Source organism: Peromyscus eremicus, chromosome 8a (assembly GCF_949786415.1).
Source record: "Peromyscus eremicus chromosome 8a, PerEre_H2_v1, whole genome shotgun sequence".
NCBI lineage: Eukaryota > Metazoa > Chordata > Mammalia > Rodentia > Cricetidae > Peromyscus > Peromyscus eremicus.
Genome location: NC_081423.1, coordinates 4,890,185 through 5,034,363, shown reverse-complemented (window position 1 = coordinate 5,034,363; position 144,179 = coordinate 4,890,185). Strand labels below are relative to the sequence as shown.

Genomic DNA, 144,179 nt, shown 5'->3' with positions numbered 1-144,179 from the left:
AACTCAATCTTATAGTCTCACCTTTCATGATATATTCATGATACTTTCTAATAACTTACTTCCTGAGGAGCGCAGGCGGGTTTGGGAGCAGGCTAGGATTCACGCAGACGAAATCCATCAAACTAACCTTTCACACCCTCCAGGAGCTGAGGCGGTTCCTGACCGGGAGCCACACTGGGATTATAACACCCAGGGTGGCTGTCTAGCCAGAGATAGGTTTATTACCTGTCTCCTGACAGGTCTCCGTAAGGCTGCCCTAAAACCAGTAAACTATGAAAAACTAAAAATGGTTATTCAAGATAAGGACGAAAATCCGTCTCATTTCCTAGAGCGGCTCACCAAGGCTCTACTTGAGTTCACTAGCTTAGACCCAGAAAGCCCGGAGGGCAGGCAGCTGCTAATGACCCACTTTGTCTCACAGAGCTTCCCTGACATTAGGGATAAACTTAAACGTTTGGAGAACGGCCCTCTAACTCCACAGGCAGATATGCTGGCGATAGCATTTAAGGTGTACCATGGTAGAGATGAAAAAGCCCATAGAAGGAGCTGCCAGATGCTGGCAAGCACTGCCCGACCGGCTCCCCGAAAGCCATCTGGTCCCTGTTTCAAGTGTGGGAGAGAAGGTCATTGGGCCCGGGCTTGTACCGCCGGCCCACGAAGGGCACCGACAAAGCCTTGTCAAAACTGTGTCCTGAGAGAGTTTTGGGGGCCCACTTCTCCTGCTCGTCTCCCTATTGTCGGGGTTGGGGGACAGCCTTATCTACCTCACCAGACACCACCACTTAATTGCATTTTCAGGGGCATCCCTCTCACACACACATTCTTAGTGGTGCCAAGCTGCCCTGTACCTTTAATGGGGAGGGATCTTCTAGCTAAAGTAGGAGCATCCATTTCTTTCGCTCCACACATTCGCCTCATCCCAGACGCGCCAGCAGCTCCTTTACTTCTAGCTACTCACTCTTCTGACTCTAAAATTCTTTTCCCCTACCAGATTCTCAGGTAGACCTCTCCTAGCTACTCACTCTGCTGACTCTAACAATTCTTTTCCCCTACCAGCTTCTCAGGTAGACCCAAAAGTCTGGGATACCCAGAACCCTTCTATTGCTAGGCACCATCAGCCTGTTATTATCCAGCTACAAGATCCTGCCAGGTATATCACCCAAGCTCAGTATCCCCTCTCACTCTCAAGCTCCAGAGGACACCAGGATCCACTGCCTTGTCACCAATTCCAGAGGAATAAGGTATCACCCCTTCATTTCCCAACCAGGGCCACACAGAGCCGGAGGCAAAAAAGGACCATCAATATCCAGGCGGTAAGGAATAATGTAATACAATAATCTATCATTGTTCAATACTCAGCAACTGATCACCTGCGTTTCCTAAATGCGAACCTAATAAGGGAAACAGGTGCCTTAAATAAACTACCTCTAATAAGGCTTGTCTCAGATAAAAATTAAGCAGAGTACTAAGGCCAGATCTACCTCAGGTAAATATCACATGTCTCTATCTGGACAGGCCAGATCTACCTCAGACAAATGCAAACTCCGAAATAAAATAATAATGATTCTTTCTCTCTAAGCCTTTTCTATGTCAACAGTATCTTGTCAAACAGAAGGTTCCTAGCCACAGCACGGAAGGTTCTCAGCCACAGCACGGATGGACAGCGGCAGAACTTCATTCCAGGACCTGCCCACCATCATTCCAGGACTTCACAAGATACTCTCTCATCCCCCTGCCCCCAAGAGCCAACCAACGCCCACTATTCAGCTGGAAGCAGTCTTTGAGAGAAACGTCGCCCCCATACCCAGTCAACCACAATTTTTTTTCTTTTTTAAAAAAGAAAGAGTCAGGAATGAAAGATTTACAACACGCCCCCACGGTCAGGCGTGTTCGCATATGCCTGGCGGACACTTCCGCCTAGCCAGGCCCAGGTCAGGATAGCCATTTCCGGGTCAGGGCATCTCGCGGGACCGAGATGCGTGACGTTTCACTGGCCACGTAAGCGTGCAACGTGGCCATGTGATCTACGCGCTTGCGTGTAGTAGTGACGCTGATCTGTCCATGCCCAGCCTTTAAAAAATCAGGCGCCATGCTCCTGGTTCCTTCTTCTCCACACACGTGTTTCCCGCAGGCCTGTTCACTCTCTGTCCCTTTACCTTTAATAAAACTCTTTGTTAGCGGATTCTGTCGTGTTTCGTGGCATTTCCTTGCTGGGTAAGAACACAACGCAGCCAAAAAACTAACAACATCTATGACTGCATGTAAGCTTTGTGAGTAGAACCTGCCTCTCCCTTCTGGCCTGCTCCAATTAAGGTCACAGTTTCTGTGACACAGATTTCTCTCTCATAACCAATTTCTGCATTGTTAATGATATAAATGTTAGCAGCAGCTAGGTGGAAGGGACATGCGATGTCTCTGTATTATTTTACCAGCTACCTGTGAGGCTACAATTTCAAAATCATTTTATTCTAATTATTTTAATAAATCAAACCAAAAAGAAAAGGAACAAGAAGGGCTGGATATTGAAGTCCCCTCAGGTGCCTGCCCACAGGAGATTTCTTCCAGAGTCCTGGGGAAGATGCTACCAGTGGTGAGAATAATCTGAGTGAATGAATCTAAGCACACCGAGCTCTTCAGTCCATTTACTTGGTTCTTCTGAGAAAAAATTCTATCTACATGATTTCAATCCTGTCCTCACACTCAGCTCCTCTCTGTCCCTTCTCCTCCTGCCCTCTCATAGTTCTTTCTGTCTCACCCTCATCTTCCTCCTCATTCCTCTCCATCCAAGGTCCTCCTTGTTCCTCTAGGGGAACCGGTCTCAAACCTTACAAGCAGTCAGACTTCTACAATCCAATCCAAGGCTTTCAAGGTTCCCACAAGAGCAGTGATAGTCAGCTTCATTTGCAACCCAAAAGGGGGAGTGAATAAAGGAGGTGGGGTCAAATAAGGGCTAGAATCTGTTAATAAATCAGAAAGGGAATTTATGTGCTCAAAATATATTCTTAGAAGTGGTTAGGTGGAACTTTACGAGTTTATGATAAATGTTCTCAAACTACAATCTTAGAAGTGGTTAGGTAAAAGAGTCTATGAATCACTAAAATGAAACTGCCTTTTTCTATATCTCCGTTTTCTGGCAGGGTGGGGAAAGAGTACTCGATAGGTGACTTACATCACAGCTTGAAGCACCTGGTACGAAAAAACTCTTTGTTCTAAGTAAGTTGTTCAAGGTTGCCACTTGGGTTATGAGAGAAAGGAGGGCCTGAGCTTAATTTGCACAAGAAACAAAGCTAAGCACCTAATGTCCACCTGGTCTAGGCGGTGTCTCTCTATGGAGATTTACCTTAATTGAAGAGACAGCAGGTGGTCTGGAATGCTATTTTGTCTGCCATTGTCTTTGGATGTTTGAGAGGTATCTCAGATAAAATGCACTGTTAGAAGTTCTTAAAAGACACATAGCATACAAGAAAATCATTGCAGGAACTGGCTAATACATATTCAAAAGGCTAATATCACCAAGACTCCTTGAGGCTTGGCCTTTTTCTCTGGAAGAGTCCTGTTTCTTCCAGGTATCAGCTTTTGTTATAGTCAGCTGAATTCCTGCTTCATATTCCTGTGACCCACAGCAGCTAGATTTGGTGGCACACACTTTTAACCTCAGCACTTGGAAAGCTGAAGTGTGTATCTCTCTGTGAGTTTGAGGACAGCCTGGTCTACAGAGTAAGTTCCAGACCAGCCATGGCTACATAAACTCTGTTTTAAGAAGAAGAAAGAGGAGGGGGTTCAGTGCTTTCTTATCATAGTTTATGATAAACCCACAAACCATATGAGTTTCCTGTGAAAAGACTACACTTCTCAGCTTTCCTTGCAGCCAGGCCAAGCAGTTCCTGGAGGGAGGGACTATGCCCCACCCCGCCCTTTATAAGGGGCCATATGCCATCTTCTGTAGGCATTCTGGCTGTCCACACATGTGGGTGACAAAATTGCGCTCTCACTGTGAGTAAACGTGTCCCACCTAAGCTCAGACCAAGGCTCTTTTTTTTTCTTTCTGTCTTCCATCTTTCTACAGCTGCCTTAAATAATCTAACCTGATGTCCTAACCCTTGGACCCAGCACAAAACACAAGTGCCCAACAACAATACAATCAAAACATGTCACCCAGCATTTAGAAGGTACAGCCAGGAGGTCAGAAGATCAGGGTCATTCTTGGCTGCATACTGAGTCTGTAGCTGGTCTGGGCTATATGAAACTGTCAAACAAGAACAAACCAAAAAACCAAAAAATGTGTTTCAGAGGCAGACAATCTGTGTTCAGTCTGGTCTACAAAGCTAGATCCAGGCCATCCAAGGTTACACAGCCAGACTCTGTCTCAAAACAAAATGAACAAAAACTCTACATTTCAGCCCCAATTGAAAAGAAAAATTTGAAGTTGGCAGGGTGACATCCCCTTGTAGTCCTAACTACTTGGGAGACTCAGAAGGGAAGATTGATCTACACCCACTAAAGCCTGGGAAAACAACCAGACCTTCTGTTGGCATTTTGGCATGCCCCTTGGGGACCTGCCCTGTGTCCTGATGTAAAGTCCCTCTTAAAAAGACAACTCCTCCACGGGTGGTGGCCCACGCCTGTAATCCCAGCACTCGGGAGGCAGAGTCAGGCAGATCTCTGTGAGTTCAAGACCAGCCTGGTCTACAGAGTGAGATCCAGGACAGGCACCAAAAGTACACAGAGAAACCCTGTCTCAAAAAACAAAACAAAACAAAAACAAAAAACAAAACAAAAGACTCCTCCTCCTCCCCCCTCTCTATCTCTGTTCCCATGTACACCCTCGATATCTCTCTCCCTCTCTCCCTATCTCTCTTTCCCTCTCCTGGCTTTCTTCCCCCACCAAATAAAATTCTCCTCTGAGCACTGTCTGCATGGCATCTCTGTCTCTCCTGCCGTGGGGCACCTTGGCTCCATCCTAGTACTAGGTGCTGAGGCTCTTGCTTAGCCAGGCTAAGCCAACCTCTGTTGAGTGTGGCGATGGCCCTCTTCGATGGCTTGGTCCTTGTTCTGTTCCCGCCAGCCCTGGGGACGCCCACGGCTACAGGCTGTAGTGACTCCTTTCCCCCTCATCCATGGGAACTGTGATTTTTCGAGACATTTATGACTCCTGTGAGCTATCAGGGCCTACCCCCACTCCAGTGTGGTCTTTCACTCTTTTCCTTTCCTCCTCCCTCAAACCTCTTCCACTAACTCTGCTGCGTGTAGCATGTTTGTTTGGTGGCATACCTTGGCAGCGCCCACCAAAGGTAACCACTTACTTGCTACCACCTGTGTCAGATCTGCTCCCTCCCGCCTGTAACAAACCTGCTTTCACTGGTGGCTTTTCCTTCCATTCAATACCACCACTCGGGTCTCTGGTGGTGCTACTAGCCTCTGACCATCCCCTTGGATGTAAGACTGGCCTCAGTATTTCTTGGGCCAGTCAGTCAGGAGACAGAGAAAAAATTCTCCACTTTCTTCCTTCTCCTTTCCTTATGATTTATATTTACCTATTAAAAAAACAAAAACAAACGAACAGCAAAAAAAGGGCTGGAGAGATGGCTCAGCGGTTAAGAGCACTGGCTGCTCTTCCAGAGGTCTTGAGTTCAATTCCCAGCAACCACATGGTGGCTCACAACCTTCTGTAATGAGATCTGGTGCCCTCTTCTGGCCTGCAGGGGTACATGCAGACAGAACATTGTATACATAATAAACAAATCTTTAAAAAAAAAAAAAAAGTGAACACATGGTCAGGCTCCAGAGGGCTCCAGAAGGTCATCATATGGTCAGTTAGGAACCATCTTGACTAAAGGTCAAAGACAGACAGTTCATATGGCTACGTCACCATATTTGATTAGGGCAATCACATAGGCAGGCCATCTTGGCTAAGGTCAAAGAGGAACAGGTCATATGACCTCATGGCCATCTTTACTAAGGGCAACAAAAACTCATTTCCTGTCCATGATTCAAGCATGGGCGGGGCACCCAGCGCTCAGGCCCTCTGTATGGGAGGGGTGGGGGAGGGGTCAGGAAAGCTCCACCTCACTCCAGGAATTGTTTTACAGAGTCCGGAGTCCGAGGACTCCAGCCTCCAGTTGAGACCTGCTGCTCCTCCACTGCCACTCAAGTGCTTGTGTGGGCTGGGTCTGGAGACTTCCCTGGCTATCAGTGATGCCACATGGTGATAATATGGCCAACTTGCCGGTTCATTTTATAGATTGAAAAAAGAAATCAAGCCTTACTTTTCCTAAAGCTACTAGGTCTCTTTGCTGCTACAGCTGCTGGGCTTGCATTATCTCAGACTGTTCAACAGACTGCTGTTATCAACACATTATCTGAGAGGGTGGCTGGTGCCTTGGACATTCAGCAAACATTAAATGGACAATTACTTTGGAATTCTGATGCTTAATCAGCAAGCAGCACTGTCACAAGAACAAATAGATATGTTGTGGATACACCAACATATGTTATGTGCTTATGGAATGTCAGAAGTTTGTATAATGGAACATTTTTGAACTATACAATTCAGTTAGCACATGCCATTGTAAGGATTAACGAAACTAGAGTTGTTCCTGTAAATGAGCAGACCTGGTGGTCATTAATGTCTAAAGCTGCTGGGTGGATTACTAGATGGGCAGGGTCTGTTTCCTTCTTATTAATCTGTGCAGGCGGTATGGGAATTGGGTTATTTCTGCTATGCCGATGGCAATGCCAGTTCACTTGACACCGACAGGTAACCAAGCAAGCCCTTCTGGCCATGTCACCCTCTGAATCTGCACAAGTGTGGTTACAAATGTTGGACAGATAGTACCCAGAGATGGGCAACTCCTGTGGTCCTCATGCGATCTAAGGCAGGGGGCATAAGGGCAGCCCCCTATGACGGGTAAGTTTGGGGATTGCTACAAGTGACCTAAGGCAAGGGCTATCTGATCTCCACAGGCTGTTCTAGCTGATGTGTTCCTTTTGAAAATAAAAAGGGAGGACTTGTCAGCAGCAGTAAGTTTGCCGCCTTAATTTTAAATGCCCTCTTTTGTCCTGTCCCAGTTAAGTTGTTTGTGTGAAAAATGTGCAGTTGGGTCCTGGAGGGTGCTGGGGATCAGTTCCCCTGTGGTTTTTCCTGTTTGGAAAACAGTGTTGGGCTTGCCTACAGATACAGAGTAACCACTCCTTGACCCCTGCTGTTAGAGGGGTATATAAGCCCATGTTGGTACGAATAAAGAGAGCTGCTTCCCTGACAACTGAGACTGGGTGTCTAGAGTGCTGTTTAACCTTGGCGTCCCTCGCCAGATTTCGTGCTCCAGCTGCGCGGGCCGCAGCATCTCTTGACATAAATAAATGATTTAAATGCTACAGATTACTTTCCCCTTCTATGTTATTGTTATATTAAGATTTTAAAAGTTCAGATTTTAACATTAATAGAGTTCTGATGCAGTTTGGGTCACAAACTCAGGATTCTGGATTTTCTTTCAAAAGAACTCCAGATAAATGAGTTTTCCTCACCTGTCTATTCCTGAAGATGGTATATTTCTCTCTCCTCATCTCCTTTCCCAATTACTAAGACAATGGGCCTAAAAGTTCCAAATAAGTTCATAAATTTTAACTCTTGTCTCTAGTCTGTATCTGTTTCAGGGGACTTCCATTTGGCTGACTGACACATCCAGGCATCGGCTACTGACTTCAGCCTGTGAGACATGGACTTGCTGAAAGCTGATGGGGACCAAGCCAGCCAATATGAATGCTCCTTGTTTCCAGCTGGATCAGATCAGATGATTCTGGTTAATGCCCCATTGCGTAAATTCCCTCCTTACCTTTAATTCACCTTTAATGACCACCTGCTCCTGGTTTTAGCTTGAAGCAGTTATGGAAAAGAACATATTGTCCTGTGTCCCAAAAACAGGCTAGAAAGCTAAGTTAAAGGTAAAACCCCTGGCATAGGGGACCAAATGGTTACCTAATGCCCATTGATATACTATTAAGATCAATCCATGTGAGTCTATTTAATGGATAGTAGGGATTATTTATTAAGATATAAATTGAGGAAATACACTCATGAATACAGAACGGAGTAGATAGCTGAAGTCGTCTTTTGATCTGACCAGAAGCCAATCTACCTGGCAGTTCGATCAGACCAGGAAGCAGGCAGCAGGGAGAAGGGGCTTGTGACCCTTCTCCCTTTCCTTTTAAGAGGTCACATGCAACCACCTCCTTCAGGCCCTATAGCCCAAGGTCATGGGCTGAGCAAATACCACTACAGATATACCAGGAAACGGGACCCAATATTGTCAATTGATAGATTTATTAACTAAAATGGTTCTACAATAGGATAAGACACTTGACCTTCTTGATGCTGAACAAAAGAGGTATTATATGACTTTAAAAAATAATTATTTCTATATAAATCATTCCAGATGATAATCTGGCTGTACTCAAAGATCAAAAGCTACCACAGGGATAGGCTTTATTTAGTCCCTTGCATATGTTTTCAGGGTTGAGCTTAAAACAAGTAACTGGAAACAAAGTTTGTCTATTCAGAATATGCCTGGACAGCCCTCAAATGCTTCAGAGATCTGCTGGAAGATAAACAGCACTGGTGGAGGTGCTGGTTACCAGCGGAAAAGTCACGGGCCATGGCCACGACTACCAGAGTTACAGAGAGCTTTATTAGGAGGGAGTGGGGGGGCGAGCCAGGCCTTGGGGCAGGGAGCAGAGAGCAGAGAGGGAGTGTGGGATGTGCATCTGGCTTTTAAGGTGACCACGCCGCACATACATAGTCGCCAGTGCCCCCGATGAAGTAAGATGCAAGACCCCGAGCTGTACATGTGAGGGTAGGGTCCTAATATCTGCAGAATATGGCATTTAAAATATTTAATTGAAAAGCTTTTCATGATAGAGAAACATGCTGGCCCCTGGTAGCACCTTTATTTCCTCCAAAGAAGATGACTGGGCACAGAAGAACTGCCACCAGGGCCCTCTTCAGACCATGGACAACAGGACTCTGGGAACACATTGCCTCACTTTTGCCTAGACAAGGTAGGCTGGTCCTTCTCATAAGTTCCTACCCCAAAACTGTCAGATCTTCTGAGGCCTGGCAGGCCTAGGCCTGGCAGCCAAAGACTGATGTTGTTGCCCTGAAACCTCTGCCCTCAACAATCATGGAGGACCCTGGAGTGGCTGTCTAGGTAGCCAGCAGGTCAGTCTCTGTCACTTTCAACTGCTAACTCAGGTAAAATGTATCCTTCTCAGATCTCTGATTCCACTGGACAACCAGGCTTTGCTTCAGCTGCCTTCTCAGTTCTCTATATAAAATTCACAGGTCTCCCTCTCCTAGGGCTAATACTAGGTCTAGACACAATTTACCTTGTTACCAGATCTGATAAACTCACAGAACAGACTTCAATGTAACTTTTTACTATTGACTGCTCTCAGTATCTCCTGGAGAATTAGATAAAAGAAACAGCTTTAAAAGGTTTGTTTATATAAAGATAGCAAAGCTGTCTCACTTCTGTTCACTTACACATCCTTCTCAGATCTGATGATGTTTAGGGAAGCCTCCCTCCTCCTTCACTCACTCAACCACTTCCATTCAGTAAATTTCCTCTGGTTATAGATTTAAAGAAATGTTCTTACCTTTTAACCCAAAGCCATAGCCTTTTGCTATGACACTGAGATGTAAACAGTTCCATTTTTATACACTTACAGGTTCCTGCACAGGTCCACCCCTCCTGCCAGACTTGTGCCAAGACTAACCCTTAGGGGTTCTTCAGATACACCACCAGCCCCTGCACCAGCTTGGAGGATCCTAACCACCAGCCAAGGACGCCAACCAGGTGAATACATGCCCACTCATAAAAACTCTGTTATCTCCTAATTCATTGACACTTTTGCAGGATGAATAGAGGCATTTCCACCTCTAGAGAAACAGCAGATGTGATGGCTCCTGCACTCCTGATTTGGTGTGCTGTTTCCCCAAGCTCCTGAACATCACTGTGAAACCTGCCTTCTCAGCTCCCGCAAGGAACAGACACCCGAGGACTCCATGATGATGCTTCTTCACTCACACCTCCTGACATGCGAAACCCCGACTCCCAAATTCCCCCTCCCACTTTGCCCCCAAATCAGCAGGAAGCAATCTCAGAAATTCAGCACCCTTGTTCCCCAACTTGCTATCCATAACTCACCTTTTTATAATAATCAAAATGGAGTACCCGCCCCTTGGGGACCCACCCAGCTTCCTGACATCATCTTTCGTTAAAGCCCCCTTAAGAGGAAAAAACCTCCCTCTTTTTCTCCCCCCTCTCGCCAGAGGTAGCATGCACCTCTCTCTTTCTCTCTCTCCCCCTCTCTCTTTCTATCTCTATCTCTCCTTTCTCCTTCCCTCCACTCCCTCTCCTCTCCCCTCAAACCCCAAAATAAACTTGCCATGTGGACGTTATGTCTGCCATGTGATTAACATTCCACCATCTACCGTGTCTCACCTGCCTCGGGGCACCTTGGTCCAAAACTCACCATGGCCTCCCGGGGGCCATATCATTACACCGTCTCTCAAAAACCCCAAATACACACATTAAAACTAGGACACTGGGGAGCTGGAGGTGTGGCTTTGTGGTTAGAGCAATTGTTGCTCTTACAGAGGAAGGGTGTTCAGTTGCCAGCACCCACACTGGGAGGCTCACAACTGCCTGTAAATTCAAACTCAGGGCATCTGATGCCTTTGAACTCTGCTGACACGTTCATTAACAGGCACATGCTCATGTACAGACACACATATATAATTAAATACAATAAAAAGGTGTTTTTTTTTTTTTTAAGAAAAACTTTTAAAAATGTGAATGGTCTTAGGAGTCACTGGGCAACATGACACCTCTGTCACATGGTCTCTGCTGCCAGATGGACAAGACTTCTGCCTAACATAGATAACCTGTGCTGGGCTCCATCAGAGGAAAAAGAATAGGAAATTTCAAGACCAGCCTGGACTTTTTGCCAATAAAACTTGATTTGAATCAGAGGGTAGAGCTAGCCTACTAGCTGATGAAAATTAAGCATAGAGGTTTTGGAGGACTGAGGACAGACAGAGAGACACCAGAAGTAGTAGGGCAGGACTTAGAGAGGTTAGGATTCTGTACATGCGCAGCTTGGGGTCTTCTCTGACGCCTTACGTCATCAGCGAGCAACTACGTACCACCTTAAAAAGCCAGCACGGATCCCCATGCTCCTCGCTGCGCTTCTTTTCCTGTGTTTCCTCTCTGTTCCTGCTCTGTTCCCTCTGCCAGGCCTGGCTTCTCCCTCCTATCCCCTCTTCTCTCTAATAAAGCCCATTCTAAGTCTGGTAGCCATGGCCCATGACTCCTCTGCCGACCAACCAGTGCCGTTCATCCTTTCAAGAGGGTCTTGGCCCTTTTTGGATCAAGGGACAAGAGAGAGATGAGGTCACTGGTCACTTCTCTGGCATTTCTCTGATCATTGAGGTTCTTACCCCAATATGTGACCCCCCAGTTTTTATTAATAAAGAATAGTAAGATAAATGCTACAAATGGTGTCCAATGTGAGACACGTATTTCCACATAAGACCTGAGAAAGCTATTTTTTTTAAAAAAAAGTTCCAAACACACAAAAATGGAGCCAAATTCGGTTTCCTAGCCCCTCATTCTCTAGTGCGGGACACAGTACAGAGATGCATCTCTTAGCTACTGCCTGAAGGCTTGAGCCACCAGCATAAGCTAAGCTGCAAGGCAATTTAAGATTTTTGCTCATGCAGACAGAAAGTTTAAAGATATGCAATAAAGCAGGTTCAGACTTCAGATGGAAAAAAATCTCCAAACATGTTCCATTGTGTTTAAAAATGTGCATAGGCTTAAAAAAGAAAAGAAAATGGTTATAGACCATCATAGTTAAAGTATATTATTTATAAATATTTTTTTTAAGAAAAGAATAAGCCACATAGAGATGGGAAATACACAGGGAGTCTGGATCCTGTGTGGTGTTCTATTGACTTTAAATATTTTGATTGCTGATGAGCAAACAATAGCTGGTGAGAGACACTGGATTTTAAAAACCTCTAAATTAAACCAACTTATATATTTTTAAAATGCCTTAGCTTCAAAATGGAAGTAAAAAAATATGTTTCATTGGGAAAGAGGTTATGCTTTTGTTTCCACAGGAAATGAAAGGCTGTGGATTCCTTCTAGGTTAATAGAGATCAGATTCGACCAGGGCATACTTCCTGAATATCTTGGCTACAGACATGGGGGAGGAAGCCAAGGAAGACTACAGGACATGTGACATGTAAACTGATCCCTCTGCATAGAAACGGAAATGAGATATAAATCTTGTTGGCTACAAAGTCCTCATGACTTATTATTACATGCCATCCTTTCATATGGCACGGATAAAAATTTGTGTTACAGTTTGATTATACAGTCCAAATGGACTTATACAGTTGATAGATGCCTCAAACATAGAACTAAAAGAATCATCTTTAACTGACTTGTACACACCACATATTCCATACTTATGTTAATGCAAATATGTATGTTACCTTTAAAAGTTTGTGTGTTTTCAAAGCAAGGGGGCCAGACATCAATGAAAACAGGTGGCCCAGGTGACCCAGCCTCTCAGAGTGCCTCTGTTGCAGTTTCCTCAGAGTTCTGAATTCAGAACAACTTATGACCGCTGGCTGAGATGGTCCAGCCTCACAGACTATTCAAGCCAGGACCTGACCATTATCCTATTTTTCTCAGTGTCCTTCAAAGATTCCAACATCCTCAAAACACAGGAAGCAGTCTAGAGAACACAATTCCCACATTCCCAAGAGGTGGGGTGGATAGTTTTGGGTTACTCAATGGGTTATGGATGTTTGCCATCATTTAGGGAGATTGGTTACAAGTTGTTATTGCCATGGTCAGGGAGAAAGCTAAACAAAGGAGATTAGATTCAAGGGGAAAAAAAGGGTAGGTATAATATAGAAATGATGAGCAAAAGGGTAGATTGTTAAGTTTACTTTTGAATAACTACTAGTCTCAAATATTTTACATTAGTATAGATTTTTGTATATTGATACAAATTTAAGGTTATTTTTGTTACACTGTATATATGTTTCTATTGTTTAAGGTATTTTTGTATATTGATACAAATTTAAGGTTATTTTTGTTGGAAAATACTGTACATGTTTCTACTCTTGTTTAAGGTATTGTACCTATGCAGCTCATTTAACACAGAAAAATCTATTAGATATTCTAGGCCTGTAGGCCAAAGATGGATGTCCCAATGTTACAGAGGAACCTTGGGTGACTGTCCAGGAAATCAGCTGTTTCAGTAATTTCTATAGTTTTGGAAGTTGTTTGCTCTGCACTTCCTGTTTACTCAGGTAATATTATATCCTTCTCAGGTCTGTGACAGAGTTGAAGACTAGATAGTTATAGTTACAGTTTTTCCTTGATATCAAATTCAGAAAAGAAACTCATGAAAGAGATGTAAACTATATAAGATTGAGAGATATAAAAGCTTAAATTGTTTGTCTAAGAAAATGTATAAAAAAAGAATAGTTTTGAATTAGTAATACAAGTTAGGTTAGAAAATGAATTAGGAGCCGGGCGGTGGTGGCACACGCCTTTAATCCCAGCACTCAGGAGGCAGAGCCAGGCGGATCTCTGTGAGTTTAAGACCAGCCTGGGCTACAGAATGAGATCCAGGACAGACACTAAAACTACACAGAGAAACCCTGTCTCGAAAAACCAAAAAACAAAAAAACAAAACAAAAAAAAGAAATAAAATGAATTAGGTACAAAACTTCGGACTCACCAAGATACGATAAATAATGGAGTATTTTTTCTGAATTTGCCAAATGCAAATGGACTGGACATTGTGAATGTAATTCTTCACTGATAATTGTTCTTATTGTATATATATATTTTTTCTGTGTCAGAGTTAAAACCTTCCCTTTTTTTAGACAAAAGGGAAATGGTGTGTGATATTTTGATAGCATTCTGATGCTCCTGAGACTGCTAATAAAATTTGCTTTGAATCAGAGTGGAGCTAGCTACTAGCTGACTCAAAGTAACCATAGAAGTTTTGGAGGGCTGAGGACAGATAGACACAGGAAGCAGTAGGGCAGGGTTCAGAGAGGGTTTTAGCCCTTTTTTTAATGAAGGACCGAGGGGTGTGTGTCACTGATCACTTCTCTGATCATTCAGGTTTTTACCCTGATATCTGACTCCCAAATTTTTATTGATAAAGAATAATTAGATAAATTTTTTAGGTAGTAGGAGCCAGACTGGTCCAGGCTGGCCTTGGTGCCTTGTACAAAAGCAACCAGAACCTCGTGGCACAGGTGCCCCACAACCTCAGCATCTGCTGCATGGACACTTCAAGGTAATTAGGTAATTATGCATGGCAGGTGACAATAATAAGGGACTCAGACCTGTGGCAGTCAGTACCCCAGCAACCTCTCCTTCAACCCTGATGACTTAAAAATACTTTATTCTCTGCTAATTTGTCATTCTTTTTTTTTTTTAAAGATTTATTTATTTATTATGTATATAGTGTTTGCCTGCATGTATGCCTGCAGGCCAGAAGAGGGCACCAGATCTCATTATAGATGGTTGTGAACCATTGCTGGGAATTGAACTCAGGACCTTTGGAAGAGCAGCCAGTGCTCTTAACCACTGAGCCATCTCTCCAACCCCTGAGTTTAGTATTTTTTATACTTTTTTTAATATTTATTTTTATTTTATGTGCATTGGTGTTTTGCCATGGGTGTTGGGTCCCCTGGAACTGGAATTACAGACAGTTGTGAGCTGCCATGTAGGTGTTGGGAATTGAACCTGGGTCCTCTGGAAGAGCAGTCAGTGTTCTTAACCACTGAGCCATCTCTCCAGGCCCTAATTTGCCATTATTTAGTCTGTGTGTTAGTTTGAGTTTCTATTGCTGCAATGAAACACCATGACCAAAAGCAAGTTAGGGAGGAAAGGGTTTATTTGACTTACATTTCCATATCACTGTTCATCATCTAAGGAAATCAAGACAGTGCTGGACTCCAGCTCCAGCAGAGTTCAAGTCCCAAAGAGGAGATGTGGAGCCGACAAAGGGAGGAGGAGACTGACATAATCTGAGGGTTAATCGGGACGGCTGCCGACTATTTTTGAATAAGCCTTTATTGAAAAAAGGCTACACCTTTTATACTCTATAATTGTACAGTAGTTTAGCATAGCAAGATTGAAAATAGGCTCAATGATTTAGGGCAAAAGCAGCCATTAACTTCATTGTAGCATTTTTCCTGAGACAAAAGTGATAAGTTCAACAAGTGTCTAAATGCCTATTGTTCTCAAAGGTTCAGTAACTCTACCAGACGCCCTCTTACATCAATAGAAGGACCACAGTTCCTTCTACCAGATATAAGAAGAATGACTGCTTTAGAAAGCAGGAACTTTCCTCGAGGCCCTGAGGGAATGGAGGCCCTTATCTAAATTCCTGACACAGGGAAAATGACTTCCTTGGGGACCACATACTCCACCATAATTTAAGAGCAATTTTCATTCCTCAAGGGGCATGATGCAGGGTTTGCACCATGTAGCATAATAAGCACTGAGCTGTTTCCTAAATGTGCTCCTTTGTATCTTAGTCTTACTAGATGGGCCTGTTCCCCTCATATTCTCCCCAAAGTGAAGGTCCTGATGTCCTACTCTTTCCCCACTATACTGCACCATCCTGATTCCTCCACACTTATTAACTGAACTCTTGCCCCTAATGGCCTCAAGCTCTGGATCTGGATTGTAGGAATTCATCCTGGGGTCAGGTGTGCCCAGTTAGTAGATCTTTAACTTTTCTGTTCTTGGGTAATCAGGAGGGGACAATGGGGATTCCTGAGTACAGAGTCATCATGCTATATGGTTCCACAGTGGTGGGGATTTTTTTCCAAAGAATTATTTTGTTTAAAGAGGCTGCCATTTTATACATTTTTACCCTTCACCAAAGCCTACACAAAATTTCTCAATAGAAGAGGCCTAAGGAAACTCCCATAACACAGTGAGAATCATTCAAAATGGAAGTAAAAGGATGCTGGAGCATTGTTATCACAATGTTGAAATGCTGGAACTTTGTCAAGCAGCAATGGTCACCTCTGTGGCCCACACCAAGGCAGGTACTCAAATAGGACAGAAACCTGGAGGCAGGTGTTAATTCCACCGATCAAGAATAAGACCACTACCACAGTTTAAAATCAAATTTGTAGCAAGCTTTAATTAAATACTGGCCAGATGGATGGGCTCTGCCCAGATCCATACTCAGGTTCAAGGGAAATGGCCCAGAATCACAATTTGTAGCAGCTTAAGAAGGAAAACACATACTTCATTGCACTTCCCATCAAGTCCAATCAGGGGCAAGCATACATCTGACGTACCTCCAGCCTGTGAACCTCCAGCCCATATGTGATTCAAGCACGTCGGTGCAGATGGGTCAAACAAACTTGTTTAGGGGGGTGAAAACATGTGGCTTGTTATCTCCCATAAACAATAGCTTTCACCATTTCAGGAATTAACTGTCCTTGGGCAAGGGGCTTGCAGATCAGAGGCATTTTCGTTTCATGGATCTACAAGGCATAGGAACTAAAACTTAAAATGTAACTTTGGCTGTCACACAGGAGCTGGTGCAGAGGCCATGGAGGATGCTGCTTACTGGCTTGCTCAGTCTGCTTTCTTGTAGAACCCAGGACCACCAGCCCAGGGATGGTTCTACCCACCATGTGTTGAGCCCTCCCCTATCAATCAACAATTAAGAAAATAGGCTTGAGCCGGGTGGTGGTGGCGCACGCCTTTAATCCCAGCACTCGGGAGGCAGAGGCAGGCGGATCTCTGTGAGTTCGAGGCCAGCCTGGACTACCAAGTGAGTTCCAGGAAAGGCGCAAAGCTACACAGAGAAACCCTGTCTCGAAAAACCAAAAAAAAAAAAAAAAAAAAAAAAGAAAATAGGCTTGTGTACAGCAATCTAATGGAGGCATTTCCTTACTTGAGGTTTCCTTCTCTCAAATTGAGGTGATCCCTTCGTGTGTCAGACAGGGAAGCACACTGGGTGAAGAGATGAGAATGGGAACTTGGTGCAGACTGACTTTGTTAACCTGGATCATGCTTCAGGGAGTCTAATGTGAGGCAGTTCACTGTCAGCATATTTAAAATAGTACAAGTTGGGAAAAGGTTCCAGGCAACAATCACTCCAATTCTAGGTGCACGATAAAGCTTAAAGTGTGACTACATTAAAACTCCTTTACAAAGTACATGTGACCATGAGCATGAGTTCTGTAGCTGAAAGGCCTAGAATCTAGTGTGGTCTCTGACTGATAGCATAGAGGTCAGCAGGCCGTAGAGGACATGTGACTTCTCCCCTAGGGATGGGTAATGGTCTAGGGAGGGAAGAGTCTGGGATAATCATTCTGGGGAATTTGGGTGAGGTCTGCCTCCACAGATAGCAAAAGGTCACCAGGTCATTAACAAAAGCCTTCTGGGTAGGAAAACAGGTATTTTATCTCCTCCACTGAGGCACCTGTGTATTTAACATTCCTGGTTTCCCTAGTGATCTATGGGCACAAGGACCTTTGTGCCCCCAACATCAAATGACTTTAGTTTATGTCAAGTTGACATAAAATTATCCAGCACAGCCTGCAAGCAGCATCTTTTCCTGCTAGAGAGCTACAGGTAATTTTCTAAAGATGTAATTTTACATTTAAATTAAATGTTGTGGTGGTTTGAATAAGAATAGTCCCCATAGGTTCATTTCTTCGAATGCTTAGTCACCAGGGAGTAGAACATTGATATGATTTGAAGAATTAGGAGGTGTGGCCTTGTTGAAGGAAGTGTGCCACTGGGCTGGGTTTTGAGGTTTCAAAAGCTCTTGCCAGGCCTGGTCCTTCTCTCTGCCCACAGATCAGGATGTAGCTCTCTGCTACTGCTTCCGTGCCTGCCTGCATGCCTCCATGATGACCGTGGACTAACTCTTGGAAACTGCAAGCCAGCCTCAGTTAAATGCCTCCTCATTTAAGAGTTGCCTTGGTCATGGTGTCTCTTCACAGCAACAGAACAGTGACTAAGGCATGTATATATGGAGGAGGAGATGCAAGTACATGTGTTCAAGTACTTACTGGAGGAATCCAGAAGAGAGTGTTGGATCCCCTGGAGCTGGAGTCACAAGTGACGGATGTGGTTTCTGGGACTAGAACCCTAGGCCTCTGCAAGAGCAGGAAATGCTCTCAGCAGCCATGTCTTCTCTCTAGTCTAGATTACAATTGTGTGAAGAGGCATCTTCATGTTCAGGTGATGGACAGGCCAGTTTAGGTTAACAATAGCAAGATTATGTGAGTTTATAATCTTCAGGGCAGTTTAGGGTGTCATATCTCTATCCACAGTAAGAGCTGCAACTCATATCTCATTCTTTTGAACATCAATCAAGTGAGAGTAGGTTAAAGGGAATTAAAGGATTTTTGTTTGTTTGCTTGCTTTTTTTGTTTTTGTTTGTTTGTTTGTTTGTTTGTTTTGAGACAGGGTTTCTCTGTATAGCTTTGGAGCTCTCCTGGAACTCACTCCGTAGCCCAGGCTGGCCTGGAACTCACAGAGATCTGCCTGCCTCTGCCTCCCAAGTGCTGGGATTAAAGGTATGCGCCACCACCGCCCGACTAAAGGATATTTTTAAAAGAAAGAAATGCATAGCCTTGCTTTTCTTTTCTTTTCTTTTTCTTTTTTTGGTTTTTCGAGACAGGGTTTCTCTGTGTAGCTTTGCGCCTTTCCTGGGACTCACTTGGTAGCCCAAGCTGGCCTCGAACTCACAGAGATCCGCCTGGCTCTGCCTCCCGAGTGCTGGGATTAAAGGCGTGCGCCACCACCGCCCGGCAGCCTTGCTTTACCAAGGGGAAATAGCTTTCCTTCAATGGGCGTCAACAAAGCCTTGCCATTTCTGACTACCTCTTTCAATTTTTTTTTTTTTTTAGGAGTACTTTGGGGGTGCACAAATGTTATTCCATGGGTCCTGGGAACTGACCTCAGGTCTTTATAATTGAGCAGCTAAATTGTCTCTCCAGGCTCCTGTATTTTAAATCTTAAATCTTTCTTCCTCCTTTTACTTGGGTTTTTCAAATTCAAAGGAAGGCAATTGTGATACTTTTCTTCCTTTTAATAATTAGTTTGTCTTCTGGAGGACGGGCAGGTAGGACCCGAAGCTGATTATGGGGGGAAGATCCATCTCCCCCAAGTGAGATAGTATCTGTCTGCATCCCTAACATCACCTCAGGGGGTTGATGACAGTTTCTTATCTCCTTTTAGCAGGTGAGGAAATCCAGGAACTCAGAAGCCTTCAGTTCAAAATAATTGTTATGTAACCAAGGCTTCCTCAGGACACCTTTACTTTTCAAAACAGAGCTGGGACCCTGCTTTTCACCACTTAGCTCTGGATCCTGTGTTGCCTTCAGCTCAGGCTGGTTTCTAGCTTACGGCAATTCTCCTGCTTCAGCCTCATGAGTAGTGGCATTATGGACATGCTCCACCATGCCTGGCTTTCTTCCTTTAATGTCTGTGGCTCTGATCCTTTTGAGGCTAGAGACAGTGGGGACTTAGGCAGTTAGGAACTGGCCTCAATCTGGACAAACTCAAGATGTCAATTGCAGTTGTCTCACGGGTCAAAGCCCCTCTGCTTAATAACCTCTGTGTTAGCTTAATCAGTCACGCTGTGTGCTGGGAAAAAACAAGTCACCATTTACCATTGTTGACGAAAAAAATCACAGCTCTGGTCTTTTTTGTTGTTTTGTTTTGTTTTGTTTTGTTTTGTTTTGTTTTAGACAGGGTTTCTCTGTGTAACAGTCCTGGCTGTCCTAGAACTCACTCTGTAGACCAGGGTGGCCCTGAACTCACAGATAGCCACCTGCCTCTGCCTCCCAAGTGCTGGGATTAAAGGCATGCGCCACCACCTCTGGGCTCAGCTCTCGCCTTAAAGGGAATAAAGATAGTTTATACTATTCCATATATCCCAATGTAGACATAGTTTTATAAAATTTTTTTATAGTATACGGAACAGAGTCCTAAATCAAGATAAGTTTAAAATCAATTGTGGGGTACACCAGAGAGGCAGGTACAATGAGATGGGGGAGCTTTTCTATAGGCCCAAGATGCTATCTGATACTGGGGGGGGGGAACCCTAAAACAGCTTGACCACACAACTGCCATGACAGGCTTAGAGGCCCCTACACAGCTGCTGTGACAGTTGACTGACAGGCAACACCCAGATCCAGGAAAAGGCATAAGCTGACACCACCCAGGAATCTACCCAGGGATGGGCCAGCATCTAAGGGGAAGTACCATAAGATTAGATAATATCACCAGATGTCCCTGTGCCTAGCACACACCTATTTCCCTTTTACAGATACCCCTAGACAAATGTCAGCAAACCAGGGTCCTGAACCCTAGAAATCCTCTCACCCCATCCTCTGCTATGATAAAAAACCCTACCCAGTCTGGGCTCAGGGCTCTCTGCTCTCACTGCTGCATCAGAGAGTCCAAGCTCCAAGCTTGAAATAAAGGCTCTTTGCTTTTACATATGGAATTTGGTCTCCATGGTGGTCTTTTGGGGTTTCCCATGATCTGGGCATAACAATATTATTCGTAGCCTTTGAGTTGGTGGAAGCTAGTAGTCTGCTAAATTAATAGATTCCAAAAAGTTTCTATCTGTAAGTCACAAGATGTTGGTTCTGACACAGAGATAGGCAAGAAATGGTTTCTCTGGATGGCTGGAAGTAGCCAAAGATAAAGTAACTAGCCTTTGGACCTACAACATTCCAATCTCTCCACAGTGATGGAATACTAATCAGCCAATCAGTATCTGCTGACAGACCTTCCTTTCAAGCCTTTCCATTCACACCTCCTGCAGCCATTTAAAAACGTGCAAGGCTTACCTCAGAGAATCTCCTGTCTTGGAAGTCCTCCTGTTTCTTCTTATTAATTTGTTTGGTTTTATGTGCACATGTGTGTTTTGCCTGCATGTGTGTCTGTGTAAGGGCATCTGATCTCTAGAACTGGAATTAAAGACAGTTGTGTGCTGCCATGTGGGTGCTGGGGATTGAACTCAGGTTCTCTTGAAGAGCTACCAATGCTCTTAACTGCTGAGCATCTCTTCCTCCCTGCCCCCCTCCAGCTTCTTGACCAGTAGGAGTTTATCTTTCCCTTTTTAGAAAACAGCTGTTTGAGCACTGTGTAGGAGTTTCCTCTGAGTTTAAAACATTCCATCCTGCAGGAAAGCTCCATATGCAGGAAGGTAAACAACTCAAAAATAGCTTCAGGAAGTCCCTGAAACTGACCAGATTCACTAGGCCACTCCCAACCAGAGTAAACAATAAAAGATGAGAGTTCCTCTCAGACAAAGGAAGCCAAAGTATGAGACCACCCTGGAAGAAACAGAAACCCGATGAGCTGCCGAGAAGAGGTTTAGACCAGAGTCACTTGGAAAGGGCACTCTGACCTGTTGAGCTGCCTGCAGGCTGTGCAGTGTGCTCCAGGTCCCCAGCTTTTGTCAGCTCTCACCCATGCTGGGGTGATGTGATGGGGCTTTGGTGATGCAGCTGTCTTTGAGTCTTTTCTGCTCCTGTAAGTAACCTTTCACCCATATTCCTGTAGGTAACCCCAATAAAACTCATTGGTTCACCAAGTTGAACTTTGGTGGTATCTGTACTTTAGTCTTGGTAGGGTCTGAGAATCCATAAATAATCCATAACAAAAACTGGGTTCAAGAAAGCCAAGACTTTATTTAGGAAAACTGATATAACTGAGGTGGTGGGGGCAGCAGCTAGTTTTAAAGAGAAAAACCACCGTTCCTGAGTCTCATCCAATCATAATGTAATGTGGGGAGAAGTGGTTGGGGGCTTTCCATAGTGGTACACTTTCAGCTTATCAGGGAGTTTTGTAGTTTGGGAGCCCAGACTCAGGTCTGAGCTGATCACTCAGAAGAGGATTGAACATTTGTGGTTTGGCCCCTTTCTAAGAAGAGGATTGACGCCTATGTAAGGTGGTTGGGGGTTGTAGCCTAGCCTCAGAACATTGTGGGTAGCAGCTCAGAGTAGAACAATATGGGGTTCTTGCTGTTAACTAGAACCTAACAGTCTGTCATGGGTTCCCTATCGGGGTGAGAAGACATGAATATTCCATCTCCCCAGGAAAAGTTTCATCACACAAGCATTCCTTCTCTTGTCCACAGGCTTCATTCCTTGTTATCCATAGGACACAATATGGGGAGTTATGACCAGAGCTATTCTATTTTCGTTAAGTGTTTGTTCCTTTAAGTATTTATCTATTCACTGAAATATTGTTGGAGAGAGTGTCTCCTGCAGCCAGGTTTGGCAAGGAACTCACTTTGTAAGCAGAGAATAGACTAGACCCCTGATCCTGATCCAGGCCCGACAGAAAGGAAGGTATTCTGGAGATACTTGTGAAAGGATAACGGCGCTGGTGGCTGGCGTGGGTTGTTCAGTGGAAGAGTCACGAGCCATGGTTACCAGAGTTAGAATGGGCTTTATTAGAGAGAAGAGGGAATAGGACTGAGAAGTCAGGCCTGGCGGAGGGAGGGAAGCGGGGCAGAGCAGACAGCAGAGAGGAAATGGAAAAGGGAGGGTGGGGGTCCATGTGTGGCTTTTTAAGGTGGAGATTGCGTGATCACGTGGGGGTATGCAGTCGCCTGCAACACCCTGATGACGTAGGACATTACACCCGGAAGAGTGAGAGCAGGATACTAACAACTTGTATGTCTTTATTTATTTTAATTAAGAAATTTTCCATTCATCCTACATATCAGTCACAGATTCCTCTGCCTTCCCTCCCACTCCCCAGCCCCCCAACCCACCCCTGACACTTGTATATCTTAATCTGACTTTAAGACTATCAAAACTGTTACCATCTACTATTCTTTATTTATTATGTATACAGTATTCTGCCTGCATGTGTCCCTGCAGGCCAGAAGAGGGCACCAGATCTCATTGCAAGTGGTTGTGAGCCACCATGTGGTTGCTGGGAATTGAACTCAGGACCTCTAGGGCTAGAGAGATGGCTCAGTGATTAAGACCAGCTACTATTCTTGATTGCATTTCTTTTCTTTGCCAGTTAAAGAATTAAAGGCAGGAAAAATCTCGAGCACTCTGGGAAGCCCCAGAGAAATCACTGCAAACAGGAGCCGCCTATAGAGTGAGGAATTGAAGAAAGGGATCTGGGGGGTGCAGCATCCACACAGAGAAAGACACCTACAATGGAGAAGAGGAACTCTGAAGCTGAAAACTCCAGTCTCTTCTGGGGAATTGGGGTTCCAGGCTCTGAAGAGGTCTACTCCCAACTTAGGGTTGGTCAGTTTGAAAAAAGACAGGAGGAGCTCGTGGAACCTCACAGACCCTGGACCGACAGCTAGGGAGCGTGCATGGGACCATCCTAGGCCCTCTGCACGTGGGTGACAGTTGTGTAGCTTGCTCTGTTAGTGGGGTCCCTAGCAGTGGGACCAGGATCTTTTCCTGGCACATGAGCTGGCTTTTTCGAACCTATTCCCTATGGTGGGATGCCTCACTTAGCCTTGATGCGGGGGGGAAGGAGCTTGGTCCTGTCTCAACTTACTATGCCATGACTCCCATGGAAGGCCTTACCCTTTCTGAGGAGGGGATGGGGGTGGTGGTGGTGGAAAGGAGGTGGGGGAAGGGAATGGGAGGAGAAGAGGGAGGGGAAACTGGTTGGTATGTAAAATAAATTTTAAAACTTTAATAATAATAAAAAATACTGAAACTTTGAAAAAGAGAGAAAACAGGCTGGCTGGTTGGGGCACAGCTGTTGTGTAACTTGTCCCCATGCAGCCCTGAATGTGTTGATCTGGTCCATCAGCAGGGGCCTGCTGGCAGGAGGAAAAATACCTTTGTTTTAAGCTGACCAGCTTTTGTCTCAGGCCAGGAAATGAAGAAGAAATGGGCCATCTTGGAAGTTCACTGCCTTTATTACTTAGCCTTGGCCCCTCTCCCTGTCTGTCTGCCTACCAGGCAGTCTATCCAACTCCTAGTCTCTCAATATAATGGACCCCAAAGAAATGAAGATTTCTCCGGGAATTTAATGCTGGGAGAAAGAAAAGACCCAGCCCAGGAGGAACTTAACATATGACAGACAGTTCTAACCCACAGGTCACCTTCAAGAATGAGACTGAAGGCCAGACCAGGCCAGCCAGACTACACCCTGAACTGTATCAAAGGGTCACAGCATTATGAAGGTTGAGAAACCATGGTCCTAGATCCTTAGATAACTGATACAGGAAGATTGCTTGAGCCCAGGAGTTGTGGGCCATTGTCTTAGAGTTTCTATTGCTATGATAAAACCCCATGACCACAGCAACTCTTATAAGGAAAACATTTAGTTGGGGTGGCGGCTTACAGTTCAGAGGTTCAGTCCATTATTATGGTGGGGAGCATGATGATGTACAGGCAGACATGGTACTGTTAAAGTAGCTGAGAGTCCTACATCTTGCAGGCAACAGGAAATGGTCTGTGACACTGAGTGAAGCTTAAGCGAAAGAGACCTCAAAGCCTGCCCCACAGTGACATACTTCCTTCAACAAGGACACACCTACCTCAACAAGACCATACCTCCCAATAGTACCACTCTCTATTAGCATATGGGGGTCAATTACATTGAAACTACCACACACTCCCTGGGTGTTTGGACCCACAGTAATGATACATGGCCTAATTATGTCAGGACATCCTGGAAAAGCAAAAGGCTTGTGATCAGACTGTTTCCCCAGCTATTAGTGCAGAAATGGTTCTTGACAAGCTTCAAAGGCTTCAACCCCTTTGACCAGTTAGAACATTCCTTTTGTTTGTGTTGGCACAGCAGCTGTCATACCCTCCCTGCCCATCACATTTACAGTCTGCTGTCCAGCATTCAGCAGACCGCTGCTGGCCTAGGTGTGAAGATTCTGTAAGTAAACTGCAAAAACTCTTGGTTTGGTGTCCTGGGTTTTAGCACCAAAATGTTAGTAAATTGATGGCTGAAACTGCAAAGAGACAGTTTAGCCCTAGAGGGTAAGGTATTCCAGACACCTTGAGCTACTCAGAACAAGAGCTCTGCCCTGAAGGTGTCCTGGACACCTGCAGCTGTTTAGCACAGCTGTGATGGCTGGGACTGCAAAGAAACAGCCTAACCTTGGAAAGGAAGGTTTTCTGACTTCTCGGGAGAGTCAGGCCCAGAACTGCTTCAGCAAGGAAGGGTATCCTGACTCTTCGGGAAGGTCAGGATATACCTGGTGTGATGGCACATGGTTTCCCCGCAGGACACAGCAATCCTGCTCCTCTCCTGGAGAGCCACAATCTCTGGCTCAGTGTTACCAGCTCTTTCTCACTCAGTCCACTATGGGACGTCCCAGCAAGGTTCTTCTGTTCAGCAGTCAATGAAGGTCTTCACCCAATACTCTTTTGAGAAAGAGGTTTATCTGGGAAGGAGGAGTCCAGGAGAGTAGCTGCCTCTACCAGGGTGGAGAGAACAGCTCACAACTGACCAGGCAGGGTGGTTTATATAGGATGTCTAGGGGGCAGAGGCAACTCTGGTTGGTTAGGTTACTTTCTGCCCAGGGATTGGCCAGTTTTGTGAGCAAGGGGCAGAGATGGCCCTGATTTCAGGGCCAAACTGTGTTTCTTTCACTGGCCTTTCTTGGCTTTTTGACACTACCTCTAAGGCCAGGGCACATTTCTTTCACTGACTCTGATTCTAGGGGCCAAGAGTGTTATTTTGGTATTAGTCTCAGAGTCAGGGCATATTTCCTGGGTTCTGGGTTTGGGGATAAAGTGTTCACTTTTCTGGCCCAGGTCCCAAACACAGGCTGTGTTTCTTTTCCTGGTCCTGGGCCCTAGGGCCAGGATTCTACTGTCCTACTCTGTGATTGGTTGATTTCACAAGTCAGTTGGACAGGGGCAGAGGTGGCTCTGATCTGAGCTAAACTGTGTTTCTCTCACTGGCTTTATCTGAGCCATCCTTCCCTAATTCTGGGCTCCAGGGTCAGGGTGGGTTTCTCTAGCCAGCCCCTCTTCCCTACAGATTCATCGTGAATACAAAATAAGAAGGGGGAAATGTAAGGAGTGGTTGAAGTCCTTATGAACATGTACTATCAATATGAGCACAGCCATGTTAAGTTGTCCAATGCCTCAGAGCCCTGGGAATGGCAAAGCCTTCCTCTGTCAGCCTCAGAGGATTGGCAAAGCCTTCCATTGTTCCCAGTACAGATGCTGACAGTGTATGCACAAAGTATCAGCTGTATCTTCCTGGTCCCAGATGTTGACAGTGTGCAGTGGTTTAAATAGGTATGGCCGCCATAGACTCAGGTTTTTGAATGCTTGGCCCATAGGGAGTGGCACTATTGGAGTAGGTGTGACCTTGCTGCAGGAAGTATGTCATTGTGGGAGTGAGCTTTGAGATCTCATATATGTTCAAGCTACATCCAGTGTGACACATAGTCTCCTTTTACTACCTATGGATCAAAATACAGAACTCTAGCACCATGTCTGCTTGCATGCCTCCATGTCCCATCATGAGGATAATGGACTAAACCTCTGAACCTGTAACCCACCTCAATTAAATGTTTTCCTTTATAAGAATTGCTACTGTGGTTATGGTGTCTCTTCACAGCAATAGAAACCCAAACTAAGACACAGTGTGTGCAAAAAGTATCAGCTGCAACTTCCTGGTCCCAGGAATAGTATGTAGTTGGTAGTTTTCATCTGGACCTCTTTGTCCTCAGAAGTCCCACCTAACCTTTTCCTGCATAGCTATTGGCCACTCAGCTCTTCATTAAACCAATCAGAAGGATCTTTAACAAAGACACATCTTCAGAGTATACAAAAAGGTTATTCCACAACATTTCCTCCCTTTTATCTAAATAAAAAGAAAGATTTTAATTCTAACAGAAGAAAACTATATATAATAAGAACAATTATCAAGTAAGAAATAAATTTATAATGTCCAGTCCATTTGCATTTGGCAAATTTAGAGAAAATTTATCTATCCTATCTTAGTCTGAGTTTTATTCTTAAGCCATTTTCTATTATCACTTGTCTTACTATCTTAAAACTATCTTTTTAGACCTCAAAACTTTTCTTTAGATGAACAATTTAAGCTTTTATGTCTCTCAACCTTATAAACTTTATATCTCTTATATTAAATTTCTTTTCTGCATTTGGTAACAAGGAAAACTGTAAAACTATAACTATCTAGTTTCAATCTCAAAATTTATAAACTCAAGTTCCATTTGCTTTTGGGATACCATCTTACAAGGACTCCAATTTGCAGTAAGGCTCGTTAAAGAAGGGAATGGCTCAGTTGCCTTTAGCCTACTGGCTATGGGTGGGTTAGAACTTCTGTTGGTCTTTTCTGTGTCGAACACACAGATTGCAAGCCCAGTGCCACTTTGAGATCTTTGGCAGCAGTTAACTCTGCAGCTCACACACGATTGAGCCTATATGATAATGAGTATTCAGAGACAGGTAATGCCTGGGGGGCGCTCACCAACCTCAGACAGAGTGCCTGTGTGGCCTGGGCAGGCATCTCCATGACGGGTAGATGACCTTCTGATGTCCCAAGCAACCTAAGTCAGGAGGTCATTTTTTAGTAAAAGGGGGACCTATAGGCCCTGACCCCCATTTTGGGTATCTGTTGCCTTGCTTGCTGCCCTTGACCTTGATATCCTCCCTATGCTAATTTCCTGCCAGGTTCCACCCTCCTGAATGCTTAAGGGAAATTCCTTGTCTGTGTATCCTGCATAATGGGTGTTAACAGCTTAGATGCAAGATTATAAAACATCAGTAGTGAACTTCTGCCCTCCGGGGTTCTCCCATTGTGCTGTAAGCCTGTATTTAAGACTTCCTCCCTCCTTCAATAAAAGACATTTGACATAAACAAAAAAAAAAGCCAGAGGGGCCTGGAAAAAAAAAAAACAAACTATAACTATCTAGTTTCAATCTCCATCAGAGACCCAAGAAGGATAAAATATTCCACTTGAATATTACTTGAGTAAACTGGGGGGAGGGGGGGTTGTTGTTGTTGTTGTTGTTGTTGTTTTGTTTTGTTTTACTCTTTAGGGGCCTGCCACCCAGCTCCCAAATACATAGAGACTTACTCTTACTTATGAATGCCCAGCCTTAGCTTGGCTTGTTTCTAGCCACCTTTTCTAACCTAAATTATCCTGTTTCTCTTTAACTATGTTTAGCCTCTGGGCTTTTAACCTTTCTTTATTCTATATAATTTTCTTTCTTACTCCATGACTGGCTGTGTGACTGACCTATGGTGTTCTCTTCTCCTCCTATTCTCACTCCTCTCTCTTTCCTAGATTTCTCCTCCTATTTATTCTCTGCCAATCAGCCCCATCTATTTCTCTCTCCTGCCCAGCTATTGGTGATTTAGCTCTTTATTAGACAATCAGGTTTCTTAGGCAGGCAAAGTAACACAGCTTTACAGAGTTAAACAAATGCAACATAAAAGGATGCAATATATTTTTGCATCATTAAACAAATATTGCACAGAATAAACAAATGTAACACATCTTAAACTAATATTCCACAACAGTAAACAGGAAGTTAGAGAAAGCAACTTCTAAAACTATAGAAATGACAGAGACTGTCTGCCTGGACAGTCACCCAAGATTCCTCTGCAACACTGGGGCATCCATCTTCAGCCTATAGCCTAGAATATCTGACAGACTTTTCTGTGAAGAAAAATTTTGAAGAACTGTCCTACCTTGTCTTAGCAAAGTTTGACAATGACCTTCTTTTGTGTCCTGGTCATCCAATTTGGACAGCATTCTGTCAACACTTGAGGCAAGGGCAGTTTCTTGCCCAAGTAGCTAGCTTTGTCACATAGAAAGCAAACTCCATATGGAGGTTCTTTGATGCCCATCATTCTTTTATGAAGTAGATTGGTGCTGCCAGGACCAGACATGTCTCATTGTCATAAAAAGGCTTATATTATTAAAACATTTTAAATGCTATATTCTGTAAGTCTTTGATGTGTTTGAATAACACCCATCTGTCTAAAATATATCTCTGTCTGACCTTGAAAACATACCTAGCATGACTATAAGTTTGATTGTTACAGATGACTTGCCTGTCATTATTAACCTGTATTTCTTTATTATCCTAAATAGCTTTCAAGGACTAAAACTTTACAATATATTTTTAAATGTACTGCATAGGTACAATACCTTAAACAAGAGTAGAAAAATATGTACAGTATAACAAAAATAACCTTAAATTTGTATCAATATACAAAAATCCATACCAATGTAAAATATTTGGGAATAGTGGTTGTTCAAAAGTAGACTCAAGAATCCACCCTTTTATCCTATTATCTCTATACCATATGTCCCCTTTTCCCTTCAGAAAGAGATCCCTGAATTTAAACACCTTTGTTTAGCTTTCTTCCTGTCCATGACCAGTAATAATTTGTAACTAACCCCGCTAAATGATGACAAACATCCATAACTCACCAAAAGACCAAAAAATCTCCCATCCCATCTCTTGGAAATGTGGGTATCATGTTCTCTAGACTGCTTCCTGCTGTCTGGGGGCAATGAAATCTATAGGAGACCCTGAGAAAATTAAGATAATGGTCAAGTTCTGGGAAAGCTAGCTATTGTCTAGTCTCGTTGTAATGGGAGGGTGCAAAATCTGAAATCTGACTGGAATAGTCTGTGAGGTTGGACCATCTTAGCTAGCAGCCTTGAAGAAGTTCCAGGTGCAGATCTCTGAGGAAAACTGCAACAGAAGCACTCTGAGAGCCTGGATTACCTGGGCCACCCATATCCATTAGTGTCTGGTCCCCTTGCTCTGAAAACACATAAATTGTCAAAGGTAACAAACTTATCTGCATTAACACAAATATGACTGTGTGTTGTACACAAGCCAGCCAAAGATGATATTTTTGTCTTATGTTTGAGCAGGTAAAATATACATCACCTATCTTGTAGCTTTTCTGGGTTTATTTCTTTATGTCTGGTTGTATTTTAAAAGGGGCAAGGAGTCACTGGTTGGTTTTGTTGGTTTTAATGCAGTGTTGTTATTCATTAAGCAGTGCTGTTACTGTGTGAGAAAGGCCACAAGGCACAACAAAACCCACTCTCAGAGCTTTATTAGGAGAAGAGAGGGACAGAAGAGAGCATGACCAGGCCTGTGGAAGACACATGCAGAGAGAGAAGGTGGGGAGGAAAAGGAGAAGAAGAAGGAGGAGGAGTCTGTGTCCCGCTTCTTATGGATTCCTCTGCACATGCGCATATGGGCTTACGGAGCTACACCAAGCATGCACATAGATTGCGTGATCTCGCTGCGTGCAAATTATGTGATCACACAGCACTCGATTATGCAGGATGAAAGGCCCCTTACTTGGCTACTGAACTGCACCTGTGAGATCATGTAGCTGGTGGAGTGGCCAGGAATTCCAACAGTCACTCCATGCAACAGGGCCCACATGGGAGGTTTATTGAGGGGAGGGGAGAGAAGGGGTAGAGAAGAGGGCAGAGATCGGTCCCTGGGGATGAGAGTGAAGGAAGAGGAAGAGACAGGAGGTGTACAAGATCCACCTTTTATAAGGAAACATAGTGAATACACACAGGCGATGCTCTTAGTGGCTGCAGCTGAGAACATGTCCTGTCAGGACCCTAAGGACAGGCCAGCACAGATGTCTAAATGCTAACATTCCTCCATTTTGTTTGTTGTAAAAAGGTGAGGAGCAGTGGAGACCCTGGCAGTAAAAGTAGCTACCACAGTTAGTTAATCTTTCATTCTATTGGGCATAATAAATTTAATTCAATAGTTATATACATTTTGATTGGCTTTGAAAATTATAAATTTATGAACTCAAGTTCCATTTGCTTTTGGGATACCATCTTACAAGGACTCCAATTTGCAGTAAGGCTAATTAAGGAAGGGAATGGCTCAGTTGCCTTTAGCCTACTGGCTATGGGTGGGTTAGAACTTCTGTTGGTCTTTTCTGTGTCGAACACACAGATTGCAAGCCCAGTGCCACTTTGAGATCTTTGGCAGCAGTTAACTCTGCAGCTCACACATGATTGAGCCTATATGATAATGAGTATTCAGAGACAGGTAATGCCTGGGGGGCACTCACCAACCTCAGACAGAGCACCTGTGTGGCCTGGGCAGGCGTCTCCATGACAGGTAAGGTGACCTGCTGACGTCCCATGCAACCTAAGTCAAAAGCTCATTTTTTAGTAAAAGTGGGATCTGTAGGCCCTGGCCCCCATTTTGGGTAACTGTTGCCTTGCTTGCTGACCTTGACCTTGATATCCTCCCTATGCTAATTCCCTGCTGGGTTCCACCCTCCTGAATGCTTAAGGGAAGTTCCTTGTCTGTGTATCCTGCATAATGGGCGTTAACAGCTTAGATGCAAGATTATAAAATATCAGTAGCGAACTTTTGCCCTCCAGGGTTCTCCCATTGTGCTGTAAGCCTGTATTTAAGACTTCCTCCCTCCTTCAAAAAACAGCATTCAGCATTTAAAAAAAAAAAAGAAAAAAGAAAAGAAAGAAAAGAAAAAAGGTGAGGAGTTAGAAGATAGGTAGCAGGTAAGGCAGGGATGAGGGTGTTGTGTTCTTGAGATTGCTTCCTGCTGGCTTTGGGGGGGGCATTGATCATCTTTGGGGACCTGAGAAAACTAGAGTGCTGGCTACATCCTGGGGTAGTTGGCTGTTTCACTTGCTGTCCAGGCTCTTGGACCTGGCAAGATGCTGTTTAAGGTAGATCCAAGTGGACTCCCTGGAGTTTACAAGAAATCATGATGAGGTCAGCAGCCAAGATGGAGGAGACCCATGTAGTCACTGTTAATGGTTACATGCACATACACACAGAATTAAATAGGAATTGAGTAAACAGAAAAGGAGAACCGGTATGTGCTGAGCAAGACAAAGCTGGCTTATCCATCTCTGATTTGCATGTTGCAGCAAACAGACAGAACATTTAGAGAGGGAGAGAAAACAGATACAAGCAGGTCTTAGAGCAAAGAAAAAGAAAGGAAGTGGAGAATTCTTTCTTGATTCCCCAACTGTCTGGCCTAAAGAATGGTCAGTGGGTCTCCAAGAGACATCCTAATGGGAGGAAGGAGGTGTATGACACAGTTCCCAAGGATGAGACAGAAAGAAGAAGATACAAAGTGCTGTGGGATGTTCTCTATGCTGTGAATGTATTGCTATGATTGATTGATAAATAAAATGCTGATTGGCCAGTAGCCAGGCAGCAAGTATAGGCAGGACTAGCAGAGAGGAGAATTGGGGGAACAGGAAAGCAGAATGGGAGAGACACTGCCAGCTGCCATGAGAAGATGTAAGATACTGGTAAGCCACAAGCCACGTGGCAAGGCATAGATTTATAGAAATGGGTTAATTTAAGATATAAGAATTAGATAGCAAGAAGCCTGAGCCATTAGGCCAAACATTATAAATAATATAAGCATCTGTGTGTTTATTTTATAAGTGGGCTGTGGGACTGCGGGGGCTTGGCAGGACCTGGAGAGAAACTCTCCAGCTACAACAAAGGTCTGAATATTCTAGGTCCCAGGGATCTAGAGAGGATCACATTAAGTGGGCACAAGCTGTTCATCAAGTCATCACCCAAGAAGAGGGGCTGAGGGCTAAAAGCCCCAGAAAGACACAGTTGCCTGGTACTAGGACTTCGAGAAAAACTGGAAGGTGAGGACTGTGGTTGAGAAACAAAGCCTCACTTCTGGGAAATGACCAGAAGTGAAAAAGGCAGAGGGTCTTACCAATCATCAGTGTTGGATGGAGAATTCCAGTGACCAGTTAGGTGGGTGGGAAAGCAGGGCAGTTGTGGGTGGACCAGTTTCCAGCGTCCCCACGTGTCTCAGATTGCTGGGAGAGCCTGTCTGAGTCACAGCACAAATGTATTTTAAAAGCGGCAAGAAAAAGTCACACCATACAATCAGGCCCACTTGGGAGGTTTATTGTAGCTAGAGTTTTCCTGCCTGGCCCACAGTCAGGACAAATCTCTCTCACCTGCCAGTCCCACAGCTGCTCAGACCCAACCAAGTAAACACAGAGACTTATATTGCTTACAAACTGTATGGCTGTACCAGGCTTCTTGCTCACTGTTCTTACAGCTTAAATTAATCCATTTCTATAAATCTATACCTTGCCACGTGGCTTGTGGCTTACCGGCATCTTCACATGCTGTTTGTCATTGTGGCGGCTGGCAGTGTCTCTGATTCAGCCTTCCACTTCCCAGCTTTATTCTCCTCCTTGTCCCGCCTACACTTCCTCCTGCCTGACTACTGGCCAATCAGTATTTTATTTACCAACCAATCAGAGCAACACATTTGCCATACAGAACATCCCATAGCAGTTTATTGAGGGGAGAGAGAGAAGGGACCGAGAAGGGGCAGAGACCAGTCCCTGGGGACAAAAGTGAAGGAAGAGACAGAAAAAGACAGGAGGTAAACAAGGCCCTTTTGTAAGGAAACATAGCAAATGCACACAGAGGGTGCTCTTAGTGGCTGCAGCTGAGACATATCCTGTCAGGACCCTAAGGACAGGCCAGTACAAATGCCTAAATGCTAATAATGTCTGTAGCCAGGATTTTCAGGGGGTCTCCTCCAATCAAATCTGATCTCTTATCAACCTTGAATGAATTCACAGCCTTTCATTTTCTGTGAAAACCAAAACTTAACCTCTTCCCAACACAACTTATTTTTTTACTTCTGTTTTAAAGTTCAGACATCTTAAAAATATATAAGTTGGTTTAATTCAGTAGTTTTTAAAATCCAATGTCTCTCAGCAGCTGTTGTTTGCCCATCAGCAATTAAAAATTTTAAATTCAACAAGACATCATATAGGATCCAGGCTCTTTGTGTATTTTCTATCTTTACATGGCTTATCCTTTTTATATTATTTTATTTTTTCTTTAAAGACTGTAGCTGGAGAGCTTCTCTCCAGGTCCTACCAAACCCCACAGTCCCACAACCCACATATAAAATAATCACTCAGACGTTTATATTACTTATAAACTGTATGGCCATGGCAGGCTTCTTGCTAACTGTTCTTACAGCTTAAATTAATCCATTTCCATTAATCTATACCTTGCCACATAGCTCGTGGCTTACCGGCATCTTCACATGCTGTTTTTCATAGTGGCGGCTGGCAGTGTCTCTCTGACTCAGCCTTCCACTTCCCACCTTTATTCTCCTCCTTGTCCTGCCTGTACTTCCTGCCCAGCCACTGGCCAATCAGTGATTTATTTATTGACCAATCAGCAACACACTTGACATACAGACCATCCCACAGCACAAGACTTTGTCTTTTTACTCATAAACTATTTTTTCTATGACTGGCTATACTAATTTTCTCTTTTTTTTTAAGCCTACATACTTTTTTTTAAACAACTTTTTAGAGTTTTTTCTGTCTGGATTTGTCTTACTGAGCATCTGTAACATTCTCTGATCACATGAGACATCTTAAACTGCTATGTCAGGTGTGGGTCAGCTTAGTGCATGCCACTAGCACATGGCACTGGTGGCTGGCTCCAGCCTTCAGGCAGCAGCTGGTAACCATGCCTCTGTATGCTAAGGAGCACCAGCCTGCCAGCAGGACTAGAAAACTACTTCTGGCCCTTGTCTAGAACTGTTCTTAGCTTTCTCAGGCCCTTGGATATTCAAGCCCCCATGTTGGATGCCATTTATAGTCAGTGTTTTTTCATCAAGACTGCCAGCTCAATAATAATGACATGGAGATTTATTATTAATTATGAAAACTCGCTGTTAGCCTAGGCTTACTTCAAACTAGCTCTTATGACTTAAATTAACTCATATCTTTTCATCTATGTTTTTCCATGCTCTTGTTACCTCACCTCCATTGTGCCCATCCTAGTTCTTCCACGTCTGGCTGGTGACTCTGCCTTTCTTTTTCTCCTGAGATCTTTCTGTCCCCAGATGACCCACCTAACCTCTTCCTGCCTAGCTTTTGGCCATTCAGCTCTTTATTAAACCAATCAGAAGGTGCTTTAGCAAAGACACATCTTCACAGTGTACAAAAAGAGTATTTCACAACAGTGCATGCAGAAAGTATCAACTGCTGATTTGTCATCCCAGATGACTGCAGTCTGAGACTGCTCCCTTACAGTGACCCCCAACTATCTCCTTGTTCAAAGGCAGAGTTTCTGGACTGCTGGTGGGTCTCCATCAGAATGCACCTAGTTTTTCTGTAGGTGTGTCCATCTTTCCTTCATTCCCTGTCACCCCCGGCAGATCCATCCCTAAACTGTGCAGGCAGAGGTGCCTCTGCCTCCCTTTCATCCTATTTATTTCTTTAATAAATACTTCTGTCTCTACAGTGTCAGGTTGTTACATGGTAAATAGCAATGATTTGGACCACTGCTTCTCTCTCTCTCTCTCTCTCTCTCTCTCTCTCTCTCTCTCTCTCTCTCTCTGTTTATGTGTGTGTTTGTGTGTATGTAAAAGACAAGGTTTATATAACCCTCACAGTGTATCTCAGACTGATCTCCAACTCAGAGTCTCCTGCCTCAGCCTCCCAGAGTATAGGGTTGCAGATGTACACCAGCACAGATGACTAGTTTGTTGGGATGGGGATGCGGTAGGGGGTGTGTGTAGAGTTTTGTGTTCTCTGTACATTCACACACACAGACTGTGTTGTCAACTTCCTAAGGATCTCCAGTAAAATCTGCTAATCAGGCAGAGGTGAAATTATTAGATCTGCCCCAGTAGAGAAGTGTACCAAATTTAGTCTTGGTAATATCTCAAGATAGGGAGAAATGAACAAGGGAAAACATATTTTCTTTCTTTTTTTTTTTTTTTACGTTTTATAAAATCTTTATTGAGAAATAATTTACATAGTATACAATTTGCCTGTTTGCACAATTTGATAGACTTTAGTCCAGCATCCTCATAGGCCCATTGTGGGCCCTGGCCCCCTACTGTGAGTGGCTGCTGCCTTGCTTGCCTACCTTGACCAGATGACCTCCCTATGCAGATTCCCTGCCGGTTTCCTTCCTCCTGAACGCTCACCGGAGATTGTTTGTTTGTGTATCCTGCATTTGGTGTAAACAGCTAGGATGCAAATATGTAGAACATTTGGTAGCAAACTCTGCCCTCCGGGGATCCTCCATTGTGCTGTAAGACTGTATTTAAGGTTTCCTCCCTCTTTCAATAAAGGGCATTTGGCATTCTGCTGTGGTAGATGACCTGCTGTCTCTTGTCTCTTATTTTTTAATCCACAGCCCCTCACTCAGACATGGTGAACTGGTAGTGGTTGCGCGGGCGTTACCGCAACAGCTCATGACACCATCACCACTTTCTATTTTAGAACATCCCTGTCTTCAATTTCACACACACATACAATGTATGGTGATTACATTTCACCTTATTTTTTTTAAATGAACATAATATTTGCAATTGTAACCACTTTGTAACCAATTCAGTGGCATGAATTACATTCAAGATATTAATTACACTCATGATATTAATTACATTTGTGGTATTCATTGTTTACATTCTCAGTATTCATTCAATAACTATATTTAAAAACATATTTTCTTTATCCTCTTACAGTTAGTGAATGGAGTCTGTAGATTTAACTCACAAAAGAATAAACAGGAGGGGGAAAGGCACCCTGGGTTTGATCCCCAGCACCGTGAAACAAACAAAGAAAATCCCAAACAGAAAAACAAGGTACACAATTCTTACTGGTATGTACATGCTCATTCATAAGAAAGAGGTGAAAACTCCAAGAAGCAGTGAAACCAAGAAACTTGGATTTTCTACAGAATAAGTATAAGATTCAAGAGACAACAGTGTAGGATGAGACTAGGAAAACAAGTGAGCCAGTGGAAGGTGGGGTCTGTGTGAGGAAGACCTGCTTCTGCAAATTTACCTTGGCTCTGTCTCTCTGTCTTCCATGAAAGCAGTCTATTCTTGGGGTGGGGATGGAGGAAGGACACCTTTCTCAAAGGAGAATTTATGGTTTGCTTCTAGACAGAGAAGGGGAGGGAGGAGAACTCACTCTGCAAGGAATGATTCTCAGTTGCTTTCTACTTGAAATAACCTAAGGTATTTGGGAGAGGCACATTCTGACTGCCTTTGATAGTAGAGAATATTTATAGTTTGGGCAGTTTATGATATGGTAGCTTTGGGCAAGTAAACTGCTTTAAAATACTCAGAGAAAAAACACAGCTCTTTTGGGTGAGGCCCACACAGGTCTTGCACTCACAAGTCTCCTTCATCAGCTTCCCAGAACCTTGGGTTATAGGCTTGCACTACCAAGCCAGGCTCTTTCACACATGTGGGGTGTGTGTGTGTGTGTGTGTGTGTGTGTGTGTGTGTGTGTGTACATGTGGAAGCCAGAGATGGAGGTCAGGTGTCTCCCTTTAACCTTCTCTACTTTATTTATCGAGGCAGGGTCTCTCACTGAACCTGGAGCTCATCCTGATTCAGCTAGACTAACTGGCCAGTGATTCCCAGGGATCCTCCTGCCTCTGACTGCCTGAGCTGGAATTACAGGAGTGTGCTGCCATTCCTTTACCAGGGATCTGAGCTCTGGTCCTCATGCTCATGCCAAAGGTACTTTACCCACTGAGCCGTGGCCCCAATCCCTACACCCAGCTCTGGAAGGGACTTTTTGTCATCATCTACCTGAGCTGGTTCTCAGTCACAACTTCTAACTTTTCCTAGAACAAGAATCCAAGTGTTTGGTGCCTGATCCCACTGTTACTTAACATAAGGATACTGGAAGCATCCTGGTCTCAGCATCATTTAACTTAAGAACAGAAAATGACACCCATTTCCATTCTCATAGACAGTTGGTGTGTGGTGAGACAGCCCATGACCTCACTTCCTAAAAGTATGAGATGATTTTGTGTTGTAAAGAGTGAGAGAGTGAGTTTGAATCCAGGTAAGACAGTCCAGACAGTGCTGGAATAGCTTCCTGCATTCTAAACATGGATTCGTTGAAAAGCCTGGTTTCAGGATTTTTGCCTCCAGGACATAGACTCCCACATACTCTCTTCTAAGCCACCACTTTCTCTTCAGAAAAGACAGTTTCCTTCAACCAATGTACTTTCTTTTTTCAAATGAAAATTCTGTGAAAGGCTCTGACGCTGACATATTCCAAAGAAAATGAGGCAAGCTATAAAGCTTAGAATACTACCCACCAAGTATATGGCTGGACACTTTAAATAAAAGAGAGGACACAGGATTCAGAAGGGCCATAATTAGAAACCAGCTTTAGGCTCCACTCACAAGAAAAAGTGGCTGTCCTAGGATCCCGAATTCTTAAGATAATGGTCCCTGTCATTTTGAAAAATGGCTACATTGTACAAAGTCAATAAAGGCAAACAGATACCAGGTGGAATGGCACATACCTGTAATCCTGGCATTCAGGATGTGGAGGCAGGAGGACCAGAATTTCAACATCATCCTTGGGTACATGATAAATTCTAGGCTGCCATGGGATACATGAGACTCTGTCTTTAAAAAGGAGACACCACACATGTGCACACACACACACACACACACACACACACAAACACACACAGAGGGAGAGAGAAAGAGGGAGAGAGAGAGAGAGAGAGAGAGAGAGAGAGAGAGAGAGAGAGAGCAAGCATGAGGTCCTTGTGCTCACAGATAAGCACTAGGAAAACCAGGAATTGAAACATGCAAGGTTGTCTTTTTCAACCCAAGTGATGTGTACCTGTTTTCTGCCCAGAAGACTGGAAGTTGATGTAGTTAATAGTCTGGTGACCTGTGCTATCTGTAGATCCAGGTCATATCTGAATCTCCCAGACTATTACATTTATCCTAGACTCTTCCTCCCTAGACCTTTACCTTGAGCATCATTTCTCAGTCAATAGAGCCAATACCTGCTGCAGGCCGCAGGAATATATCATCATAAGAACTCAGCTGGAGGGATCAGGGAATTCCTCCAGAGGAAGTAAAATTCCAAGGAGCTTTTGGTGTTACTTGGCTTGTTATATATCAGCTGTATTCTGTTATGAAAATCATGTGTGCCTTCACAGTTTTCCCAATTGACTTTTCCCTAAGAAGGGCTAATAGTGTGGACTGATCACTCTCTGGACATACACATTCCAGGTATTTGAAGAACAGCCTCAGGAAAGGCTTTCTCTGGAATCAGATTATCTCCCTTGGCCACTTTCAAGGACTAGCAGTGATAACAGTCCACATGCTAGTCACCTGATTTAAGGTAAATTCCACAAGGAGACACTGCCTAGGTCAGGTGGACGTTAAATAGTAGCTTTACACAGTTTAGCTTGGACTCTCCTTTCTTATAGCCTTACTAACTTTAGACCCCAAACTTCTTACCTAACCACTTCTAGGAATGTAGACTGAGCACATAAATCCCCTTTTTGACATACTAACAGTCATTAGCACTCAGTTGACCTTCTTTTTTACCACTCCCATTTTGGATTGTAAAAGAAGCCTGGTGGTCACTGCCTGAGGAAAATTCCTACCTGCCTTTATGACCCTGTAGAATTCAAGCTTGGTGACCCTGCCCAAACAGGGGCTTGCTATTGCTTGGGTTTATAACTGGTTCCTGGGAGACTTAAGAGGAACATGGAAGATGAAGAGGATTAAGGAGAGTATATATGGACAAGATGGAAGATAAGGAATAGTCAGATGGGGAAGTATTAGCTGGGTAAGAACAAGATGAAAAGGACCTAGATGAGGCAGAATTAAGACAAGAGAATTAAGATGGAACTTAGAGGGAACAGTAGATAAATATATAGAGAAATCAGGCAAGAGAGGAGCTAGGCATGAGAACAGAACTGAAGCTGTGTATAAAGGATGTTATGCCAGAGGAATTAAAGCAAGTGGACTATAGAGCTCGGTGTGCTGAGATTCTATTTCCTGAAAACAGTCCTTGCCATTAGCAATTCTCTCTCCTGAGCCCCTGGGGTGTATAATATTAAGGCTGGTCCTGCTAATATTATACAAGACATCCCTATTGAAGATGTCACATGTACTTTGCAATAGCTTTGGTGACCTCCATGCTATCTATAGGGACAGGCCACTCCTAATTCCCACAGACTTTTATGTCAGTCATTCTCCCTAGACCCTTGTCTTAAGCACTGTTTCTTAGTCAGTAGAACCCATGTTTATGGAAAAAGTCATGTGTACTTTGTAAAGAGTTTCAATATAAACATATCTTATGCTTTGTTGTATACACGGGATTGAGTTAATTATTGTGTTAGTCAATGTTCTATTGCTGTAAAGAGACACCATGACCATGGCAACTCTTATCAAAGAAAGCATTTAACTGGGGCTGGCTTACAGGTTCAGAGGTTTAGTCCATTATCATCATGGCAGGAAGCATGGCAGCACGCAGGTAGATATGGTGCTGGAGAGGTAGCTGAGAGTTCTACATCCAGATTGTCAGGCAGCAGGAAGATAGCAAGACACTGAGCCTGGTTTGAGGTTCTGAAACCTCAAAGCCCACCCCAGTGACACACTTCTTTCAACACGACCACACCCCCTAATCCCTGTCCAGTAGCAACAATCCTTAAAGACAAGCATTTGAACCAATGGGCCTATGGGATCCATTCCTATTCACACCACCACAATTATCATCAGGAACCATTTTGTTTTTCCTTCAAAATTGTGCTGTGCTTAAATATGCCTAAAATAAACTGCCTGGGCTCAAACTCTAGAAGTTTGAACCAACACTGGCTACTGAGTTGAGTTGAACGAGATTTTTTTCTTGCCTCATGTGTATCCATCCTTACTCTGCTGGTTGTGGTGTTTGCAGAGACCTTCCCACAGAGAGAGTTTTCACCTGTACATGCATCTGTGGCAGCCAGAGGTCAACATCTTGTTGAGACTGAGGTCAGGCATTTTTTTCCAATGCTCTTTACCTTAGCTTTTGAGAAAGGATCTCTCACTGAACCTGGAGCGTGCCTATTCTGCAATGCTGGCTGGCCAGTGAGTACCAGGATCTTCCTGTGTACATCTCCTCAGCCCGGGGGTTATAGGTGTGTGCCCCAGTGCCCATTTTTTCTGTGGGTATTGGGTATTCAAACTCAGGTCTTCATGCTTGTGCAGCAAGTCCTGAACCCTCTGAGCCATCCCCTTTGCCCTGTGCCAGCACCATCTTTAATAAGACAAGGCATATCCACATCAACTGCTAATCAGAAAAACCCACCAATGTTGTCACACTGTGTGATCCTTAACTGTGTAATCTCTCACCACTTATTTAGGTGGGAGCTCCATCTCAAACCCTAGCACCCTGGCATCCCTATACCCAAAGAGTCTGGAATGTTTGGAAGGAGTCTGGTGGAAGATCCACCTTGGCTCCCTTTCCCATCTCTTTCCCTAATCCCGCCCCTTCAAAGCCCACAAAACACAGCTCCTCCCCCAGAGAGGCTCAGGAAGACTCCCACAGGGGATATATAAGCAGCATCTCCGAAAACAGACTTGTATTCTTCCGTTCTAGTGTGGGACTCCTCTCTGCGTGGCAGGGGAATTGCCCGGGAGCACTTTACCCATTAAACCTGGGCTTTTCCTGATTCGGTCTGATTTGGTTTGTTGCAATGGGCAGACAGTCCTTCAGAAGGCCTAAAACTTATCACCACTGTTCCTTATTTGGGCCGGTCTCCCCTGAACCAGTGTCTCATCATTGGGAAACTGTCTCTCTTATTTGCATAGCTCTTCCCTCTGCCTGCTTATCCTCCAGAGTTATGCATGGCTGACTTCTGCTCTTCTTTGATGGGAAGAAATCTCTTGTACTGTCACAAAAAGACCTTTTGTGTGAGCCTGGATTCCATAGGTCTTCAAGCCCATTCACCTTAAAATCATCAGCTTGTTTATATTCATTATATGACTTGATGAATTTGCAATTATCTTATGTATCTGTCCATTCACTAATTTATTGCCTTTTGTTCCTAATAGGTCCAGACTAGTACCAGTGTGTGGGTGGACATCCTGTTAATCGGGTCAGGAGGCAACATCTCACAGCTAAACTCAACAGACATTATCAAATGTGTGCATATTAAAGGGGAAGCTGGGCTCCTGACTCATAGCTTAGCCTAATTATATGTTAACTTTGCATTTTATTTTGCCTTAAAAAACAAAACAACAACAAAAACAAAAAACCGAGGGGCTGGAGAGATGGCTCCACAATTAAGAACACTGGCTGTTCTTCTGGAGGACCTGAGTTCAATTCCCAGTACCCATATGGTGGCTCACAACCATCTATGGTAGGATCTGATGCCCTGTGTCAGATAAAAAAAAAAGGAAAGAAAGAAAGCCAGGCTGGCGAGATGGGTTAGCAGATGAAAACACTCTCTGCCAAGATAAGTGTGACCTGAATTCAATCCCCAGGACCCACCTGGTGGATGGAGAGAACCAACTCCAGCAAGTTGTGCTCTGATATTCCACACTCATAGACAACACATGCAAAATAAATACATAAAAATGTATTTTAAAAATCATTAAGTTGGGGCCAGAGATGGCTCCAAGGTTTAGAGGACTTGTTGCTTTACCAGGGGACCAGGGTTCAGTTCCCAGCACCCACATGGCAGCTTACCACTGTGTAACTCCAGTTCCTGGAGATCTAACGTTCTCTGAGGGTGCTGCATACCTGTGGTACACAAAGCTGCATACAGACACAACACTGACACACATAAGATAAAAGTAAATAAATCTCCTTTATTATTGCATGTTAAGTCCTTGTGCTTGTTAGTTTTCTGTCAACTTGACAAAAGTTAGAGCTGTCCAGGAAGAGGGAAACTTAATTGAGGAACTGTCTCCATCAGATGGTCATGGGCAATTCTGTGGGCACTGTCATGATTAATGACTGATGTGGGAGGAGCCTACTGTAGTCAGTTATTGTCCCTGAGTAAATAGTCCTGATTAATATAAGAAACTAGGTTGAGCAAGCCATCCTGAACAAGCCAGTAAGCAGGATTCCTCCATGGCTTCTGCTTCAGTTCCTGAACCCAGGTTCCTGCCTTGAATTCCTGCCCTGAAATCCTTCAGTGATAGATTGTTATATCCGAGGATCATAAGATTAAATAAATCTTTTGTTCCTCAAGTTGATTTTGGTCAGTATTTTATCACAGCAACAGAAACCAAACTGTGAAAGTCCTTTAAAAAAAAAAAATCTCAGACTGGTTGGACTGGGTATGTAACTCAATGATACCTAGACCCCACCCCACCCACCCCCCCACCCACCCCCACCCACACAGGGAGTGAAAGACCCCCTGAAGGCAGTCTTCCCTCAGGAGAGACCCTTGCCCAAGGAACACACCGAAACCACGAATCAGATGCAAACAGCAAGAGGCTTTATTCCGGAACACGGGTACCCGGGGCGACACAGTCTCTCAAGAAGCTCAAGGGACTGGCGCGCCCACGGGCTGGAGCAGAGGGTTTTTATAGGGTCGGGCACGGGTACAGAAGCAAGAAGCCTGGTTACAGGGTTTTGATTGGATGATGCAAATGAGGCCAGTTCTGATTGGATGATGCAAATGAGGCCAGGTTCAAACCCAGGTCAGCTCGTGGTTTCTCCCCGAGCTCGCCCACGCCTAGCTTCTGTCTAGGGTACAGGGTGTTTTTCTGACCTTTTTCTGACCTTTTAGTTCCTCGCTCTGGGGCCAGGTGGCTAACTGAGCTCCTCAGTACCTCTCAGCTTTATTCAAAAACAGCCGAGCTAAGCTATGTTAGGCGGGGAGGCTGGGGGTCTTTCAGGAGAACATATGAGGAGTTTGCTTCTTAACAGCCTCTTGAGATGTAATCGCCAGAATCATAGGAACTGGGCATGGTGCACACACCTGTAATCCTGCACCTAGGACTTTCATTGACTACACAGAATTCAATGCCAGCATAGGATACATAAAATCCTGTCTAAAAAAGAAAACCACAAACAAGACAAAACCAAACTCAAAACCCGTACAGAAAAGCTGAGCTATTTCACCTGGAGGCATGCAGCTCTGCATGGGGGAGATAAACACTTCTCCAAGCATAACAAAGGAGTCGCCTTGGGTCTGGGGGGAGGAGCAGATAAGGGTCCTTGCAGGAGGATGTGAAGATTCCCACTTATCTTTGGCAAAGAGAGATCATTATAAAGCTGAGGCAGTAAATAACTTCCAGAGCCTGGGCTGAGAGAGAAGGCAACCCAGGCCCCAACCCTGAGGCAGGTTGAGGAGGAGAAGGGCCCAGGCTGGCACGCCCCGGGGAATAACTCCCAGTGCTGTGCTTATCTGAACCTTTTCATCTACCTAATGAAACACTGTAATGGAAGGAGAGCAGAAAAGCAAAGCAAACTCCTGGGCCACCATTCCATGGTAAATAGAGCTGTGTAGGTAAATTGGGGGGTGAGGGTGTCCTTAAAGTCAACTATTGTCCATTCCAACTGAATAAAGGAAAACAGAAAAGAGGATTTAGCAAGAGCCAGTAGAACCTGAAGGAGCTCATGATTTGCATCAGCTGTTCTGTCAAAAGAACAATATTAGGCATCCTGACACAGATATGGGGCACTACTTTATTCCACTCTGAAAGGTTTACACAACAAGCCCCCACGGTCAGGCGTGTTCGCATATGCCTGGCGGACACTTCCGCCTAGCCAGGTCCGGGTCAGGATAGCCATTTCCGGGTCAGGGCATCTCGCGTGACCAAGATCCATGACGTTTCACTAGCCACGTAAGCGCGCAACGTGGCCATGTGATCTACGCGCTTGCGTGTAGTAGTGATGCTGATCTGTCCATGCCCAGCCTTTAAAATCTGGCGCCATGTTCCCGGTTCCTTCTTCTTCTCCACACACGTGCTTCCCGCAGGCCTGTTCACTCTCTGTCCCTTTACCTTTAATAAAACTCTTGTTAGTGGATTCTGTCGTGTTTCGTGGCATTTCCTTGCAGGGTAAGAACACAACGCAGCCGAAAAACTAACACACTCTCTATAATCCACCTTCATTATCCAGGAGTCTGGCTTCTTCACAGACCACACTGGGCTGCTGAAAGGGCTTTGGGCTGGAAAAATCATCTTAGTAAATAAATAAATTATAAAAATAAATTAGTAAACTCTTGACGGTTCCTGTGCTTTGAGCGTTGCATCCTGCACTGTTTGACACTCGGCACTCGACTGGACATGGGCATCTCACAGTCCCCACCTCACCCAGCCCCAGGTGCTTGCCTCAACAGCTGGCACTCTCAGAAGGAACTCTCCAGTGGTGGTATGCAGAGTGCATCCTAGCATGTTCTACCCCAGAATGTTCTCTAACCGGGGAGGGGGGATGTGCATAGTGTTATCTTTGAGGGGATCATTGCCCACTCCAGGACAAGCTTAGTCCTTTCTTTGCACCATCTTCCTTCTGCATCCTTGCACTGCTGCCTATTTCCCATGATACTTTGGGGCTTGCAATGAATTAAGGTACATTTGGCTCCAGGATCTGTAGGGGTACACCCTGTAGTGCAGATTGGTTCAAGAAAGAAGGCACTCCAAGATGAATTTTTTTTTTTTTTTCGAGACAGGGTTTCTCTGTGTAGCTTTGCGCCTTTCCTGGGACTCACTTGGTAGCCCAGGCTGGCCTCGAACTCACAGAGATCCGCCTGCCTCTGCCTCCCGAGTGCTGGGGTTAAAGGCGTTTGCCACCACCGCCCGGCCTCCAAGATGAAATTTTAAGGCCTATGTGGCAGCAGGAAGGTCCAGCCTCTTCTGATGGACTGAACTCCCAAACAGTCATAAAAAGCCATATTTATTGAAAGTTATACAAAGTATTTACTCATAACAAGGTCCCTAACCTTAGTTTACATGTCTTACTGAAGGAGAGCATCACATGTCCCCATGACTCTAGTCCTTTATTATGTATCATTTGCAATACACAATAATACAAGAGCCGCAGGTGTGCCTGAGACATCAGTGCATGGGAGTGAAAACAGTGAAATCACCAAAACAGACCACTCTGTGGGTAGAAGGAAAAGATTATTGGGAGTCAATTCCAAGGCTGTCTCCCAGGGGCAGAGAACAGTAAGAGTGGGGTGCCAATTTTAAGGATGTAGGTACAGGGGCTGGAGGAGTACTATAAGCCAGAACACCCTGAGGACTAGAGTGCAGATTCTGATCTGTTCCAGGCTTGTTTGAGTTAATCAGGAAGTAGAGGCTGTTGCTGGTGGTACTTGGCTGTAGGAGCGGAGAAGGGAAGTAATGGCTTTTCCTGACAAACGGAAACCTGCTTAACAAATTTCTGAGGAATGTTAAGTTTAGGTAACAATTCTTCCATTTACCCAGTCAGAGTCCAGTCTAAGCTGAACTCAGTGCTGTCATTTTGGGGCCCACTTTGGACCTGACAGCAGTACCCCTTTAATCTCAGTGCTAGGGAGGCAGAGGCCAGCCTCTGCTTTGTGAGTTTGAGGCAAGCCTGATCTATACAGTGAGTTCTAGAACAGCCAGGGCTACATAAGAGAGAGAGACTCTGCCTCAAAAAAGCAAAAGCAAAACAACAAACAAAAAACTATGGGGACCTGTGAAGCTGAACCAAACGCATTTTGCATCACGACTGTGCAGTCCAGGGGTTAGATGTGGTTTGTGTGAAAGACGCCCCCTATAGGGTCCCGCAGTTCATGTATTTGAACACTTGGTCCCCAGAGGTTGGTGCTGTTTGGGGAGATAATGGGACAGTTATGAAATGGAGCTTTGCTAGAGGAAGTATGTTACTGGGTGTGGGGGACTTTCAAAAGTTTATGGCTTCACTCCACTTCCAGTTGTCTCTGCACTTGTAGAGGGGGCCACAAAACAGCTTGACCACACAGCTGCCATGACAGGCCTAGAGGCACAGGCACAGCTTCTGTGACAGGCTTACTGGCAGGCAACACCCAGATCCAAGAAAAGCCATAAGCTGACACCACCCAGGGATCCACACAGGGATGAGTAAGTACCTGACATCCCAAACATTCCAACTATTAGATAAGGTAGCCAGATGTCCCTGAGTCTAGCACACACCTATTTTTGTTTTACAGAGACAAATCTCAGCCAATCAGAGTTCTGAACCCTGGAAATCCCCTCACCTCTGCTATTATAAGAACCCTACTCTGCCTGGGCTCAGGGCTCTCTGCTCTCACCACTGTGTCAGACAGAGAGACCAAGCTCAGAGCTTGAAGAGAATAAGTGCTCTTTGCTTTTACATACGAGATTCAGTCTCTGTGATAGTCTTTTGGAGGTCCCTGTGATCTGGGCATAACACACTTTCTGTGCACAGTTGGGATGTGATCTCTCAGCTTTCTCAGCTTACGGCTCCAGCCACTTGCTGTCATGTCCCTCCCACTTTTATGGACTCTCCCTCTGGAACCATATTTAAATGAACCCTTTTTTTTTTTTTTTTTTTTTTTGGTTTTTTGAGACAGGGTTTCTCTGTGTAGCTTTGCGCCTTTCCTGGGACTCACTTGGTAGTCCAGGCTGGCCTCGAACTCACAGAGATCCGCCTGGCTCTGCCTCCCGAGTGCTGGGATTAAAGGCGTGCGCCACCACCGCCCGGCCGAACCCTTTCTTTTCTAAGTTGCTTTTGGTCATTGCATTTTAATCATAGCCATGTCTGCCTCCTCTCTATCCAGAGGCAGCCCTTTGTCCCTCCAGGACAAATATCCTTTCCCTGTCTCTTTGTTTCCTTCCCTTTCTCCCTCATCTTCTGTCTCCTGTCTGTCTCTTATTTCCTGTCCTTTGTCCCCCCTGGGGCAAATAAATCTCCTGTGTGCTGAGAACTTGATCTTGCTGTGTCCTATGCTGACTCCAGTCCTTTCAGTGGCCATAATAGAAAAGCACACAGAGGGATGCTAGGTCCATCTTTGGGGCACTGACATGTATCAACACAAAAATGCAACTCTCACCTAAAAGGAAGGAAGAGATACTTCATTTTGAAGCTAAATGTGAGTGATCATTGTTGCTTTTTCCATTGGCACAGTGGCTGCACCTGAATCTACTGCTGTTTCAGCCAGTAATTATGGATATGCAGTTAGTGGCCCACTTCTCAGGCACTGGGACTTTTACTTCCCCAGGAATTCATCTCCTGCTGCTGCCACCAAATGTAGTTTTTAACAAAATCTCTATAGTTCTATTTATCAATAAGACTCGAGAGTCAGGGGCTGGGGTGAAAACCTGCTAGCTCAGAGAGGCTGAGGAGCAAATAACTGACCTTCCCTCCTCACCTGCATCTCAGAAAGAGAGCTTCCTTCTGCTCTGCCAAACCAAAAAAAGACTGCTACACTCAAAGTCCCTCCCTACTACTTCCTGTGCATCTCTTTATCTGTCTTCCAGACTCCCTCTGACTCTCTGTGACTACTTTCTGTCAACTAGTTGCTAGCTCCAGCTCCTGACCCAAAGTTGATTTTATTCAATTAACACAAATGACAACTTAGGGTTCACAGTGTAATCGAATATCCCTCAACAGATCATGGCCTGGGAACATAGATTTAGGTCAGCCCTCATTCCATGTTCCAATGTGGTAACAGACTGATGAAGTTTTTATAGAGACAGAACAAAGAGAGTGAGAAATCAACAAACATTAAGAAGGCAGGTTACAACAAAATGAGCAAATCTCAACTGTAGACCTGACATGTCATAAAAGATACACAGCCCTTTGGCTTGTTTAACGTATCCCAAGAGCTTTTTTGGCCTATAGTTCAGAGGATGTTAGCAGACACAGAGAGGCAGGCAAGGAATGGCTCTTTACTCGATGATAGATTCACAACACGCCCCCACAGTTGGGCATGGTTGCGCAAGCCCGGGGGACCTAGACACTTCCGCCTAGCCAGTTCCAGGTCAAAATAGGCAGTTCTGGGTCAAAATAGCCCCGGGTCAAAACGTCTCGAGTGACCAGGACCCCGTGGCTTTGCGTGGTTGCATAAAGCACAGCACAACCATGTGATCTACACACATGCATGGAGTAGCCACATGAGCCTGTGTACACATGTGCGACCCAGCCTTTACAAGCCGGCGCCATATTCCCGCTTCTCTTCTCCTTATGCACGTGTCTTTCCAACAGGCCTGTCATGTTTGTCTCTCTCTCTTACCTTAATAAAACTCTTGTTAGTGGATTATGTCGTGTTTCGTGGCATTTCCTCGCAGGGTAGTTTCTTTAGCTCTGCAGGAGCTTCTTAGGTTTATAAGGCCCAACAACTTGTCAATTGTTGATCTTGATGTCTACGCAAATAGAGCTTTATTCAGAAAAGGCTTGCCTACACCTGTGTCATGTTGGCGTACTATCTTCTGCTAGCAGTTGCAGTGTTTAAGGTTTTACACTGAGGTTTTTGATCCATTTAGTTTTTGTGCAAAATGATAGATACAGATATAATTTCATTCTTCTACATGTAGACATCCAGTTTTCCCAGCACCATTGCTTGGAGGTGGTTTTGTGATGGCTAACATTATGTTAATGCATAACTTTATATTTAAAAGTTTAAAAATTACTGTGCTTAAGAGAACTACAAAGCAAAATTGGACTCCCAAATGTAAGGGTTGTCTTTCTAATGGCCTGACCTTGTACAACTTTAACAAAAACAACTATTGTTTATGCAAAGTAATGGGTCACATGGTTAACCACTGTTTGTTTCTTCTTCTGTAAACAAGAGCTTGTTTTACTGGAGATAACCAGGACACCTGCAAGACATCTGTTTGGAAAACAGAATGTAACCTTTTGATTATACAATGTGCATTTGTGCATAAACACAATGTAATGTTACGTTCCTTGCCTTTATAAACCCCTGACCAATGTGGCTCTGCATTATATTTGGGATCTCTAGTTCAGGGTGTAACCCTGACACCAGTATTGTAATAAAAGCCTCTTTTTGTCAAACTATATTCATGGTCAGACAGGTGAATCTCTGAATGACCCCAGATTCATAACATTTTCTTTTCTCCAAGTTATGTTTTTAGCATATTTGACAAATATTAAATAGCTGAACTTGTGTGCTCATATTCGGATCTTCCATTCTGTTTCTTTGGTCTACATGTCTATATTTGTGCCAGTACCATACTGTTTTTATTACTACGGATCTGCACTGTATTTTTTCCTTCTTTTGAGACAGGATCTCTCTATGCAGCTTGGCTGCCCTGGAATACAATATGTAGACCATGCTGGCCTTGAAAGCACACAGTTCCACCTCTGTTTCCTGAGCACAAGTCCTAGGATTAAAGATGTATGCCACAGCTCCTAGCTTTGGTGACACATCTTGAACTCCAGAATGGTAATCCCTTTAGCATTTTGGATTTGCTTTTTCCTCAAGGATTGCTTTGGTTATCTGATGTTCTTTGTAGTTCCAAGTGATTTTTAGGATGTTTTTTTCCTATTTCTGTGAAAAACAATTGGGATTGCAATGAATCCATAAATGGTTTTTGGTAGAAATGGTCATTTTCACAACATTAATTATGCCAATCCATGAGCATGGTATATTGTTCCATTTTCTAGTGTCTTTCTCAGCCTCTTTGACCTGAACCAGTAACATGTTCTTGGGAGGAAGGACCAGGGGATAAGAAATGATAAAGAAGACAAGAAAGTTTAGGGTCAGGAGGTTTTGCACAAGCTGGCTCATGCAAGCAAGTTTATTAAAAATATTCTAGCACCTTATATACTGTTTTCAGGGGGAAAATGGGACAGTCATCAGAAAGCTATCATACAATGGAAGGAAGTCGGCAGGAAGCTAATCAGACAATGTTGCTATTATGCCCAGATCGCAAGAACCACCAAAAGACCACCAGGGAGACCAAATCCCGTATGTAAAAGCAAAGAGCCTTTATTCTCTTCAAACTCTGAGCTTGGTCCCTTTGTTCAATACAGCAGCGAGAGCAGAGAGCCCTGAGCTCAGGTGGGGTGGGGATTTTGTCATAGCAGAGGTTGGGGTGAGGGATTTCCAGGAATCAGGACCCTGATTGGCTAACATTTGTCTAGGTATAGGGAATGTTTGAAATGTCAGATATTTCCCCTTCCCTGGGTGGATCCCTGGGTGGTGTCAGCTTATGGCTTTTCCTGGATCAGGGTGTTGCCTGCCAGTAAGCCTGTCACAGAAGCTGTGCCTCTAGGCCTGTCATGGCAGCTGTGTGGTCAAGCTGTTTTGGGGACCCCTCCACAGTTACATAAAAGAAACAAAGTATCAGACAGAGCTCTCAGTGGTGTTAGGGATGACTCCAGTCTTCCTCAGGGGGAAAAGTCAGGTTCATGAAAGGAAAACCTTAACTCCTTCAATGCCTTGGCCTCACCCCAGACTGGACCTTGGCAAGTCTGCCCCAGGCAAGGACACAGAACTATGGTTCTCTTTGTCCTTTCATCAGGGCCTCTAGAAAGCCTTGGAGCAGCCTGGCTCCCAACACTCTTTCCTTAGAACTTTTAAGTTTTCATTTTAGAGTTCTTTCATCCTCTTGGATATGTTTGTTCCTAGATATTTTCTTTTTCTTAAGACCATTGTGAATGGGAATGTGCACATTTCTTAGCCTGTTTGTTGTTAGAGTATAAAATAACTATTTTTGTTTTATTTTTGGTAAGTTGACTTTGTATCCTGCCACTTTTCTTTTCTTTCTTCATTTCTTTTTTTTTTCTTTTTGTTTTTGAGACAGGGTTTCCCTGTGTAACAATCTTGGTTGCCCTGGAACTTCCTCTGTAGACCAGGCTGGCCTTAAACTCAGAGATTCAACTGCCTCTGCCTCCTGAGTGCTGGGATTAAAGGTGTGTGCCACCACCAATCAGCTCCTTCCACTTTTTCTGACCAGGCTCTGTCAAAACCCTCAGTATCAGAAATCTTCTTAGTTGCAGTTGATCAGAAGGGTCTAAGAGACTCTCATAACAGTATAGGCTGCTGTTCCCACTGTTGGTTGCTCTGCAGAAGTAGAAGTTAAGTAAATCCCTGTCTTAGTTAGGATTTTATTGCTGTGGATAGACACCATGGCCATACCTTTTGGAGGAATATAGAACACTTTGGGACTTTGGAGTAGAAAAGTGATTGGACACTTTAAGCAAACCTTGATGGGAGATAGTAGTAGGAGCAGGGAAGACAGTGGTCATGAGGTTGATTTGAACTAGAGGGGGTGGGCTTTGAGGTTTCAGATGCTCAAGCCAGGACCAGTGTCACTCTTTCTTCCTGTTGCCTGAGGATCCGGATATAGAGTTCTCAGCCCCTCTCCAGTACCATGTCTGCCATGCTTCCCTTAATGATGACACTGGACTAAACCTCAGAACTGTAAACAAGCCCAATTGAATGTTTTCCTTTACAGAGTTGCTGTGGTCATGGAGGTCTCTTCACAGCAATAGAAACCCTAACTAAAACAGTCTCTATTGCTAAAGACACCATACACTTCAGACACAGGATTCAGGTGACTGGATCTGACCTGAAAACCTCCTTCCTAAGGATTACCTTTTATAGTATAGAAGGTGCTACGTAAGGGGGAAGAAATTTCTCCTCCAACCTAGTTGTGATGCCTATGAAGCACAGCAATGACCAGCATGGCAAGACATCTCTAAGGTGCAATAGTGGAACTCATATCTTGTCAATAACAGCTCAGTTCAGGACAGAGTGGCCTTTCCATTTGAAATCAAAGGCACAGTAAAACCCTGAACTAGACCACTCTGTGGGTAGAAAGAAAAGTTTATTTGGATAGTCAAACTGCTGGGTTGTCTCTCTGGGGCAGAGAATAGCAGGCAGTGGGAAAAGCCTTGTCAGTTTTAAGGGGGGTAAATATCAGCTGGAGGAGAAGTACAGGCCAGAACAGCCTGGGAATTAGTGCAGACTGGGTTAATCATGAAGTAGTTACCCTTGCCCAAGATAGTTAACCATTGAGGTGGTGACTTAGTTAGGGTTTTATTGCTGTGAAGAGACATCATGACCACAACTTTAAAAAAAAAAAATATGTATTGTATTGGTGTTTCGTCTGCATGTATGTCTGGGTGAGAATGTCAGGTCCCCAGGAACTGGAGTTACAGACAGCTATGAGCTGCCGTGTGGGTGCTGGGAATTGAACCTGGGTCCTCTGGAAGAGCAGCCAGTGCTCTTAACCATTGAGACATCTCTCCAGCCCCTATCCAAGACAATGCTTATAAAGGACAGCATTTAATTGGGGCTGGCTTACAGTTCAGAAGTTTAGTCCATTATCATCACAGCTTCGGAAGCATAGTGGCATACAGGTAGACATGGCGCTGGAGAAGGAGCTGAGAGTTCTACATCTTGATCTGCAGGCAGCAGGAGACTGTGTGTCACACTGGACATCACTTGAGCATGAGATCTCAAAGCTTGCTCCCACAGTGACACACTTCCTCCATCAAGGCCACACCTCCTAACAGTGCCACTCCCTATGACCAAGCATTGAAACACATGAGTCTATGGGGGCCACACCTATTCAAACCACCACATTCTACTCCCAGGTCCCCAAAGACTTGTAGCCATATCAAAATACAAAATGCGCTTAGTCTAACTTCAAAAGTCCCCATAGACTATCACAGTTTCAACATTGTTTAAAAGTCCAAAGTTCAAAGTCTCTTCTGATATTCATGCAATCTCTCAACTGTAATCCCCTGTAAAATCAAAATCAAAAAGCAGATCACATACATCCAACATATGGTGGCACAGTGTCTTAGTTAGGGTTTCTATTGCTGCAAAGACAAACCATGACCACAGCAACTCTAATAAAAACAAAAACAATTTGAGGCTGGCTTACAGTTCAGAAGTTCAGTCCATTATCATCATTGAGGGACATGGTAGCATGCAGGCAGACATGGTGCTGAAGAAGTAGCTGAGAGTCCTACGTCTTGTGGGCAAAAGGGAATGGTCATCTCACTGGTATCTTGAGACTATATAAGACCTCAAAGGCTGCCTCCACAGTGACACACTTCAACGAGACCAAATCTACTCCACAAGGCCAGACTTCCTAATAGAGCCACTCCCTTTAGGGGTCATTTTCTTTCAAACTACTACACACAGGATATAAAATACCACTCCAAATGGTAGGGAAGAGAATGTAGTGGGGAAATACAGAACCAAAGCAAGACCAAAAACCTGCTGGGCAAACTCCAAACTGCATCTCCATGTCTGATGTCAAAATGCTCCAGATCTGCAGCCCCTTTCAGCTTTTGCTAATTGCAACCAGCACACTTCTTTCTCTTGGGCTGGTTCCACTCCCTGTTAGCAGCTCTCCTCAGCAGGTATCCCATGACTCTGGCATCTTCAACATCTTGGGTTCTCCAAGGCAATCCAGGCTTCCCCTTCACAGCTTCACACAATGGCCTCTCTGGGCCTCCATTCAGAGACACCCCTGCCACACACCTGGCCTCAGCAGCTATTTGTAGCTACAGAGGATCACATGACCCCTTTCTTCTATCCTTGACTCTAAAGCCAGAACCATGTGGCCAAAGCTGGCAAGTTACGCTGCTTGCTAGGGCTGGAACATGGGCCCCCTCCTCCAGTTACATCTTTACCAGCTTTCTGCTTTCGATGTTTTCCTGCCTAAGCTTGGCTGTCCTGGAACTTGCTCTACAGACCAGGATGGACTTGAATTTAGAAATCTGCCAGCCTCTGTCTTCTGAATGATGTGATTAAAGGCATGTGTAACACGAATCTTAAAGGGTCTTATTAATAAAAAACAAACCCAGAGCCAGGTATTGGGGTAAACGCTGAATGATTGGAGAAACAGAACAAGCCACAGCCAACTCACCTTGCCAATTCCTCAGCTGATCCTGTTTCCTCAGACTGGAAGCCTCTGAGTCCTCATCCAAATGGCTCTCAGCTGAACTGCTGCTAAAAGCCTAAAAGCTTAACCGGGCTCTAGTTCCTGGTTTTCACACCTTATATACCTTTCTGCTTCCTGCCATCACTTCCTGGGATTAAAGGCGTGTGTCACCATGCCTGGCTGTTTCCAGTGTGGCTTTGAACTCAGAGATCCAGATAGATCTCTGCCTCCCATGTGATAGGATTAAAGGTGTGTGTGCCACCATTTTCTGGCCTCTATGTTTAGAGGCTGTTCTGTTCTCTGACCCCAGCTAAGTTTATTAAGGTGCGCAATATATTGGGGGACACAATATCACCACAGGCATGTACCACCACACCTGGACCTAAACTTTCCTTTTCACAATTTAAAAACTAAGCTGGGTGTGGTCTTGCCCTGAGGTCACCGCCCTTTACTTCATTTCTTCATCTGTTTATCTCCTAGAACACAGAATTTAGCTCCATTCCACTTCCTGGTGACCCCTGTCTCCTAAATCTGTACATTTTATATTTTTACCTATTCAGCTTGCTCCTTTTCATTATAAATCTTCATTAGAGTTACCACTAATAGCCACATAATAGAGAGTACACTAGGCTATTTTGAGATTTCCTCTGCCCACAGAATTAATCCCAAACTCTTTACTTTAGACTCAAGCAGACTCTCCAGTCAAGGGCAAAAAGCAGCCACATTCTTCACCAAAATGTCACAAAAACATACTAAAATCTTTCTCTTCTGAAACCTCTTGAGCCAGGCCCCCACAGTTCAAATCATCCTCAGCACCACTGTCTTCCATGCTCCTACTAGTATGGCCCATTAAGCAGCACTTAAAGCATTCCAATGCTTTCTTAACCCAAATACCAAAGACATAGTCAGGCGTATCACAGCAGTGCCCTAATCCATGGTACCAATTTCTGTCTTAGGGTTTCATTGCTGTGAGAAGACACCCTGACCATGACAACTCTTATAAAGGAAAACATTTAATTGGGACTGGCTTACAGTTTCAGAGGTTTAACAATCCTTCTGTTACAAGTCAGAGTCCTGTTTAGGACATTGACACCAGAATTGCCATTTGGGGGCCCAATTTGGACCTAAAACTATTCTGTATATTCAGATATCCCGAGAGTACTTGAATAGAAATTAACTAAATTTGATTATTACAGGGATTGGGAAGCTTATACCATGGTTCAGAGATGGGAGTAGGTTGCTAGGTGCATTGTCTGGAGAGGGGTGTATATGTCTGTAGGACATCACATGTTAAGGAAATAGGCTGCTAAGTACATCAGTATGAGAAGGGGGTACAACATGATCCCATATGTTAGCACAACTGACTTCATGATGGAAGTAGCATTCAGGCTGTAAAACTCAGCACCTAGACAGCACCATCTGCTAAAACAAAACCAAAGACCTAATCCAGAACTATGGACTTTAGAAATGTTCTTGTTATCCAGGTGGTGGTGTTGTACACCTTCAATCTAGCACTTGGGTGGCAGAGCCAGGCGGATCTCTGTGAGTTCAAGGCCAGCCTGGTCTACAAAGTGAGTTCCAGGACAGGCTCCAAAGCTACACAGAGAAACCCTGTCTTGAAAAAAAAAAAAAAAAGAAATGTACTTGGTACTTGTTATGATATATTGCAAGGATGGGGGACCCCGAGGATATCCTGTGTGTGCAGGAAAACATGCTGGCATGCTAGACAGATGCAGGAGCAGGATGGCGGTGTGTGGGCATGGCAGCAGGGTGGCAGCAGCCAGTTATTCACGACCCAGACACTGCTTCCTCACGGAAATGGTTTATTATAATAGAGAGATAAAGAGAAAAATAGGAAAGACGAGAGAGAATGAAAGAGAAGAGGGGCCGCACACCTTATGGAAGGAGAAGCAGAGAAGAGAGAGGAAGGGGAGGAGCCTTTCCTCAAAATGACGCTTTTACGTCAGGACGCTGGGCGGTGCCAAGGGGCGGGTCAGAAAACTAACATTGGTGTCCAAGGGGCAGGTCAGAATATTAACAGTACTAACCTTGCTTTTTGGCTTCTGTTGTTCTGCTTCTGGCTAACTGTTCTTGTTAACTGAAATATGTCAACCCAGAATACATGGATTTTATGCTTAAAAGCTCACCCTGAGAAAGGCTTAGGGCTGCAATGGAGCCCATACCACCCAGCATAGTTGCCAGCTGGCTAATAAAGACTTTCTATTGGCCTAAATCTCTGATCAAGCAGTCTTCTCTGGTGGATACCCCAGCACAGAGATTGTTTGTTACTATTGGGAACATAAGGCCATTAAATGTTAGATGGGAATGAGCTGTGACAACGTAAAAAAGAAATGCACACAATTCCAGCGTCAACAGAAGCAGAGTGTCCTTTAATAGAGACAATGAAGAGCAACAAGCTATCCAAGGGAATGGAAGATGTGCATTGTGGCACAGGGGTAGCAGGTGGGCTGTGGGATGGGGGATGGGGTGTGAGGGGTAGGGGGTGGGTGGGTAGGTGGGGGAGCCTTTGTAGAATTTGAAAGCAGAAGTGCCTACCAGGGTGGGGCCAGTGGAAAATGTATTGGCTTTGGGTCTACCCTGTAGTTTTAGATAAGGAGCATTTGTGCTGAAAGATATCTTTGAACACAGGGGTGATGCTTTCAGATAGGAATCATCTGCGCTAGCAGGTATCCTCAAGTGTGGGAAGCTTTCATGTTAGGAATTGCCAGACGGAGATGTTTTTACCCTTTAGTAAGGGCCATTTTATCTTTGGACAACACAGTGCTGATAGAGCTTTCTGGTGTGAGTCAGCTAAAACATGGCTGACACTAGATACAGGAGGTATACAAATCAGCACAAAATGTCTGATACTACATGTCCAGAGAGTGATTAAATCATTAGTGATTTAATCTGCTGTAGAACTATTCCTGGCAGAAGGCCACTTTTGTGTAAATTCTGAATAAATATGGGCTTTAGGTCAGAAGCCTTGGCCCAATTCTTCACCAGCCTTCACTCTCCTGAGTTTAGGACTAGTTACAGGCACGGGCTGTATACCTGGCTTTGATGTGTGATTTTACTTTTTGAAGCAGATTCTTAAGTGTCCCAGGCTAGCCTTGAACTTGCTATGTGGCCATGGGTGAGCTTGAATTTCTTTTGCTCTTTCTCTACCTCTCAAATATTAGGATTATAGACAAGAGTCACCACAGCACATGACGTTATTTCCTAATCCTTTTCATGTCTGTAACATCTTTATCTGCTGATGATCCACAGCTAGTAAAAATTTTGAGTCTTAGGGGTGCAGAGTGGCGTTCCTGTAACACTCGAGAGGTGGGCACTTCCCTCCTTCCCTCCTGTACAACAATATGTGCAGTTTCTGGATTCCAAGCTCCTGCCACATTAAGAGTTCTAACTGGGCCGGGCGGTGATGGCGCATGCTTTTAATCCCAGCACTCAGGAGGCAGAGCCAGGCGGATCTCTGTGAGTTCCAGGCCAGCCTGGTCCACAGAGTGAGATCCAGGACAGGCACCAAAACTACACAGAGAAATCCTGTCTCAAAAACCAAATAAATAAATAAATAAATAAATAAATAAACAAACAAATAATAAGTAAATAAGTAAATAAATAAATAAATGAATTAAAAGTTAGTTAATTTAAAAAAAAAAAATCTGTCATCCTGGGCAGACTAGCAAGCGCATGGCAATCTGTTGCACATCTACCTGATTGACACAAAAAGTCATCTCGTCCCAGCCCTGGGTTCTCCTCGGTCTGAAGCTGAGGCAGCAGGCTTTGAGTAATCTGCGCCTGCGTACTTACACATCCTGCGCCTCTTCCTGGCCACGAGGCCTGACCGGATTTCCGGTGGCTGCCATTATCCTAACTGCCAAGCCGGATCCCTTTGGGCGCCACATCTGCGTTCGGTCCAGGGTTCCCTGTGCAGTGCTCGCAGGTGGGTGGGGTCGCCCCTGGGCTGCTGTGTGATGTCGCTGGGCTACGCTTGCACTGCTGTGCAGCTCAGGGCCTGCGCTTCCCTGCTCCTAAGAAAATTCTTTGTCGTCCCCTTTTTTTTCTAGGAAAACTAGCGGAGTCGGACCTTCAATTTGTTGTCTCTCCAACCTGCGCACTCAGCAGAGGTAAGAGGAAACACTATTTCTCAATTAATTGTTTAAAAAAGCCCAACAATGTGCTTTTATTTTCTGAGTTCAGGTTGTAGTCCCCTCCCATCTCCCCCTCCCCCCCGCCCCGTTTTTCTTTCAGACATTACCAGTGTTCCTCCTCTTTAGCCCCTCACTTTCACTATGTAGAGGAGAAAGACTAATCGCCTCCACTTCTGCGATGCTGGAGTTACAAGGCCTAAACCACGGCTGGTTTAGACAATGCTGGGATTGAACCTAGGGCTTCATGTGTACCATACAACAATACCACCTGAGCAAACTCTCCAGCTCTGCAGCCCCATTTGAATAGATTTTACCGATGGAAACTGATAGCCTCTTGTTTTTTATTAGAAAGTCTCTTCTTTGATAGTTACATTGTTTGGGGCTTTGAACCTGATTTAGAGATCTGCAAAGTTCTTGTCACAGGGCCAGAGATGTGACTGCAGTTTCAGGCCTTGGCTTTACACGGGGTTGGTTATGTGTGGAGGTCGTGACTCCAGTGTTCTCCAAAGTTTGTTAATACCTAACTAGTTGCCAGCACCAGCTTTGAAAGGTGTGATACAGGAAGATGGACACTCTGAGTGATTACCATGCCTTTGGTATGGAGTCTGGCCCACAGTAAAAGAAACAGATACAAAAATGAAGGAAGAGATGACAACTTTTCATAGTTTTTGATACATAGTAGGGTCAATCAGGTGGCTCATACAGATGCAAACAGTCATTGCTGTTGGTCAAATAAAACATTAAGGAACACATTTAGGGACCTGCTAGAAGCTTACAGAGCTGAGCTTCAAGGTGAGCTGATCTAAGCCACAGAGGCATAGTACCTTTAAGGTGAGATGGAGGACAAGCCTGGAGGTCCCTGTCAGACCTACATGCTTGGTGGTCAGATGACATCAGTGGTACTGTCACCATGCAGTGTTAAAGTCTTTTGAATGGGATCCAGTTGAAGGTGTTGAGAGGCTTTGTTGGTCTGGTATGTTCAGTATGTTTGGGATTTGTTTTTTGTTTGTTTGCTTTGTTTTTGAGAAAGTTTTATTATGCCTTGTGCCCACGTGTCCCAATGTACTTTGTTTCTTTTGAATAGTTCATCAGTTTGAGCATCTTGGTAGGTGGTATCTTTGTGTACAAAGGAGATGCCTCTGAGGTTGCACTCAAATGGAATCACTCAAGGCAAGGAACATGCTGAAAGTCACTGTTTTACATGAAATGGAGTAACACAACACCATACAAGCTGATTTCCACAGGGAGGGAGGAGGGCCCTTAGTTAAAGTTAAAGACCAGCTTCACCTGCTTGGAGAATTTGAGGTCATACCAGCTATATGAATGAGACTCTCTCACAAGCAATCCTAAACAATAACAATGATACAATGACTAAATTTATGTTGGTTTCAAAATATACCCATAAGACTGGCATGGTGGCATGTGATTTTAATCCCATCTGTCAATCAGAAGGCAGGCAGATCTCTGTGAGTTCAATGCCAGCTGCTCTACATAGCAAGTTCCAGGCCAGCCAGTACTACATAGTAAGTCTCAGTCTCTCTCTCTCCCTCTCTCTCTCATACCTCTACCTCTACCTTCTGAGGGCTATGATTACATATAGGCACCAGTATACCAATCTGTGTAGATGTAACCAACTGTCTTATTAAATAAGAAACACAGAGCCCATTCAGAGAAGAAAGCCAAGAGGTCAGAACTAAGAGCCTTACCCTTCCAGCTTCAGCCAAGAGAGCTCTCCGAAAAGGACCTACTTCCTGTGTGTATGTCTTTATATAGTCTAGCTGTTCTGCCTTCTCATTGGTTGTAAACCCAAACACGTGACTGCCTCGTCATTGCCTGTCTGTAGAGACTTCCAGGTCTTCTATGGTTGGTATTGAGATTAAAAGCGTGTATCTCCAATGCTGGCTGTATCCTTGAACACACAGAGATCTACCTAGCTCTGTCTATCAAGTGCTGGGATTAAAGGTGTGCACCACCACCGCCATGCTATGGCTCTAATAGCTCTGACCTCTGGACAACTTTATTTATTAACATACAATTAAAATCACATTTCAGTACAAATAAAATACCACCATAAATCTCTAAATTGCACTTAATCCTTTTGGTTTTTCCCCACCCCAGGTCTTACATAGCTCAGCCTGACCTGGAGCTCCTGATCTTCTGACTTTCCAAGTGCTGGGATTATAGACCTGAGACAGCAAGTCAGTCTAGGAAATAATATTTAGATGGTGTCTTAGCCACTGTTCTATTGCTATGAAGAGACACTGTGACCAAGGCAACTGTTATAAAAGAAAGCATTTAATTGGGGGTTTCCTCACAGTTTTAGAGGCTTAGTCTGTTATCATCATGGCAGGGAGCATGGCAGCGTGCAGGCAGGCACTGGAGAAGCAGTTGAGAGCTACAACCTGATCCATAGGCAGAGAGACAGACACTGGGTCTCCACCCCCAGTGACACTTCTCCAACAAGGGCACACTTCCTAATCCTTTTCAAAAGAGTGCCACTTCCTGATGACTAAGCATTCAGTTAGATAAGCCTGGGGGGGGGGGGTCATTCTTAGTCAAACCACCACAGATGGCACATTAGGGGAGTCTGTGGTCAGGCTATCAGCCATTTGTTTATCTATTTTCCTCAGTGGGAAAAGCTAAGAAATGCATACAAGTTTTCCAAGATAAAGTAGGTCTTCAGTTCAGTGTGTGGGAAGAAGTTATTTGGGTGAAGGCACCTTTGTGATGGAGAATTTCAGCTCCTCTCTCCTTAAATTTTTGTTCTACATCTATTTTTTTATTTATGTATGTGCCTGGTCCTCACATAGAAGACAGCACCAGATCCCTTGAAATGCCATGTCATAGGAATGAGGTTACAAAACTTTAACCATGAGGCATAAGACTATTACCTAGGTCATTCTTAACACGATATATGTCTGCCAACTGTTTGATCCATGGAGAAAATTACTTAGTGAAAACCTTTTCCCAGTTATCAAATCTTCTGGAATGAATTGACTGGTTGAGCAGCACTTCCCCTCCCCACACTCTTGTGTGTGTTTGTTTGTATGTTTTGTTTAGACAGGTCACATACAGCTCAGGTTGGCCTTGGGAACTGTGTGTCAGTCATCGGCTGGATTCTTCCGGTGATTAACCCCAGTTTCTGCATCAACTGCTGTGGTTACTTCACTTGCTTTTCCTTTTGAGACCCTCTTTCATCATCAGTTTTTGTTTTGTTTCAAGACAAGGTTTCTCTGTGTAGCCCTGGCTGTCCTGGAACTCGCTTTGTAGACCAGGCTGGCCTCAAACTCAGAGAGATCCGCCTGCCTCTGCTTCCCGAGTGCTGGGATTAAAGATGTGCAACATCATATGCCCGGGTACCTTTTTTTTTTTTTTTTTTTTTAATAACTAGATGCTTTTGCCTTCTCCTTTCTCACACAGTGTGTGCCTGTCTGCCTTTGTTCTTCACCATGGCTTCTCACAAGACGTTCAGGATCAAGCGATTCCTGGCTAAGAAACAAAAGCAAAATCGTCCCATTCCACAATGGATCCAGATGAAAACTGGCAATAAAATCATGTACAACTCCAAGAGGAGACACTGGAGACGAACCAAACTGGGTCTATAAGGAACCACATATTGTATGCTGTTTGAAGGTCACCATTAAACTTACTGTATCAAGTTTAAAACATTACTGTTGTCTGGACAGCAGAGTGTGTTTATTGGAATATGAAGGTTTTTTTTTTGTTTGTTTGTTTCTGTGTTCTTGTAGGTTCATTCAGTAGTCCTCTAATAAATATGTAAAACATTTTGTTTGGAAGAAAAATGTTTGCTTGTGTGTTACACCTTATTTTGTTTGTTTTGTGGTTCTGGAGGTAAAACCAGAACCTTTTGCAAATAGACGAGTATTCTAATCGTGAGCACATTTCTGGCTCTTGTTTGGGGAGTTGAGACATGTCCAGGCTGCTCTCAGACTCATGATCCTCCTCATGCAGCCTCCTGAATGCTTGGAGGACTCCAGCCAGCCTAAGTGACAAAGTTGTGAAAAGAAGTTGCTTTGTCAAGTCTCAGTTTGTCGGTCATTTCACGTGACTGCTGAAATTAGATGACCTTTTTCAACTAATAATTGCTCTCTGGTCCTTAGTGTGTCTGATTTAACAAATGATGAAAAGTGGCTATTGCCACACTTTTATTCTCAGCACACAGGAGGCAGAGGCTGGTGGATCTCAGTGAGTTCAAGGCTAGCCTGGCCTACAAAGCCAGGTCTGGGCCAGCCAGGGCTACTATGAGACTGTCATCAAAAAAAAAAAAGAGACTTAAAATCCCGTGGCACACTTATGACTTTCCCTTCTCTGTGTTTGCCACCACTTCAGTTCCCCTCGTAACCTTCGTGATTTCCAGTTTTCCCTGAGGCTCTGGCTCACCGTGAACTACAGTGTTTGGGCTGCTTTTTCTTAGAAGGCTTTCTAGCACTTATGTATGGCCTCTGTTACACAGTTGCAGACTGTGTGTGTATTTAAGGTTTAATGACTTAAAAAGCCTCTGGACTGAGAAACCCTGGACAAAAAAAATTGACTGACAACACCTGTGGAAGCTTCTGATGGAGGGATCCACATACCACAGCTCCTGGTAGCTACCACTTGCAGACTGCAGGGGCACTGACCTGCAGCCCTCATCCTTCACCACAGGTTCCTCTTTTCTGTCCTGTTGTTAGGAGACCACTGAGAGACCTGAGTAAGTCAAATGATATGGAGCCTCGACCTTCCAATTTGTTTGAGCTGTTAAAGGCTAAAACCTCAATTTTGTGATGTACTCAGAAAGGCAGCTGTGGACATCTGCAACAAGCAAGCATTGTTTACAGAAGCAGAAAGATGACAGTTAAGCCATCAGGCTGTTCTTAAAACCTTTAGGTCAGGGATACATTGTATAGACATTTATGACTAGGCTACATGACCAGTGACCAGACCAATTTACACAAGATAATTTTAGCTTTTCTAAAGAATGCTTTGACAAGACACCATAATTATAGTTCAGTAACCCCTACACTATATAACCCCAAGAACCCTATGCCTCTCCTGTGGAGTGACTGTAACTCTTCAGTTGTTCTAATTAAAGGAGTGATTCTGTTTCTGGAGATGCCTGTCTTCTATTTCCAAATCGCCTCCATCAATCTAATATGTACCAGTAAGCATGCTCTGTTATATAAAACTTTTGTTTGCCAAAATAGGTGTTCCCGGACTGTATTTTATGATACGTGGAAGCCCTTACCAATCTTTTATGCCTTCCTGTCAATACTTTCTAAATTGTGTCCTTTGGTATAAATATTGTCTATCAAGCATTTCCATAACAAGCAGTTCTAACAGCCACTTGTTATCTGTTTGATAATGTATTAGCATTTCCCAAGGAGATGTAAACATCATCTCATTTCACATAGGACACCAGCAACAAAACAAACAGCCTCATCTATATAGTGATGCTCCAGGTAGTTTAATTGGAGTTACTTACAGAAGCACATGTGACTTCTGGGCATCTAAATCACTAAAGAAAAACACCTCTCCCAGCAACTGTCAACTGTCAAGATCCTTACAGTGGAGTGGGGCTTGTAAGCCCCCTCCCCCAACTAACTGTTAATTAACTGCCATATATCTTCAAGAAGGGGAGGGGCCTCATGAGTCCCTCTTCCCTAGCAACTGTCAACTGTATCTTGAGGAGTGTGGCCTTGTGAACTTGCCCCCACTGATGATATAATGTTACAGTCTTAGCCCTTAACCTGCAATAGTCATTTATAAAATGACAGTTCCCTTTACATTTAGCTGTTAGAATTCTGTCAGTATTCCCCAGAGACTTGTTAGTGAGATGTCTCAGTGAATAAAGATGCTTTAAAAGCCTGGTGACCTGAATTTGATCCCCATAACCCACTCCATAAAATCATTCTCTGACCCAGAACATGTATCATGACATGTGTCCACCTCCTCCCACCACCACAAAAATAAAAGTTACCCACAAAAGTAGAACTAACAGGACATATTTATATAAACTATTAAATATAGTACACATTATGTACTCATATATGAAGAGATTTAAAAGTCCTTGGTTCATGGTTGTGAGGGGCTGTCAAATTTGAAATGTTCAGAGCAATCTACAGATTTAAACAAATGAATGCTGCACTTGGGAGGCAGAGGCAGGCAGATTGCTGTGAATTTGAGGCCAGCCTGGTCTACACAGTGAGTTCCAGGACAGTTTGAGCTACATAGTGAGACCCTGACTTAAAAACAAAAACAAAAACAAGGGCTGGAGAGATGGCTCAGAGGTTAAGAGCACTGCTTGTTCTTCCAGAGGTCCTGAGTTCAATTCCCAGGAACCACATGGTGGCTCACAACCATCTGTAATGAGACCTGGTGCCCTCTTCTGGTGTGCGGGTGTACATGCACACAGAGCACTGTATACATAATAAAAAATAAATAAATAAAAAAATACACCCTCAAATATACTATTAAAAACAAAATGGATGCTGTGGTCTTTTGAACTTTGTATGGCAGTATAGCAACTTGTAAACTCAGCAAAATATAGAAGCAAAAGTCTCACTACTCTGGGGAAACTGTTTCTGTTCTTAAGGCTTGAATTGGTTAGTTGAGGCTCACATTACTGATGATCATCTTCTTGAACTCAGAAGAGATAATGTCCATAGATTGTAAATCTATATAGTACATCCATAGTAGTATCTAGACACCATAATCTTGTGAACATAAAATTAACAATATTCATACTTTATTTCTACTCAATCATTTAATGTATTATTCATGCAGACCATTGTAAGCTGGTAAGATCAGTGCTGGAACATAAAATTACCATAATAATCATACATTGTCTTACTCACCGTTCTATTGCTGTGAAAAGACACAATGACCAAGACAACTTTTAAAGAAGGAAGTGCTGTACCCAAAGTCCAGAATCCCCAGAGACCAGAAAGAGACCGAATCCAAATGCAAAAGCAAAATGTCTTCATTTGCCAGTTGGAACCCCAGTCCATCCAACGCAGCAGTGGAGCAGGGGGTACCTGGAGCAGTAGCAGGGCAGGATATTTATCGTGGTTAGTGCAGGGGATAGGAGATTTCCAAAATCCGTATAGTTCCAGGCTCAGGATTGGTGCTTACTCAGGCCAGAGATTCTTGGCTCAAGCAGATTGGAGGGTTGCAGCTGCGAGGAAATTGCCATGTCCTCTAGCAATTATGCCATTTCATCCGTATCAGCAGGGGACTCACATCCTCTGACAGTTATGATATTCCTTTTTTCCCCCTTTTTCTTTTTTTTTTAAATGATTGATTTATTTTTATTTTATATACGTTGATGTTTTGCCTGCATGTCTGTGTGAGGGTGTCAGATCCCCTGGAACTGGAGTTACAGACAGTTGTGAGCTGCCATGTGGGTGCTGGGAATTGAACTCAGGTCCTCTGGAAGAGCAGCCAGTGCTCTTAGCCACTGGGCCATCTCTCCAGCCCATGACATCCCATTTTTATCAGCAGGAAACTCATGTCTTCTGACGGTTATAGTATGCTATCTATATCAGCAGAAAATATCCTGCAGGACACATCTGGAGCTTGTTTATTCTGGCGGTTATGGTATTTTACCTTTACCATATCCTTTAGCAGTTTGGCAGGACATCTGGAACTTGTTTTGGACAGTTCCTGATTACCCAGGGGTGGAGGCCATAGTACATCTTCTGGTGGTTTCTGCTGGCATTGTTAGTACTAGGGCCTGCTGTCTCCTGTCTGACCCTTCTCCAAGGTGGCTGCAGTCCTGTCAAGGTCCCCTCAGACGCGTTTAATTGGGGGCTTGTTTACCGTTTCAGAGGGTTACTCCATGATCATCACGGCAGGAAGACAGACATGGCACTGTAGCAGTAACTGAGACCTTTACATCCTGGTCCACAGGCAGACAGAGAACCTGGGTCTGGCAGGGGCTTTTGAAACCCCAGCGACAAGCTTGCTTCAATAAGGCCACACCTGCTAATCCTTCTAATCCTATCAAAGAGTTCCACTCCTTGGTGACTAAGCATTCCACAATATGAGCCTATCAGGGCCATTCTTATTCAAACCACCACACTTTATTTCTGTTGTATCATTTAATGTTGAATTCATTACAGTCTGTAAGCCTGTACATGGGTGTTTCGAACTAGACTCCGGTCCTTTGGAAGGGCCATAGAACTTTTACTGAGCATCAATTATGAAGCGGATAATGGAAACAGGTACGGCTGTGAGAGAACCATGGTAATAATTATATTTGTAATAGTTGAGCTGCAGCTTGGCTGTTTTAAGTGTTTGCAGTTATGTTCAGCTAGTCTCTGACGAAGTCTCAGCTTTTATTGCTTATTCTGGTAGGGAGGGTCAGTTTCAGGGAATTCCTGTTTGCTTCTCTACATGATGGAATCTTTCAATATCGGAGGAAACTCTTCTACAACAACATGGCAGCAGGCCGTAAGAGGACATTGTTAAGCACCAGGTTTCACCAAATCTGACTCCACCTAAGATGGCAGATATTTGGGACAATATAGAGCTTAAGTAAAAGGTAAGGGTGCTAGGACTGTAGGCAGCCTGTCCAGCAGGAACAAATGTATTTTACAGAGACACTTAAGCTACAATCTTTGGTTGTCCCACCATGTGAAAGAATGGAAGCCAAGAAATTAGAGTTACCTCAAGACTGTGCTTTGAGAGAAATGACTGAAGATCTGGGGGCTTCCAGAGGAGGAACTTGTCTCCTGAAGAAACACAGTTGTCAGATGCCCTTGCAGGAGAGACTGGAGCTGGGACTACACTGGGCAGATACTGTTTCTGTTTAAACTCTTGAGAGACCAGAAGTTAGACAGACTCCCTGGCAGGCAGGCAGATATGGCAAGGGACCATGACTGGGTAATAAAGGTGGCGAATTTACAAGATGGCCCCGGACAGGCTTCCTAAGGGTTTTCTCAGGGGAAAGGCAGTGAGAAGGAAGGGCCTGCTCAGTATCAAGCATCTGGGGGAGACAATAATAAAAATACAAGGACCCAGAATCCCCTAGGCAAACAACTTGGGGTTTCGAACCTCTCTCATCCTGACAGGAGATCATCCTTTTAGCTTTCCTATTATGGGTTTAGTGTTTCTCCAAGACAGCCAATTTCTTGCCTGTCCCACAGAACAAACTGAGCTAACAGCCACATCCCCATTATGTGGCTTTATCCCCTGAAGACTGGCTTGGGCCAGTCTCAGGATCTGTCTGTTCCTCCCCCCGGTGAGTTATATTCAATAAATATCTATTTTTCTATAAATATTTGGCTTCCTTAGTTGGCTTATTGAGGATGAGTGGCCAAACCTGGCTTGTTGCAGCACACACAACGATCACTAAGTCCTTTATAACCAGACCATGTTTTTAAAAATACATATATTTAAATGTGTGAGTGTCCCTCCATGAATTTATGTGAGCCACAATTTAATGAAAGTGACCTCAGAAGCCAGAGGGTGTTGAATCCCTTGAAAATGGAATTAAAGGCAGTTGTGAGCTGCCTGATGTTGGGTGCTGGGCACCAAAGCCTCTGTGTGAGGGCAGAAGCTCTAAACCGCTGAGCTATCTCTTCTGCCCACAGGGCCACTCGACGTAGCAAACTTTAAGAGGCTGACATCTGAAAACTCAGTAATGAGGATACATGTTACTGTAATGCGATATTTAATCATTTATTTTGAGACTGGTGGGCCTGGAGTTCACTCAGGTTTGCCTTTAACCCACATATATCAGCCAGCATCTGCCTCAGGCTTGCTGGGATAAAAGGAGTGAACCACCACGTGTAGCACGCAAATAACAGACTTTGTCACAGTCAGGCTGTGAGCTGTGTGTGAACAAGGAATGGGGCAAGATACTCCTCCCCCATCTCCGCAAGGCAGCTTTAGCCGCTCAAGGACGTTTTGCAAACAGCCCCTATTGGCCTTGAGACCTGTCTCCAGAGCACATCTGGTGATAGTGATGAGAAATACATGGTTTCTCAGCCCCTTCTCCGAGGCTCCACAGAAGGCCAGCAGAGGCTCCCGGGAGCAGCAAAACCTGTTGTATCCCTTGTAGCACAGGTCACTGGCGGATGGCCGTCCCGGGGTCTAACCCAGCGGATTTTCTCCGGGGCTTGTTTTGGGGAACAAAGTTTCCTTAGTGATAATTTTCGAAACACTATCCAAGTCTAGCCCAGGGCGCCCCTCCCCCCCTCGGGGAGGCGCTGGGATCCCGGGACCCCCCAGAGCTCCGGGTCAGTTTGCCTTGCCCTCAGCCGCTCTCCCCGCCCACCGCCGCCGTGATTGGCTGGGCTCTCGGCCCTGCGCGCTGTCATTGGCTGGCCGCGGCCGGGGGCGGAGGGAGGGAGATTTAGTCTGGCCGCTGCCCCTCCGCGGGTCGTTTCTCCTGAGGTGGCCGCTCGCTTCTGTGTGGCGGCGGCCGGGGAGGGGCCGCGCCAGGTAGGTGGCGGGCGGCGGCGGCGGCGGCGGCGGCGGCGGCTCCGTGCGGGCGGCGGTTGGCGGCGGCTGCCTTCACGGCGGCGCCCGCCCCTCGGAGCCGGACGGAGTGTGCACCCGGGGGCCCGACCCGACCCGGAGGGGACCGGCCCTGAGCAGCCGGACGGCCGGGGGCGGGGGGCCGGAAGCGCCGGCTGGCGGCGGCGCGACGCGGGCTGGGGTGGGGGTGGGCTGGGGTGGGGTGGGGGTGGGCTGGGGTGGGGTGGGGGTCGCGGCGGCGGGAATGGCTGCTGCTGGTCGCTGTGCACTCTGCGGACGCCAGGTGAGCTGGTGCGGTGCAGCTCACTTCCAACGTCTGTATCCGCTGGTCGGGTCCGGAGATGCGTTGGGTTTGATCTGAAAAAGGCAGGTGCTGGAACAGTTACCTGGAGCGCCCTGTGGTCCTGACTTGTGTAGACGGACAGACAGCACAGGGAGACTAGCATCTTTGGACCAGTGTGCTAAGAGAGACTGGCACCTGGAGCAAGCCTACGGCGCCTTGGGCTTGCTGCTCCGTGGTGTTATGGAGTACCTGAGGAGAGACACTCCCGCCCCCCACCCCACCCCGAATAAGTCAAATTATGTGGAGCCTTTATTCACCACCCGCAGGGCTGTCCCAGGCAGAGTAGTGGGGGAGCAGCCCTTACCTTAAGTTTGTTTTAAAATTTTAAAGGCAAAGACCACAATAGTGTATCAAAATTCAGAAAGGCAGCTGTGGATATCTGCTTGGAGCAAGCAGGCATTGTTTGCAGAGTGGAAAGATAGCAGCTAAGCCCTCAGGCTGTTCTCATAACCTTAAGGTCAAGGACACATTGCATAGAAGTTTATGGTTGGTCTATATGACCAGTATCCAGTTTACCCAAAATAATTTTAACTCAAAGAATACTTTCACGAGATGTCATAACAACAGAGTTCAGTAGGCTACTACAAATGGGATGCCATGACCAATGCTGAACTCCATTCAGGTAGAGGTTGATTTTGTGGAGCCTGAAAAAAAAAATGAACAATTTCTTATTCTTCCTCACCTTTTTCCAGTTTTGGCAAACAAAGAATATCTCAACAATGGAAACAACAATGGCCTCTCTGCTTAAAATTCTTAAGAAAACTGACTTCTGGGGGCTAGATAGACGGCTCAGAGGTTAAAAGCCCTGGCTACTCTCCTAAAAGTCCTGAGTTAATTCCCAGCAACCACATGGTGGCTCACAACCATCTATAATGAGAGCTGGTGACCTCTTCTGGCTGGCAAGCACACATGCAAGCAGAACACTCTATACATAATAAGTAAATAAATCTTAAAAAAAGAAAAGAAAACTGACTTCTGACTGGTGTGGTGTTGCACACTTTTAATCCCAGCACTTGGGAGGCAGAGGCAGATAATAACTCCGAGTTACAAGCCGGCCTGGTCTACATGTCATGTTCCAGGCCAGCCAGGGATACATGTCTCAAAAAAGAAAAAAAGAACCTCCAAATACTGTGATTGCCTCATGAGTGGTGACTCATGCCTGTAATACTGGACTTAGGTGGTTGTAGCAGGACTGCCACAAGTTCTATGGTAGTCTGGCATACATGAAATCTTGTCTAAAAAAATACAAGATGCAGGAACAAAACAACAAATGAGCGTCACCATGATACTCAGAAGTGTTCTATTTTCCTACCCTGTTTTCTGAGTGTTAGGATTTCAGGTCAGCTTTTTTGGAGATACAGTCTTATATGTACCCCAAACTCTTTACTAGGAAAGATATTGATGTGAAACCTACTGGTATATGAAGGGTCAGTTGTATGAGAATTTAAATAGATATAGCTGAAATTGTAGCTCAAGAAATGTGAATGGCAATATGCTTAAAATGACAGATTTGCTGGGCAGTGGTGGTGAATCCCAGCACTCAGGAAGCAGAGGCAGGTGGATCTATTGAGTTTGAGGCCAGCCTGGTCTACAGAGTGAGTTCCAGGACAACCAGAGTTATGCACAGAGAAACACTGTGTGCTTTAAAAAAAACAAAAAAATAAAAAAAATTACAGATTCATTGGCCAGTTGTAGCGACATTCATCTTTAGTGACAGCACCTGGGAGCTAGAGGCAGTTAGATCTCTGAATTCAAGGCCATCCTGATTTACGTGGTGAGTTCCCAGCCAGCCAGGGTTGTCTAAGTAAATAAGATAGTAAAGGGTGGTTCACATCTTTACGCCCAGCACTTGGGAGGCAGAGGCAGGTGGATCTCTGAGTTCCAGGCCCATCTGATCTACAGAGCTAGTTCCATGACAGGTAGGAAAAACCCTGTCTCGAAAAGCCAATAAATACATAAAATACAGGTGTGAAAAACTGAAGTCAGAGCTCCAGCACCAGTACATGTCAGTCCAGTGTGCCATTCTCCTGTAATCCCAGCACTTGGGAGGCTTAGATGAGATTCCTCGAGCAAGCTGGCAAGTAAGACTAGCCAAATTGTGAGCTCCGAATTCATTGAGAGACCTTGCCTTAGTATCTACGATGGAGAGATACAGGAAGATGCTCAAAGTTAACCTCCCAAACACATGCACTCATACAAAGGTAAACAACAAAACAAGGCTGGCAAAATAGCACCTTGGGTGCCCAGCCTTGACTCCTCAGTTCCATCCCCTGGATCTACCTGGTTGAAGACTAACTCCAACAAGGTGTCTTCTGACACCCCCTGCCCCTCCAACACTAGGGCATGTGTGACCCCCTCATTTATCAGACAAAATCTTTCTTTTTTTTCTTTTCTTTTTTTAAAGACAGGCCTTGGTAGTCCTGGCTAGCCTGGAACTTGGTATGGAGACCAGACTGGCCTCTAACTCAGAGAGATCTACCTACCTCAGCCTCCTAGGTGCTGGGACTAAAGGCCTGAACCACGATTCTTGGCCCTAAACAGATTTTAAAATTAAATTAAAATTAGTTTAAATGAATGTCACCAGACATTAAGGAGTGGAGTGCTGGAAAGTGACTTGTTTTATATGAACTTTTTTTTTTTTGAGACATGATTTCTCTTTGTAACAGTTCTGGCTGTCCTGGCACTTAACTTAGACAAGCCTGGCCTCGAACTCACTGAGATCCACCTGCCTCAGCCTCCCAAGTGCTGGAATTAAAGGCATGTGCCACTACTGCCTAGCTTTATATGAACATTTTATATTCATTTCATACTCTTACATTGATGAATATAAAAGTGAAGGCAAAGGTATGTGGTGCTCACATGGTCCTGATGCCATATGCCAGTCCACAGACCAGACTTATTGTAAGGAACAGTTCATGTTCATAAGGTCACCTACCAATACTTGCTCTCTAAGAAGAGCTTTTGCTATCTTCTTGACAATTTTATGCCTGCTAAAGCAATTCTGTTTCTTCAATAATACTTTCTGATTGGTGTTGTAATAGCTGATAGTTTTAAGACTTTGACTTTAAATACTAGTTCTGAACAATGAGGCTTCAACACGATTAGCTTAGCTGACATCTTAAAGTTTTTACTTTTCAAAAATGAGACTGAATAGTAAAGAGTTACTTTTTGTTGTTTTTCAAAACAAGGTTTCTCTGTGTCTGTCCTGGATCTCGCTCTGTAGACTAGGCTGGCCTCCAACTCACAGAGATCCCAACTGGCTCTGCCTCCTGAGTGCTGGGATTAAAGACATGCACCACCACTGCCCACCAAGATTTAATATTTTAATAGCAATACTATTTAATAGTAAAAATTTAAAAATACATTTGAAGAAGATGACTTAGCATGTAGAAATGCTTGCCACGAAGCCTGACTACATGAGTTTGATTCCTAGGATCCACATAATAGAAGAAGGGTACCAGCTACCACAAGATGTACTTACAGCAACACACACACACACACACACACACACTCACACTCACACACACTCATACATGCACACACGCACACACTCATGGCATGGCATAAGTAAGTAAGTAAATAAATGTAATTTTTGGAGCTGGAGAGATGGCTTGGCAGTTAAGAGCACTCAGTGCTTTTGCAGATCTGGGTTTGGTTTCCAGCATCCACATAGTTTTTTATCTGTTGTCCCAAGGGATCAACTCTAGTTCAAGGGTTCTAATGCTCTCTTTTGGTCTACGGTCACTACATACACATAGTATACATATGTACACTCAGGCACACACACAAAATTGTAATATGAAAATTAAAATAGGTACACAAATCTAGACTCTTGGTATTTTACTTTATTTATAGATAGAAGTTCATGAATAAAACAATTAAGAAAATTGCTCTTATTGGGCCATATATATGTGTACATTTTCCACATAATTTAAGACAATACTAATAGGTTTCTCCACAGATGAAACTGAATTGAAAAAGTAGAAGAACAGGTTTATTTGAGCAAAACAATTCCAGGGTGAGTTCTCCAGTCCCAGAAATCAAGGCAGGAGAAGTCACGTACCTGAACTGAAGCAGGGAGGTTATATAGCCTGTAGGCAAAGAGTGATGATGTGTCTGCCACAAGCTGGGTTAGTGTCCAAGTATGGTCAAAAACTGAACACTGTAGGCGGGGACTTGGGCTGCTGGCAACTTTAGGTGAGGAGCTGCGGCAGCCGCCAAGAGTGCTGAGCTGGACTCTTTGGCACCTTTTCTTTGTTGGAGATTCTCTGAGAGGGTGGTGTTTGGGGGAGAGAGAGAGAGAGAGAGAGAGAGAGAGAGAGAGAGAGAGAGAGAGCGAGAGCGAGCTGGGGCTTTTTAGACCATGCAGATGAGCTGGTGGTTCCAACAAAAACCTTTCCTGGAGAGAACACACATGTCCACTCAACCCTGATAGGGAACCTATGGTAGACCAAACTGGATAGCACCAGAGTCCAATTTGGTGAACCGTTGTTTTATTGTAGTTACTTAAAGGAATGTGGGTGGTGGGTTACATATAGTAGAAATGATTCAAAGACAGCTGCATCACCAAAGTCTACCTGACCATAGGTAGCAGCTCACAAAGCTGGGAACCTGGTGCACACTGTATACCCTGCAGGCAGCTCAACATGTTGAAGAGTGGCATTTCCAGGTGCCACAGTTGGTCTAAACCTCTTCTAGGCAGCTCACCTGGTTTTTGTTTATTCTTAGAATCTTCTTTGCAGCTCTGTTTGCCTAGTCCCAGAGTGACTTCCAGCTTTTATTGCTTTTTCTGGCAGAAGATCCTAGTGATCTAGGCAGTTTCAGGGACTCCCTGAAGCTATTTTGAGTTGCTACTTCTTAAGCAGTTGTTTACTACTTATGGAACTTCCTTGTAGGATGGAGTGTTTCCATCTGTGAGGAAACTTACACAACACCACATCATAGTATTAGGAAGCATTTATTGGTAGTATCTTGTGCAAAATTTGTGCAAAAATTGAGCATAAATGCTGTGTAGTGGGGTAAGATTATAATCCTACCACATAGGAGGATGATTATGATTTCCACTAAACAGTTTTAGGTCAGTCCTACAGGAGACGCTAATTCAAAAAAAAAAAAAAATCTAGGACATGGTGGCATACTTATCCAGGATTTGGGATGCAGAAGCAGGCATATCTCTGAAGCCATCCTGGTGTACAAATTGCTTTTTGTTGTAGTTGTTTTGCTTTTGTTTTTCGAGACAGGGTTTCACTGTTTAGTTCTGGCTGTTCTGGAACTCACTCTGTAGATCAGGCTGGCCTTGAATTTACAGAGATCTGCCTGCCTCTGCCTCCCAAATGCTGGGATTAAAGGCGTGAGCCACCACCACCTGACTTATTGAGGTGGTTTGAATGTGAGATGTCCCTATTCATTTCAAGGAGAGCCTAACTTGAATGCTGTTGAAGGGTTCCATACTTGAAAACAACCTACTAGGAAAGTATTTCTTCAGATTGTGATGGCAAAGAATACTGAGGCAACTACAGATTTAGTACCGAGAAACTTTACATTTCAAAGTGGTAGCACAATGTGACAGTGTTGCCCAAATGGCACTGGTTTTGCAGGCATAGAGGAAGGAAGAGTGTTGGGTCATGGAGTCTTGTGGCAAGGTTTACAGAAAGTAACTTTTTTTTTTTAAGGTTTATTTATTTATTATGTATATAGTGTTCTGCCTGCATGTATGCCTGCAGGCCAGAAGAAGTCACCAGATCTCATTGTAGATGGTTGTGAACTACCATGTGGTTGCTGAGAATTGGACTCAGGACTTCTGAGCCATCTCTCCAGCCCCAAGTTTGTTCTTTTTTGTTGTTGTTTTGCAGGAATCTACAATTAAGAGATTGACTAGAGCTGGACATGGTAGTACGGCAGAGGCAAATGGATCTCTGAGTTCAAGGACAGCCTGGTCTACTGTGAGTTTCACATCAGTCAGGGCTACATAGTAAGACCGTGTCTCAAACAAAGGACAGATTGGCTTCAGTCTCAGAAGAGATTCAGACTTTGGAACAGTGTTTGGACTGTTAAAGACTATGAGATTTTTAAATACATTTTGCATTGTGAAATGGCCATAAACTTGTGGGTCAGGGAATGAGTGTTGTCATTTGAAATGTGAAATGTCCCTTATAGCAGTGATTCTCAACCTTCATAATGCTGTGACCCTTTAATACAGTTCCTCATGTTGTGGTGACTCCAACTAAACTGTAATTTTTTTTTTTTTTTTTTGGTTTTTCGAGACAGGGTTTCTCTGTGTAGCTTTGCGCCTCTCCTAGAACTCACTTGGTAGACCAGGCTGGCCTTGAACTCACAGAGATCCGCCTGGCTCTGCCTCCCGAGTGCTGGGATTAAAGGCGTTCGCCACCACCGCCCGAAACTGTAATTTTGCTACTGTTGTGAATCGTAATGTAAACATCTGTGTTTTCTGATGGTCTTAGGTGACCCCTGTGAAAATATCATTTGACTCCCAAACGGGTCCTGACCCACAGATTGGAAAACACTATTTTATAGGATCATGTGTTTGAGCACTTCTTCCTCAGCCATTGGCCCTATTTTGGAGGGCTGTGGATCTTTTAGCAGACAAGAGTCTTGCAGGATTAATCAGAATCTCTGGGAATGGACCTTGTGGTTCATAGCCCATCTCAACTTCCTATCTGCTCTGTGTTTCCTAAATGTGGACCAGTGAGACCAGTGATCATATCCTCCTACCTCCATGTCTTCTTTGCTGCCATCTGCTGCATCCCCTGAAACTATAAGCCAAAATAGCCCTTTCCTCCCTTAAGTTGTTTCTTGTCAGGTACTGATTACAGCAACAAAAAAGTAACTAATTCAGACTCATTACTTAGTGAGGCAGGAACTGAGGGTCATCAGGCACATGATGGCAAAACCCTCATACACATAACATTTAAAATTTTAAAAAATATTACAATGAAATACTACAGAACAATACAGCTGTGTGCTATGCTATTATATGAAATATAAAAATCCCCAAACTGATAACAATTACTAAAACTGAAAAACAAGAAAACTTGTGTAGGGCTCTAACAATGGATGAGCTTGAGTTAGGAGAAAAGGCCCCAAGTCAAATGATTTCATTGAAAAATTGTACTATACCTTTTTCTTTTGCTAAAGAAGAGGTCTAAACTGTATATATAGTCATTAAGTTGTATAGACTTTGGTTCAATTTAGGTGTGTGATATTTATTTGCAAGGTGTCTTAGTTATACCCATCATTCCCTTGTGCAGGTTCCACTCCCTGTGTGTAGCTTTCCTTAGCAGATGGTCTCATGGCTCTGGTGCTTTAATATCCTGGGGTCTTCTAGTACACCAGGCTTCCCTTTCACAGCTTCATGAAATGGCCCCTCAGGGCCTCCATGTAGGGACTCCTTTGCCACATACCTGGTCTCAGTGTTTCTCCTTACAGCAAAGGAAGATACCACAACCCCTTTGTCTTAGTTAGGGTTTTATTGCTGTATAGACACACCATAACCATGGCAACTCATATATGAGAACATTTAATTGTGGCTGGCTTACAGTTGGAGGTTTATTCTGTTATTGTCATGGCGGGAAGCATGGTGGCATTCTGGCAGACATGGTACTGGAGAAGCTGAGAGTTCTACATAGGCATCAGGAAGAGAATGCCACTAGGCCTTACTTGAGCTTTTGAGACCTCAAACCCCACCCTTAGTGACATATCTCCTCCAGTAAGCCACACCTAATAGTGCCATTCCCTGTGGGCCTGTGGGGGCTATTTTCTTTCAAACCACTACACTCCTTATCTCCTGTTTCCTTCATGACTCTAAAGTCAGAACCACTTGGCCAAGACTGCTGAGTTTGGCTGCCTGCTTGAGGTGAATCATTGCCCCCTTCTTGAATTACTTTGCATAAGCTTTGGTTTGTTGTAGCTGGAGATTTCTCCAGTCCTGCCCAGGCCCTGCAGCCGCTTAGACCCAAGTAAACACACAGAGACTTATATTACTTAGAAACTGTATGGCCATGGCAGGCTTCTTGCTATCTAGTTCTTATATCTTAAATTAACCCATTTCTATAAATCTATACCTTGCCATGTGGCTCGTGGCTTACTGGTATCCTTACATCTTGCTTCTCATGGCGGCAGCAGCTGGCAGTGTCTCCTGACTTAGCCTTCCACTTCCCAGCATCCTCCTCTCTGCTTATCCCACCTATACTATACTTCCTGTCTGGCTACTGGCCAATCAGTGTTTTATTTATCAATTAATCAGAACAACACATTCACAGCATACAGAAGGACATCCCCAGAAGGTTGTTGTTGCTTTTTAGGAGCAGGAAAAAAACAAACAAACAAACAAAAAAACCCAAACCTCAGGCCTTTTCCCTTTACAAGTTGCAAGATTAGGTAGATGGCCGGGGCCTTATCCTGAAGAGGGCACATTCCCTTTATTCCATTTCACAGCAGGCCTTATATCTTTCAGCCAAGCCTTGGCTCCAGAATTGAATTTCCTGGTGTTCTTTTTTATTCATACTGTATATTTTTTATTTCTTTTTGCTCTATTTGTGCTTTTTCATTGTAAACCTGTAAGGGTGATTACTAATAACCACCCAATAGTTAATTTTTGTTTTCATTTTTATTTATTTATTTATCTATCTATCTATCTATCTATTTATTTATTTATTTATTTATTTTTCTATTATCAGCTTGATACAGTATAAATTCTTATCCTAATAGTGAAATGTTTAATTGAGGCTTGCCCATTAATTGAGTAAAACCAAAACTTATTATAAGTCACAGTCATCCCAGGGTCTCCCCGTCCCCGTGTCCCCGTGTCCCGTCCCCCCCCCCCCCCCCCCCCCCCCGGTATATAGCCTCCCTGGTTCTGTGGGTTGCAGTCTGATTGTTCTTTGCTTTATATCTAGTGTCCACTTATGAGTGAGTACATACCATGTTTGTCCTTCTGGGTTTGGGTTACCTCCCTCAGGATGATATTTTCTAGTTCCATCCATTTGCTTGCAAATTTCATGCTGTCATTGTTTTTCTCTGCTGAGTAGTACTCCACTGTGTATACGTACCACATTTTCTTAATCTGTTCTTCAGTTGACGGGCATCTAGGTTGTTTCCAGGTTCTGGCTATTATGAATAGTGCTGCTATGAACATAGATGAGCATGTATCTTTGTGGTATGATTGAGCATTCCTTGGGTATATGCCCAAGAGTGGTATGGCTGGGTCTTGAGGTAGATCGATTCCCAATTTTCTGAGAAACCGCCATACTGATTTCCACAGTGGTTGTACAAGTTTGCATTTTCACCAACAGTGGAAGAGTATTCCCTTTGCTCCGCATCCTCTCCAACATAGACTATCATTAGTGTTTTTGATCATAGCCATTCTGATAGATGTAAGGTGGTATCTCAGAGTCATTTTGATTTGCATTTCTCTGATGATTAAGGATGTTGAGAATCTTTAAATGTCTTTCAGCCATTTGTGATTCTTCTTTTGAGAATTCTGTTTAGCTCTTTAGCCCAATTTTTAATGGATTGTTCAGTATTTTGATGTCTAGTTTCTTGAGTTCTTTATATACTTTGGAGATCAGTCCTCTGTCAGATGTGGAGTTGGTGAAGGTCTTTTCCCATTCTGTAGGCTGCCCTTTTGTCTTATTGAACGTGTCTTTTGCCCTACAAAAGCTTCTCAGTTTCAAGAGGTCCCATTTATTAATTGTTGTTCTCAGTGTCTGTGCTCCTGGTGTTATATTTAGGAAGTGATCTCCTGTGTCAGTGCGTTCAAGAATACTTCCTACTTTCTCCTCTATTAAGTTCAGTGTAACTGGATTTATGTTGAGGTCTTTGATCCACTTGGACTTGAGTTTTTGCATGGTGACAGATATGGATCTATTTGTAATCTTTTACATATTGACATCCAGTTATGCCAGCACCATTTGTTGAAGATACTTTCTTTTTTCCATTGTATAGTTTTGGCTTCTTTGTCAAAAATCTTGTGTGTGGTTTAATGTCAGGGTCTTCAATTCACCTCCATTGGTCTGTATGTCGGTTTTTACGCCAGTACCAAGCTGTTTTTATTACTACAGCTCTATAGTAGAGCTTGATGTCAGGGATGGTGATGCCTCCAGAGGTTGCTTTATTATACAGGATTCTTTTAGCTATCCTGCGTCTTTTGTTTTTCCATATGAAGTTGAATATTGTTCTTTCCAAGTGTGTGGAGACTTGTGTTGGGATTTTGATGGGGATTGCGTTGAATCTGTAGATTGCTTTTGGTAAGATTGCCATTTTTACTATGTTAATCCTAACTATCCATGAGCATGGGATATCCTTCCATTTTCTGATATCTTCTTCAATTTCTTTCTTTAGAGATTTAAAGTTCTTGTCAAACAGGTCCTTCACTTGTTTAGTTAGTGTTATCCCAAGGTATTTTATATTATTTGTGGCTATGTAAAGGGTGATGTTTCTCTGACTTCTTTCTCAGCCCTTTTATCATTTGTGTATAGGAGGGCTACTGATTTTTTTGAGTTGATCTTGTATCCTGCCACTTTACTGAAGGATTCAGCTGTAGGAGTTCCCTGGTAGAATTTTTGGGGTCACTTATGTATACTATCATATCATCTGCAAATAGTGAAAGTTTGACTTCTTCCTTTCCAATTTGTATCCCCTTGATCTTCTTTTGTTGTCTTATTGCTCTAGCTAGAACTTCAAGTACTATATTAAATAAATATGGGGAGAGTGGACAGCCTTGTCTTGTTCCTGACTTTAGTGGAATCGCTTTGAGTTTCTCTCTGTTTAATTTGATGGTGGCTGTTGGCTTGCTGTAAATTGCCTTTATTATGTTTAGGAATGTTCCTTGTATTCCTAGTCTCTAAGACCTTTATCATGAAGGGGTGTTGGATTTTGTCAAAGGCTTTTTCAGCACTAATAAGATGATCATGTGGTTTTTTTTTCTTTCAGTTTGTTTATATGGTGTATTACATTGACAGATTTTCGTATGTTGAACCATCCTTGCATCCCTGGGATGAAACCTACTTGATCATGGTGGATAATTTTTTTGATGTGTTCTTGGATTCGGTTTGCCAATATTTTGTTGAGTATTTTTGCATGAGGGAGATTGGTCTGTAATTCTCTTTCTTTGTTGCATCTTTGCGTGGTTTGGGTATCAGGGTAATTGTAGCCTCATAAAAAGAGTTTGGTAATGTTCCTTCTGTTTCTATTGTGTGGAACAATTTGAAGAGTATTGGAATTAGTTATTCTTTGAAAATCAGGTAGAATTCTGCACTGAAACCATCTGGTCCTGGGCTTTTTTTGGTTGGGAGACTTTTGATGACTGTTTCTATTTCTTTAGGGGTTATTGGTCTATTTAAATAGTTTATCTAATCTTGATTTAACTTTGATATATGGTATCTATCCAGAAAATTGTTCATTTCTTGATTTTCCAATTTTGTGGAGTGCAGGTTTTTGAAGTATGACCTGATAATTCTCTGGATTTCCTTGTTGTTGTTATGTCTCCCTTTTCATTTCTGATTTTGATAATTTGGGTGCTCTCTCTTTGCCTTTTGGTTAGTTTGACTAGGGGTTTTTCTATCTTGTTGATTTTTTTCAAAGAACCAACTCTTTGTTTCATTGATTTTTTTTTTTTTTTGTATTGTTCTCTTGGTTTCTATTTCATTGATTTCAGCCCTCAATTTGATTATTTCCTGGTGTTTATTTCTCCTGGGTGAGTTTGTTTCTTTTTGTTCTAGAGCTTTTAGTTGTGCTGTTAATTCATTGGTATGAGATTTCTCCATCTTCTTTATGTGTGCATTTATTGCTATGAATTTTCCTCCTAGCACTGCTTTCATAGTGTCCCATAAGTTTGGGCATGTTGTATTTTCATTTTCATTGAATTCTAGGAAATCTTTAATTTCTTTCTTTATTTCTTCCTTGACCCATTGATGTTTCAGGTGGGCATTATTCAGTTTCCATGAGATTGTAGGCTTTCTATAATTTTTGTTGTTGTTGAAATCTAACTTTAAGGCATGGTGGTCCGATAAGATACAGGAGGTTATTCCAATGTTTTTGTATCCCAACAGTTAATATTAAGCTGTCATGGAATCTCCTGCCAAGGAAATCAGTCCAGAGCTTTTCAGATTGGCTTCAGGCAATTTCTTAGGACATGGACAAAAAGCAGCCGCAGTTTTTGCCCAAGTTTCACAAGAGTGGTCTCAGGTCCAGTTGCTAATATTGTTCCCCTCTGAAACCTCATCATCTGAACCTCCAATAGTCTACATTGGTCTCAGCACTACTGTCTTCCAAGATCCTACTAGGATAGTCTGTTAAGCCACACTGACAGCATTCACCTTCATTCTTGGTCCATAGTCTTCCAAAGAGTAGCATGATCAATATTATTATTGATTTTCAATACCCCACTCCTGGTACCAATTTTTCTTAGTTACTTCTCTATTGCTATGGTAAGAAACAATAACTAAAGTAGTTTATTAAAAGAAAGTGTTTATTTGGGCTTACAGTTTCAGAGTTTAGAGTCCATGACCATCATGGTGGCGAAGCATGTGAGCCTATAGGCAGGAATTGTATTGGAAGAGGCAAAGAGGGCTAACTGGGAATGTTTTGGACTTTTGGAACTTGAAAGCCCATACATACCCAGTGACACGTCTCCTCCAATAAACCTACACATAATCCCAAATGTTTCCACTAACTGGGGACCAAGTATTCAAACATATGCGCCTATGGGGCCCATTCTCGTTCAAACCACCACTCAGGTGTTTTGTTTTTGCTGCTTTTTTTTTTTTTTTAACCTTTTAAAATGAGTACTCTCTGCATTTAAGTCTGCATGCCAGAAGAGGGCATTAGATCCCATTACAGATGGATATGAGCAACCGTGTGGTTGCTGGGAATTGAACTCAGGTCCTCTGGAAGAGCAGCCAGCACTCTTAACCTCTGAGCCGTCTCTCTAGACTGCCTTGAGTCATGGAGCCCTTGTTGACTTCAAACTGGCTGTGTATCCAAGGATAACAAAGTCCTGATCATTTTGCCTTCATTTGTTCCTGAATGTTGGAATTACAGGCCTGTTGTGTCACCATGCTTGGATTTTATGCAGTACTAGGGGTTAAAGTTGAATAAGCAAGCACTCTACAAACTGTGTTTTATTACCAGCAGTGCAACACCACTAAATGAGTTAATCAAAAGAATCACTTCAGTCTTATTTAATCTGTCAAAAAGCATCTGTGATGAGTCCACAGATAACATCATACTTTGTGATGAGGAGCTGGAAGTTTTCCCTTCTAAATTAGGAACAAGGTGACTCCTTGCTTCTTGTATTCAACATTGTACCAAAGGATCTTGTGTGGATAGTTAGATATGAAAGTAAACTAAAAGTATAGAGATTAGAAAGAATGAAAAACTTTTAGTCTTTTAAAAATAAGTACTAGCAGGTACAAAATTGTAAGAAGTCCCTAAAAATGAAAGATCAACTCAAGATCATCAAAGTTAAAATATAAAAGATTAGCATATAGAAATATCCTTCAGTCTATAGTGATTGAACTTAAATCTTTTTAAAATTTACACTGGGTTTGTTGGACTTAAGTTTTCCAGCTTTAATCCAGTATAGTAGCACACATGAAACACTGGGTTTGATTCCTGGCACCTCCTAAAACTAGGCCTCTATTTAGTAAATATCTGGAGTCTCAGAATTGAGGAGATAGAGGTAGGAACATCAACAGTTAGCTCCATAGTAAGCTCAAGACCAGTCTGACTACATCAGTCTCTGTCTCACAGAGTCAAGAACTGAAAAAAAATTTGGGCAGCTTTAAACATGAGCTTATTTGGGGTTTCAAGTGCATTTCAACTTGAATTTATTAGGCTATAACCCCATTCATCATGGAACATCAGGACTTTAAATGAAGAGTCCAAAAAAGATGTTAAGAAAAGAGCTCATATATAGTAGTATCATGAAAAAAAGTACAAGGCAGGAGGAATGGCTCAGTTGCTACCTTATTTCCCCAGGACCTGAGTTCAACCCCAGCTCCCATGTTAAAATGATGAGAGTGGTGGTGCATGCTTGTAATCCAGGAATGGAGAAGAGAGACTGGAGGAGTCTGATTCTCTCAGCCAGTCTATCCTGTGGATTTCTCTTGTAGCTAAGATTGCCAGTCTGGTGTCAGCATGTCTACCTGTTCTGTGCCTGAGGTTTCTTCCCTACTGGGGAGCTAGGTTAGATATGTACAGTGTTTGCTACTTTTCTACATCAACTTTCTCCATGCACTTGATTTTTAGTGGAATATATAGACATATTTTTATTATTGTATTTATTTATTATGCCTTAGAGCTTTCTACAGGAATAAGATTTGCCCACTTCAAAAAGGTCTGATTTGCCGGGCGGTGGTGGCGCACGCCTTTAATCCTAGCACTCGGGAGGCAGAGGCAGGTGGATCTCTGTGAGTTTGAGGCCAGCCTGGTCTACAGAGTGAGTTCCAGGACAGGCTACACAGAGAAACCCTGTCTGGAAAAAACAAAAACAAACAAACAAAAAAGGTCTGATTTTCTTCCCAAAACTTTAACCATTCATGTTTATACATGTGACCCATCTAGTGTTACTTTGCTATTGTTTCTGTTACCTATTATTTTGGAATTGATTTTAAGATAAGGTGTGAAGTAAAGAGTAAAGTATGTTTTTTCTAGTAAACTTGAATCCTATATAATCCTTTATAATACCAGTCTTTTTCTCCTTTATCCAGATAATACTTTTGAGACAAGTTCAATAGTTGTATGTGAAGCTCTTTCCGGTTTCAAGCCTGTGCTGTTAGTCCCTCTGTCTTCATTATAGTATGACCTGCTATTTAAAATCTTGGCTCTAATTATTTCTGTTTAGAATATAACTTCCAAGTAGAAATAATTAATATGGAGAGATAGTCTTGGTATTAGTTTAATATTATTATAACTATTTAACTGGATATTATATAACTATTTAAATCTGTTTTTTGAGGCAAAGTATCATGTTAAATATATCTTAAATTCTAGGATACAAAATATGGAAAGTCCAGACAGGAAAAGACAGAAAGTTTTAAAGGCCAAAAAAACAATGCCTACAAGTTGCCGGAAGCAGTTGGAGATCCTGAACAAGTCAAAGAATGTTGAAGCTTCAAAATCAACAGTTGGAAATAATATTCCAAATGGTAATCTGAGCTTATAGCTAGCAAGTGTGCACATTCTGGAATGTTGATTCCTCTTTTACTGTAATGGTAATTCAGTATTTTCATAGGAAAGTATAGCATTCTTCCAGAATTTAATTCAAGCAGTAGAAGAAAATGTTTAGAAACAAGATCAGGAACCACTGAAGGGACAGGTTGTATATGTCCTTACACAAAGGCAAGCCATCTACTGACTCCTCCCGCAAATACTCCACACAGTCAATTTATGCCTCTGTGTCTTTTGGAGAAATTCAAAAGTCACTTTCCTTAGGGGTATTTGAAGGTCTCCAACATACAAAAAAGTAGAGTACATATAGATAGGACAAAAAGTAAATGATGGCTATGTTTTAAGCTGTTTTGTTTGTAAATTGTTCTTGATTGTGAGATGGAAAGATACATTGTTAAAGGAGAAAATTATGGTTAATCACTGAAATTATTGGCTTTATTTGCAGTGCTAGAATTGGGCAACAGGTAGGACCAAATACTGTTCAAAAGAGCTCTTTTCTGAGCCTGGGGGTATATGTAGCTCAATTGGTAGTGTGGACAAAGCTCTGGGTTCAGTCCCCAGCACCACATAAAACTGGCTATTGTGGCACGTGCTTGCCTGTAATCCGGAGTACTAAAGAGGTAGAGACAGAAGGATCATAAATTCAAGGTCATCCTCAGCTACAAAGCAAATTTGAGGCCAGATTAGGCTACATGAGACCCCGTATGTAAACAACAACAAACCTTCCTATCATGTGGGCAGATTAAAATTATAGGAAGTGAAATACAGAGAAGCAGCAGCCTGATTGGTTAGTGTGTCTGTTTTACTTGGTCATTTAAACACCTCTGAGTTTTGAAAGTTTATTTCCATAAAAGTATGTTACAGGGGCTTAGTGGTTAAAGAGCACTGGTTGCTCTTTTGGAGAACCCAGATTTGATTCCCAACACCCATATATTGGCTCACAACGATCTATAACTCCAGTTTTAGAAGATCGGATGCCCTTTTTAGGCCTCCCAGGGCATCAGGCATGTACACGATACAGTCAGGCCAAAAAAAAGTAAGCCACAGTCTGTTTAAGCATCAAGTTAAGGGGCAGGAGAGATGGCTCAGCGGTTAAGAGCACTGGTTGTTCTTCCAGAGATCCTGAGTTCAATTCTCAGCAACCACATTGTGGCTCACAACCGTCCATAATGAGATCTTGTGCCCTCTTCTGGCCTGCAAGCATGCATGTAGGCAGAACACTGTATACAGAATAAATAAATAAATCTCTAAACATCAAGTTAAAATTACAGTTTACCACATACAGAAAGATGTTGACACCAAACTACAAATAAGTGTGCAAGGAGCCTTAGGTCACACTTTATTCAATTTAATGCTATCCAATATATCAAAAGGAAAGTGAAATATTACCCAAAAAAGGTAATTACTTTCCCATGTGAGGACAGAAAATCTCAAAAAGTTGTTTATGGAAGATGATTTATTTTAACTATATCTCTTGTTATTTTTAAGTTTTGTTTATTAGATTATAGATTTTTATTAACATTTATTAATTATATATAATGGGTTTCATTATGAGATTTTCATATATGCATAAAGTATTTTGATCATATTTGCCTTCTACCATCTCTTATGTGAATCCCAGCACAGCAAAAGAGGGAAAGGATTAACCAAGTAATCCTTCTTCTACCTTCATGGGTGTTTGTTTGCTTGTTATGACCCAGTGAGTTTAATTACTGTTGATTAAAGGAACATTGGTATCTTACTAGTGGATACACCAGTAAATTAAATGTCTCCCTCTCCCTCTGTAAACATTAACTGCCAATAGCTCCTTGGGAGGTGGAGCTTTGTAAGTCCCCCTAGAGAACAGGTACATTAAGTTGTTGGTGAATCTATTTATTTGCATAGAATTGATTTATAGATCATATGCTAAATAAGAGATAGATGCAGTTCATTCATATGCCCAACTACAGAGAGCTACTTGGAGAGAAACCAAGTAATTAAAAAAGGAAGAGCTGGAGTTGTAAAATCATTAAATAACAAAATAAATATCATTAGAAGTAGGATCTTTATGTTGGTTGATTAAAATGCTGATTAGGACTAGCAAGATGGATCAGCAGATAAAGGTGCTGTCTTCAAAGCCTGGTGCCCGGAACCCACATAAAGGTGGAAGGAGAGAACTGACTTCACAAAGAGGTCCTCTGACCTCCACACTCAATGTCACGGCATTCACACACACACATTATGTACAATGTACATATGCCCACACTAGTAGAATCTTTTGTTTATGTGCAGACTACATAATAATTTTAAAGTTAATTTAAATTGCTGAATAACTTCATCAAAGTAATGGATTCCTTAAGTGACTATATATAGAGAGGCTTACATTATACAATTTATTTAGGGTTTTGCTTTATGTTTTGTTTGTTTTTATGTGTTTGGAAGGCTTTGTTGTTTTTTCATGTTTTTGTTTTGGTGAGACAGGGTCTCACTCACTATATAGCCCAGTCTGGCCTTGAATTCTTGATTCTCTTACCACCTTCCAAATGCTGTAATTTGAACTATGTGCCTCCTTGCCCAGTGGTTATCCCTGTGAAACAAGATTGAAAAGGGTTTATATCTGAGACCAGAATCCTACCTAAGATTTCTTTTTTAAAGAACATTATATGGAAATGTTTTTATACAGTTGCATTTACTTTAAATATATATTTCTTTAAGATAGGGTCTGGCTATATAGTACTGGGTGGCCTTGAACCCACAGAGTTCTACCTGACCCTACCTCCTGAGTGCTGGGATTAAAGTCATGCACCACCATGCCCAGCTAAAAAAAATTATTAATTAAATTTTTTTGAGTACTACTGTTGTCACATATTTTATTTTTTCAACTTGATTAGACTCCTTGAATTAGAGTGTTTATCTCCTTCTTAAGGAATACTTTGGGGGCTGGAGAGATGGCTCAAAGGTTAAGAGCACTGCCTCTTCTTCCAGGGGTCCTGAGTTCAATTCCCAGCAACCACATGGTGGCTCATAACTATCTGTAATGAGATCTGGGGTGGCCTGCAAGGACACATGCAGGCAGAATACTGTATATATAAAAAAAGAAAGAAAGGAAGGAAAGAAGGAATACTTTTACCTGTAATCTTTCTTTCTCCTCTAGGCTGTAATCAGAAGATGTTTTCAGAAAACAAAGAAAATGTTAAGCTCATGAAAGCTTCAGAGCAAATTAATGAAAATGGCTGTGTAGCTCTGGAAAGGCATACAGCACTGCTAGAACAGGTAATGTTGGGCTGAAAATATTTTCTTTAGGAACTTACACTTCTGATTAGTAAAAAATGTTGAAAGGGCAAGAGAGAGAGAGAGAGAGAGAGAGAGAGAGAGAGAGAGAGAGCGCACGAGCAGAAGTTAAGAGCACTTGCAAAGCTGAGTTCAGTTCCAAGCAACCAATTCTGGTGGCTCATAAACTATAACTCTAGCTTGGGGGATCTGATACCTCTTCCCTCCATGGAACATACCTCAAAACACACATACACACACACACACACACACACGTATACCTTTACAGTATGTCTTAGTTAGGATTATTATTGTGATGAAACACCATGACCAAAAGCAGCTTGGGAGGAAAGAGTTTCTTTGGCTTATACTTTGATATCATAGTTCATCATCCAGGAAAGTAGTCAGGGCAGGAACCTGGAGGCAGGAGCTGATGCAGAGTCCGTGGAGTGGTACTGTGTACTGGCTTGCTTCACATGGCTTACTTAGCCTTCTTTCTTTTTTTGGGGGGTAGGGGGGCAGGTTTCCAGTTGGGGTTTCTCTGCATATCCACGGCTGTCCTGGAACTCACGCTATAGACCAGGCTGGCCTCAAACTCACAGAGACCCACCTGCTTCTCTGTCTCTGAGTGCTGGGATTAAAGGTGTGTGCCACCATCACCCGGCAGCCTCTTTCTTATAGAACCCAGGACCACCAGTTGAGGGATGGCCTAACCTGTAATGGACTGGTCTCTCCTCTGTGGATCACCAGTTAAGAAAATCCCATTCAGGCTTGCTTGCCTACAACTTCATTTTATGGAGACATTTTCTCACTTGAGAGTCCCTCGGATTCTAGGTAGCTTGTTTCCGGTTGACATAAACTAGCTAGGTCATAATGTAAGCAAAAACATTAAGAGTTAAGTTATTTATATTACCAATATATTTCTATTTTCTGGAGTGATTCTAGATCAAATAATCTACAGAATTACATATCTGTAAAAGTCTTGTAGAAAGAGATAGATTTTTTTAAAAAATTAATAAGCTGCCAAATGTCTAAGTCAAACATGGGATGACCTTGAGCTTTACTTGACAATCCAACATTTTGTATTGGTCATGGGGTTTCTTGGTCACCGGCAATAGCTGTTTATTTATCACATCACAGTTACTATTTCATAAACTCATTTTTGAGTCTTAATACATTCAGGTTACATATGTCCTCTTCCAAACTAACGTAGGTATACTGCTTTTTATAACACTATTAAATATACTTATTGCTTTCATTTTTGTCCAATTATTTGTTTCTTCATGGTCCATCTGTCTGATCAACTAGGAATTGAAATATAATCTTCCAGGCTAGGTGGTACATGCCTTTAATCCCAGCACTTGGGAGAGGTGGAGGCAGGTAGATCTCAGAGTTTGAGGCCAGCCTGGTTTCTAGAGCAAGTTCCAGGACAGCCTTGCAGGACTATACAGAGAAACCCTATTTCAAAGAAACAAAACAAAAGACAAACAAAAAAGGGAAGAAATATAATATTCAGTTCTAGTAGAATAACTGTACTCTGTTGTTTTGATGGGTCTGATTGTAATTCATTATGGTTATTGTGATATTCAGTTGGTATACACTGTGCGTAATATACATTATGAAAACAGTAGTCAACTGGAACTATATGAATTGTAGTCATTATTTTGAAGATGAACTTAATTTTAACATGTTTATTTATTTTTTTAGATTCATTTATTTATTATGTATACAGAAGAGGGTACTAGATCTCATTACAGATGGTTGTGAGCCACCATGTGGTTGCTGGGAATTGAACTCAGGACCTCTGGAAAAGCAGTCAGTGCTCTTAACCTCTGAGCTCTCTCTCCAGCCCCTATTTTTGTTTTAAATATTAGACGCATTGTGCAAAATTTAATGTTCAGTTTTTATAATACTGGTATAGGAATATGTAGCAGTTTGTCATTATAAAACATCAGGAAGGCGGGGCAGTGGTGGTATATGCCTTTTATCTCAGCACTTCAGAGCAGAGGCAGGTAGATCCCTGTTGGAGTTGGAGGCCAGCATAGTCTGCAAAGTGAGTTCCAGGACAGCCAAGGCTGTTACACAGAGAAACCCTGTCTCAAAAACAAACAAACAAACAAACAAAAATCAGGAAAGAGTAAAGCAATTTTTAAGCAGTAGAAAATAAGCTGGGCTTGGAGGTACACACCTTTAATCCATCTCTTTGAAGTCAAGGATAGTCTGGTCTACAGACTAGCTGAGGCTACATAGTGAAAAATATTGTCTCAAAAAAAGTAGGAGTGGACTGGAGAGATGGTTCAGATTTTAAGAACAATGTCTCTTCTTCTAGAGGGCCCCGGTTCAAGTCCCAGAACCCACATGCTATCTCGTAACTATCTGTAACTCCATTTCCAGGAGTTCTGATGCCCTCTTCTGGCCCCTGTGCATGGTGCACATACCTACATTCAGGCAAAACATTAATACACATAAAAATTAAAAGTAGGAAGTAAAATTGTTTTGAAATTTGAAACTGGCATGTTTTGGCTTTTATTTAAATTCTAGGTTAAACATTGGATCCGACAGGAAATCTACATGATAAATTGTAATCTATTTGATCAAAAACTGAATGAACTGAATGAACGCATTGGGAAGACCCAGTGTAAGAATAAGCATGAAGCAATAGCTGGTGAACTCTTTGTAAGTTTCTAATTTTATTTCTTCCTTTTATTATATGTGGAGTGTGGTCATATTCTGTATGTTGGGACAGGGAGATAATAAAACAGTGGTTCTCAACCTTCCCAATGCTGCAACTCTTTAATATAGTTCTTCATGTTGTGCTGACCCCCAACCATAAGATTACTTTTGTTCCTACCTCATAACTGTAATTTTGTTACTGTTATGAATCGTAATGTAAATATCTGATATGCAGGATATGAGATACAACCCCCAGATTGACAACCGCTCCAATAAAAGACCTACTAGTTTAATCTTAGTCCTAGTAGGCATTCTGTGTCTGTTGATGGTTATCCGTAATACGTGGGCATTTTTCCATTTTAGTATGTGCTTTATGAGAGTTTACACAATCTGTCTTAAGATCTTTCAAACTCTCTGCCTTTCTTTTTCCTATTTTTTATTTTTTTATTTTTCTAGGGTTACGGTCTGGTGTTTTTTTTTTTTTTTTTTACCAACATCAGTTTTATTGTAGACAGATTGTTTCCTGTTTTTTATCTTTCATGCTTTTCTTTTTTGAGGTTTTATCTGGGTATATGTAGTCTAGGTTGGTTTTGAACTCTATATTCTTCTCCTTTAAATCCTCTTGATTTTGGAATTGGAACCATGAGCCATCCGAACAAGCTCCTTCCATTCTTAACCATCTTAAGTAGCTGACAGCCTCATTTATCAGTTTTTCACATTTTGAGTTCTGTGTCTGTATTTAACTGCAGACTGATTTTTTTCTTTTGTTGTTGATTTGGGGTCTCATTACATAGCCTCAACTACCCGACTGTCCTGGAATTCACTATACAGATTAGGAAGGTCTCTCAATCTTTAACTGCCTGCCACTGCCTCCTGAATGCTGAAATTAAAGGCATGTGCCACCACAGACAGACTGAAAATATTCAGGGAAAAAGTGTTTCTGTTGAGTGTGTACCATTTTTTTGTCCGGTCATTACTCCCTGAACAGTACATTGTAACAACTATGTAATAGTATTCCCATTGTATCAGACCTTGTAAGTAATCTAAAGATAATTTAAAGTGCACAAAAGATTGTGTGTATGGTTTTAATGTGCAGATTTTTGTATTTATGGGACTTGGAACCATTCCTCTTTGGATAGCAAATGTTGACTGTGTGAGAATTTATTATCACTGCCTGGGGGGCCAGCCTCCAGACAGCTCAGGGCTCAAAGGGAAATCCACAGTGTAGGCACGCACTATGACTTTTTTATCTGAGAGGGTTAGGGGAAAAAGATACTCACACACTCTCTTTCTTCAGACCTTTTCTTTATTCTTTGATTCTCTGTTCTTTATTTTCCTGGTGATTTTCCTTCTCTCATTCTTGATGTTTTCTTTCTAACTCTATCTTTATTCTTGATGTTTTCCTTCTAACTCATTTTAACTCTCTCTAACTCTATCTCTATTCTTTCCCTTACAGCTTATATACCCCAGCAAAATCTTTCAGGCAATATAAAAATTACAGTGTGGTTACATTCTGTTTTTCAAGTGAATGATACAATGAATACAAAACAAACAGTTAAAAACATGTTTTCCATATCCCTTACATGATTAAACATTTTATGTATTACAAGTGAAAAACAAATTATCCCAAGAACCCACATACATTCATACCCAAGTAACTTGTTATAGATTAACTGTGTAGGCAAGCAAGATGTTCTCAGTTAGGTCTTTTACTGGTGGGCTGTAGTTTTGTAGTTACAAAGAAAGGACCAATTACTTTATTACTTATTTTGAAAGGTAATCTTATAAGGAATCTTAAACCTAAACTTTTATATATGAAAAAGAATCAGTCAGCTCTACTTTAAATCTTTGGTGTGCATACCCACTCATCAATAGTTTTTTTTGTTTATTTGTTTTCGTTTTTGTTTTTTGAGACAGAGTTTCTCCGTGTAGTTTTGGTGCCTTTCCTGGAACTCACTCTGTAGACCAGGCTGGCCTCAAACTCACAGAGATCCACCTGCCTCTGCCTCCCAAGTGCTGGGATTAAAGGCCATCAATAGTTTCTTATATCAGGAGATTGGGGGCAAAAATGCACACAAGTAATTAATCATCACCTTTGATCACCAACCAAACCTAGCAAGGAAGATACATCAGCTAGTGACAATTGGGCTGCTTTGTATTTTTTACCTTAACCTAATGAATCTATAACTCAGCTATGTGTCCTTGTGAACTTGAGATTGTTTTCTGGGGTTATTTTTCTTAATGCTATTATCAAAACATCTGATCTAACCTGAAGTTATTTTAAGGCTTTGTTTTAGCTAATGATGCACACCGAAACCAGTGACTGCACATTCAGCAGTAAGAAAATTAGAGCGAGCCTGGCTCCTGGGGACTCAATTATTTTTCTTAATCATTAACCTGAACTGCGAACTATGCAACTTCTTAGGTAAAACTTGTAGGCCCTAGCTGTATAACATTTCCTTGTATTTAATTTTTATTCATCAAAACTCTGTATAAGCTATTATTGTTATCTATTAGACAGTATAGCTTAGGGAGGGATCATCTTTATAACAATCCACAGATAAAAATGCCCAGTAGAATGTTATGTTTCCATGCCTGTCCAAGACTGACCCATTAGGGAGTTTCCTCCTGATGGGCTGACACCTTGAACTTCAATTACTACTTGCTGCTCCTCTGACACAGCCACCAGCAGTTTTTCACTGGGGTAGATGACCTAGTTAGTTTGATCCCATCTTTATGCAGCATGCATAAACAGGGTATGCGCATGTATACCTCCACTACCCAGAGATAGAGGCAGGAAAGCTACAAATTCAAGGACATCTTTGGCTACATAGGGAGTTCAAGGCTAGCTTGTAATACATCAGACCACATATATAAATAAATAAATAAGTAAATTTAAAAAGTAAAGATGCTAGCTAAGGGAATGAAAGACTGAAGGCATTCCTTTCTGGGAGTCATTGGGGCCTGGAGTTATGATGAAAAAGAAATGAAGGAAAAGAAGATCTTTTCATTTATTTGAGTAGATGCCTACATTTCACAAGACTACTTGGTCAAATAGTTTTCATTCTTCTTTTGTAGTATTTAGTACCCTGGTGTGATTGACACCCAAGTTTTCTTTCTTCTAGATAAAAATCAGAAGACTTCAAAGACGTATTAAAACAGTATTATCATCTCAAGGAAATTGTTTGGAACCAAACACATTACCCAATAATACAGTCTGTGAGGTTCGTATAAATACACAGAAGTTTTAATCTGCCTGGCTTGTTGGATGTGAATATACTTCCAATCAAGGACAGAGAGCTTAGATAACAATGTTGGGTTCTTGTTTTTTAAAGTTAAATGTGAAAAGTACCGAAGTGGCACTGAAGGAGGGATTGTTACGAAAAGGAACCAGGACTTGATGATCGGGGAAATACTCAGCATATCCAGAATACAGCTCTAAAATTAAGTTTGTAGTCAGAAAGACAGTTCTGGGGTACAAGGATACATATAGCTACCACCTTTTGGAAGTCTTTGGAAGGACCAAAAAGTCATGGTATATGCCACATTACTCCCTTAATGGGTACTCTACTTAGGCTTAGTATGTACAACCTGGCTTCTTCAGAGCTGTAGTTTCAATAACAATTTACTTTTATGGCTTTTGTGTGCTCTTTTGCTTGGCTTCATTCTTTGGGCTCCTCATGGTTACCTGTTGGTCCCAGCAGGTACTGCCTAAATCCTCCCCACTGCTGTTGGTCTATGCTCTTAGTCACAGAGTGCATTGAGCCTGCTGGTTCTCTCTGGTGTAGAGCTGAGTACTGTTGCTAGTCTATGCCCTGCTGCTGGCGTACATGTGGGAAGAGGGCAAAATTGCCTTTGAAGTAGATTTGGCTGGCTGCTCTTCTGGGATGCAGTTCTGGGGATTGGTCCTTGGTTAGGCTCTGCTTCCTATTGTTGCTGCAGCCATTTAGACTTCCTCTGCCCCCAGTGTTCACCCAGCTGTTACTGTGGTTTATGAAATGGAACTTTTGATTCTTCTAGTATTGGGATTGAATCACCGCCAACCACTACTTCATATTTGGAATGATTGATGGAGAGATGTCTATTTTCGTTATAATCTAGTATGATGTATAGCATATACTTCACTGTTATGAAGTCTCCCTTCATTAAATTTTTCAGTTGCTTTATGATTACCCATTGAATTATTATTTACATGCCTGTAATGTTGTAGATAAGAGTGGAGGAGAGAGAGAGAGTGAATCTATGTTACCTTGTCCTGTAAGTGAATGGACACTGTTCCTTTGCTTTCCAAGGGTACGTGAGTGTATTCACATATAAAATAAATTTACTTAGTATAATAGCACTTCAGAGTTCTGCCTTAGTGTGTCTACCTTATTTTTCATGCTGCCCCATGGAGTCCAAGGTTTAAATACATTAACAACTGGAAGTTAAAAATCACTCTTTTATTTTATTTTTTAAAACTTAGACTACTAGAAATTAGATGATGTCTAAGTATCTCAGTATTTGCTTGTCCTGTTTTCACAGTCTAGGTTTGTAATGTCATTGTTAATTTAATTGACTCATTTTGGCAGAGAAATCACCTTCATGGTCATCAGCCATTGAAGTACAAAACATTTAATATTGCAGTCTGAGAGACCAACTCCCAGAACTGCTCTAGGGTTGTAAAGAGAATGCCTTCAGAGTAGCAGGAATTAGGAATAGTTCTTATTTATCTGAGGGAGTAAGACTCAAACACATACTGATGATTGTTTTATTTTTCTCAAGCTTCTCTCTTTCCTCTTGTTCTGCCTCCCCTTCATACATCCCATGGAAACCAATAAAAAGTTACATCTGAGGGGAGTGAGTAACCATGGCAATGCACAGCTGCAAGGTTCAGGCTGTAACCTGAGGCCAGGGGCACAGTGCCCAGTGAGACAAGCTGCTGAGGAATTTTTGCAGGGAGTAGCCGCTGGTCTGTGTTATCAACCAGAACTGGGCATAGTCATTAGATTGCTTTGTGTCTAAAAACCTTGATTCAACAGATCAGACACCTGGGAATTTGTTCTTGTGTATTATCTATGAAGGTCTAACTTAGCACCATTCACAGAAACATAGTTTGAGTTTGCTCTGAGACCTAAAATCAGCTAATTGTATGTAACTTGTTTTAGAACTGAGAAGAAATTGCTGTCTTCTTTATGTCAGTCTGAGTTAATGATATAAAACAGGCTTAAATGTTTTACAATCCTTGTAGTGCTAATTATGAAGCATATCCTAGTATATTTCTATTCATCAAAATTATACAGCTTAATAAGAAATCATCTTTCTGACCATCCACAGATATATGTGCCCCAAAAGTACAAAACACCACCAATGGGCTATGGGAAGAACCCCACAGCTGTTTTTAGGGAAGAAATGTAGTGGCACATGAGAAAATTACAGACAGAAGCAACCAGTTTTCAGTGTCTGTGGTCCTGTAAGCCTTGCTTGAATGGGGTTCCTCCATTAGAGAATTATTCGTCTGGTGGGTTGATACCTGAACTATCCATTGTCATCTGCTGTATATTCTTGTGGCCTCTGGTAAAGCCATTGCTACCAGCAGCTCTCAGCAATTTAATATTTTAACTTACATACATAGGACTCTTCCATGTGAAATTTTACCTTCCACTCACCTTGTTTTTCCTCATCTATTTAACAGGTTACAGATTCAGAGGCAATGAATTCGAGTGTGACCCAAGAGTCAGTTAAAAGCCGAAGTAAAAGAATGCCTTCTGTGAACCCTGATCATTTTAACTCTTCAGGAAAAGCAAGTAGAAGGGTTAATTTGTCACCAGCTTGTGTTGAGTTTGTTTCTGAAAGGTAGGCGCTTCTATAAAAACGCATAAATTTATCTATCTAAATATATGTTTATAGTTATATTAGTTAAACATAAGGTACCTTAAAACTTCATCTTCACATCCGCAGTCTGAAGGAATTCCCTTGGTTCTCTGAGCTTCTGTTGTTGTTTGAACAGCACTCAGGTTTTGAATTGTCAGGTGTCAGGTTTTGTTGTGCTGCTTCCAACCTTTGTCATAGTGATTAGTGGATCACTTTTGGTGCCCTCCGTTTTGAAAGTGTTACCTTGATAACATCCACCTGGGATGAACTTACTTGTCTAATTGTATCATAAAGCACTGCTCTGTAGCGTTGAGGGATTGGGTTTGGTTAGGAAGAGTGTTTTTAGAAGCAAAGAAGCTTGCTTGGCTTAGATCAGTGCTGTTTCAAGGGGTGTAGTGGAAAATACTGATAAAGTCTTTCTGTTTTTATGACTTTGAGACAGGGTCTGTGTTACCTTGGCTGGTTTGGGTATTTGGGACATAACATACAGTTTTAGCCCTGCATTTTCATTCTTTTAATTGCATGTGTATGTTTGTGTGTCTGTGTGGAATTATGTGCACATAAATGCAGCTCAGCTGAGTGTCAGATCTCATCTGAGCTGGAGTTCTAAGTAGTTGTGAGCTACCCAACATGGGTGTTAGGAACCAAACTCAGGTTCTTTGCAAGAATAACAAGTGTTCTTCATCTCTCTTGCATTTTGGTGTCAAGTCGGGAATCTATTAAGAAGGCATTTAGTTGATGAAGGCAGGAGTCATCAATCAGTGAGTCTGCTGCTACCACTTGTTGACGGCTTTGTTCTGAAATCCCCGAAGTGGCAAGAGAGGAAAGCAGGTGCTGATGATGCAAAGTAAAGAAGCCGAGGCTTTGCGGTACCCTCACTTCACAGGCAACTGTGTCCACTTACCAGTGGATCCTGTCTCATGCAGACACTACTTTATGTACGGAAACAACCTGTAGTTTATGGAGCTGTTTTTGGCAGTTAAGCATCCTTTCCAAAATGTACAGATAGTGTAACACACATGCAGCTTGGCCGTGATGGCTTTTATGTTTTGTTGTTTGTTTTTTGAGACAGCTCTCTATAGGCTGGCTAGCCTGGAACTTGCTATGTAAATCGAGCTAGCTTCAAAATCAGAGACCCTCTTGCCTCTGCCTCTGGAGTACTAGGACTAAAGGCATGTGCCACTATACCTCACCTTAGAAGATGAGTTTTATAAAACATTTAAGGAAGAAATAATACAAACATTAAGTAAACTCTTGCCAGAGTATGAAAAAGAAGAAGCTTATTAAATTCATTTTATGAGAAATGAACCTTGATGCTAAAAGTCAATATTAAAATATTGTATAAATGAAAAATTACCCACAAAATAGACTTATGTATCTTAAACAAAATTCTACTAGTTCAAATAGGACAGTCTATAAAAGTTGATTGTATCTTAGTACTGGCTAAACCTTGGGGTCAGTGCAGCTCGAGTTAACCTTCTAATGAGAGACCCCGAGCCAGGATCCCTCAACTATAATACTCTTCTGTACCCACAGAAATAAGGATATGTTTTTTTGTTTTGTTTTGTTTAAAGGACATTGCGGTCTTAGATAAATTGTTATATAGCTTTAGATGAGTTAGATGAGTAATACAGCACTCAAGCATCAGGAATTGAACAGAATGAAGTTTATCTGTAGTCCTTATAAGACACACTTAATCTTTTATTTCCCCCTATTTTTGTGACACACTGTAGCTGGAGTTTTCTCTCCGAGTCCCACCAAGCCCTGGCAATCCGACAGCCCACTTATAATAAACACACAGACACTTATATTATTTAAATTGTTTGGCCTAATGGCTCAGGCTTCTAGCTATCTAGTTCTTATATCTTAAATTAACCCATTTCTATAAATTTATACCTTGCCATGTGGCTCATGGCTTACCGGCATCTTCACATGCTGCTTGTCATGGTGGCGGCTGGTAGTGTCTCTCTGACTCAGCCTTCCACTTCCCAGAATTCTCCCCTCTCCTTGTCCCGCCTATACTTCCTGCCTGGCCACTGGCCAATCAGTGTTTTATTTATACAGAACAATATCTAAGTTTCACATAAACTCCCAAGTGTATCCTGTAGCATGTGCACTTGAGATGTTTTATTGTGATTTGGGTCTAGTCTATATGTCAGTACAGTGTGATTTCTCAGCACTTTCAGCTTGTTTCATAGCATTCCTGTGTGGCAAGGACAGTGCCTTGTGAGGGGAGTAGTGATGGGCATCAGAGTTTTATCTTTGTAACCGCTTCTCCTCAGGGCCTTGACCCTTCAGGTTTTCATTATTTTAGCAACATTCTTATCATCAAATATATTTTTGTTAATTTTCTTAGTTGAAGTGTTTTTAAATATAGCGTTTTTAATTGTCTGAATGAGGGTCCCACCATAAGCTATTCTTCATACCAATTTATATTTAGTTTTGTATAAATACAATTTATTCCTTAAAATATTTAAGAGATTACCTTTTAAAGATACACAAAAGGAAATGTGTGTCCCATAGTATTATGCTGCCACTAGAGAAAGCCAGGTTTCTAATTGTTTTTGTTTTTGATGACCCAGAATTGGAGAAATTAGTTCTGTTACTATTTTTCTGTGCTTCTTAATGGTTAGATTTAGCTTAAGCATTTTATGTTTAGAATGTGAAGAAACTAGGAAATGCAGTTATAACTGAGCTGAAGAAACTCAGAGAGAAGGCTCATAGACCAAAGTGTGTATACTTTTAAGAAATTTGGGTTGGGCAGTGGTGGAGCACACCTGTATAATCCCTGCACTCGGGAGGCAGAGGCAGGTGGATCTCTGTGAATTCAAGGCCAGCCTGGTCTACATGGCAAGTTCCAAGACAGTCAGGACTATACAGAGAAACCCTGTCTCTAAAAACAAAAAAAAAAGGAAAAATTTGGTTTATAAGAAATGTTGAGGATAAAAATTAAGTATAAAGGTCTAAGGCAACCCAAAACAAGACCACATTACTCATCTTTTTTTTTATAATAAAGCACCTTACTAATTTTGATTAACAAAATGTTAATGTTGCCCAAAGAAGTAAATCTTGGATTACAATGCATGTGCAGACATTTCTGTGGAAATTGACAGGATTGGAGGGCCAGGTGTGGTGGCACTTGCCTTTTAATCCCAGCCAGGGCTACAGAAATCCTGTCTCTAAAACAAAACAAAATGGTACTCATTTAGGGGTCAGTGATGGCCCTTTAAGTAAAAACAGGCTTGCCTTAAAGCCTGATGATCTGAGTTTGATTTTTAGAGCCACCGTAAAGGCAGAAGGAGAGATCCCATTTTACAGAGTTGGCCCTCTGACCTATATGCACACTGTCGCATTCACATGCATACAAACACACTCACAGAATAATAATAAAGCTTAGGGCTAGAGAGGTCATTCAACGGGTAAGAGCATTTGCTCTTCTTTTAGAGAACCTGAATTCAGTTTTCAGCACCCACATGTGTAGTTAAGATTTTTCTTTGGGCCATCAACCACCTCCCAAATAATGACACAGGGACTTATTATTAATTATGAATGCTTGGCCTTAGCTTAGGCTTATCCCACTAGCTCTTTTAACTTAATTTAACTTGTTTCTATTAATCTGTGTTTTGCCTCAGGGCTTTTTACCTTTCTTTCATTCTGTACATCCTACTTTCCTGCTTCCTCCATGTCTGTCTGTCTAGCCCCTGGTATCTCCCTGTCTTCTCCTTTTCTTTCTTTCTTGAGCCTAAATTTCTCCCCATCCTTACTCTTTCTCTGCCTGGAATTTCCACTTATACCTTCTTCCCCACTATTGGCTGTTCCACTTTTTATTAGACCAATCCAATCCCTTAGTCAGACAAGGTAAAATAGCAACACATCTTTACATAATAAAACAAATCCAACACATCTTTACATAATTAAACAAAAATACAGCACATCTTTGCATAGTTAAACAAATATTCTGCAACATAAACAAATGCAACACATCTTTGCATAGTTAAACAAATATTCCAAAACATACTTGACATCTTACAACCATCTATAACTCCAATTTTAGAGAGTCCAGCACTCTCTTCTGTCATTCACAGGCATTAGGCACATACAGTACATACACATACATGCAGGCAAAACACACAAACACTAAAAAAAAAAATTTTTTTTAATTATAAAGCTTAAAAAAACACTAATTTAGGGGCTGGAGAGATGGCTCAGAGGTTAAGAGCACTGACTGTTCTTCCAGAGGTCCTGAGTTCAATTCCCAGCAACCACATGGTGGCTCACAACCATCTGTAATAAGATCTGGTGCCCTCTTCTGGCCTGCACTCATACATGCTGTATACATAATAAATAAAAAAAAAACAAAAAACAAAAAACCCACTAATTTAAACCCAGTTCTCTTTCTCTCCATCCTTTCCCTTCCTCCCATCTTGCAAGGGTTGGCACCACGTACCTAAAGTATGCTAGCCGAGTACCCTACCACCTAGCTACAGCTACAGCCCTTATTTAATCTCTATAAAATTTGTGCCTGTTTTACAGACAAGGAAACAAAAGTACACTATTAACTGGCAAGTTAAGATTGAGATCCAGACATTTAGTCTCTAGAACTGGTGTTCTTATTTACCATATAATAACATTTCTATTAATTTTATACACCATTTTTTCCTCTATAGTAAAATGTAGATAGAAAACATATTCAACACATTCACACTACCATGAAAACCATCAGATTACCCTGTTTTCCCCCAACTATGGCCTGTAGATGTGATTCTAAACGGTGTTATTAAATAAGAAAAAGAGCCAAATAGAGAGGTAATAGCCCAAGAGGTCAAAGCACTAGCCAATAGCCTTTAGCTTACCAGTCGCTGCCATCCTTCTCCTCAGAAAGAGGCCTACTTCCTGTGTGTCTGTATTTTTTATTGCCTTTCTGTTCTGCCTTCTCATTGGCTGTAAACCCAACCACATGACTTCCTCGTCACTGCCTGTCTATACAGACCTCCAGGTCTCTAAGGTTGGTACTGAGATTAAAGGCGTGTGTCTCCATCCTGGCTGTGTCCTTGAACACACAGAGATTCTGTGATTGGGATTAAGGGCATGTGCTACCACTGCCAGACTTCTGCTCAATGGCTTGCTAATACCTCTGACCCCCAGGCAACTTTATTTATTAAGATGCAAATAAAATCACATTTCAGCACAAATAAAATATCACCATGTATCCCTTTTCTATTCTAATAAAAAGAAAAAAAGGAAAAAAGTTATAACTAATATAAGAAAAACTATATACAGTAAGTACAATAACTATATACAATATATACAAGCAATAAATAACTAAACAATGTCTAGTCCATTTGCAGTTGACAAATTCAGAGAAAATAATTCCATTATCTCTCCTATTTTGGTAAGTCCAAAATGTACCTGATTCACTTTCTATCCTAACATATTACTAACAGAACTATCTTACAATGTCTTTCAAATTTATACACTTACACCTCTTTAGTGAGTTTCTTTTCTGAAATTCTTAACAAGGAAAATTATAACTATAACTATCTAATCTTTAACTATAACTACTCTAATCTTTAACTATAACTATATCTAATCTTCAACTCCCTCAGAGACCTAAGAAGGAAATAATATTACCTAATAAAACAGGAAGTCCAAACAAGCGACTTCCAAAAAAATGTGAGTTGATAGAAACAGCCAGCTGCCTGTACAGTCACCCAAGGTTTCTCTGCAGCGCTGGGGCATCATCTTCAGCCTATAGGTTTAGCGTATCTGACAGACTCATTTGTGAAGTAGGATGTACACAAGGCCAACAGTTCGACCTCACATTTGGTGAGAGCAGTCCATGTACCAGAAACACCTGAATTCCACTAGTGTCCTGTCATGATTCAGGATTTTAAATTCTGGAAATTATTGATGTTTTTTTAATTCAGCTGTCCATTCTTCTTGGCTCATGTGTGTAGCTTCATCTCGGCATCCTGTTCTTCTCTGCATCCCATTCTTCTCAGCTTGTGGGTGGCTTCCACTCTTTTATTAAATGCCAGTCTACCATTGAGAAGTTAGACTCCGTCAGCTCAGTTATTCTTTCAAGAATAACTATTTCAGCTGCTGTTCCATTGCACATCAGAAGCCATCGGTCCACTGCCTGTTCAGCTGCCTTCGAAGAAAAGGGCATTGTACCTTTTCCGGATTGCAAAGGCCACTTCAGGGATGGTGTCATATTGTCCTGGCCTCAGAAGATGCCTTTTGTTAAAGCCACAACCACACTTGTCTTGGCAAGAATTGGTAGTCCTTTGTTTCGTGTCCTGTCTGTCCGTTTTGTCCTGTTTGTCAGTAGTCGATTCAAGGATACTTTGTTGTCCAGTGGCTAACTTTGCCACAATGAAAGTTAACTCCATATGCAGTCTTTTCAGTGCCCATATTCTCTCTGACGTAGATTGGTACTGCCAGGAGCCAACATGTCTCATAGTCATAAAATAAAAGAAAAAATTTCTAAGTTATTAAAACATTTTAAATGCCATCTTCTGTAGATCTCTGAAGGGTTTGAAGATGACCTGTCTATCTAAAATATATTTGCTTGATCTTGAAATCATACCTAATATGACTACAAGTTCGATTGTAATGTCTAACTACTAACTTTCATTTCTTTATATTCTAATAGTTGGTAATAATAACATTCAAGGATTAGCAAATTGCATTACATTGTTAAATGAACGGTATAAGTACAATATCTTGAACAAGATTAGAAATATATGTATGGCATTTTATAACAATATCAATCTCAACATATATAATTTGTATACAATATACAAAAATCTAATCCAATGTAAAATATTTAAAACTAGTAATTGTCTTTTAAAAGTAAATTCAAGGCCGGGCAGTGGTGGTGCATGCCTTTAATCCCAGCTCTTGGGAGGCAGAGCCACTCGAATCTCTGTGAGTTTGAGGCCAGCCTGGGCTACCAAGTGAGTTCCAGGGAAAAGGAGCAAAGCTGCACAGAGAAACCCTGTCTCGAAAAACCAAAAAAAAAAAAAAAAAAAAAAAAAAAAAAAAAAAAAGTAAATTCAATAATCTTATCTTTTTATCTGTATCATATCTATATCTTCTCTTTATTTTTCTGAGTAGATTCAATAATCTGCCCTCTATTTTATCATTTCTACATATTTTTTCATTTATTTATTTATTTATCTATCTATTTATTTATTTATTTAAAAGCAAGAACCTTAAATCAAATTTTCTTTGCTTATTCCTTTTTCTAACCCTTAACAACTTGAAACCAACCCTCCTAAACAATGAAAATTATCCCAGACCCCAAATCCATTAAAAGACCAAAAAAACACCCACCCCACACCACCTCTTTGGGAATGTGGGTGTTGTGTTCTTAAAATTGCTTCTTGCTGGATATGGGCGAAGGTGTCTTTATTCTGAAAAGAAAAATTTTGGGTTAATTGTCAAATTCTAGGCAAGGTAGCTATATCCTTTATTGCCCAGTCTGTGCATAATGCCAAAGTTCAGGGCTTATTTCAAGTCCTTATTCAAGTAGTCTGTGAAACTGGATCATCTCAGGTAGCCATCTCAAAATTGCTCTGAGCAGTTTGTAGTCCAAAGCTGATCTGTAGATGTTTGTCAGCTTAGTGATATTATTATTGTCCACATGGAATTGTTGTTGTTGTGGGGTCCCATCTTCTTCCTGGAGACTTCAAATTGATCTTAGTTCTAGCCGTGATTTCCTGCAGAAAACTGATAGAGACTCAAACGCAAAGACATATATAGGCAGCTAATTGAAGCCTTTTTTTCTAGAATTAGTTAGTACTCTATATGACGATTAATAACTTAACAGAGTTTAAAATACATATTATATATATAAATCTTGTAAATTTTGATATAAAATTCATAGTTTAAGAAAAGTTTAAAGAATCAAAATAGAATCAAAGAATTGAGATTAGTAGCAATAGAGTAGTCTCTTAAATTTTTTTTTGTTGTGGTTTTGTTTTGTTTTTCCTGTCCCATATCAGAAGGTGGCTCTTTCTTCTGGCATGATACAGGGAGTTTGCATTTTCCTTTTAACAACCTGCTTGGTTTTAAAGAAGGAGAGAGCCATTCTCCAACTCCAAAGCCAGCTTTAAATTTTAATTGAACTGGGACTACAAGAAGACCAATAGTGTTAAATGTCTTTAGAGAAGAGCAGAAACAAACATTTAGGAAGACTTATGAAATTTTATAGATGATATACCAGTAGGCCATTTTGCTCTTTTTCTTGGGACATTTTTTTTTTTAGATGATTTTTCCTTTTTCTTCAGTTGTCTCATTTGTCCAGTGTTCTTCAGATTCCTTAGCCTTCATTCTCCTAAAAGACCAAAACAAAAACCTTTCCCCAAGACTAATTTTGAGGGGATTCCCTTTTGGCAAGTTATATCTGATTAAATGAAAAGGCATGTGTTAATGGTATAAGTTAGTTTAAATTGGATGATCATGCTGGTTGATGAACTATTACCTCTTCTAATTAAGAGGTCACTCTTGTTCCAATCCAACCTTTATCAATTTTGATGGTATCCACTGCTTATCTTCTCCTGTAGAAACAAAAACAAAACCTTGTCCCCAATGTAACACATATCCTGGTTTCCATTCTGAGGTTAGCACATCCTTAATGACTTAATTCTGTAGTTTTTTTCTATTATCCAATGTCTCTCTGCAGCTGTTGTTCCTTTATCATTAGCACTGAGAAAATTCAAAGTTAATAGAGCATTATGCAGTCTATTTCTGGGGGAGGGGGTTGTTACCCCTTTCTGTTTATTTAGCATATCCTTTAGAGTTCTGTTTGATCTTTATATAACTGCTTGGCCTGCAGGATTATGTGGTATGCCTGTAATATCTTTTATATTGTAATAAGCAAAAAAAAAAACCTGTTTTACTTTAACAAAGACATATGCTGGAGCATTGTCAATTTTAATTTGTGCAGGTATACCCATGATGGCCATAACTTCTAGCAAATGAGTGATTATAGAATCAGCTTTTTCAGAACTCAAAGCAGTTGCCCATTGAAATCCTGAATAAGTGTGGTGTACATATTTCAATTTTCCAAATTCTGCAAAGTGAAACACATCCATCTGCCAGATTTCATTCCTCTGAGTACCCTTTGGTTACATCCTGCTGGTAATGGAGTCTGATTGTAAAAGGAACAAGTAGGATATTTCCTTACACTGTCTGGATTGTTGCCAGGTTATGGAAAAATCCTTTTTTAAACCTTTACTATTGACATGATGTTTTTTATGAAATTCTGAGGCCTTCAGCACATTTCCTATCAATAATTTATCAATCTCATCATTACCTTGTACTAGGGCTTGGCAGACCCATATGTGATCAGATGTGAGTTATATATAAATGATGACTCCTATTCCTGATTATGTCTTGTAACTGAATAAATAGTGAAGTTAATTCTGACTCATCAGGGATAAATTCTGCAGTCTCAATATGTAACACCACTCTTTCAGCATACTGAGAGTCAGTAACTATGTTGAGAGGTTCTGAAAAATCCATTAATACCAACAGAATAGCATACAATCCAGATTTTTGAACTGAATTACAAGGACTTTGAACCACTTTACTTAAATTTTCTGATTTGTAACCTGCCTTTCCTTGTTTGTTTGCATCTGTATAAAATGTACAAACTCCAGATATGGGTGTTTCCCATACAATTCAAGGTAAAATATAATCAGCTCTCTTTATAGATCAATTCTCTCGCTTTTGGGATATTTGCTGTTAATTTCTCCCAAAAAATTACTGCAAGCTCTTTGCCAAGGTTCACTTTCTGCCCATAATTTTTCAGTGTCCTCCTTAGTTAAAGTTACGACAATTTCTGCTGCGTCTATTCCTGCTAATTGACGAAGTCTCAATTTTCCTTTCCAAATCAAGTCAGAGATTTTTTCCACATAAGTGTTTAATTTTTTATTAGGTTTATTTGGTAAAAATATCCATTCCAATATAATATCTTCCCTCTGCATTAAAATTCCTGTAGGAGAATGCCTAGAGGGTAAAATAACCAAAATGTAATCCAGCTTTGGATCGATACCATCCACATGTCCTTCATGTACTTTCTTTTCTTTCTCAGCTTCAGGTGATAATTCCCTTGGACTATTTCAGTCCTTGTCACCTTCTAAGGTTTTGAACAAATTATTCAGTTCATTATTTTTTACCCCAGCAATAGTTCATAGATGAGAAATGTCTCCAAATAATCTTAGAAAGTCATTAAGAGTCTGTAGTCGATCTCTCCTAATTTGCACCTTTTGAGGTCTAATTTTTTGAAGTTCTATTTTATATCCTAAATAATTAATAGAATCTCCTCTTTGTATCTTTTCAGGAGCAATTTGTAATCCCCAGCAAAGCAAAAGTTTCTTCTTCAAACATGCTAAAGTATCTGCATTTGAGTCAGCTAATAACATATCATCCATATAATGATAAATTATAGATTTAGGAAATTTTTTACATATTACTTCCAATGGCTGTTGTACAAAATAATGGCACAGGGTTGGGCTATTTAACATTCCCTGTGGGAGGACCCTCCATTGATATCTCTTAACCGGTTGAGAATTATTATAAGTAGACATTGTGAAGGCAAATCTTTCTCTGTCTTTTTCTTGTAAGCGTATTGAAAAGAAACAGTCTTTTAAATCGATAACTATAAGAGGCCATCCTTTTGGTAACAGAGTAGGCAAAGGAATTCCAGATTGTAGAGAGCCCATTGGCTGAATTACTTTGTTAATTGCTCTGATGTCTGTTACCATTCTCCATTAACCAGATTTCTTTTTAGTAACAAATACAGGAGAATTGCAAGGGCTGGTTGATTCTCCAATATACTGAGCATTTAACTGCTCTTCTACCAGCTCTTCTAAAGCCTGGAGTTTCTCTGGCTTGTCTGTTAACCATTTTAAAGGTAGAGCTGTTGGTGTCTTTGGAAGATCATCAGTTGTTGTGCCCTGTTCTTGTACAATCTGGATGGCTGGTGACCACTCATTAGAATAATACCTTCTAATATTTCTCTCAGAAACATGTGTTAATTTATGATTTGTTTCTGAGGTTGGAGGGATGTTAATCTGAGTATTCCATTGTTGTAACAGGTCTCAACCCAATAGGTTCATAGCTATGTTAGCCACATATGGCTTTAATTTTCCTCTCTGTCCTTCTGGACCTATATATTCGAGCCATCTTGCACTTTGTTTCACTTGAGATAATGTTCTGATCCTTAACAGATGAACATTCACCTCCTGAAGAGGCCATGTTGGATGCCAGAATTTTGGTGCAATTATGTTTATGTCAGCACCTGTGTCTACCAGACCAGACAACAAAACATCATTTATTCTTATTTTTAATTTTGGTCTTTGTTCATTTATAGAAGTTTGCCAAAAATTTTTCTTTATGGTTTCTCCTGAATTTTCTGTTCTCTCTGTCTCATCTGCTCCATCACCCCAAGCAGCCTGGTTTATTCCAATAGGCATTTGGTTATTTAATTGCTCTGAGTAGGGGCTTCTTCTATAACTGCAGGAAATGTCTGAACTGGATTTGCTGTGGGGGCCTTCCTGAGGCCCCTCTGGGAGTTTCCAGGCAAAGGATTACCTTGTCTGTCCTTTGTTAATTTACATTTGTTGGTCCAGTGTTTTCCCTTACCACACCTTCTGCATGCTCCACAAGGAAGGGGCATTCTTTGTTGTCATGGTTCCTTGAAGAAACATTGTTTCTAGGAATGCCCTGTTTACAGTCTTTTTTCAAATGACCTTGCTTTCCACATCCAAAATATCAGACATTTCCTCAAACTTCTTGAAATTGCATCTCCTATCCACATATCATCATGGCCATGAGACTCAACATTAAACGTGTCTCTAATCCAATCTTCCAGGGGTGCAGATCTTGCTTTTAACAGCCTGATTATTCTTTCGCGTGCTGCATTCGCGTTCTCAAAAGCCAAAGATTTGATTATTATCTGGCTAGCTTCTGAATTCGGGACCATTCTATTTACTGCTGAAGTCAGTCTTTGTAAAAAATCCGTAAAGGATTCTTCTGGGCCCTGTATAACTTTTGTGAATGACTCACTTTTCTTTCCTGCTTCCTCAATTCTGTCCCATGCATTCAAGGCTGCTATTCGACATAGAATTAGGTTTTGGTTATCATATAAACATTGTCTTTGTATTTCAGCATATTGGCCTTCTCCAACAAGCTTGTCCTGGGAGATTTGCACACCTCTAGCCCTCCATTGATTTTCTATGTTTTTAGCTTTTTCTCTGAACCACATACGCCACTGCAACTGGGCCCCGGATTCCAGGACAGCAATTACCAGCTCTTTTCAGTCCTGTGGAATAATCTTATTATAATTTGACCAAGAGTTTAACATTTGATTTACAAATGGGGAATTCATGCCATAAGATACTGTTGCCTCCTTAAACCTTCTTAATCTAACATTTCAATTGGAATCCAATTATTTTGTGCATTCACTTAACCAGGTAGCTGCTGTATGTTTACCGGACAAATTAAGTTTGATTGAAAACAGGCTTTCTTTCTGTAATCTTATAATCCAATCCTGAAATAATTTCACCCTAAAATTCTTCTGTCTGAGTCTGAATTTCTCCATAATTTATTTTAACAGGTTTTTCTAAAGCTTTTATCCTGGCACTTAAATTGACTATCTTTTTAAATAGTAAAATAAGGATAAGGAAAGTAATAATATGCATAATTGGTGTAATGTAAATCCCATCAATATTAATCTTCTCATATAATTGTTCCATTTTCAGACTGCCTAAAGTTTTATCAAACAAAGACCAGTTTCCTTCACTTTTACAGATAATACCCTCCCCTTTTTTTGGACATTTTTTTCTCTCTTAAGTAGTTTTTCCTTTTAAAATATCTGATATCTTAATTGACTTACCAAGTCTGCGTAGAATAGTAGAAATCTGAGGGAATTTCAAAACAACTACTTAGTGTGGTTGTGCGGGGGGGGGGGGGGGGGGGGACCACATGCCCCCGCTTGAGCCAATTCGGGCCTGAGTTGTTGGTAACACCTGCTTTTTTAAGCCTGAGCCTCTTGAGTTGGCAATCTGTCTGCAAGTAGCTCCAGATGCAGGTAACCGCTTGTAGCTAAGGTCGGTTGGGTCTGGGGTTTAGGCCGAGCTGGGCCAATCTGGGCCAACCCAGGGAGCCAGGCAGCCAGGCCAAGCCGGGCAGTTTTTAATGAATTCTTGCCATGTGTGTGCCAAATGTAGATATAATTCTAAATGGTCTTATTAAATAAGAAACAGAGAGCCAAATAAAGAGTTAAAAGCCCAAGAGGTCAGAGCACTAGCCAATAGCCTTTAGCTTACCAGTCACTGCAGTCCTTCTCCTCAGAAAGAGACCTACTTCCTGTGTGTCTGTATTTTTTATTGACTTTCTGTTCTGCCTTCTCATTGGTTCTAAACCCAACCACATGACTTCTTTGTCACTGCCTGTCTATACAGACCTCTAATGGCCCATGCACAAAATCTTATCACTGGTAGCAATCAGTAGTACTGCTTCATAGAGGCTACATATTATTATTTTATTACATCTTTTCGTGTGTGTGTGTGTGTGTGTGTGTGTGTGTGTGTGTGTGTGTGTACGCGTGTGCACGCACACACGTGCACGCGCAGATGTCTTAGGGGTTTTATTGCTGTGAAGAGACACCATGACCGTGGGAACTCTTATAAGGGAAAACATTTAATTGGCGTGGCTTACATTTTCAGAGTTTAGTCCTTTATCATAATGATGTGACATGGTGGCATTCAGCCAGAAATGGTACTGGAAAAGTAGCTGAGAGCCCTACATGTTGACTCATAGGTAACAGGAAGTTGTCTGAGACATTGGGTGTGGCTTGAGCATATATGAGACCTCAAAGCCAGCCTGCATAGTAACACACTTCCTTCAACAAAACCACACCTGCTCCAACAAGGCCACACCTCCTAATAATGCCATTCCCTTTGGGGAACATTTTCTTTCAAACCACCACAGAGAACAACTTTGAGGAATTAGTTTTATTCTTCCATCATGTGTGTCCCAGGAGATATAAGGTCATTAAGCCTGGTGACAAGTGCTTTTACCTGATGATCATCTCACTGGCTCAAGTTACATATCATAAAGTGAATACTAGCAAAATTAACAAGAATTTTGAATTTTCACAAAGTAAACCATTTAGAAATACCAGGGGTTGCTTGGCATGCTACACACCTGCAGTCAGGAAATGGAGGCAGGAAGGAGGAATCACAGCTACATAGTAACTCCAAGCCAGCCTGGGCTACTTCATCTGTCAGAAACCAAGACAGAGAGGTCAGTGGTGTGTAGTGTGAATTTTAGTTGGTCTTAATAATAAAAATCCAGAGTCAAATATAGAGGTGAAAGATCAGAGAGACAAAGGAGCAAGCCACAGCCACTTCTTACCTCACCAACTCCTCAGCCTAAAAAGGGGGCTGATCTCCTGTCTCCACCCAGCCATATCACTTCTTGTCTCTGTCTCCCTATTGCTGGGAAGTAAATGCATGAGCTACCACCACCTGGCTCTGTTTCTCTTTTAAACTTCAATCTCGTGTAGCCCAGGGTGGTCTTGAACTCTTGATCTTCTTGCTTCCTCCTCCCAAGTACTGGGATTAAAGGTGTGTGCCACTACTGCCGGGCCTCTATGGTTAACTAATGGCTGGCTCCCCACTCTGATCTCTCGGTAAGCTTTATTTGTTTAGAGCAGAAACAAAATATCACCACAGTGGTGTCTTACCTGCCTTAAGCCTTGTATGCTGATCACAAGTCTGACTATTGCCACTGTAACTTAAGCAAGCACTGGTGGTGTTCCAGCACCATGAACTGCTTTTGCAAGTTTCTTTAATTTGTACACGTGGGATCATACTCAAGGAATGATTTGTCTTTTGATGCTTTTGTGGTACGAAATCCATGGATGCTGTTACTTAGCTGCAATGGTTTGTCCGTTCTTGCTGCTGAATTATGTCTTTGTACCATTAGACCATGATTAATCCATTTAGTCCACAAGAATATGGGTTGGTTGCAGGTTGGGGAAAATGGATATATGTAGAACAGTACAGACTTCCAGAATTAGACAAGCGTGGGTAAATATATTTTTGGTTTTATATATAATGCAGATAGGAAAACTTTTCTTTTAGACAAGGACTCACTGTATAGCCCTCACTGAGCTGGAACTTGTTATATAGACCAGGGTGCCTCTGTCCGAGTGCCGAGATTAAAAGTAAGCACCACCATGTCTGGTCTGAAAAAAACCTATTGCAATTTGTAACAATACTATTTACAATACCAAGGGGTAGACCAAAATATGTGTAAACCCTAATTAGACCACAAAGTAATTCCAAATTATAGGAGACCTAAATAAATGATGTCACATTCATGACTTGGAAAGCTGATTATTGTTAAGATGTTGATTTACACTCATGGTTATATATGTTTAATGTAATCTTAAGAAGACTATGGCATATACTTTGTAGAAAGTAGCAAACTGATTTAAATTTGTGAAAATAAAAAGACCTAAATAATAAGTAATGATATTACAACACAAGAAACAAGGTTGGTAGACTCACTTCCTATATTCAGAACCTGCTAGTGCTGTGGTAATTAGGACAGTAGTTGCAAGGAGAGGCACACAGGTCAATGTGCAAGCTAACATGTACCTCTGGAGTCCCTTGGTATGTAAGAAAAATGGCAGGGTAATTTATAGAGAAAAGATTTTCTTTTACAAAAATGTTGTGTGGAATAACTGGAGGCGTAAAGTAGTGTTTGCCTGTACTCTCAGTTTATGCATTTTCTTAGCAACATTCTTATTAAAAAGTCTAGGTCATTAAAGTATGATGAGGATTGAAATGGCAGCAAAACATGGTCTTTGGGCTTAGCATTAGTGGTAAAATAGTGGCAGCTATGTTTTTAATAATATTTGTTAATTCCAGTCTGGCCTCCTGAGTGCTGGGATCACAGGTTTGTGCCATCATGCCCAGCCTCAGAGTCATCTATCTTTTAAGAGTCAGTGTTCTTATGTGTGGGTCTCAATAGTTATTTTTTTTTCAGTTATAATTTTTTTTTCTTTTTATTTTGCAATACAATTCAGTTCTACATATCAGCCATGGATTCCCTTGTTCTCCCCCCTCCCGCCCCCCTTCAGTTATAATTTTTGTAATGAACAGAACTGTATGCATTAAAGTGTTATTTGTATATTACATATGCTTGTGTATTTGGTATATTTGTATATTATATTGTAACTATTGTGACTATATCCCTACTAAGTTTTACTTATCTATTACTGGATTTCCCTGTACTTTAAAAGAAAGAAAGAAACCATTTATTTTGTGGGTATTGGTGTGTGCTGTGTCACTTGTGGAGGTCAGAGAACGGCACATGGGAGTTAGTTCTCTCTTTCCACCATGAATTGCAGAGATTGAATTCGGGTCATCAAGTGCCTTAACCTGCTGAGCCATCTTGCCGGCCTACCTGTGCTTGTGAATCATACAGATGAATTGATAGTACATGGGCTTTGTTAAATATTTGATTTTATCTCCTCTTTCCTCATAGTTGTTCAGCTAAAATATGTAATGAGAGCTGGCTATACAAGTCAGCAAGTAAATGTGACTGTTGCCCAGCCTGAGTTTGTGCCCCAGATCCACATGGTAGAAAGAAATGACTCTCCCAAGTTGTCCTCTAATAAATAGCATTATTAAATAATAATAAATTAGAAAAATTCTGTTAACTGCAGTTTTTTTCCTTCTGTCTTTTTTTTTTTATTACCATTTTAGTAACACGGATGATGTTATGTTAATTTCTGTGGAAAAACCTAATTTGACAACTCCAGTTACATCAGCTCCAACAGGTATCTTAACATGTTTAGAATATGTTCTTTCAAATTAGAAAGCGTTAAAGAATGAGCGATGTCTTTTTAAAAGATTTTTATTTTCATTTATGTGAATATGTGTTTGTGTGAGTATATCTTCGTGTGTGGATGCTGTAAGAGGCCAGAGAGGACATTGATCCCCGTAGAGCTGGAGTTGCAGGCAGTTGTGAGCTCCCTGATGTGGGTGCTAGGAACTGAACTCAGGACTTCTGGAAGAACAGCAAGTAGCCTTAACCCCTGAGCCATCTCTCAAGCCCCATTATCTTTTAATATGGTACAACATTGTCTACTTAATCTTCTAGTTTATATCTAGGATTACAAATTGTTAATACCTAATTAAAATTGATGATTCATTAATAAAATTGACATTTCTTTTAATGTTTGTACCCCTCAGTTTAAGGCCTTTTACTTTTCCTGTAATATATTGATCTAATGATTTACGACTTAAATCATGTATATCTGTTTTGTTTGCCCTGATCTTTTGTTAGTGGCAGTGATAATTTGTCTATGTGTCTATTAGTTAATAACCTATTTTAGATTTAAAGTTTCTTCTTGATTAACTGTTTTTAAATTTTTTAAATTCCTTTCAGTTTTAGAGATTGTGTATAATGCTTTGTTTAAAAAAAACAATTTTTTTCTATGAGATAGGTTGTTTTTGTAGAGCTCAGCATAAAATGTATCTGCTTTTTTGTGTATGTGACAGCTATTCACAGGATATGAACTCGGTGAGGTAAGGAAGACCTTGAATTTCTGATCTTCCTGCCTTCTTCCTGGGATTACAAGCATGTACACACCTGGTTTTGTAGAAAACTTTTTTCCTAATTTAAAAATGGCCCTATTGCTTGCCCATAATTACCCAGAATTCCCTTTGTTTGTGTCATGTTTTGCTGTGTTGAAATGTTTATATCTTAACATCAGAAGGCTTTGCACTCCCTCCCATCCTGCATAATAAGAATATTTATCTCAACAGTTTCTGTGTTAAAGAGTTCCAAAGAAGTGGAGGTCTCTACATTCTAGGAAGGTACTCCTTAGGTACTCTAAAAGATACTGTGAATAACAAAATGTCACAAGTGCAGATACTAAAATAGTTTCAGACTTTACAAAACAGGAGCTACTAATGTAGTTAAAAAGCTACTGAAAGAAAATATGTTTTAATCCCAAATCAAAATTTTAAACTAGCTTATCAGCTTTAGGGATATATAAATTTAGCTACTTTTATTATATAGTGTATTAGTATCCCTATCATTATTTGTGTTTCAGTATCTTGTATTGCAAAGACCATGTTTAATAGTTCAATAAATTTAATTGGAAATGTTCATGTTTTTTATTTCCTTTCTTCCAGAAATTGGAAAAAACACATCAAGGAAATTTAGCAACTCACCTAATACCATAATTGAAGTTGGGGTAGGTAACAGTTGTTGTCTCTGAATATTTCATCTGAATGTTTATGCTATAGCACCTACAGTATTACAGCATGTTGTGGGGAATGAGTTTTGTCATTCACTCTTTGTCTAGGTTCAATGAAAGTCTCCAGTGAATTGTCCCTTGACTGCCCTTCCTTCAGTGGGGGTTGGAGGGGGTAACAAACAAATATAGGAGTAGTTTGCCTATCTAGATTCTAGTCCAGCTTGCACACTGGAAACCAGGCAGCTACATATATTTCAGAATGACACACACTTACCAATTCACTGAGATTCTTAACCGTAGTTTCAGACACTGCACTAGCTTAGGAGTGTCTCTTATAGTAGAGCCAATTTAAACCATAAGTTGTTTAGAGAACATTGAGTCACCAGCTTCTGACTATTAGCTGGGGCTGGGCCTAGCTCATTGGTGACACACTTGTAAGCATGAATGTGAACAAGGTAAGGTTCAATCCTCAGCACTGAAAAATAAAAATGTACTTTTATATTTTAAAAACATTTTCTGCTATTAAATTTAAATTTTTTTAACAAAACTTTCTAGGCTGTAGAGAAGAAACTTGATTTTGTTATTGACTTGACAAAAGAAGGCCTGCCCAACTACAACAGAGGTAAAGGATACTTTTACATCTTCCTTTCTAAGAAAAAGGATGTGGGTTTGTGTGACTGGACCAAAGATTACAGAATCACAGAATTGGTTAGTCTTTGAAGCCTGCCTTGTGCTACCCCTTAAAGGCACACATACCGTCTACCCCAGTCCCTAAGCCATGGCAACCATTAATATGCTTTCTTCTCTGTAGTTAGGTAATTGTAGTGTGATTGTGCAATAAATATCCATCCTTCTGAGATTGACTTCTTTCAGTGTGGCTCTTTAGCAGGTTATTAATGTTGTTTTGTATAACAATGTATTCCTTTTTGTGGTCAAGTAATAGCTCAGGTATGGATGTATCATAATCTCTTTATCTATTCACCCTTTGAAGGATGTTTGGATTGTTGGGACTGCTCTGAGTCTCTCATCTCCTTGTGGCACACATTTTTCTTAACCATAACAATAGTGCCTGAGAGGAAGTACGTAGAGTCAGGAATAGAGGAATGTTATTCATACATGATATGAAAATGAAGAATAGTGGCACCAGTTTCCTATTTCTTCAATTTGAGCCAAAAGATTTATAATTTTCTGAGATTGGAAGTCAATCATATAGTCTCATTCTGAGTACTGAGAAGTATAATCCACACAGCTAAGAAATTCAATCAATTTCAAGCAGAATCAAACCAAGAATACCTTATCAATACATAAAAATCATTTTCTTGAAAACAACTGAAAAAATTGCATATGTTAGCATTGAACCAATACAAAGATTATTAGCGTGGTCTCTGTACAAGGATACCATGCAAATGTATGAAGTTTCCATGCCTTAAAAAAAAAAAAATGCAGGAAAAGTAGAAAGAACAAAGGTTTCACAGAATTCTCAGCTAGAACCATTTAAGCTAAAAGAAAATGAATCACATCATTAAAGGCTAGATGAGGAAAGGAGGAGGAGGAGGATGAAGATGATCACCACCATCATGAATGAAAGTATCTGGACCAGGAAGTTCATGACCAACCATCTACTTCAGAGCAAACAAATATCCTTCACCCTGGGAAGACAACTAGACTGAACACAGAAGTTCAGGGAAAGCAGCTAAAATATACAAAGCCACCAGATGTTATCTTTGTATTTATTTGGATTCAGAACTCATGATTCTTTGGATTATGCAAAGAAAAACCCAAATACCAATTTTCATGGTGTTTTGAAGACATGGCCTATATGATCAAAAAGAGACCTCAAAAAAACTGCAAAAGAAATGTAAGATCAGAATGAAAGGGAGTTGGGTGTGGCTACAAAGGCCAACACTGCTGCAGAAAGCAAGATGAGCAAATATTTTTTGGTGACTTGATCCATGTTGGCACGACGTCTAAGGAGAATGTTGTGGGGTAGAGATCCAAAGACCACTCAGCATGACCATCTGAACTGAGCATCTATATTAAGCTGCCTAGAGAAAAACAATTCTCAGAGAACAGCCTTAAAGAAAAAACATAGAAAAATTTACATCCTAGATAGCAGTTGTGGGGTAGAGAAAGCAAGCAGTTTAACAGAAGCCAAAAAACATGCAGTTATCTGGGGCATTTCAACCCTGAGTTTGTAGAATAGGATTAGACAATTTCCCGCAGGACTTTTCATGGTGGGAATAGAAAAGGAGGGATCAGTTTCAGGCTAAATCAAAGATGGCTCCAAATGAGACAAGATAGAAGAATCGTTGCCATGTCATATGGAAGATTAATGCAGTATAGATATTTCAAGGAAAAAAATTACCAACCTTGAATTCTTAATCAAGTAGATATTTCTTTCAAAAATGAAATAGTAATGATGCACACCTGTGATTCCAGCGCTTGAGAGTTGAAGACAGGAGGATTGGGAGTTAAGGCCAATCTGGGCATAGCATGAGACCCTGTCTCAAAAACAAAAATAGAAATAAGATAAAGACCTTTTCAGGTAAGCAAAATTTTTTGCCAGTTAACCACTATCATAACTAAAGGAAGTTGTATGTGTGGGTATGTGTGTACATGCACACCTGTGAATGTTGTGGAGGCCAAAAGTTTATGTCAGGAGTTTTTAGACATTCTCTCACTAAATCTGGGGCTCACCATTTCTGCTGGACTGACTGTCCAGCAAGCCCTGTGGATCTACGTGTCTCCATATCCCCTGTGCTGGGATTACAGACACTTGTGCCCAGCTTTCATATGAGTGCTACGGATCCAGATACCGGTCTTCATGCTTGCATAGCAAACCTGTTAGCCACAGAATCATCTCCCCAGCCATAAAGGAAGTTTACTAAAGGAAATAAGATATCCACTGAAAAGTGTTAACCAAATTGTGGTACAGTAAGGATGGGCATGGTAATAAATATTTCAAGTGGAAGAATAATAAACCAGGTGTGGCAATAAAATGGAGTTTTCAAGATACTCATCCAAGAGACTCCACAACAAAACAAAGCCGAATCCAAAACAGGAAGACCATTACTTTGATATAAATAAGAAAATAATAAGTGAGCAAAAGCGATGTTCTAAGTAGTGTTCTCATTAGGGAAAGTAAAGCCATAATGAGATTTACAACATATCCAATAGAATTACCAAAGAGAACTGAAGGTATGATATGTTGCTGAGGGCATGTATAACTTGGGATTCTTTGTTACTAATAATGTAAAATGGCTAAACAACTTAATTTGACAGTTTTAAAAAATATTACTTATAGCCTTGTTGTATGAATAGACCGGTCTTTTCCATGTATTTTTCCGAGGAAAGAAAACCCACATCCAAACAGACTTAATTTGACAGGATCTCATTAAGTAGCTCATCTGCCCCTTAACTTGCAGCTTTACCTCTGTTTCCCAAATGCTGGGATTGTAGGTGTGTATACCACCACATTCAGCTACACACAGTAAAAACATAATTTCTCATAATATCTTTATTTAAAAGTCTACCAGCTGATGAATATATAGATTACTTATCTATATACCTTAACAATCAAGAAACAACATGTTTATATATATGGCCAATGTATAATTGGCACATGATGGCAAAATAATCCTGTGTTTGTATGATTCAGTATGTGTGAGATTCTAGAAAAGGCAAGTCCTTTTTCAATGCTAGATATTAATCCCTTGGCCATGCTGATACAGCTCATCTAAATATAACTTTTTTGGTTTGTTGAAATAAGGTTTCTCTAGCCCTGGCTCTCCTGGAACTGCTGACCTCTAACTCAGAGATCCTTCTGTCTCTGTCTCCCAAGTGCTAGGATTAAAGGTGTGTGCCACCAATGCCCTGCCTGTCTATAGTCATTAGTGACAACAATTGATTTCAAATGAGATAGGTTGATTGAAAAAGAATCCTAAAGAACTTCTGTGGATAAACTGGCCATAATGGTGCATGCCTGTAATTCCAGGAAGTAGAGCAAGAGGATCAGGAGTTCAAGACCAGCCTGGGCTACGTGACACCTTATCTCAAAGAACAAGCACAGACAAGAGAAAGCTTAGGGGTGATAATATTTTTTATATCTTATTTTGGTAATGGTTTTAGGTCTCAAAAGTATATGTTAAAACTTAGAAAGGGTGTATCTTGTTGGGTATAAATTGCATCTCTGAGTAGTCATTTCCAAAATATAATTAAGTGGAAAGTAGGGGCCACAGTTTTCACCTGTTTAATGAGAATCTTAAAATAACATGGTTCTGGCTACTGTTGCTTCGGGAGCATCAAACAGTAACACCACTGTTACTTATTTTTTTTTTTAATAGAGATAAGAGTAAAAGCTAAGACATTGGCATTACTAATGATAACACATACCAACACCAGTTGGCAGAAGTCATGTCTCTTACCACCACATAGTTGGGTCTCTGGGCCTGTTACTTTGTCCAGAGCTTGTTGATTATTACTTTGAAGTAAGTGTTACTCCTGGGAAATTATGTTTCTTAGGATTTTTCTTTGTACTAAATTATTTACTTGAAAATTTAAAGGCTATTTTATCACTTTATGTGATGATTAGTCTGAAGACTTTGATTTTAGCAGACTTAGCTTTGATAAATTAAAGCATGATTAAAAGCCTATACAGAATCTCAAAATTAAAACCAAAAATTTATTACCTCTTCTAAGGTTTCTTTTTTTTTTTCTTTTTTCTTTTTTCTTTTTCTTTTTTTTGGTTTTTCGAGACAGGGTTTCTCTGTGTAGCTTTGCACCTTTCCTGGGACTTACTTGGTAGCCCAGGCTGGCCTCGAACTCACAGAGATCCACCTGGCTCTGCCTCCCGAGTGCTGGGATTAAAGGTGTGCGCCACCACCGCCCGGCCTAAGGTTTCTTAATACCTGTAAAATAGTTGGCCGTGATGGCATGCACATTTAATCCCAGTACTTAGGAGGCAGAGGCAGGTGTATCTCTGTGTTCTAAGGCAGCTAGAGCTATATAGTGAGACTTTGTCTCAAATACAGACGACACATACACACAAGAAAAAAGAAAACTGTAAAAATAAACCGACAAAAAATCTAAAATCTTAATAATCTTTATATACCAAAAGAAAGATACAAGCAAATCGTTGCAGAGGGTGCATCAAGCTAGACAGACCTCATATGGTGATTATTGATCATTACTGATCTAGCCCTCATACTTTTCAGTGTTATCCACCCTTCTCTATGTGTTCTCCACCTAGCTGTTTAAAACCATTCACAAACCTTTTACACCTTTCCATCTGTCCCACCACAGCTTCTCCATCCTCCCCACCTCTTTTTCTTCCTCTTACTATGTCTTTCCTTCTTCTCTTCTCCCCGTCCCACAATCAGTATCTTTAATTCCCTCCATATGAATACATACCTCAGGAGAGAGTGCTCCTAGCTTGTGGGACTTTTTTGTTTGAATTCCTAAGCTTGTGTATGTTACATATTCATATGTGTTTATAAGTAACTTAGTGTTTGTAGGCATCCTTATTGATCTAACAGAAAAGTCTACCTGTTTGATCTCTTGGATCCCTCTCCCATGTATAAATACCAAATTCCTAGTTGCAATAATAAAGGATTTACTTTTAGAGGAAATTTTTGTCACCTTAATGGAAAATTCTATGTATTCTATCAAAACTGTATATTCATGTGAATTTTGTGCTTGTAACTATATTTATTACCCAAGGTGTACAACTGTTTAAACACTGTGGAATTTGTTCCAGGTAAATTTTACTTACTTATTTTCGTTTTCTTGTAGTGCTGGAGCCTTCTCACTTATGGTAGACAAGTGCTTTATCACTGAGATACACCCTTAGCTCTAAATTATACTGTCTTGTTCACAGAAAGCCCAGCATTCACCCTGAAGCCATCTTCGAAAGCTGTTTTAAGATCAAATGAAATAATCCCAGTGGCAGAAAATGGAGCTGAGGTACTAATCTGAAATGCTGTGTAAAAGATGTTCATTCCAGCAGAGTGGGATTTATCTGTTTTACTCTGGAAACATCTGAGCCACATTTCAGCTTAGGAAACACCTTAATGGCTTTTCTTGTGAATCCACTTATAATAAAAAGAATTCAGTTAGCAATTTTTAGAAGCTATAGAAATGGAAACAGTTTTTCATTTATTTTAGGATTAATAACCATTGTTGATGAGGTTATTGGAGAAATTACTATGATTTTTGGAAACACAATGTTGAAATGAGATCGTTTGCTCTCCTGAAGGCCTGAGACCTCCTTCATTATGGATTAGTAATATTTCACAGTGTAGTGATTATTATTCCGACAGCTTGGAATGTGGCTCAGAGGTAGAACATTTACCTAGCCTGTGCAAAGTGCTGGGTCCAGTTCCTAGGATCGTTCAAAACAAATCTAAGCTCCAAAGAACCTTCTGTTTTGAAAAGATTGGACCTAGCGGCTAGGAGATGGTGCAGTCATTCAAGTGCACTGCAAACGTGAAGACCTGAGTTTGGTCCTGTAACCAACATTTACAAATTAAATAAGCCAAGCTCGGAAGGCAGAAACAAGTGGATCCCTGGAGTTTGCTGTCCAGACAGACTAGCCTAATGCAGTGAGGAATATAGAGAGCATGCGAGGTTGTCCTCTGACCTCCCCGCATGTGTATATACACTGACAGGGTACTAGCACATACCCACAAAACATTAATCTAGCTTCATTTTTCTTGAAATAGCCTTTCATTGCTTTGATGAAAGATTGAAGAATGAGAAGTAGATTTGTACACCTGAGCTTGACCACTTTTGTCTGTACTCACCAAATGATCTCGATGAACTTTCTTGCAAATGTGTTTGTAGGGTTTTGATTCCTTTGAACACCTGCCACCTCTCCCAGAGCCACCACCACCACTCCCTGAGATGGCAGACAAAATCCAAGACACTCTTCCTCCCCAAAAGCCTGAGCTGAGAGTCAAGTGGGTGTTGAAGCCGCCAGGCATTGCCCTGACTTGGAACATCCCCAAGGTCAACCCCAAGTGCGCTCCTGTGGAGAGCTACCACCTCTTCCTGTGCTATGAGAACTCAAACCATTTGACTTGGAAGAAAATTGCAGAAATTAAAGCTTTACCTCTCCCAATGGCCTGCACTTTATCTCAGTTTTTAGCTTCCAACAAATATTATTTTACTGTTCAGTCAAAAGACATTTTTGGGCGATATGGACCATTTTGTAATATAAAATCTATTCTTGGGTTTTCTGAAAACCGTACCTAAAAGTCCTCAGTAATTATATGTTGTATATATGTCGTGTTTTCATATTTGAATGTTTGTTTACAGTGTTTCTCTAACACTATACATTGTAACATTGCACAGTTCAGTTTGTGACCCCTTTGTATGGGGACAGTCCTACATGTATTGTGTCTTGGAGTTTTGTGTATTTCTAATTTGCATTCAGTATGTACTTCTGTGATCTGTGTTCTCACACAATACCCTATCATGGACCCGTGTTGCCACTGTGTGTTCCTGTGGTGGCAGTGGAGTTGCTGCTGTGTCAGAAGCACTCCTGTACAAGCAGCCACTTTCCCATTCTTGACAATCAGCTGTAATCCTGGGATGTATCCCTGCCATGATCTAGTGCACAAAAATTTCTCCCTTTGTTTTTATTCTAAAGCAGACTATTGATTTGTGCCCTTTTCTTTGTTTTTGTTTGGCTAGCAATCATTTGAGAGAAACAACTTGGAGGTTTTGCCTAAACACCACAATTAGTTAGGTCGGGCATTGTGCGTCATGCCTCTAATCCCAGCACTTGGGAATTCAAGGCAGGCTGATTTCTTAGTTCAAGCCAGACTGGTCTCCAAAAAAGTTCCAGTCTAGCCAGAGCTATTTAACAGGCTGTTTTAAAGAATTTTTTTCTTTGTTAAACATTGTGTGCTATATATATGAAAATGCACAGTGATTCTTTAAAAAAAAAAAAATTCAACCTGCTATTTCAACCACGGAGTTAATCCCTTATGTTGGAGACTTTAATTTGCTGATTTCTAATTTCTTTAAATGCCTCCCTTTGCCATGTTTCTGGCTTCCCTCAGTATTAAGAGAACGTAATGCTTAAAAGGCTCTGATAAAAGGATTTTGTGCACACCTCTCCCCAAAGAAGCACTGAAGTAGAGTGCAACCAGTCCAAGAGATGGTGTATCAATAGAGCCCTGAGATGTCTGCGTCACCACTCAAGAGACAGATTACATAGCTAGTAACTGGGATGTCAAACAAACCAGCATGCAGCATGGTGCTCAAGTGGGGCACTCTACTGGTGCACAGTAGAAGTTCTGAGGTACGAATAGGGAGCGGTTTCCCTGGGGTCTGGAGTTCCTCTACATCTTCATAAATAAAGCTTTTTCGTCAGTTGTTCTGTCTGTATGAAACATTGGTGAGCCAGGTGTGTTGACACAAGTCCCAGTTCTTGGAGGGCTGATGCAGGAGTATTGTGAATCCAAGGACAGCCTGGTCCTTCAGAACAAGACTGAAAGAATCAGATTGGGGTTTGGCTTGGTGCAGCCTTCATTCCCAAAATTCAGGAGGCAGAGCCAGTTGATCTTTATGAGTTTGAGCTAGCCTGATCTACATAGCAAGTTCTGGGACAGCCAAGGGTACAATTCAAGTCCCTGTCTCAAGAACTAAGGAAAAAAAAAAATCAGATTTGAAAACTACTTCCAGATGCCAAGACCTGCTTGCTTTCAGGCATTTTGTAGCAGATGGAACATACTGGAATCCCCTGAGGTTCGTACAAGACTTGAGATAACAGTGTGCCCATGACTGACCAACAGTATATCAAGAAAGCTGACAGCGTCAAAGGACACCTAGAGGAAGGTTTCCATCTGACCTTTTAGAGGAGGTAGCTAAAATAGCATTACTGTTGAAGGAACTGGAGTGGAATTCCCACTGTCAAGTGTCCCAGTGGCACCAGAATAGAGCCAGCTTAGTAGTGCAGGGATTTAACAAGGCAATTCCACGTAGTTAAAAGGAGGTTTGTTTACTTACAGCCAGTAAAGGGGTTGGTTACAGGATCCAGGAGAGGTGGGGTGCAGTCCAGTGGGGTTCTCTGGAGAACTCTGACTCTGCCATCCAGCATCCAAGACCACGAGGAACCAAGAGGGCTGGCACATCTGGATCTTGGGTGTTAAGGGCTCTTGTCCCAGCCACCCCCCAGAGGCACATCCTAGGTAGGCATGGCAGTTACTGGCTGCCTCACTGGGGCCATGCTTCAGGGTCAAAGCTGGAATAGCTACCCACTACATCTTCCCCATTTGTCTAAATAAGAAAATTCTAACCTAATAACAAAACTATACAATAGGAATGATCATCAAATATTGTCCAGGAGGAATAAGGGATAGTGACCTAGACAAGATGGAGCTACAACCAACAAGAACAACATCAAACAAGAGACACATACTAAAATACTGAAGTCCAGAGAAGTCTGGAGCATAGGTAAATGGTGTATTACAGAGGTCATTCCAAAAGGTGTCCTATCCTAAAGAACCTGAATATAATGTGTTCTAGCTAAGATACAAGAAGGTTGTAACTATAACTGTTAGTCTTCAATCCCATCAAAGACCTGAGACGAAATATAATACCTCTGAGAAACGAGAGAAGGATGCAAGCAACTTTCAGGAGTCTTTCAAGAGTAGACAGAGACAGTTGGCAGCCTGGACAGTCACCTAGAGTTTCTCAGCATTGTTGGTGTATTCAAATTGGCTACAGGCCTAGAGTATCTGTCAGACAATTTTACTGTCAGCAGTTGAGGCAAGGGCAGTTCTTTGCCCAGTAGGCTATTTTGTACCAAGGTGAAGACAAACTTCCAAACTGAAATGTCTCAGAAGCCCAACATTCTCTCGGGATCAGATCAGTGCTGCCAGGAGCAATTGTGTCTCACGTCAACAGAATTCCAAGTTATCAAAACATTTAAATGCCATATTCTCCATGTCAATGAAGTGTTTGAAGATTACCTATCCATCTGACATGTTTCTATAAATCTGGAGAATTGAACATAACTATAGAGATGACAATTATAGGTGACTATAAATCTCTTAAGTCTTATCTACCTAGATAACCTAAGGACTAAGGCTTTACGTAAACAGGGTAAACAGTTTGTAAGCAAATGTACAGTAAAAGGACAATGACCTCAAAATTGTGACAGTACACAAAATAGCTAAAGCAGAGGTAGGAATGTATAGTAAAATATGCAGTATGACAATAATCCTAAATATGTATCAATATACCAAATATCCTAAACAGAAGTAGAACATACATACAGTATGACAAATATAATTTTACACACGTATCAGTATACAAACATTTCAAATAGGAGAAACTTACGTGTATTACAACAAATAGGTTGTATATTTGTATCAATATATAAATTATCTGGAATAAGAATATAAAAGGTTTACATTTGCATCAATATGTAAGAATCCATAACAGTGCAATTTATCTAAGGCTGGTATTTTACTAAATTAGTTTACTAGCATATATAATAATCTACCTTAATATGCTATACCTATCCATTCTTTTTTTCTTTTCTTTTCTTAAGGGAAATACCAAGTCCAGTGTTTTCTTCCACCCCCAACTCTATAACCCTTATCCATAACCCCCAGAAACATGAAACCTTTGGGAAAAAGGGGGCATCGTTTTCTTAGAATTGCTTCCTGCTATTCAGGGGGTGATGGTATCTCTGTGGGGTCCTGTAAGGAAGCTCAGATAAGTCTCAATTGGAATTACTCTGAGACTGGCTAGAAGTGTAGTATGATGAACTGTCTTATTATGGAACTACCTTGGAGAGTTTTCAGTCCAAGGTTAATCATTGAGTAATATTTGTGAGTACCATGGCATAATTCTGAACTGGGTAGAGGTGTTGTGGCGCCCCATATTCCTTCTGGAGACTTCAGAGATTGCTATTGGAAAAGACTTATTTTTTACTGTGGAAAACTTGAACATTATTAATATCAAAATGGAAAGTTTGGATTAAAGATGACATGACATGTAAGAAAGAATTCTGAGAAGTCAAGAATAAGCAAGGAGAGAGTTAGAATCTTGAAGACAATGGTCCCTTTTTATTGGTTTTCTACTGTCCCACACCAGACAACTCTTCTGATAAGAGACAAAATCTCTCAACCTTTTCTTTTAGCTTGGGTTAGAGGAGTGAGCTAATTCCAACTCCAAAGCCAGCTTGGCATGTAATTGAATCGGAACCACAACTTTTCTAGTGTTAAAGAGATGTAGATGTTAGACAGTGAGATTTTACCCTGTGTAGATTGGTACCAATAGATTCTTTTCTTCTGTTGTAGATGTTTTTATATCCAAGGTCTTATGATTTCTGGAAGATGGGTATTTTTATTATCCTGTAAAGACAAAAACAGAACCCTACCCCAACCCTTGTTTGTTAAATTTTTCTTACAACTTGTAGAGATGTCACATTGGTGGATGAGCTTTTACTTTTCCTCATCAAGGGGTTTCTCCTGTTCAAATTGAATTTTTATTAATTTTGTTGGTATCCATAGCTTTTCTTCTCCTGCAGAAACAAAAGTAAAACTCCTTCCCCAACATAGGACATATCCTGGTTTCCATTCTGAGGTCAACACATCTTTGAAATAAACCAACGGTTGATTTAGCTCAGAAGTTTTGTTTGTTGTCCATTGTCTTTCTGCAGCTGTTGCTCCTTTCTCATCAGCATTGAGAAAATTCAAGGTTAATAAAGCACTATGCAATCTATTTCTAGGAGTCATTGTAACCTGTTGCTGCTTATTTAGCATATCCTTTAAAGTTCGATTAGATCTTTCTATGACTGCTTGGCTTGTGGGATTGTATGGTATACCTGTAACATGCTTTATATTGTAATAAGAAAAAAACTATCTCATCTTATTGGAGACGTGCTGGGGCATTGTCTGTCTTAATTTGTACAGGTATTCACATCATGGCCTTAACTTCTAATAGGTGTGTAATCACAGAATCAGCCTTTTCAGAACTCATAGGAGTTGCCCTCTGAAATTCTGAATAGGTGTCAATGGTATGGTGTACATACTTTAATCTTCCAAATTCTGCAAAATGAAACACATCCATCTGCCAAATTTCATTTTGTTGTATACCTTTTGGATTGCTTCCTACAGGTAATGGAGTTTGGTTATAGAAGGAACAAGTAGAACATTTTTTTTTTTACAATGTCCTTGGCTTATTGTCAAGTGATGGAGAAATCCTTCTTCAAACCTTTGCTATTTACATGGTATTTCTTATGAAATTCTGAGTGTTCTAGCATGTTTCCTATTAATAACTGATCAATCTCATCATTACCTTGTGCTAGAGGTCCTGGCAGACCCATATGGGATCTGATATGTGATATTGTGATATATATAATATATATGTATATATATTATATATATAATCTATCTCATATATATGATGTTCCCTATTTCTGATGACTTCCTGTAATTGTATGAATAATGAAGTTAATTCTGTACTATTAGGAATAAATTCAGCAGTTTCAATATGTAAAACAACTCTCTGCATATTGAGAGTCAGTGACTATATTGAGGGGTTCTGTGAAGTCCATCAGTACCATAAGAATGGCATGCAGTTCTGCTTTTTGTACAGAGTTATTGGACTTTGAACCACTTTACTTGTCTCCTGATTTGTATCCGGCTTTCCCTGATTTATTTGCATTAATATATAATGTGAGGACTCCAGAAATTGGCTTTTGTTGTACAATGTGAAGAAGGACCCATTCAGTCATCTTTATGAATTCTATTCTCTTGCTTTTGGGATAATGGTTGTTAATCTCTCCCCAAAAGTTACTGCAGGCTCTCTGCCAGTATTCATTATCTTTCCATAGTGAGGAAATTTCCCCATTAGTTAAAAGTACTACAATTTCTTCTGGGTCCATTCCTGTCAATTGGCAAAGTCTTAATTTTCCTTTTTGAATCAAATCAGAGATCTTTTTTATATACGTCTTTAACTTCTTACTTGGTTTATATGGTAGAAATATCCATTCCAATATAATATCTTACCTCTGCATCAAAGTACCTGTGTGGGAATATCTGGAGGGGAGTATGACCAGAATGCATATAAGTTCTGGATTCACACAGTCCACTGCACTTCTTATATTGTCTTTTCTGCTGGAGCCAATTATCAGCTTTGGCTGATAATTCTCTTGGACTACTTAATTCTTTTTCCCCTTTTAGGGTATAGGCCAAATTTTGTAGTCCATCTTTAGGTATTCCTATGATACCCAGTAAGTTGGAAATGCTTCCTAACAATTTTTGAAAATCATTAAGAGTCTTCAGTCAATCTCTCCTTAGCTGTACCTTTTGGGATCTAATTTTTGTAGCTCTATCGTATATCCTAAGTAATTAATAGCGTCTCCTCTTTGTATTTTTTCAGGAGGAATTTGTAGTCTTCATTGAGGCAAAACTTTTTTTTACTTCTTCAAACATGCTTTCTAATGTGCCTAACTTTGGATCAGCTAATAAGATATCATCCATATAATGATAAATTATGAATTGCGGAAACTACACACAAATTATCTCCAATGTTTTTTTGCACAAAATGTTGACACAGGGTAGGGCTGTTTAACATTCCCTGTGGGAGGATCTTCCATTGATATCTCTTGACTAGGTGGGAATTATTACAATTAGGGACTGTGAAGGCAAGTTTTTCTCTATCATTTTCTTGTAAAGGTATGGTAAAGAAACAGTCTTTTAAGTTAATAACTATTATAGGCCATTCTTTGGGTAGCAGAGAGGGCAAGGGCATCCCAGTCTGTAGGGAGCCCATTGGCTGAATTACTTTAATATTTCTCAGATCTGTCAGCATTCTCCAATTACCAGACTTTTAAAAATAAATAAATAAATAACCAGTATGGGAGAATTCCAAGGGCTGGTAGATTCTTCAATGTGTTGAGCATTTAACTACTTTTGATCCAGCTGTTCTAATGCTTGTAGCTTCTCTTTTGTCAAAGGCCATTGTCCAACCCAGACAGGTTTATTAGTTAGCCATTTTAAAGGTAAGGCTGTTGGTACTTCTGAATGTTCAATAGAAGTTGTGCTCTGTTTATGTACAGCCTGAACAGTTGGAGGCTGTTTTTTATAGCATGTTATGATATTATTCCTAGAAACATGCATTGGTCTGTATTCCCTTTCTGAGAGTGTAGGAATTTTAATCTGGGTATTCCACTATTGTAACAGATCTCAGCCCCAAAGATTCACTGCTATATTTGCCACATATAGCTTAAGCCTTCCTCTCTGTCCTTCTGGTCCTATGCATTCAACCCATCTTGAACTATTTTATTTGAGATTGGGTTCCAATCCCCAGAAATTGGACATGTACCTCTTGCAGAGGCTAATTCCAGATGCCATGAATTTGGTCTAATTATAGTCACATCTGCTCCTGTGTCTACCAGGCGCTCCAGAACACTGCCATTAATTTGAATTCAAAGCTTTGGTCTTTGTTCATTTATGGAAGTCTGCCAAAATATTCATTTTATTGTGTTCTTTGGAACTTTTGATTCATCTGTCAGAGCTGTTCTATCATCCAGTGCAGTATTGTTCTTTACATTAGACACTGGGTTATTTAATTGTCCTGGAGAGGAATTTCCTCTACAGTGGCTGGAAATGTTTGGACCATGTTCGATTTGGGGGCCTGCAAGAGGCCCCTTGAGGTGTTTCCCAGTGGCAAAGGGTTGTCTTGTGTATCTATTATTTATCTGCACTCATTGTTTCAATGTCAGTCTTTGCCGCATTTTCTATATAATCCAGAAGGTTGTGGTCTCCTATTTGGTTTATTTCTAGAACTATTACTTCTAGGAGTACCCCATGTACAGTTTTTACTTACATTTCCTGGTGTTCCACATTTAAAGCATTTGGTATCCTGGGGCCTTCTTTCACCTCTGGGAATTGCCTCTTCTATCCAAGCCTCATTACTATAGTTAAGAGACTCAACACCATCAGTATTCTGAATCTATTCTTCCAAAGAAGCTGATCTGACCTTTAATGGTATAAGTATTCTTTTGCATTCTGTATTAGCATTATTAAATGCCAAGGACTCAGTTAAAATTTGTCTTAATTTTTTATCTGACACAGCTTTCATTATAGCTGTGGTCAGCCTTTTTAAAAAAATCAGGGAAAGGTTCTTGTGGTCCCGGGAATATCTTTGTGTATATCTCAGTTGGTTTTCCTGGTTCTGGAATTTTTTCCCAAGCATTTAGAGCTGCTGTAAGGCATAGGGATATTGTATGCTCATACGTGGCTTGTACATTCCTATCAGTGAAATGTCCCTCACCAAGTATTTGATCTTGGGAGATTGCAAAAATTCTGAACTTACCCTGCTGTACCAGGTTCCTAGCCTCCTATCTCAGCTACCTTTTTCATTGCAAGTGCTGGCTATATTCTAGAACAGCTGAGATTAACTGATTCCAGTCACCTGGTATAATTCTATTTGAGGTAAACTACGTATTTAACATCTGTCTTACAAATGTTGAGTGTTTGTCATGCGTGACTATTTCCTTCATATGTTTAAAAAAATCTGTCATCGAAATAGGTTGTAATATATATTTCACATATGTCTCAGGGTGTCTATCATTTGCTGGCCCCTCATGGATAATGACAGGATAAGCCATTGTATGAGAGCCATCTGGAGATGTTATGACCTGTATGATCTTGCCCTTCTGCTTATTAGGTCCCTTGTCATCTTTACTGAGAGTTTCTTCCAGGGCTTGCAAACAAACACCTAGGGTCTGTCCCAGAGAGTAAACCTCCTCTCTTGCAAGTGATTCCAGATTTCTCATGTGATCATGCAACCTTTTATGTTCTAATGAAGCACATGATTCCAAAGACCTTATTTTATCAGTTAATGATAATTTTTCTTCCTTATAATGTGTCTGAATAGTGACAACTTCACCCTGGAGAGTTATTGTTCTATCCATTAAGTATTCATATTTATTTTCAATAAAATCAAATCTGGCTATACATTTATTATTATGGACTGAAGTTCTTGTAATAAGTTAGCAGATTCCAAACTAAGGAGCCTGTTATGTAAATCTTTATTACTACCTTGTAAATCCTGGTTAGCAGATTCCAGAGAAAGAATCTTTGTATGTAAGCCTTCATTGCTATCTTGTAAAGCCTGTATCAGTTCCAATAATGACTCATCTTTGTTATTATTATTAAACCAGTATATGAATGCTGTGTGAATTATTACAGTAAATGCCAAAATGGTACAGGCCAGATACACCTTAGGAAGGTTGTATATATGTAGAACAATGACATTCATCATACGGGCAAAAAAGTTTTTGAATTCTTGTGAAGTAATATTTTAGGCTATATTACAAGAAATATTCAAAATTTGTCAATCAGTTTCAAGGTGTAAAATTATCAAGTACTCTTACCTGAAATGAAACACTGGCTTGTTTGTATTACCATCCTTGTGATGGTTTTTTGGGTGTAGTAGCGTTTTTTTCGGCTAGCAGATGTCACTGGTGTTGCGCTAAAGCAGGTCCCTCTGAAGACTGGATAATGGCAGCTGCAGGCGAGAGCCAAGTGTCCCGAGTGTCCCATGTGCACGCGTGGAGGAGCAGCGGCAGCAGTGCGGCAGTGCAACCCAATTCTCCTTGGAACATCAGGGCCCAGCTTAGCTTTCATGGCCTCCTTGGCCCCTCAGCGCCATTCCCTCAGCCAAGAGGCCAGTGTGTGGGGTTGAGTGGCCTGAGCTCAGGGCAGGAGTGCTCCAGACAGTGAGGATAATGGCCAGCGACTGTGGCCCAGAGCCCCTCTCAGTGCCTGTGAGCAGCTGTGGGGGGCAGCACCCTCTGGGAGCCAACTGGGCGGCGGCAGCAGCAGCAGCGTCTATTTTAACTGGTCAGCCTCTGAGCCACTTCAGAGAGAGACAGTGAGATGGCGGAAGCCGTGGGCTCGGGCAGGAGCTGGTGCAGGTGTGTGTGGGGTCATTCACAGCAGCTCTCCCAGGTCTGAGGGCCAAGCTTGCTGCCAGACCAGACTCATCTCCCTTGCATCAGGAATGGAACCAGACTTTCTGGGCAAGCAGGTGCATGTGCCCACGAGCTGGGGAGGAGGAAGGAAGGGAAGGAGCAGTTCCTGGTGGTTATGGGCTAACTGGGTAAGCGCTTGGTCCCCAGGAGGGGTGGAAATTTTAAAAGAGATAGGGAAGAAAAGAGACAGGGAAGCATGGGAAGTGTGGAAACATGCCACAGCAGCCACAGAGGAGGCTGAGGGCAGAGGCCACCCAAGCATTTAGAGTTTGCTCCACATGAGTGCCAGATAATGCGGGGATTTAACAACTCCACATAGTTAAGAGGAGGTTTATTTTGGGGTAACTTAGAGCCAGTAAAGGGGTTGGTTACAGGATCCAGGAGAGGTGAGATGAAGTCCAGTGGGGTTCTCTGGAGAACTCTGACTCAATCTGCCATCTAGCATCCAGGATCATGAGGAACCAAGAGGGCTTGTATGTCTGGATCTCAGGTGTTAAGGGCTTCTCTCCTGGCCACGTCTCAGGGGCAGGTCCTAGGCAGGCATGGCAGTTACCAGCTGCCTCACTGGGGTGGTGCTTCAAGGTCAAAGCTGGGATAGCTACCCACTACAGCTTAGGGACAGGAAATTCTTGCCACATAGCACAGAGATCTAATACCCCATAAAAGTTCTGTACTTGTAGTGCAGACAAAAGTGCTTCTGCTGCCAATAAGTAGCAGCCAAACTTGCCAACCAGCTGACACTAAGCATGTTAAGACACTACTCAACAATTACTGGTGCCTCAGAATCCCCAGGAAGCAAGGAGACTCAGCCTGGACAGTAGGTGGCAGAGGGAAATGGCATATTGCAGCATCCTATATAGCTTAAGACTTGTGGTGATTTATAAAATTTATATTTTGCCACATACCTTTTTATAGATGAGGAAATTATTCCAGGACTCAAAGCCAACCACCTGGCTCCTGGGTTCACAGTGTTTATGCCATACCGTAACGCCTAGATGGATGGAACAAGATTTACATCATCTTTCATGCCATAGGGTACCATGTTACAGCCCAGTTACAGAAGCTGAATGCAAGTCTGGTATATTTTGGGGTCTCTAAAACAGTGTTCTCAATCTTTGGGTTGTGACCCTTTCACAAGGGGTTGCCTAAGACCGTTGATAAACCCAGACATTTACATTACAATTCATAATAGTAGCAAAATTAGTTATGGAACAGCAATGAAAATAATTTTATGGTTGGGGGTCACCACATCATGAACTTAAAGGGTCTGAGCATTTGGAAGCTTGAGAACCACTGCTCTAGAACAGAACTGATTGAATGTTGATGGCAAAGGGGATTTATTAGATTGTCTTAGATGATACAGACTAGGTAACCCAACAGCTGTGGAGAGGCTAGTGCAGCCTCCACCAGCTCTGCACAAGATACTTTGTTCTAGGGGTGCCTGGTGGTCCACTACTGTAATCTTCGCATCCGGGAGGCCGAGACAAGAGGGTTACATAAACTGAGTCTCAAGCTATGTTTTTCTTTGTTCTGTAGCATTGGTTTCAGCCCTGCTGAGTGAGGCAATCTCAAGATGGCACTACTCTGGGGGAGCTAACTGGGATGGTGGGTGGGTTGCCCACCCTTGGAATGTATTAATGCCCACCCTTGGAATGTATTAATGCCCACCCTTGGAATGTATTAAATCACACTGGAAGCCAGTCAGACACTTAACTGGGGCTTGGGCAACTTGCTTCATCTTTCTGTGCCTACTTTTCTTCTGTAAACCAAAGGCACTGCTACTATTTTTTTTGCCTAGCTTTCTTCCCTTTTGTCTTTTCTTGCCTTTTCCCCCTTTCTTCCCTCAAATTAACAGGTTCTCACAAATGAAACTTGGGGCCTGACTGATATGTGGTTGCTATAGTAAGTTCTAACTTAATGTTAGTTATCCTGGCATCCATTTTAAAGGTAGTTTGTAATTTCTCATGTGAGCAGCAGATTATAGTCACCCTTGAAGTTACTGCTCTCCACGTGCTCCTAGTGTCTCAGTAGGATCTATCTAGTTGTATGTGCTATATGTCTGCCTTCTCTGACCTCCCTTCATGTGGCATGACAAGATACAACTTGACTGCCCTACACCCTGCATGAACTGTGTACATGCTCACGGCAGTCACAATCTCAGAGTGTGGCCAAAGAGATTGAAATCCACCTGTCAGAACCCCTTGAGGGAACCTGGATGTGAGTGAGGGCTTTAGTCCCTCAGAACTTTCGTGTCCTCTCTACCTGCTGGCTGAGCACCCTGCTTTCTGGACTTCCCATCAATCCTGTGATCACCCCTCTTCTCTCATGGACCTGTGAATAATAAAATACTTCTGTTTCATGTGCCTTGTGCTGCCTCCTGGGCCACAGTTGAACCTAACTCATCCTAATCAGACCATGGCTCTCTTGGTAAGCAACTGGTTGTGGTACAGAGCCACAAGGTGTCTACCCACATAAACAAGCTTCCTATTAAAGGGACATCTGGACACTTAATTATCTTACAGTTGCTATTACCTTAGATCAACTTAAAAAGATTGATTTGGATGTTTAAATCTAGTCCATTGTCCTGTTGCTTTTTTGACCTGTTACCATGGTAAGACTATGTGATGGAAGAGGAGGCCAGGGTTCGAGTAACCCCCTTAAGAGCATGGCCCAACAATTTCCCTTCTTTCTACTAGGCCCTACCTTATCAAGATTCCACCATCTCCCAATAGTGCCCTCAACTGAGGACCAAGCCTTCAACACAGGGGCCTTTGGGGGCCATTCCAGATCCAGACTGCAGCGGATAGGAACCAAGCCAGCCACCAGGAGAAAGAAGTTTCCTGTGAGAGGTATACCATAAAGTTCCATGACTGTCTCCCCTGGGCCCTTCAGGCAAGGGCTGGAATTTATAGCCTTTCCAGGGAGACTTCCAGAGTGGATTAGAGGAGAGTGACAGTGGGATGCTGTACCAAGGAAAAGCAAGCCCTTACTAGTAGTAATGGTTAGCCGCAAAAGGGTGTGGGGACTAAGGATGAGAAATGCCTTGTTTCCTATTACTAGTTTACTGGCACAAGGAGGCCACAGGAGTTGGCCATCTGGCTAGAAAACACTTTTTACAAATCATAATACACGAACATTTTCCTAGTGGGAACTGTAGACAAAGCACTAGGAGTCTTTGAACACCCCCACTCCACACTCAATCTGTGGAGCTGGCACTGCTATTAGCAGTTTATTATTTCCTCCCAGAACCTCAAGGCATTTATTCCTATAGAATCCCACACCTCCAGCAGAGCATGGCCAATGCTGTCCCCAATGCTGGTCTCATTGCTGAGGTGAAGCAAGATTTTAATTCTAATGAACTCTTGTATCACCTCATAATTTTCATTGACATGTAATTACATATCTTTATGGAGTATAGTGTGATGATTTGATACATTTATGTAGTGTACATCAGTAAGTCAGGGTAGTTAGTTGGCATCTCCATCTCCTTAAACATTCATAAAAAATACAGTAAATTGTCACAAACCACAGTCATCCTATTGTACTATTCAACACTGGAACACATTGCTCCTGTCTATTTTCAAACTTCTTAATGCTGCTCTCCCTACTCTTCTTCACTTCTAGTGACCGCTATTCTCTCTGCTTCCATGGGGTCCAAATATTTGGTTGAAAACCTTTAGTATTTACTCCCTTGATTGGTTGGTTGGTTGGTTGGTTGGTTGGTTGGTTGGTTGATTAATTTATCTGCAGACATGCTCTCACAGTATGTATAACTGGCTGGTCTTGAACTCAAAGATCCACCTACCTCTGCCTTCCAAGTGCTGGGATTAAAGGCATCTGTCATTACACTCAGATCCTGAGACTAATCTTAATGTTGTGCTATTGAAAAAACAGGTATCATAAGTGCTGGGAGGAGGTTTGACTTCAGATTTTCCTAGTAATTGGGTGATTGATCAGTTGGTTGATTGTATTTAGTAGTATTGGTAATTGAATCTGTAGGGCCTTGTGCATTTGATACAAATACTCTTCCACTGATCTGTATTCTTGGCTCTTGGCTTTCATTCAACATACACCCTAGAATAAATGGCTTTGCCTTTTTAAATGTTTCCTCAACAATAATGAGAGTACTTCATTAGACCTCCAGAGTCTCTCAGTTCAGATCCCCCAAAGTTCCAAAGCACCTGTACCAGAAGTTTAGTGTTCTTGGGTCTTTGTAGTATCTGAGTTAGCTGATCTTGACTACTCTAATAGATTCTTTATGCATCATTCATGGTGGCTACTGACATGTGTAGAGACTTATTGGTAACATGTTATTGGATATTTTCTGTGGTCATTGTTCTTTATTTGCTTGCTTGCTTGCTTATTTTTCTCTTTCCCTTCCTTCTACTGGAATTCTGCTTGTCTGACAGTACTTTTTTCTTTTTCTTTTGTTTGTTTATTTTTAGTGACTTTCCTCAAACATCAAATTATATTTATTTTTGTTATAGAAATTACCAAACATTCAAAAGGAGAAAGATTAATATAATAAAATCCCTCATGTCTAACAGAAAACAATTGTGGCCTTAGGTTAGGAGAGAATGCATTCAAAAAGACTTTCTGTAACAGGGAGAGCCTGGATCAAAGCTGAGGGTCTTCTTTTACTTAAAAGAAAATTAATTTATTACTAGGAGGGGGGCACATGCATGCCAGGCCTTTTGGCATGTGAAGGTCAGAAGACAACTCTCTAGGAGTCAGTTTTCTTCCATTGTGGATTCCAGAGATTGAGCTCTGGTTGGCAGGCTTGCACTTTATCTGCTGAACCATCTTGTTAGCCCCAGTGGTCTCTTTTAGAAGGGGAATTAAATGATTGGGAGTAAAGATGAGTCTAGAAGGCAATTATGTTGAAAAACACCATTTAAAGAGCATTTCAGAGTAGAACCAGGAAACCTTAAGGTTCAGGAACAGCCTAAGCCACAGCCTGACAATGTAAATTGTTGAGCAGGGTTTGGGAATATAAATTTTTTAAGTTGTGAGATTTGGTGTAAAGTTTGGCAAGTCTAGAGACTTTGCAAAGGCCACAAACTTAACAATGAAGGATGTAGCTGCAACTGTTCCAAGAAAACCTTTTATCTCAGTATGAAATGTTTTATTGTTCATGAAGCCATTTTTATTAGAACTATAACTGCTGAGAATAAACTTGGCACCTAGAATCCTAGCAATCCATCAAGTATAGCCAAGTGCCAAGGTAACTTTATTGTGTCCATCAACTTCCTTTTCTTGTAACTTGTGGAGTCACCTCTGTCTTCTGTTTCTCTTCTTTAAAAGTCCCATACAACCCAAGCCTTTGGAGAGCACTTGATCATTCTGTTTACAATTTCCAAGACCCAAATAAATTTCCTTTTTTACTCTGGCTGCTTCTGAGTTTGAATAATCAATACCAGGCAAAGTTCACTATTGTGACATCCATCACTCACTTGAAAAATTTTAGAGACGCAGCTCACTTGGTAGAGTGCTTGCCTAGCATGCACAAGGCCCAGGGTTTGATCACCAGCACCACATAAAATAAGTGTGTAATCCGAGCACACTGGAGGTAGAGGCAGGAGGACCAGAAATTCAAGGCCAGCCTAATCTATTTTTCCACCCTCCCTTTTACCCCTCCCACAAATTTTGACTCATGTCAACCTTCTTCTAAATCCCTGGTGACTCCCTCAGTCCCCCATCAGCCACAAAAATCACTCTTTTATAGACCATCATTTTATTCATAATATTGTTTCCTACAGTCTAAGCTTTTTCTCTCTATTATATTTCCAAACAAGAAAAAGCTCTTACTGTGCCTTAACTGCAGTTCTCTTACCCCAGATACATAAGTGTCTAATCAAGAGTTTTGCACCCACAGTGTTTTAAAAATAAGGAAAAGCTAATTATAACTTAGTTACTGCTCTATTGCCCTGAAGAGACACCATGATCAAGACAATTCTTATTAAAGACAAACATTGAATTGGGGTCTTGCTTAGAGTTTCAGAGGGTTAGTCCATGATTATCATGACAGAAAGAAGACAGGCATGGTGCTGGGGCAGTAACTGAGAGCTTTACATCCTGACCCACAGGCAGAAGGGGGGAGGAGGGGGGAAGAGGAGAGAGGAGGAGAGGGAGAGAGAGAACTAGACCTGGCATGGGCTTTTGAAACCTCAAAGCCCACCCCCCAGTGACACACTTCCTCCAACAAAGGCCACACTTACTCCAGCAAGGCCACACCTCCTAACCATTCTCAAACAGTTCCACTTCTGGCAACTAAGCATTCACATATATGAGCCTATGAAGGGCATTTTTATTCAAACCACCACATTAATTTCCACATGTATATGAGAACATTAGTGACTGAGGCTGTGACTTCAGCTTTAGTCCCCTTGCACTAGCAGGCTCCAGTCAGAAAGAGTAGAGAAAGTTTATTCTCTCTTACAGTATGGTCTATAGTGTTGAAACAGAAGTATTGATTTCTCATTGGGGACCATTTGGAGTAACTAAACTCAGGATAAAATCATGGATCCTCTGCCTTCATTTTGTATGTTTGTCTCCTGTATATTGACTGAAGGCATAGAGAAAAGTCATTGATCTAAACCTGTAGTCGCTTTGAATTCCAGGAAAAAGAAAACCTTCAGGTACAGAACGTCCCCTAGAAGAGGAGGACCAGGCTGCTGCAGGGTACAGAAGTGAGATCTTTCAAGAACTAGACTGAGTCTCTCAAGCCATGACAACAGTAAAGGTTTCACCACCACCTTGCAGAGTCAGAACCAGGGCTGCATAACTGTGTATGTCCATGTCACAGCCTTGAAAAGACAACTTCAAAATAAAATATTCTACAGTGATTCTAGTACAATGAATGTCCTGTGTAGCTATGACTAGAAATGTATAGAGTTGTGTGTCTAAACCTAAATATTACAAAAAAGTTGAAGAGTTAAAGGCATGAGTTGGATATGTACAAAGTGATCACTATGTGCTCTTTGAATTAGTTAGTTGTTTGACAAAGTGACTGATGTAGTCCAGATTTGCCTTAACATGTAGTCAAGGATAACCTTGAACTCTTAATCCTTTTGCTTCAACCTCCCAGTGCTGGTATTACAGGTGTATGCTGCTATACCCAGCAAGTGTGTGTGTGTGTGTGTGTGTGTGTGTGTGTGTGTGTGTGGTGCTGGGGAGGAAACCCAGGGCCTCAACATGTTTTATCACTGGTATTGCAGGTGTATGCTGCTATACCCAACAAGTGTGTGTGTGTGTGTGTGTGTGTGTGTGTGTGTGTGTGTGGTGCTGGGGAGGAAACCCAGGGCCTCAACATGTTTTATCACTGGTATTGCAGGTGTATGCTGCTATACCCAGCAAGTGTGTGTGTGTGTGTGTGTGTGTGTGTGTGTGTGTGTGTGTATGTGTGTGTGTGTGGTGCTGGGGAGGAAACCCAGGGCCTCAACATGTTTTATCACTGAACTGCATCCCTACCTAGTGTTCTCCTTTCTTTTTTATTTATTTTCTTTCATGTGCATTAGTGTTTTGCCTGCCTGTATTTCTGTGTGAGGGTGTCAGGTCCCTGGAACTGGAGTTGCAGACAGGTGTGAGCTGCCATGTGGGTGCTGAGAATTGAACCTGGGTCCTCTGGAAGAACAGTCAGTGCTCTTAACTATTGAGCCATCTCTCCAGCCCCCCAGTGTTCTCTTTTCTATCCAAACTTTGCATCACACATAACTGAACATGTGAATTAACCAGTACAAATTTTGATGTTTCTGTGGTCTGTGTACCATTCTGATGGAACCCACTGTCAGGCAGCCCAGTAGTAACTATCTCAGATCTGGCTGCCAACTATTGGCATTGACTCATTGCATGTTTCATTGTGTAGCTGAGGTGCACTTGACATCAGGAATCAAGTCTGGACAGCTTGTGAGTGTGAAGTTCTGGAGGCCCATCAAGCCACATATCCCAATTCTCACTTCAGAAGTTGAAGCTAAATTCATATAGAAAGGACTTTTGTATATTGCAGTGCTGACTGTTGCTGACTTCATTGTGTGTTGAATGGATTTATGTTCCTGAAGTAGACATCCTTCTAGAATGGACATTTCGTGTTCCATAAAAGAATTGTTAATGACGCTAACCCTTCCCTCAGTCCAGTGGCATGCATGTGTTCCTAACTATATCATGAACATCCCCTTGGAGTAAAGTTAATTAGACATCCCAAACACTGTGCCATCCCAAGGACTAGATACTGGCCACCTAGTAGTATATCAGTAAACACAGATGCTCTAATATCTAGAAAACATTTTGTAGTCTTAGAAAACAAAATTAAATGGAGATTTGTACATTAAAATGTTATTGACAAATTATGTCATCCTCTAACCTGAAACAATGTATTCCTGGAAAGAGAATGAGGACACCTTGGGGGTCCTAACACATGCTGTCAGTCATAATTGTTTTTTTTTTTTTTCTTCAAGTACTGAATGCAATGGAATAGATGCTTTTTGGCTACTAAGATTTCTGCAAGACTAGCTAGCCATGGCTGTCTTAAGTCTTTGTCATCTGAAGTTTTGATCTTTGTTTTACAATTAAACTCATGAAAATTTGACTCTAATGACTATTTTTCAAACTAGCTCTTTAAATGTCTGTTCTCGTGGTGTTTTGTGTAAAACTACCCAGCTGTTGTCTGTCAACATTCTACAGAACTATACCTTCTAACAAATGTAATCTGAATAGGATTTAAAATTTTGTATTTTATATGTATGAATGTTTGCTTTAGTGTAAGTGCTCATGTATGCCTGGTGTCTGGGGAGGCCAGAAGGGTGACAGATCTCCTGGAATTTGAGTCATAGATGGCTGTTAGCCACCATGTGTGTGCTGGGAACTGAACTCAGGTTCTCTGCAAGAGCAGAAAAAACACTGACCTGCTGAGCAATTTCCCCAACCCTATGAACAGTATTTTAAAGATGCTAAGACATCACCTCCAGAACAAATAAAATGAAATTTGGGGATGGACCCGAGGGAAGCCAGGCCTATGGGCCATTCCTTTCATATCACTTGAATTCCTCCCTTCCCAAAAAACAGGTAGCACTGGCTCCTTGGCATCTGCTCCTCCTTCCATTCTGCTCCCCTTCCCACATATCCTACAATGTGGGAAAAGAAAAGACCAGCCAGAACAGATTTCATCCTGGTGACAGGGATAGTTAAGACCAAATTGCTAGACAGTTAACCAGAGTAACATCCAAGCCCAGGCTGCTATGGTCCCTCCACAGCCAGGTTCTATGTTGTTGTCTGTGGCCCATAGTACTACCAAAGGCCACATGGATGCCCTGGGTGCAACCTGTGACCATGTTGGTGTCTGAGGGCTGTGCTGCTACCAAGGGCCTTGCCAATCTGGGTGGCCTGTGCTGCCACATGGGGCCATGGTAACCTGGGCCTTGGGTTGGCCCACCCTAACATCTACCCCATCTGTGACCTGCTGGGGTGCATGAAGGGACTGGTCTTGTGGAACAATAACTGCAGGATTTCCACGACTTGGGACAACAGCAGGATGTCCATGAGGAGTTTTGGTGAGGGTCCAGTGATGGTGTGCCAGGGACCTTGAGCCAGATCAATGAACATTTTAAGGGTGGGGCCGATTGGACAAAAAGGTATACTGCGTGACACACTGCAGCTCCCGATACCACTAGGGTGAAGAGATGTTGGAAAGTTGGAGAATTGAGGTGGGTTTTTTATTGTTGTTTTGTTTTTAATTAATTTGAAGGGGCATGCTGCAGGGGTGAGGAGCAGATATGGAGGGACTGGGTGGTGAGTGGGATTGGAGTGCCTGATGTGTAATTCTAAAAGAATCAAAAAAGATTTTTTTTTTTAAGAAGAAAATCTCTAAGTTGGAGGAGAAAAGGAGGAGAGGTTATGGAACAAACTCCAGCATAGGGAGGGTTAGGCAGCTAAGAGACAGAACAGTGTGGCCATAGGGACAAGGAGGATGAAGCAGAAACTCCACCCAAGGGAGGAGTCCAATATCATAGCAGCCACGAAAGCATAGAGAAGTCACAGGCATTCCTAGGGGAAGGCAAGGAAACTCACAATGTACAGGCTTTGGAGGACACAAGGGAGATAGAGCAAGTAGCTCCAAGGGGAAGGGGCCCAAGGAAAGGATTGCAGACCCTGGAGTATATAGAGGATGCAGTGAGCTGCAAGAATATATCATAGAGATTCAGCTGTATATAATAAGCTATACCTTGACTGACCAAGGTGTCCTTCAAGAGGAAGCCTTTTATCAAGGAATATTTGCTGTTATTTAGCTTATTAATATATATCAGCTGTCTTCTGCTATGAAATTCTTGTGTGCCCATATACTACTAGGCCATATTGGCAAACAACTAAGTTTCTCAGACCTACTGCTGATCCACTAGGTAACTAACATCCCTGCAGGGCCTAGGAGACAGGTGGGCTGTAGATGCATAGTTTTGTTTCTTGTGTAAATGAAGCTCAGTCCTCCCTTCCCCAGACAGGGAAAAAGGCATTCCAGAGCAATTGACTCAGAACAAAGGAGGTTTTTGCATAACCAGGTGCAGTAAAGACTGGGGCAGAATTCCTGGGCAGAGCAGAACCACGTGGCCAGAGAGAAGAGAACAAGGAGAGTTTCTGTAGATGATAGACAGAGCCGTATGGCTGGAGAGAAGGGAGAAAGGCAGAGATTCTGCAGATGGTAAGGCAGATCTTTTGTAGAGTTTTCTCAGCGCCAGGAGTAAGGAGCCAGGAAAGAAAGACAGAGGATGAAGGGACAGGGGAGAGTACACAGAGGTATCTCCAAGCCATGCACTACACTGTATTTAGCTTTTGCTAGTACAGAAAAAAAAAGAAAAAAAAAAGGTTTCTGGGCTACATGCTGCTGGATGGAGGCATAGACCCACTGCTTCCCAGACTCAGTGGTGAGCATGGATCCCAGAGCTGGCGATAAATATACCTCCACCATATTTGGAAGCTGAGCGGGGCAGAGTCAACAGCCAAAGTTATCTCACAGCTTAACAGTTTAAAATCTCTCCTGGCCAGAGAAGGATTGTAGATTCACAATAAGACAGATTCAGATGGAATAAAACTCTAAACAGTTTACATCATGTGTAAAAAAGGTATGTAGACTTAAGAGAGAGAAGAGAAAGCATATAGATAGTCATAAAAATAAAGTCCTAAAAATAGAATAATATATAAAAATATAATAAGCCACATAAAGATGGAAATTACACAGAGAGTTTGGATTATGTTGTCTTTGGGATTTTTAACTGGAGAGAGACATTTGATTGTAAAAGTTGCTGAGTTAAACCAATATATATATTTTAAGGGTATCTTGATTTCAAAATTTGTGTCTAAGGATATGTTGCTTTGGAGAAGATTGTTTCCATAGAAGATGAGAACCTATGGATTGCTTCCAGCCTAATATGGTTTGATCAACCAAGACTCCCTGAAAGGTTGATACAGCCTCACAGAGTACTGCAGCCAAGATTTAACTGTAATTATTAATTTTCTCAGAATCCTCGTAAGATTGCCAGTGCCCCAACCAGCAGGAAGTAGTATGAGAAGCTATGCCCAAATTCCCAAAATAGTGTTTATAAATGTTTATTTTTATTTAAAGGGGGTTGATTATGAATGAAATCTCTTTCTAAAGAAGAAAAGGGATATAGATATTAGGATGAAAGGGTAGATTATTGAATCTACTTTTAAAGAGTATTAAATTTGTTTGAAATGTTTTATATTGCTATGGATTTTAGTTTACTGATTACAAATTTAATTTTGTTATACGGTATATATATTTCTACTCTTGTTTAAGGTATTATGTTTATGCAACTCATTTAAAATTGTAATGTATAATTAAGAAATACAGATTAATAATTAGTTATCTATGATATTCAAACTTATAGTCATGTTAGTTACGTTTTCTAGGTATACACAGATATATTTCAGTTAGGTAGGTAATCTTCAAACACTTCAAAGACCTACAGAATATGGCATTTAAAATATTTTAAGAACTTTGATTTTTCTGGACATTGAGACATGTCTGCTCCTGGCAACACTAATCTACTTCAGAGAAGATGATGGACATCAATGAAACTCCATATGGAGTTTGCTTTCTTTATGGCAAAAATTAGTCATTTGGGCAAAAAACTGCTCTTACCTGGACTGCTTGATAGTATGTTATATAAACTGGACATGCAGGACCCATGGGAAAATGACCACTGAACTTTGC

At 41.7% G+C, this 144,179-nt stretch overlaps 2 protein-coding genes across 10 annotated transcripts; both read left to right on the top strand.

Moving 5' to 3' along the window:
* Positions 1-58,739: 58,739 nt before the first annotated feature.
* Positions 58,740-62,541, top strand: LOC131916629 (large ribosomal subunit protein eL39-like). The gene is made up of 2 exons (XM_059270018.1): positions 58,740-58,849; positions 62,294-62,541. Exon 2 carries the CDS (start codon positions 62,323-62,325, stop codon positions 62,476-62,478), a length of 156 nt encoding a protein of 51 aa, XP_059126001.1. The 5' UTR covers positions 58,740-58,849; positions 62,294-62,322; the 3' UTR covers positions 62,479-62,541.
* A 4,600-nt stretch (positions 62,542-67,141) lies between these two features.
* Positions 67,142-138,804, top strand: Atf7ip2 (activating transcription factor 7 interacting protein 2). 9 transcript variants are annotated; one of them, XM_059270014.1, is made up of 12 exons: positions 69,199-69,319; positions 75,551-75,640; positions 84,711-84,865; positions 88,021-88,139; positions 90,678-90,812; positions 93,935-94,033; positions 96,484-96,644; positions 113,456-113,529; positions 114,893-114,954; positions 115,513-115,579; positions 134,656-134,808; positions 138,580-138,804. In XM_059270014.1, the coding sequence occupies exons 3-12, from the start codon at positions 84,721-84,723 to the stop codon at positions 138,672-138,674; spliced, it is 1,110 nt and encodes a 369-aa protein (XP_059125997.1). In that variant the 5' UTR covers positions 69,199-69,319; positions 75,551-75,640; positions 84,711-84,720; the 3' UTR covers positions 138,675-138,804. The 9 variants fall into 9 exon arrangements, with proteins under 9 accessions (XP_059125994.1, XP_059125992.1, XP_059125997.1 ...); XM_059270016.1 differs by lacking the exon at positions 134,656-134,808 and adding an exon at positions 120,833-120,918; XM_059270015.1 differs by lacking the exon at positions 138,580-138,804 and adding an exon at positions 120,833-120,918 and having other exon boundaries at positions 134,656-134,809.
* Positions 138,805-144,179: the final 5,375 nt, after the last annotated feature.

What these genes read in the sequence shown, in the direction of transcription:
- LOC131916629 (XM_059270018.1), top strand. Translation starts at nt 62,323, where the DNA reads ATGGCTTCTCACAAGACGTTCAGGATCAAGCGATTCCTGGCTAAGAAA.
- Atf7ip2 (XM_059270011.1), top strand. Translation starts at nt 84,721, where the DNA reads ATGGAAAGTCCAGACAGGAAAAGACAGAAAGTTTTAAAGGCCAAAAAA. An exon ending in ATACCATAATTGAAGTTGGG is followed by an intron (nt 114,955 to 115,512) that starts GTAGGTAACAGT and finishes AAAACTTTCTAG; the next exon opens with GCTGTAGAGAAGAAACTTGA. An exon ending in TGGCAGAAAATGGAGCTGAG is followed by an intron (nt 120,919 to 121,797) that starts GTACTAATCTGA and finishes ATGTGTTTGTAG; the next exon opens with GGTTTTGATTCCTTTGAACA.